The sequence below is a fragment of the Tursiops truncatus genome, chromosome 7 (genome assembly GCF_011762595.2).
Source record: "Tursiops truncatus isolate mTurTru1 chromosome 7, mTurTru1.mat.Y, whole genome shotgun sequence".
Classification (NCBI taxonomy): Eukaryota; Metazoa; Chordata; class Mammalia; order Artiodactyla; family Delphinidae; genus Tursiops; species Tursiops truncatus.
In genome coordinates, this window is record NC_047040.1 from 56,856,919 (window position 1) to 56,987,787 (window position 130,869).

General features: G+C 36.1%; 1 protein-coding gene and 1 pseudogene across 3 annotated transcripts; both read left to right on the forward strand.

Moving 5' to 3' along the window:
* Positions 1 to 19,456: 19,456 nt before the first annotated feature.
* On the forward strand, positions 19,457 to 109,446 carry LNPK (lunapark, ER junction formation factor). Of its 3 annotated transcripts, none has more exons than XR_012333071.1 (14): positions 19,457 to 19,586; positions 25,190 to 25,279; positions 26,911 to 26,952; positions 27,728 to 27,915; positions 41,452 to 41,510; positions 48,385 to 48,425; positions 55,225 to 55,308; positions 55,391 to 55,442; positions 76,205 to 76,417; positions 90,448 to 90,553; positions 91,829 to 91,899; positions 92,805 to 92,975; positions 100,862 to 102,647; positions 105,510 to 109,446. XR_012333071.1 is itself a non-coding variant. In XM_019923004.3 (14 exons), exons 2-14 carry the CDS (start codon positions 25,253 to 25,255, stop codon positions 100,868 to 100,870), a joined length of 1,146 nt encoding a protein of 381 aa, XP_019778563.1. In that variant the 5' UTR covers positions 19,457 to 19,586; positions 25,190 to 25,252; the 3' UTR covers positions 100,871 to 101,047. The 3 variants fall into 3 exon arrangements, 2 of the variants coding, with proteins under 2 accessions (XP_019778563.1, XP_019778561.1); XM_019923004.3 differs by lacking the exon at positions 105,510 to 109,446 and adding an exon at positions 94,968 to 95,050 and having other exon boundaries at positions 100,862 to 101,047; XM_019923002.3 differs by having other exon boundaries at positions 100,862 to 109,446.
* An 8,219-nt stretch (positions 109,447 to 117,665) lies between these two features.
* On the forward strand, positions 117,666 to 120,622 carry LOC109547791 (protein cornichon homolog 1 pseudogene; annotated as a pseudogene).
* The last annotated feature ends 10,247 nt before the right edge of the window (positions 120,623 to 130,869 follow it).

Genomic DNA, 130,869 nt, shown 5'->3' on the forward strand with positions numbered 1-130,869 from the left:
TTATTATGTGAAAACTGTCTAAACCTGCTATTGAACATAATCATATGAATTACGAACTGTGACTTTATTTCTTTTATAATCTTTGTAGTTTTTGCCGTTACTTTTACATGTCTATGTCTGGCATTATGTAGCTTTGAAACTACGCCAAAAATATTTATTGTCGTATATCTGGTATTCTCATACTATGTGGCTGAGTTTGGTTTCCAAGCTGGGTAAAACTTATTACCAGATATAGTTCTTGGCATTTGTTTGAAAAAAATCGTATGTAGTTTAGTACCCCTCCCCCCCCCCCGCCCCCCGCCTGTAATACAACCTTTCGCACTCTTCAAAACATGTATGGAGTTGAAATTCCAGTGCTTGAGCTGTCTCTTTTTCCAACTTTGAGTAATTCTTCGGTTATAAAGCACATAAAATGGAACAAAATAACAGCAACAAAAGAAAACAGAAAATAAAAGAATGACTTTAACTGCAAACCAGGACATTTTGAAATACTTGTATGGATGGTCTCTGTAAAATATTTCCCTAGTGTGCAAATCCTAAGAAGCTGGGAAAGGGTCTGAATGATACAGTGAAGTGCTAGTACTTTGTTACATGAACTAACAATAGTGATAAAAAGCAAAATATGTAAGAATAGTTTTTTTAGGAATCTCTTTGCAGCTTGACTAGTAAAATTCTTTAAAGATGTATATTAAGTTCCTGCTCAGGCATAGCACAGTGTTCATGTAGTTCATTCTCAATACATCTTTGTCAACGTAAATAAGCTATTAGTATTATTTAAGATGTTTTTAAGGTATTAAAGCATATTTTCTAAGAGAAGGTAAAGTCATGACTCATACAAATATAAACACATATCAAATATCTAATTTAATGCATTGATTAATGAGGGAACCAGTAGAATGTTATATGCGTTTCAAAGGAGAATTCAAAGAACCACATACATGTGGGCAGTATGGAAAGCTAAAATACATTTACATATGATGCAAAACTGATCTACGCATAGAGCAATAATCAACTGCATTCTACTGGATATAATTTATTTGCATTTCTAAGGACAAGAATCATTTGTATTATCCATTTTCTATAATTTACAGAGTAGTGTATAAGAATACTTGCACCATGTACTTTTGATGGTAAAGATTTTAGTATTTGAAATTTAATATAAATTATTCTGTATTTATATATTCATGAATTTTTTTTGGTCAACAAAATTTTTTTGAGTACCTATTATGTGTTAGGTATTGCATTTGATGCTGGAGATACAACAGTGATCCAAAGTAGCCCTCACAGATCTATAGTTTAGTGTAGGAGACAGCCATTAATCAAACAAGCACAAAAATAAATGTACAATTGTAACTGTGAGTAAAGCCACAGGGCCTCAGAGGAGTCTGCAGGGCTCCAAGAGGGTAAAATTTGTAGAATTTTACTTTAGCATCTCTAGTTCCTGATTTTTGTATTTATCAAAGGCAATATTTTAACTTAGAAACCTACTTAAAAAAAATTCTATCTTGCTGTGTTAATTACTCATACAAAACCTAGTAATTCTGCAACACACAAATGTCTCATATTTACATACTTTAATATTACTGTAAAAAATACTGTGCAACATAAACTTCTGTGTTAATTTATTAATTAAGATTATAGAAGAGAATCACAGTTGGTTACACTTAGTAAAGTCAAAACTAAATCAGCTAATCTTTTGCCAGTTGCTTCTTCTGCAGTCCTTCTGCCTCCCCATACCCAAAGGCCCGCACGGTTTTCCCTGTGGTTCAGCAACCAGTACCCTTGTTCAGAACAATTACATGCAATATTTTTGGGCCCCCAAAAGATGTCACTCTTCGGTGCTTTAGAATCCATGATATCTTGCATTTGGAAAGGCTCTAAGTACCTGTGGGTTACCCAGTGCTGAGGTGTCGCTGAGCACTTTCGTTGCCCATTCTCTCTATTAACTTAACTGTATTCCCTTTATCTTCAAAGATCCAATTAGAAGACTGCTTTTATGAAGCTTAATTTGATAATATACAAGATACAAATGCATGCACTTTTTGAACAAATTGTAGATATCCACATCACAAAAGCTAAATTTATGTATATGAATGTACCCCTAGCAACAGAAATACACATTCTCATTTGTTTGTTTGTTTTTTTCCCACAGTAGTGGTGATAACTGCTAGCTAAATCATTCATACTTGTCCAAATACTCTTTTTGATCGTATGTGTGAAGCCACTGAAAATGATCCAGCACCTTTAACGCTTTACCTTGTGTCTTAGATTAGGTTTCCTAGAAGCAGATCATCAGATGAGGATTCATGTTAAAGTGATTTATTAAGAAAGTAATAAATCACCAATAAATAAATAAACCAACAATCTTGGTTTCTTGGGGAAACCAAGAAGGGGATATGGAAAGCAGGACAGGAAAGAGAAGACATCCAAGCAAGGATGAATCTCAGGCCAACTCCCATAGAGAGTAGCTTCAGCCTGTGCTTACATGGGAACTCTGAAATGTAAGTTATGCCTCAGAATCATCCTGACAGCAGAGGGTAAGGGGGCTGGTCTTTCATACTCCTGCACTCATCAGTTCCCCCTGGGTGAGGTAGAGTGGGGGGAGGTAAATTCCTAGAACTTTCCAGTGCTCCTAGAGCATCTTCTGAGAAACAGTCCAGTGTTTGACATTGGAAGCAGAAACACATAAAGAGGTAAAACGGGATCTGAGGCTATTGGGGAGAAACATCGTGGAAAGAAGGGGTAGTTACGGAGTTTGGGATTGACATGTACACATTGCTATATTTAAAAAGGATAACCAACAAGGACCTACTGTATAGCACAGGGAACTCTGCTCAATGTTATGTGGCAGCCTGGATGGGAGGGGAGTCTGGGGGAGTATGGATACATGTACATGTATGGCTGAGTCGCTTTGCTGTGCACCTGAAACTATCACAACATTGTTAATCAGCTATACTCCAATATAAAAAAAATATATATATATATTTGCCTTGAAATATTTTTTATTAAATATAATCATGTATATGCATTGCATTGATAGGCAATTTTCCATTTTAATCGATTCTTTATTTTTTGAATTTGTTACAACTCAATGAAAATTTGAAAATATTTTCTTTTTCTCTTTGTCCTGGAAAATAAAAAATTCTTTATATTAAAAAAAAAACCCCAAATCTACATTTTAAAAATATTTATTTGGCTGCATCAGGTCTTCACTGTGTCACGTGGGATCTTTTGTTGCATTGAGCAGGCTCTTCATTGTGGCGCATGGGCTTCTTTTTAGTTGTGGTACGAGGGCTCCAGAGCGGGTGGGCTCGGTAGTTGCAGCCCTCGGTAGTTGCAGCACACGAGCTTAGTAGCCCCATGGCATGTGGGGTCTCAGTTCCCCGACCAGGGATCGAACTTGCATCTGCATTGGAAGGTGGATTCTTAACCACTGGACCACCAGGGAAGTCTCAACGTTGATAGTGTTTGCAACTCCCTATCTGGGCCCCCCGAAATCCATTCTCCTCTTCTTCATGGGCACATGGCTAGCCAGTCTCTCTTGCCAAGTGTGGACCTGTAACTGTGTTCTCTTCATTGGAAAGGAGTGCAAGTGATGTGTGCCATTTCTGGGCCTGGGATAGCTTCATCCATACTGTCTTTCTCCTCTCTGCTGGCTGGAACTCTGGGTCACCCAGCTTATACTATAAAGATAGTGACAATGACCTAAGGTTTGATGATGCAACATGATGGAAGGACTGGCATCCCTGAATGGCTTTATGGAGCAGAACTTCTTGATGACAAAGCAGTCAGGGTGGACTGTTGGTAAGAAACAAACCTCTTCTTCAAACCACTGAATTATTGTTGGGTCTCTATCACAGCAGCCTAGCTTTTTTCTAATTCATACAAGGTGCTTTATTCTTATCATAGCGTTATATTATATTACATTATAGATCCATTTTTAATTGCTTATTCTTGATTTCTTCTATTAGAATATATATTATATGAGAGCAGGAGATCTGCCTATCTTTTTCTTGCTGGCACGAAATATTCAATAGTACTTATTTAGTGAATAAACAAAAGTGTTGTTACCTTATCCTACAATAATTAAAAATTTAAAAACCACATTACAATTAAAGAACTTACTATAATGTTAAATTAGGGGTGATATAGAACAAATGGAAAGAGTTTAATGATGGGCTTCCCTGGTGGCACAGTGGTTAAGAATCTACCTGCTGATGCAGGGGACATGGGTTCGAGCCCTGGTCCAGGAAGATCCCACATGCCATGGAGCAACTAAGCCCCGTGCACCACAACTACTGAGCCTGTATTCTAGAGCCCGCCAGTCACAATGTGAGCCCACGTGCCACAACTACTGAAGCCCGCGTGCCTAGAGCCCATGCTCCGCAACAAGAGAAGCCACCGCAATGACAAGCCTGCGCACCACAACGAAGCAACTAGAGAAAGCCCACGTGCAGCAACAAAGACCCAATGCAGCTAAAAATATAAAAAAATTTTAAAAAGAGTTTAATGAAAAGTAAGCCAAATGTTTAATGAGACAAAATAGTGATATAGAGATAAAATATTGATATATTAAAAATGGATAGAAGATAAATTGTGTAAACTTGAAAAAACAAGGCTGAAGGGCACCTTGTTAACTGTCTTTGCCTATTGGAAAGGTGATTATAAAGAGGTTGCTGACCAACAGTTTTCCATGTCTGCAGAGGAAAAACTAGCAGGAAAGAGCTTAAGCTAACCTGACAGTAATAGTGATTAAACATTAGAAAAGGCTCCAGAGTAATACTGTAGAATCTCTGTCCCTGGTGAATTTTAAGGACAAACCATCTGTCTTAGACATTTCAGGCAGAGCCTTGCAGGAAGAGAGAGGTCTGGATTAAATGACTCCGCAAGCTGGCTCCTTTTCAATTCCAGGAGTCTGTGCCACTATATAGGTTATCAGGGGATCTGGCAGTGACATCTTTCACTCCAGTGACCAGCCGGATTGATTAATTGGCATCTCTTATCTGTAACTTGAGAGAGCTATTTCTCTGGTTGAGGATGATTGGTTGGGTGGAAAGTAGGGAGTAAGAAGACTGATTCCCCCCTCCCAAAAAAAAGATATTAAAAATACTAAGTATTTCCATACTATCAATACAAACTAACTAGAAAAGTTCTAAGATTTTTGATACATTTCAAGTGCTAGATTTTACTTAGTAAGACTAACTTCTATAACAATGATTAAAAGATAATGGTAGGGCTTCCCTGGTGGCGCAGTGGTTGAGAGTCCGCCTGCCGATGCAGGGAACACAGGTTTGTGCCCCAGTCCGGGAAGATCCCACATGCTGCGGAGCGGCTGGGCCTGCGCGTCCGGAGCCTGTGCTCCTCAATGGGAGAGGCCACAACAGTGAGAGGCCTGCATACCGCAAAAAAAAAAAAGATAATTGTATACTACTACATATGAAATAGATAACTAATAAAGACCTACTGTATAGCACAGGGAACTCTACTCAATACTCTGTAATGACCTATATAGGAAAAGAATCTAAAAAAGAGTGGATATATGTATATGCATATAACTGATTCACTTTGCTATACAGCAGAAACTAACACAACATTGTAAATCAACTACACTCCGATAAAACTTTTAAAAAATTAAAAAAAGAAAGAGAATGGTTTAATGCCAACAGTGAAATGACATAGAACAGAGGGAAACATTACTATTGACATTCATCTATAATGTTTTTTTGCATTGGTGTTACAACTTTAGCAACAATGTAAGAATGTTATTTATGGATACTGCATTAAAATTTATACTATACTTATGTTACTCATCAATAATCATGTTAGAAGGTCCCTAAAGACAAGCTTTCATTAGAAGAGGGATTTTCTAAGTCTTAGAAGTTTACTTTTTATTACTGAATAATATCACAGCTATTGTTTTGAAGGAAAACATTTTTTATTGGTTTTTGGGTGGTTTTTTTTTTTTTTGCATTTTGTCATGGAATTGTGAAAAGCAATTCAAATTGAGCATTTATATACTGTGGGGATTTCCAACTTTACTAATAGATAATCTCAGTGAAATTTCACATCTTTGTTACAATCCAAAGATAAAGTTTTGAATTCTTCCAGAAAAGGTGGAAAAACTCTGCTTTTATATTCTAAAGTGTTGTAATGTTTTTATTTATTTATCTATCTATCTATCTATTTATTTTAATGGTAGCTGTTATAAAGCTACAACTCAGTAGGATGGTTTTTTATTTCTTTTCATTGAAAGGAAAAATATCTAGTCAAATTTGGAAGGAAATATTGACTACTCTTTACATAATGAGCCTTGAAAGTAAATGTTGCTCTTAAACACATGAAGTGATGATCCACTGCCCTCATAATTAGAAAAAATACAAAACTATGATGAGATACCATTTTTAAAAATTGAAGTATAGTTGATTTACAATGTTGTGAGATACAATTTTTTAAAACTATCATACTGTCAAAAAAATTTTTTTTTAAATGGCTTTCCAATCTGGCTTCAACCTTTTATTTTTTTTAAATTTATTTATTTATATTTGCTGTGTTGGGTCTTCGTTTCTGTGCGAGGGCTTTCTCTAGTTGTGGCAAGCACGGGCCACTCTTCATTGCAGTGCGCGGGCCTCTCACTGTCGCGGCCTCTCTTGTGGAGCACAGGTTCCAGACGCGCAGGCTCAGTAGTTATGGCTCACGGGCCTAGTTGCTCCGCGGCATGTGGGATCCTCCCAGACCAGGGCTCAAACACGTGTCCCCTGCATTGGCAGGCAGACTCTCAACCACTGCACCACCAGGGAAGCCCTTAGACTCTCCTTATACTTTCTACGTGGGCTATAATTGTGGGTTATAATTAATATTTATAATATGAAAACACACCTCAAAACAATTTTAAAATATCACCCTATGTAAAGACCACAAGTTATTCTTTTCTCCTTCGCCTTTAAAGTATGAGGTCCTTGAAGCCAGGGATCCTGTACTCTTTCACCTAGAAGGATAGAATGGGAAAAAAATACACTTAAAAATTATTATTTTAATTATAAAAGTAATATGTGCCATGCATATTTCAAATTTGGTGGTTATGTTAGAATTGACCTTAAGCAGGTACCGATTTATACTTTCACCAACAGTGTATGAGAGTACACATTACAGAGTATATCTCAAGCAGACTATCTGAAGTGTTTTACTCCATCACCTCAGAGAAATAGTCATAAATAAATTTGGCTAAATAATTTAGATGGAAAATAAGAACAACTTACTGTATATAGGTAGAATTCCTAAAGGAAACATAAGATCTCTGAAGTACTCTGAAATGAGTCATTTTGCAAAAGGTTGAGAGTGAAATTTAAATAGCTTCAGTGTAGGAAAAAATGGAGTAGATCATTCTAGAGTGAGGTTATCTGTAATAGAAATTGATTTCCAAAACAGTAACCTACTTTTCAATAGAGCAAACAATATTTCTAAGGTAAAACAAAGATAATTTGTTCATAATCATCTATTGTGGAGGGCTAAGGTTTGATGCTAGAAAAATTAATACTGGAGGTATTGAAATATGGCATCTGTAAAAACAACTGAATATAAAGAGAATAATTTAAATGCTATGCATAGTTATAAAAAATAATCTTCCAAATTCTTCCATCAAGTTTTGATCACCAGTTCCAATGTGAGTCATATTGGAGCCTAACGCAAAGGAAAAATCAGTAGTACTGATCCCATCGTTAAAAAAATTTTTGATATTTTGTTCATTATGGATTTTTTTGCACTGATTTTTTTAAAAATATTGAATTTATATTGATTACTGAGTTTTTTGACACCTCCCTATAGTTTGGACCTAAGGCAAATGTCTCACTCACTTCATCCTAGTTCCAGTTCTTTTGATCACCCAAATAATAAAATAATGCTAAAAGAAGAGAAACAAATCATTTAAAGCCTCTCTTAAGCACCATTTTCTCAATGTTTCCAATATTCTATGCAGAGATATTAAAATGAGAAAAAATAGAATTGATGAAATTGCTAAATTAAAAAAAATTCTTACAAGTCAGCAATGTATATATATTTTATCTGTATTTTATATATGAAGAAATTGAGGCTCAAGGAAGTTAGTACTTTGGTTGTGACACACAAAGAATATGAAGCCCAGCCAAGATTGAAACCCTCTATCTGTCTTTTATCAGAACCCAAATTCTTTCCAATACACTGGGTTCTTTCTCAGGGAATTAATGACATTTGAATTAAGTCGTGAAAGAAGAGTAGAGATTTGCTAGGAGTAGAAGAAGAGATAAGACATTTCAGGCAGTTGGGGAAATTGTGGATAAAGCCTGGAAGTAATGTCCAGAGGCAGATTTACCAAGAAGCTAAGGAGGTTGATGTGTCATGACTCCTTGGAAGAAAATGTTAATAAAGGTTCTTGATGGGGACTCTAATGACGTGCTCCCCAAATTATTTATTTTCGCAAAATTTGCCCAAGTAAGATGTTTTAACTCCAACCAGTGAAGACTGCTGTGTCTTTCCTTTCTGGCTTTCCCTTCATCACACTTCCCCTTGTGTTAGGTGGCTTTGCAATTGCTTAGGCAGTTTTGGGATCCAGCTTAGAGGTAGTTGATTTGGAGATATGCTATTTTAGGTTTAGTGGGATATATTTACATGGTTCACAGCCACTCCTATGGTTATTGCTAAGCACTCAGGGTAAGAATAACCTCTCAGCATACTTCAATTGCCTGTTCTACCTGCTCACTTGGCATGGTGGTATGAAGGTGCAAGGCCAGAGGCTAACACAAGATGAGTGGTACCTGGATGGTGGGAACAGGCTGTTAGTGGAGGAGAAACAAGGTTTGCAACATATGGAGCTAGAAGATAGTCTGTGGAAAATTCTTTCAATCATCAGATGAGTAAAATTATAAGTGGAAAATTGAGTTCTCATGAAGAGAGTATCCTTTTGGAAGCAAAAAATTTAAACTGAAGATTCACAAAAGCTTCAAAATATCAAAAACTTTCTCATTAGCTTGGAATGTATACTAAAACTGCCAAAATCATGAAGAAAAGAAAGCATTCATTAGAGCCAAGAAAATTTAGATGATTAAAATGACAACAGAAGAGATAAAGATTATGAGAATCAGGGCACTCCCAAAGAGGAAATGAAAAAGTAGGAGAAATAGAAAATAGTCAAGCAAAATACAATCTGTATAGTCAACAAAGGTTCGCAGCAGTTTCATGTTGATGACTTCATTGACCTTAATAAGGACCATGGTCTTTTATTATGGCCCTATTGCAAAAAGTAATAATGTCATTCAGTACTTTAATTAAAGAAAATTTTTTCCTTCAAAATTGTGATTCCAATAACATTTATACAGAATCAAACAGAACATAAAATGGGCAAGAGAGATGTTTCTCAAAAAGATATTTTGAAAAAAAAAGTTTTAAATAGTCATACTCTTATGAGATTCTAGCTAGTTTATGCCAAGGCAAAAAAAAGATCATAAACATTGTTTTGTTTGTAAATTATTTTCAACAAGACAGACATTACTTACACGGGATGGGTTTCCAGACTAAACGAATATATCGAAAGCCCTCAAAAGCTGTGACTATTCTATGGAGCACAAGACAACTATCTTTTCTTAGATTACCCATAAATCAAAAAACAGCTGAGTAAGAACATTCCATATTATTTTGAAGAGCTGAAAAGAGTAGTTGAGGTTATTGCATTTTTAAGGGAACTTTCAGAGGTCATGATGAAACAATAATCATGATTCAATTAACAGAAATTTAATGGGAATCCTAGAAATAATTGTTAAATTTAATTAATTTTTGCATGAGAACTTGGAAAAATGCCCAAAATAGGAAAAAAAAAGTAACAGTTTATGAAGAATGAATAGAAGTAATGGGAAAATATTTATATAATGGAAGGGTTAACAGATAAATAAACCAGAAACCAAATACTACTCCATTAGTTGGCCATTATTGTGCTCTACTGCTGTTATCGAAAACTCTACGTATAGTTTTAAATTTTTTCACTGACTGAAAACCAGCTTGTGGCTTTATCCAACAGTGTAAAATAACTTTTGGAAATAGTAACCTGTGGTTGAAAACATTCATGGAGTGTTGTCCAACAAAGGTGAGGAAAAGGGCTCCCAGCAGCCTTTAAAGAATGTTAATAAGTGTGCAGGATATACACCACATGCAGCTCATTCCTTTAATCTGGTAAGAGAAAAAGCTACTTCACAGTTGTTAACCACCTCGGCATTTTACAACAGTTATTTTCATTTCAGGTTCCTCTCACAAATGGAGTATTTTACATAAACATATCAACATGGATTAAAAAAAAAGTCTAAGAGTAATATAATGGGTTATCCATTATAAAGCTGTTCAAGCTTTACAACATGGGTCAAGAATATTTTACAGACGCTAAAATATATTTTCAAAGATTTGGAAGAAAAACCCCAACACACAAGAAAAACCAAAAATCTTATTCAAAAAATTGACAACCAGAAAATACATCATTATAACTGTAATACAGAAAGACACTTTGAAGTGCTTCTATATTTAAGAAATTGCAATCACCTTATTTGAATTACATAAAGGGGACCATCTTTCTTCATCTTTAAATCTATTTATAAACAACTGAGAAAAAATTCAGATAAAAAATTAATGGAATATGAAACAAAAGTGGAAAAGGTAAGCAATTAAATTAATAGAAATTGTTCTGACATCAAGAAGAATTTGCAACAAAAAAGGTGTCAGATCATCACCAAAAGCAGGAATTCACTAAAGAAAGAGATACATTTCAAATAGAAGTGATGAATAGGTTCTTGGATTGTTTGATAATGCAATTAATGAGAGGAAGGGATCATATGAACACACTGGAAAACGATTTAAGACTCTTTTTGATTAGACACAAAATGATTACTTTGAAAAAAGTAATATAAAACTCATAATGTGCTATTACAACAAGGACATCAAGAATGAGTAATAACTGCTATTGATTCAAAGAATATTTTCAATTAATTACTGCACAAAGAAACATGAAAACCCTGACATCTTACAATGCCTATATGAAAAAACTAACAATCTGATAGTAATTTTCCCACACTTGACAGCCATTCTTAAGATTCATATATCGGGCTTCCCTGGTGGCGCAGCAGTTAAGAATCTGCCTGCCAATGAGGGGGCCTGGGTTCGAGCCCTGGTCCGGGAAGATCCCACATGCCGCAGAGCAACTAAGCCCATGAGCCACAACTACTGAGCCCGCGTGCCGCAACTACTGAAACCCATGTGCCTAGAGCCCATGTTCTGCAACAAGAGAAGCCACTGCAATAAGAAGCACGCGTACCGCAACAAAGAGTAGCCCCCACTCGCCGCAACTAGAGAAAGCCTGTGTGCAGCAACGAAGACCAACACAGCCAAAAATAAATAAATAAATAAATTTATTTAACAAAATAGTACCAAAACCATGAAATACTTAGATATAAATCTAACAAAAATATGCAGGATCTATATGCTGAAAACTTATAAAGTAATGATGAAAGAAATCAAAGAAGATCTAAATAGATGGAGAAATACTCTGTTCTTGGATTGGAAGACTCAATATTGTTAATATGCCAGTTTTCCTCAAAATAATATATATATTCAATGCAATCCCAATAAAAATTACAGCAAATTTTTTTCTAGAAATTGATACATTTACTTAAAACTTCATATAGAACTAGGATAGCCAAAACAATTTTTAAAAAGAGCAAAGTTGGAGGACTCACACCACCTCATTTACTTACTGTAAAGGTAGAGTAGTCAAGATGGTGTGGTAAACAGCAAAAATATAGAAAGAAGAGGGAAATAGACACACAAATATATAGTGAACTGATTCTTGACAGAAGTGTAAAGGCAATTCAATGAAAAAAGATAATCTTTTTAACAGTTGGTGCTGAAACTGTTTGACATCTATATGCAAAGAAAAATTTTAAAATAAACTTCAACTCGTATCTCACACATTATATATAAAATTAACTCACTATGGATCATAGACCTAAAAGCAAAACCTTAAAGCATAAAACTTGTTGATGAAAACTTAGGAGAAAATTTTTGTGATCTTGGATTAGATAAAGATTTCTTAGATATGATACTAAAGGCACAACCCATAAAAGAAAAAAAATGATAAATTCCCTTCATTAAAATTAAGAACTCATGCCTTTTGCAAGACACTTAAGAGAATGAATAGACAGGCCACAGACTGGGAGAAATATTTGAAAGCCACATATCTGAAAAGGAATACCCAGAATTTATAAAGAATGCCCAAAACTCATTAGTAAAAAGACCATGTCATTTAAAGATGCGCAAATTTTTTGAACAGATAATTTCCTGAGTATGACCTATTTGGTGAATGAAGAGAAAACTGTACCTGCTGTGTCCACAAAGGTAGCACATGGAGATGGTGTGGGCCCTGAATACACTGCACAAGAAGTTGGCCTTTATCTTGGAGAGAAATATTGGGTCTGATTTCAGTATTGCCATAGCATTGGGACTTTCCTAGAACATATGTATATATAAAGAAAACTACTGCTTTTGCATATATAGTCTAAAGTGAAGTTCCTTTTACATTATAGCTAAAAAATATTCTTAAGCTTTTAAGTTGTTCACAATTCAGCTGCATACAGAGTTGCACGGAATCTTATTTATATATACATATGTTATAGATGGAATAATTTGGCTTGAACAAGAAGTTTGGTTTAGTGTCTACTGTTTGGGAAAATTAGCTCTTAAACTTTATAAGAAATGAATTGTATAGTTAGGATTTCCAGTTGTCTAATTTCAGAGGTTTGTCAAGCAAATCAATCCTACGTTTTTTCTCATGTATTGGTTCATGCCTCACAGTGGCAAGTCTTTTCTTCTATCTTTATCTTCAGTTTTTTCTCCTTCCTCATTTCTTAGACCTTTGTCTTTCATTTCTCACATCTCTTTTTCATTCTTCCTTCAAGCTTTTGCAATCTTTTTTCAAATCCCTGGCATTTCTCAATTCTCTGTTTTTATGACATCTTTTTTTTTTTATACCCAGTCTCCCATTGGTGATCACTTGTAAATCATCATGACTTAATATTTTTCCTGTTAGCTACTGCCTACACATGTTTTACTAAGCTCCTCAGGTCAGAAAATTTGTCTTCCATATTTTATGCTTTGTAAAATCCCATGTACTCTTACGACTCCTATTAACAATAAATCTCAGTATGAATTAGCTAAAGCTACATCTTCCTTGTTTTATGTGTAAGCTTTACATGCATACAAGTGAAGACTCAAGTTTCATTAGCTCCCTGATTTGTCATGTGTGTCATTATTTTTCAGGTAGCATTAGAATACCATCTTTTAGAATTACTGGGCAGCAAGCCAATAATTTATTTTAGCTTAGTTTATATATATATTTTTCCAGAACAAGCAAAGTTTTTTTTGTTTTTTTTTTCATTTTAAGAAGGAAATGTTCCTTTCTTTTTCAGTAACTAGATTGAGCTCACATGGAACTATCTACATGCCAGGATACTTTGTGTTCTAATTTTAAATTATGCCTTTCAGACACAAATGGTCTCTGGAATTATGCATTATTTATGATAATGGATGAATCTTTAATGTTAGACTTGATAAATGTCAATCTTTATTTTCAGTTATTTCACAGCAATCTAGCCTTTATTTCTTCTTTCACTTTTTTATTTAGCATGCATTTGCTTCCAGAGCATGGGCTGGACGAATCTAAATGTGAAGTGAGCAAACAGGTTGAGGAGCTGCAGTGTTCCTTCTGCTGCACCGCAAGCTCTTGGGTTTTGTTGCTGTGCTTTCCCCGCCTTGTCGTCCCTCTCCTCCCAAGTAGTATCAATCTACGAAACCCAGCTTCAGAGGCAGCTGAGAGTAGCTTCAAGTGCCACCTTCAGTAGATATACGTGCATTTTTAGTCTGGATTCTAAAAGGTGAAGTGATCTCAGCTATAGGACTTGAGTAGTGTGACCTCCCTAGTATCATCCTACTTCGAGTAAAGGCTTACTTGATGAGCCAAAAAGATTTCTGCTTAATAAAAAGGTGTGTATTAATTTTCTTTTGCTGCCATAACACATTACTGAAACACTCGCATCTTAAAACAACACTCATTTATTATCTTGCAGTTCTGTAGATCAGAAATCCAGGCATGTTGTGGCTCATCTCGAGTAACGGCATGTGGTTAGCCTGGTGCGGGGCCCAGGCACGGCAGTATCTGCCTCCTACGTCCCCCAAGGATGCACAAGCACAGCCTGGGGCTAGAAAGGTCACTCTAGAGGCTGGTTCTGGATGGAACTTGGTCCCCTCCTGGTCCACACGTGCGCCCTCCAACCTGAACATGCCCTTCAAGGCCCAGTCCCTGGAGCTCGGGGTTGCCTCTTTTACATCCGTAAAAGGCCTTCACAGCAGGACTATTGTTTTACTGGCTAACCAGGGGATGGGAATCTTGGAGGGCCATCTTTAGAATTTTACCTATTATAACGTATGAGACTCATATGATGAAGATGAAAAATGTTTTTGGAAAATACATGAGGACACTTGAACAAATGTAGAGTTATACAACATTCCAGAAAGGGAAGGCTCATGTGGAAGGATATTATTCTCCCTGAAATTAATACATACAGTTTAAGAAATTTTAATAAAAATCTACAGCGACATCCATATGGATGAATCTTAACTTTGATTAAAAACATTCAAGACGTGAAAAAACCTTACTCTATGATTCTATTTACATAGAGTTGAAAGACAGGCATAAGCTATATTGTTTGAGTAATTAGTCAATAAAACTATAAAGAAAAACAAGAAAGTGAATATGTTAATAATCATGACAGTGGTTATTAACCCTAGGTACTTGGGGGTTATAAGGGAAGGGGCACTTTGGGGCCTTTTGGGATGTTGATAATGTTCTACTTTCTGACCCAGTGGGGGTTACATGAGTGTTTAGGTTATATTCTGTTTAATGAACTATTCTGTGTGTTTGCTGTATTTCCCATCACAAAAAATAATTTTAGAGGCTTCCCTGGCAGTCCAGTGGTTGAGGCTCCACACTTCCACTGCAGAGAGTGTGGAGTGTGGGTTCGATCCCTGGTAAGGGAACTAATATCCCGCATGCCACGCGGCACAGCCAAAAAAAATTCTAATCTTCTCTTTTCCCCCCATACTTTCTGATTCTTCCTCTACATCTACAGTACCTCATAGAGAAATAGAGATGTTACAGTGACACTAACAATTCAGTCTTTAAAAACAAAACGCTTACAAAGTAGGTTCTTGAGAATAAAAAAAACTTTGCTGAGAGTGAAACATAGCATTTGAACGTATTTCTCTCCCAACCCTGGCCAGATTAGCTAAAAGAAACCTCTGAACTGGGAGGGGTATATGGAGCATGACACGCATAACACCTTCCCCTGGAAGGGAAGGATGAGGTTTGATAGGAGTGGCAGAAAAAGAGAGCATTGGAATAGGCTGAGCACCATTTCAATGGACAGGGCGGGAGGCCTGGGCTAGAAGCCAGGAAAGCTGTTATCATACCAGCCTGCCAGGGCTGCCTGCTGCCTACATTTGCATCATACAACAAAGGACACCAACTCTTCTCTGAACTGCCTGGTGGAGGGCCTAGGACACCTCTGCCATAGATGGTGAAATCTTGGACAACCTGGTACTGTACCATCTTCCTTTCTCCAGTCCTCCTATCCCTAGAGATTTTAGTCTGCAGGGCCCAAGAGTCTATATTTTCATAAGCACTTAGGATAACTCTCATGCAGGGGGCCTCTGGCACTGGAGTACCATTGCCCAGAGAAAATCACTGAAAGGAAGAATCACCGGTGGCACTTGTTAAAAATCCAAATTTTGAGGCTTCATACTAGACATGTATAATCAGAATCTAAAGGGTAGAAGCCTGAGAACTTGTTTTCTTCAAAATGAAGTCCCCAGGTAATTTGAAAGGAAGTTTGGGAAACAGCTCTAGAGACTTCTTTTTCTTTCGTTTTTCCACAATATTTATAATATTTGCATTTTGAAAAAATAAGTAGCTTGTGGAAAAGAACATATTACAAACCGTAAAATACTTTTTCTCCGGCCCAGACTTCTCCTCAGTGCTGCAGACCCATAGATGTTTACATGACATCTCTCCTTGAAGTCCCGAAAACATCTGAGACTCAACATGTTTCAACTGAAATCATCATCTTCCCCCAAATCCGACTCTCCTTCAGTGTTCCCCACACCTCAGTGAGCATTGTTATCCACCCACTGGGCCTGCCAGAAATCCCATCATTTCTGACTCCTTCCTCTCCCTCAATCCCCATTCATTCCACTCTGCCTTATCTAACTCCATTCCCAAGACCTCCTATTTCACTTCCTAAATCGTTCCATTTTCTGCACTCGTCTCCATCTCCTTGTGCCCATCCCAGTCCACTTGAACTACTTACTACCAATGCTAACCATGACCCATAGGTCCTAACTGGTCCAAGGCTGATCCTGTTCATGTTCCCACACTGCATCTGGAATGATCTTTTCAAAACACAGATCTGATCAGGTCATATCCCTTCCCCACTTTGCTCTGAAGAAAAAGATGAAGGTTCTCAGTATGGCCAACCAAGTTCTGCTTAGTTTGGTCTCCCTGCAAACTATGCTCTAGCCACAATGGCCTCCTTTCAGTCCCTCAGGTTTGCACTGTTCACTCCTGACAAAATACACGATGTTCCCTGTTTCCTTTTCTCCTTTCTTCAGTCTCTCAGCCTTCAGATCTCTCTTCCAGGAGACCTCCTCAAGCATGCCTTACCTAACTTTTCTGACCAGATCAGTGAGTGACCCTAATGTAAGCTCTCAGAGCACCTATCTCTTGCAACTTTCATTTATTTATCTAAATAAATGTGGCTCACTTATTTGTTGAATTAGACATTTTTGAATTCCTTTGCCTAGAATAGTTTGTTTCCTTGCTCATCTTCTCTCTTGTTTGATTTCACTTCCTTAGAACCTATTCCAGAACAATTTTTAGGATGAATATTTGGACTCAACTGAAGAACCACCTTCGTTGGCTTTCCCACATCCCCTCTGGCTCTTGTTGCCTAATGATTTTCCAATCTTTTGAAATTTGCCTCTACCACAACACTTATTTACCTTATATTGTATTTTTTTTGTTGTTTTCTTGAAGGTTTCTCTCACTAGCATCAGTTGCTTTAGGACAGCTGTTTTACTTATCTCTGTATCCCTAGCACTTAACACAGGGTCTTGTCCTCAGTAAATATTTGGAATGACTGTTGTAGCTTGTAGTACAGCCATATAGTGCATATGCTGATTTCTCTGCTTCTAATGTCTTCTCTCACTGTGCCTACAAACTCTTACCACTTGGCAGAGGCAGTGTTAGCATTACCTTCAACGATATATGTATAATTTTTCTACTTTTCAGTTTCTTCATTTGAATACTGATACCTTAAAACGTTGCTGGGAGGATTAAAAAAGTTAATTATTTAATACTCTTCTCTCTCCCCTTGCCAGGCCAAATCTCTTCTCTTGTAGATCAATTACCTAGGGAATTTTGTCTCAGGATTAGGTTTTTGGAATCTCTTGCACCCAGTTAGCTCTTTCCTGTTTCCCTCTCCTGTTTTTGTCCCCTTTACAGTAGATCTTGATAGCTCAATTAAAACTAGAGAACAGGGACTTCCCTGGTGGCACAGTGGATAAGACTGCACTCCCAATGCAGGGGGCCTGGGTTCGATCCCTGGTCAGGGAACTAGATCTCTCATGCATGCCGCAAATAAGGAGCCTGCGTGCTGTAACTAAGGAGGATGTGAGCCGCAACTAAGATCTGGTGCAACCAAATAAATATTAAAAAACCCCAAAAAACTAGAGAACAAATCATTAGCAAGTAGAAAACATTTCTTCCTTGTTCTCTTAGGAAAGAGATTGTCCTGAGGTGAGGAGATTCATCTGCAAAACTGCACAGGCCTTTTTTTTTTTTTAACATATACATGTTATCTATTCTCTTTCAAATTCTTTTCACATTTAGGTTGTTATATAATATTGAGCAGAGTTCCCTGTGCCATACAGTAGGTCCTTGTTGGTTATCCATTTTAAATATAGCAGTGTGTACATGTCAATCCCAAACTCCCTAGCTATCCCTCCCCCCCACCCTTCCCCCTGGCAACCATTAGTTTGGCCTCTAAGTCTTGCACAGGCCTTTTTTTTTTTTTTAAAAAAAAAAAAAACAACTTTGAAAAAGCAAAGGCTGAAAAAACAAAATGATTAAATTTCCATACCAGAATAGGTGAAATGTTTCTTTTCATTTTCTTTTAGATTTATAAAGTGTCTGACCCAGAGTACCAGAAAAAACTTTGGTTCCCTTCCCTTCTTTTACAAAGCTATAACTAAAGATTTTAGCAGTTAAGCAACTCTACAGTGAATTATCTGGTAGCTTCCAGTATAATAGATTATTCTTACCAACTAGATACTATGCTCACTTTCTTTTCTTACTTTACCTGTTTGGTTGTCAAAGTTTAAACGTAGCATATTAAAACGATTATACTCTTTAAAAACTATGGACACTTTTCATTATTTTAAAATGTGTATGTAACTAAATAAAATAGAAAAATGTTTGCACACAGGGGTAAAATGGGACAAAAGCTTTTACTGAGGTTTCTCTACCCTTCTCCAACATTACCTTGTGTGGTTCAAGTACCATTTGTTATTTAGACTTGTCATTCCCAGTTGACTAGATTTAACACTCTTTAGCCAATGTTTCACATCTGAGGCAAATAAAACCTAGGTGGTTTATTCGTGGGCCTAGTACCAGGACCTGTGAAGGGAGTGTTCTTAAGGTAAGAGATAGAAAATTCAGCTTATGTTGTTATCCACAAGTTTGAAATCAACATCCTTGGACATTCGACGTTTACCACACAATGGTAAGCGCCCAGATATCAAATGACCCTTTTTGGCGTCCAAGAGTCATAAAAGCCTCAAGCACTCCTGGAGTCTAGGCTGAATTTCTCCACTGGCTTGTTTGGGAACCCGTCTCTTCTAAGCGGTGTAGCATTAACTTGCTCTGCTGCCGGTTGGATGGCAGCTGGTCGGGCACTCTTCAGGGCGGACTCCTTTCCAAGTGCATCCATCTCTACCCAAGCGCACTCTTCTCTCCCGCGGCGTTCTAGGACCATCAGAACCAATTTCGGGGTTTTCTTTCGCCTGTAAGACTTGGCAGAACGGGCTCTAAAAGAAAAGAAGGAGGCAGAGGAGGAGTAAGAAGTAACTGTACTGTTAAGAGTCATAATAAATGACAGTCCACCTGTGAGACGCGAAGACGAGCACCCTATTTTGCCGCAGAAACCACAGGGACAGAAGTCCTCGGGCCAACCGCCGGCCTCGCCCCTCAGCTGCCCGCCCCGGTCACGGTTACGTGACGGGGGAGCGCTGCGCGCCGGCTGCGGCGCCGATTGGCCGGCGGCGGGAGCGCGGGGTTTGATGGGAAGTTGGCTGAGCCCATCGCTGTGTCAGTGGCGGCTGCTGCCTGCTCTGGAGGCGGGCTGCGCTGTGGCGGCCGAAGCTGGCAGAGCTGGGCGCCAGCGCCGGGCTTTGCCCGCTTCTACTTGAAGGTAGAGGGGTCAAAATGAGGGCCGTTGGAAGGGTTCGGCAGAGGGGAGATGCGCTGAGCTTTTCCCTGGGAAATACGCTTCGGGTTCCCCCGCTTGCCTCTCCCGGGCGCCTCCGCCCCATGCCCAGTGGCCTACGAGCTCTGCGGCGGCGGCTAGTTGAGCTCCTGCCCGGCTGCGTGCTGATCCTGTCTCGCTCCCTGATCCCCTTCGTTTCCCAGCACAGTGGCAGGGATGGCTCTGGAGTGCTGGAGACCCCTTTCTGTTTCCCGAGGGGAGTTGGTTCCCCAGCCTTTTCTCGGAGATTCGGGGCGGGGAAGGGGGGCAGTGACTGGGTTGAGCTGAGCATCGTCTCTTTGGCCCACCTCCCTGTTCGGTCGAAGGGTCAGAAAGTCCTGCACTAAGCCATCGCTTTGAGTGGGTTCTACCCTTGTCGTCTTTTGCTGAGTTGTGCGGAGGCGCCACGAGTTGGTGAGATCGGGAGGGACCGAAAACTGTCAGTGTCACGCTGCTCGGCCCAGGCGTGTGGGCGTGGATTGTATGCTGCTTAGAGAAGCCTCTCTTGGACTGTAGTCCTTTTTTGAGCAATGGTGGGGTGGAGGGAAGGGCCAGATTGCGTGGGTGTCATAGGCATGGCAGAAGGAGAAGAGCAAATCTAAACTACATCATAGTTTTAATTCTTGAATACAGTGTAAGGGGATTGAGGGAGAGTTGGGATTGGTGCCCGCAGTTTTGCTGATGGTGCCCTCACTCTACTAAGTAAAATTTGTGACTCACTGAATTTTCCATGTTCCGCTTTTCCCAGTAGGCTTCTGGTTTGTGGTGCCTAGTGTCGACTTTCATCTCCTTTCTCAGTGGCCTGGGTGTCACCATTGACAAAATTGTCACCACACAAAATTCAACAGCAGTTTGTGTGGATGTGAGTAAACTTGGTTTTAGGCATATGTTCAAACTGGCAGGGAATGCTAATCTCTTGTCTTCAGCAGCCCCCGTAGTTTCATTTTAGGAGGACTAAGTTGATTTTCAACATATTTTTTTAAACATTTAAAATTAGAATTTCAAGTTTCTCCGTCATCTACTGGCATCAACCCATTGCTGTTAAAAACCTTAGTGTTTACATATTATTAACTTGAAAGAATAAAAAAAGGAAGAAATTATATGGCTTACAACAGGTATGATTTATAGGAGAAATCTTTACAATCAAATAGTCATTTTTTGGTAGTATTTATTTCAGAATGAGCATTGACTTACCATGAAGACCAGAACTTAATCATTGTATAATAAAAGTGCTTTTAGAGATGTACTTCTTTTCAGTAATTTTATTTTTGAGCAATAAATGTGGTAGTTTGGGATATTTCAGAATTGTCTTTTCTGTTAGGATATTTGAAAGTTAGAGTTATAGAACAAACACTTTTAATCTCAAATTGAATTGTCCAGTGTGTTATAGAGGTACTGTTGATGGTGACAATAGTTTCTACTTAAGTTTGGAACTTGATAAACATAAAACTAAACTTCCTTTGCTGTTAAAGTTTATTTTAATGTAAGAGTCTTCAGAGTATTTTGTTTTATTTTTTATACTGGAGAAAATGAGAGCAATACAATTTTAGTTAAAATACAAACTAGCTTTATTTTCCAATTTTAAAATTATGAAACAGTTTCTTTATAAGAAGTTAGAAAGAAATGTGTTCCATATGAGAAGTATTGCCGTACTACATGTGCTTTCTGGTAATAGTAGTAATAATGTCTATAATTTATTATACACTTATTTCATTACCAAGTGATATATAATTTCATTTAACTCATGCAGCAATTCTGTGAAGTGTAGATGTAGATATTTTCACCGCTTTACAAATGCTGAACTGAGGCTTAGAGAGTTTAGTTTATACAAGATCACGTAGCTAGTATGTGGTTGAGTCATATTTTGAATCAAGACCTTTTTTATTCCATTATTTCAATATGACTTGAAGTAAGCTCAAAATTTAAGAATAACACATCCCAAGATTTCAAATTCTGACACCTAAACCTGAGTGTGAATAGCAGTTAATAGAAAACATTCAAGTAATATGGTGGGTGTTATTATTTAGTGAAAAACACATTAGATGCACCCAGCTCTTAAGGTCATGTCAGGTCCCATAGTGATAGCAGAGTGGAAAGAGACTCTTTATACACGTTCACGGAAGATTTCTTGGAACAGGCCACTTGAGATTGAACAATCTGTCCACTCAAGAGCAAGCAAATTGATTTATGCTTCAGAAAGAAATGCTAGTTATTTGATTCCCATGTATTTTCCATGTGTTGAAAGGAAGCAGAGATGGACTAGAAAAGGGCAGCAACCACAGCAGTAAAAACAACCATTTGTATCGAGAAATTAGTATGTTTCAGGCACTGTTGTAAGTACTTTAGAATACATTATGTTGTTTAAGCTTTTCAACATTTGAGAGGGTTCTTAACTATCGCTCTTTTGCAGATGAAGATAATGAGTAACTGAGAGGTTAATTTATTTATTTGCCCAAGGTTTCATAGTAATGGGCCACAGGAATTGGAGTTAAGATGTTCAGGTGGCAAGGAGGGAAAAAGTGTTTGGAAATAGAAGAGGTATGAAATTAAAGTTGTAGAGAAATAGTTGATTTATTTAATTTTGTTATGCTTTCGTATCTGTTGGAAAGTACTACTTATACATGTGTATTATAGTAAATCAGGCATCCCTAACAAATACCAGAATTTGATAGAAAAAAAGTTGGGACAATGAGGGTTGATTGGGTTTTTGATTATGAACCTGAAAGGATGAATATGGCATTTAATGACTATTACCATAGTGTGTTGTTCTAGAGGACAAATTTAGAAGCACAGTTCTCTGCTGCAGGGATCTTATGTAATTTGTTTCATTAACATCAAAACAATTCTCCAAGCAAATAATTGATGTCAAAGTTGGTATTAATTGTAATATTATGCATACATTTCATATTACATGAATTTTAAAAGTGACGTGCAGTAAACAAGTAGAGGCAGTACTTGCAGACTTCTAGCACCAGTTCTGCCCCTAGCTGGACCTGCATGATTTTGGCATGTCATTTAGCTTCTCTTCCATGCAGATTTAAGCATTCAGATTTAAGCAAATGAAGGAATTGGGCTATATGATAAACTGTACTAACCCTGTGTCCTATGTTTATGACTTTCCACTTCAGTAGCTCTGTTTACCAGCTATTTGAGAATGTCTGAGGTGCTTTTATATGTTTTATATATAAATATTCCAATCTAATCTACAGAAAGACTTAATTTCTGATTTTGAGTTATTAGAAGTAACTTGTTGCTTTTTTTTGCCTTTTTTATTGAGCTGTAATTGATTTACAATATCATATAAGTTTCAGGTGTATAACGTAGTGATTTACAATTTTTAAAGATTGTACTCCATTTATAGTTATAAATGTTGGCTATATTCCCTGTGCTGTACAATATATCCTTGTAACTTACTTGTTTTATACATAGTAGTTTGTATCTCTTAAGCCACTACCGCTAACTTGTTGCTTTTTAAAAAATCAAAACTAAAATACTGGGTCTGGCTCTGTTACTTACTGTCTTTGGGAACTTAGCAAATTACTTCACTTCTGTAGACTCAGTTTTGCCATTTGTAAAATAGAGTGATGGTAGTATCTAAATGATAAAATTCATGAAAAGCATTTGTTTTAGGGCCTGCTAGAAGATTAAGTCCTTACCAAGTGTTTAAATGATATTATTGTTGTCATTACTTTCAAATATTAAAAATTCTGATTTGTGATAGCTATAAACTGTTACAAACCAAAATGTGTAGGTCAGTTGTGTACAAAACACTGTGCTATACACCATACATAGTGGTGTATAGCACATGCATTCATCGTATACATGGGATAATGTATACTTTGAGAATATACAGGGCTTCCCTGGTGGCGCAGTGGTTGAGAGTCCGCCTGCCGATGCAGGGGACACGGGTTCATGCCCCGGTCCGGGAAGATCCCACATGCCGCGGAGCGGCTGGGCCCGTGAACCGTGGCCGCTGAGCCTGCGCGTCTGGAGCCTGTGCTCCGCAATGGGAGAGGCCACAACAGTGAGAGGCCCGCATATAGGAAAAAAAAAAAAAAAGAAAATATACAAGTTAAGTGGTTCATCTTCCCTTCCCAGCCACCTTTCTTGGTGATTTTTAGCATCTTAAGGTTTTAAGATCTATTTAATGTCTTAACTCAGAAATTTATACTTTTATTCATTAAAGTTCCTGGATTTCCTACAACCACACTTTAGAAATTTGAATACCGATTTACTATTGAAGGATTAATAATATTTAGATTGCAACTTAAATGTGGCTTATAACATTGATTACATTTATAAACTTCAGAAGTTTTCAGTACAGATTATAGGTATTTCTGTTGGTAAAAATCACTTTGTGTGTTTCATAATTAGACTTTTTGTTACTTCTCTAACCAAGAAAGTCAAGATAGGCATGCCTGATGCTAATTCCAACCTAAAAATAGTATTGCAGAGTGAATGTACTTACTTTGTACTGGCATTATTTTGTGATTACATTTATGAGTTTAAAAAAATGTAAGAATTATGGCCTAACTTTTTTTAGGTGGAAATGAAGCAGTTTTATACATTGGTAGTATATAACTGTAACCTGGTAAAACTATGTAAGTTTGAAAATATACTTTCACTATTTCAGTTTAAAAGAATTAAAAATTATGTAACTACTGACTGGTAAATTGATTTAGGATATAATATTGCTGATACATTTTTATATGTATGGTAATATTTAATACATTTGAGAGTCATAGAAAAACAACTAAAAAAAGGGGATATGAGATACAGCTAGCTGACATGACAGTTTAACTTGAGGGACGTAGACATAATTTCAGAAAGAAATGTTTATTTGGGTGTTGAACGGTAGTGAACAGACCGGAAGTCTGAAGATAGAGTGGCTTTGGGTAATGTTTCTTCTGAGCTATTGGGTGAATCACTAAACTTCTTTCCACTTAATTTTCTTGTCTGTAAAATGGTAATAATAAAGGCTATCCTGTGAAAAGTGGTAGTATTATTAACTTTAATATACAGAAAAGAAAATTATGGCTCAGAAACATTAAATGATATGCTCACTGTCACAGGTAACCTTATAACCCTTATTTTCTTACTCAAAATCCTGTTGGCTTTCTATTATTGTAAGGTGATATTATTCTAAACATTGTAGAGCACCCCTAATTCCAAATAACTAGTTTAGTTGGGAGACAGCTGAATGATAGAAATGTAGTACAGCAGAATTTTTCTTAGAAGAACAATATAGGGGACCTACTTTAAGGAACAGAAAATTGCAAAGTGGTATGAATATACACTTTTAAAACGCCTTGCTACTTAAAAAGTCTTTCCAACTTTATTTTCACTTTTAAATATGTTTTGGCTTGGAAGAAAGGAATTTTTAAAAGGTGGGCTGTCTGCAAGACTGTTTGAATTAAAATTCCACATAAGTGGAGTCCAAATAAATTAATATTTTATAGTATTTTTGGGTAGTATTGCAACATCTAAATTTTATAGTGAATATGCTGTATATTTAACTTAAATTTTAAAAATAATTGCTTTATTTCTAGCTGTGAATTCCTTTGGACAACTGATGATATTTATCATTGTGCCCAGTTTCTACAAATAAAAAAATGGGTGGATTATTTTCTCGATGGAGGGTAAGTTACTTTTCTTTACAGCCAGTTCTTAGTCTAATATAAAAGTGTCACATAAAGCTATTTGTAAGGGTCTCCTTTGTGGTGTAGACTTGAGTAGTGGTTTAATATTATCCCTAACTCTATTTAATTTTTTTCTTTCTTCTCTTATGAGTTATTTTTTTATTTGGACTTTAATGGTTCTACTTGCTATGTAGGTGTCTGATGTCTCTGTTTAACAGAATTATTTCACGTTGACCTATGAATTATTTTTATTTCTCTGTTTATACATTTGTGTACAGATGGTTATCTTTTCTTGTTTTCATACTGCCTAAATTTCAATCTTACTTGAAAGATAGTTGAAATTAAGTATTCTATACAATATTTATGTTTTTATAGGCTATATCTTTTTGCTTAAAGCTTGTCACAAATATTTACTAAAGTCACACTAGGTATACTTTTAGGAATTAATAGGTTAAACAAAATTAAAAATATAGTTTGATTTTATTGGCTAAGTCTTTAGAGGAAGTATCTCAAATTTAGAGCTGTAAAATATAAAATATTCTGGTCAATGCTCTTCTCTAATATAAGAGGAGGTAATGTAGTCTAGGACAACTACTTTGCTTATTTTTTGACTCCTTTTTACCATAACAATGGAGTCTAGCAATACTTGGTACACAATTTAGTTTTTGACCTATTGCTGGAGATGCTTTGTTTTGGATTGGCATTACATTGACACCCTCCACCCCCCTTTAAAACCTTATTAAAGTTCTGCCTGAGAATCAAATTTATCTATTCTTCCTTTGTCTTTCTTGTTAGGTTGAACCATATGAAACTGCCAGTTTTGATTACATAAACAGCAATTGCATATGGTTCAACCTAATATTAACAACTCCTGTTGGCCCTACAATGAATTGATAATCATTACCCTCTTAGATGGTTGAGTATATAATTGGTAATTACTTTTTTCAAATGTTGTATGAGGCATTTTGGCTGGTTTTTATTCTAGGTGATATAAAAAATATCTTTGACAAACAAGCTCTGCAATAGTGAAGTATTGTTAGACGCCCTTTAAAAATCTGATATTCAGAAAAGTACTTTAGGAATTCAGAATGAAGGTAGCCTATTGATTTTCGACCTCCAGAGTCCTAAGTGAACTTTTAGCAATAGTAAATCAGACCATATTTAGTCTTGAATTTTTAAATAGAATTTATAATTATAATAATTTAATAGAATTATTATAGAATTAATAATTTATAATAACTTAATAGAATTCTTTTGAATAATCATATCTAAGAAAATTTTTCTTGGAGGAAAATTTAAACAAATTTTCTCTTAGTAAAAGTATGTTTTATTGGGGTTGGTTAAGGATGGTAAAAATTGAGCTATCAGAGTTGAAAGTACTTCTAGGACTAAAAATTTCAGTTAAGTAGGTACATCTTATTTCTTTAGTCTTGTGTAATTTTGTTTATAGTTATAATTTTTATTTAAGTTTAAATCTCATTTGTAAAAAGACAGGAATACATATTGCTTAATAACATTGAAAAAACTTAATTTTGGATTAAAATGTTCTTGTATGATTATATAAGTCAAAGTGTTTCTAAGTTAGCGATAACAGGTTTTAATGCTGTCTCTTATTTCTGTTTCTATAACAGACAAAACCTTCAACTGTAGAGGTTCTGGAAAATATAGATAAGGTATGTTCTTTGGCTCTGGGGTGTTTTAATTCATTTTAGGTGTTACATAAATATTATTTTAGTACATATTACTTTGGAGACTAGATCTGGTATGGGAATTTAGAGGTGATATAGAGTAAGCCTGAGAACTTCAATGTTAAAATCCAAAGTCTATCAGTGACCTAAGAAGTCTGTATCAGGTAATAGTGAATGTTAGAATGAAATTTGATCTACAGCATGGTGTAAATCAATGTTACAGATAGGACAAAGTAGATTATAAAATAGTCTGCAACTATTTGTATCAGTTTGCAAACTTCACAGCTTTTTATACTTTCTATCATAAAAAAATGGTTATTCTTTGAGAATATTGAGAGTGATGAATGGATTGAAAGAATCTAGTATGGGTCACTGTTTCAATTTTTATTCTTTTTATAGTCAGAGTTTTTTTTTTAGGCCTTATACAGGGAGAATTATTACTTGTTTGACTTAACAAAGACTATTGATGCCAATTTTATACCTCTGATCTTTGCTAATTTGATAGGTTATCAAACATTATTTTTAAATATCTTAATTTTTAATTTAAAAAAGATTTGTCAAATCATAATAGACATTTTTCATATGTTTTAACTTCATTTTTAATTTTCTTTTTCATATTATGTTCTGTTTAAAATATTAAGGTATTATGTTTCATTGAATTTTTAAGAGTTCTTTATAACCTCTCATGTAAAAATTTTTTTACCATTTTAATTTCTTTATGAATTTGATATAATAATACATAATAACTTTCTCTTCACAGGAAATTCAAGCATTGGAAGAATTTAGGGAAAAAAATCAGAGATTACAAAAATTATGGGTTGGAAGATTAATTCTCTACTCTTCAATTCTCTATCTGTTTACATGTTTAATTGTATACTTATGGTACCTTCCCGATGAATTTACAGCAAGACTTGCCATGACACTCCCATTTTTTGCTTTCCCATTAATGTAAGTAAAATGTTCTTTTTGTTGACTTTTCCTCTTCCTGATTAGATAGTTTTAATATAGTCAGTTTCTTTTTATTATGAAATAATAATGTTGCAGAGTGAATAAATTTGCATTTTTTGCAGTTTGAAAACTGTTTCTTTAAAAAGTAGAACAATTGTTTTAAACCTTTATTTATAATCCAACATACTTGAAGAATATGACCCAGTGACATTAGTAATAATGGCTCTGTACGGTAATCTTTTGTGATTCTCTAACACATGTTCATGCTCCCTAGGAGTATTGGGCATGGAGTAGGCGTTTCAGATTGTGGGTAGTGGCAAGTGAGGAAGGACTTGTAAAACAAAAAGAACATCTGCCCCATGTTGAATGTATTCCATTCATCCCACCCTTCCCCTCTTTTTAGTAACTGCTATAAAGCAATTGACCCTTACTACAGAAATATTTTGTAATACAGCACTTTACGGGAGGTGTGAATTGCGATTAGAATGATTGCGAATTTTGAAAGTTGAATGAAAAATTTGTTCATTCAATCAACAAACATTTATAGGTACCAATTGTGTGCATGTTGGATTATAATGGTGTATGGTACACAAAAATACAGAACCTTTGACTGTAGATCTTAGACTGCATACATTAAATTAAGTAATAAGTATAATGAATATTATAATGGGTCCTTAACACAGTCTGGAGTGGACATGGGAGTCAGGGAAGGGCCTTTGTATTCTTTACTACTGTTGCCACAAATTTAGTGACTTAACACCCATTTATTATTTCACAGGTGTGTAGGTTAGAAGTCCAGGTAGTTTGACTGGGTTTTTTGCTTAGGGTCTTGCAGGCTTAAATCATAGTTATTAGCTGGCCTGGAGTCTCTGGGGGCAGAGAATCTGCTTCCAGGCTCACACAGGGTGTTGGCTGACTTCTGCTGTATCTCTCTGATTTCCTATTTTGCCCTTGGCTGAGAGAAACCTCTGTTTTTAAGGGCTTAACTGATGGTATTAGACCCACCAGGATAATCTAGGTTAATCTGCCTATCTTAAAATCAACTGAGTAGTAATTATATCTGCAAAGTCCCTCCATAGTAGTACCTAGATTACTGTTTGATAATATAACCAGAGAATGGAAATCTTGGGGAGAGAGAGGGGGATATCTTTAGAATTCTGCCTACCACAGTCTTCCTGAGGAAGTGGTTTTTGAGTGTGAGACCTGAAGGATGAGTTATATGTAGCAAGGGTGGTGTGACATGGTAGGTAGTGTTTTAGGCAGAAGGAAGAGCATATTTGAAGACTCTGAAGGAGGATAGAGCATGGTAGGTTTAAAGAATTGAAAGAAGGCCAAAGACTGGATTATGGAGAAAAGTCTGGATAGTTAGACGAAGGATATTTCTTGTGGGCCTTATAGTCCATGATAAGGATTTTAGGTTTTAATCTAAGAATAGTGGGAAGCCACTGAAGATTTTTAAGGAGTATGACATGATCATACCATTATCTTGAAGATACCACTGAGGCTACAGCATGGAGAGTAAATTAGAGGGGAGTAAGAATGGATCCGGAGCAGCAAGTTAGAAGGTTATCGTAGTTGTCTAGGGGAGAAACGATTGATGGCGATTTGCACTTGAGTGGTGGTAGCAGCATTGAAGAGAAACAGATGGGCTGAATGAAGTGGATGGGTTGAAGAGATTTAAGAGGTAGAATTGAGGTAATATGGAGAGGCTCTTGGTGATTGGTTAAATGTGGGGTGAAGAGGAAGAATTGTGTCAAGGATAAAATTCAAGTTCATGGCTTGGGAAATTTGGTTGATGGTAGCATCATTCATCTAAATAGGGAACAACATGAGGAGGAGCAGGTAGTTGACCCACTGAGACCAAAATACCTATGGTCTATCCAGATAGAGCTGCCAAGTGGGATGGTTAAGTATGACTATGAAGCTCAGGAGAGAAATTTGAATGGGAAATATAAATTTAGGATTTGGCAGCTTATAAATATTAGTCAAAGCCATCATCTGTTCATTCAGTAAATATTTGGCACCTGCAATGTGTTAGGTTTTGGGCTAGCCTGTTGTGATTGAGAAAGTAGGGAGCTTACATTCAGTTGGGATTGGACAGACAAAAAACGAGACAAGTAAACAAACATAGTTAATTTAGAGAGAGATAAGTGCAATGAAGAAAATAAACAGGTGATGTGATAGAGAAGAATAGGATGCTTTAGGATGGTCCTGGAAGGCCTCTTTTGAGGACGTATTTGAATTGAGAACTAAAGTATGAGAAAGAACCAGTATGGAAAGAGTTGGAATATGTGGAAGAGTATTTATATATACAGTGTGTAATAGCACATATATCCATAGAGAGATATAGGAAAAGATTATCCTCAAAATAATAATGGTAATTTTCTCAGGTGTTGGAATTTTAAGTAGTCGTTTCTTTCCACATGCTTTTTTTTGGTATTGTTAGAATTTTTTCCATCAGTGTGTTCTTCAAATTAAAAAAAAAAAATTCCAAGAAGAAAGAACGGAAAATGCAAAGTCTGTGAAGTAGGAGAGAGAGTGACTTATGCGAGGGTCAAAAACATAGGTATATCTGGAGTGTGTGATGGAGAGGAAAAGTGATGCAAGGTGAGCTTGCACAATCTAGGTCATGGAGGGTCACAGAGAGGAGTCTGAATTTTATTTTGGGTGAAATGGAAAGAGTGTAAAGGTTTTAGTAGAAGAATGGCATGATGAGATCTAAGAAGATCATGTGTGATGTTTTATGGAGATGGAGTAAGAGGAGGACAAGAATAGAAACCGGGAGATCAGCTAGGAGGCTGTTGTAGAAGTTTAATAAAAAATGAAGACGGATTGGACTGCCCAGTGGCAGAAGAGATGAACAGATGATTTGGAAATATTTTGGAAGTAAAACTGAGACAACTTGATGGGAGGAAATGGAAGGTAAGGGAAAAGGAGGAATCAGGGTGATGCTTAGGTTTTTTGGTTTGACATTGGTGGGTGGGGTAGGATCTTTTTCATTGGGACTACTATAGTAAACATTTTTGGTTTAGTCTTTAGGAACTCCTGGTGCTGATACAATTTTAACTTTGTATGTAGGTAAAGAGCCAAAAATCAAGTACATGCATATTACAAAATAATTGTCTCTGCCATTTAAAAAATGTTTCTTCTCTTTTGAAATCTTTTGGAATGCTTCTTATCCCAGGTGTAGTCTCAGATTTCATAATGCAGAGCCCCTTTCCCTTCTTAACCTTCTATTTTTTTTTTATGAAAAGAAGGGAGAAAAATTTAGAAAGGGAATAAGTGTGAGATGTTTAGTTGATTTAAATGTCTTTAAATACTTAAAGAAACTCCATTTGACATCCATTTCCATATAAAAATTGATTTTCTGATTATAGAAGATTTTAATCTAGTTGTAAAAGAATACCTGACAGGGAACTCTCTCTGTGCTAATTCTAATGCCTAAGCACAGATTGTGATTGACTGTTGTGACTCAGAAGATTTTTTTCGTTTGTTTTTTTGCACATAAATCATATACTAATTGTTTTTAAAAGTATAAAAAACTGGGGCTTCCCTGGTGGCGCAGTGGTTGAGAGTCCGCCTGCCGACGCAGGGTACACGGGTTCGTGCCCTGGTCCGGGAAGATCCCACATGCCGCGGAGCGGCTGGGCCCGTGAGCCATGGCCGCTGAGCCTGCGCGTCCGGAGCCTGTGCTCCGCAACGGGAGAGGCCACAGCAGTGAGAGCCCCGTGTACCGCAAAAAAAAAAAAAAAAGTAAAAAAACTTAGTTTCTTTAAAAATGTTTTTTATTTCTTCAGTTTGATCTTTCCACTCTTTTGAGTGTGAAGCTTTGTTATCCTTACTGTGTCCTTCTGCCTGTTCTGCATCATCTGCATCTAGTATTTCTTGGCTTGTTAAGCTTCAGAGCCATTTCTCACTTTGTCTCATTCACATCTGTGACCTGGTTCTCAACTGCTGCAGTTTCTATTTCAGTGAGCTGTTGTTCACTTTTGGAAGCATAGACCAGTTATCCAACAAAGAATAGAATTGTCCTTCTGATTGATGACAATCAAAAAAGCATGAAATAGAATACAACAACATGAGAGTGGATGTTGTGGTGAACAGAAAGAAGACTTACCACAGGACATTGCCTTTTGTGTGTAATGTAAGCTCTCGCTCAAGCTTACCGCTGGACTTTTTTTCTTTGGAAACAAAGTTTTGATGTCTAGACCAGGGTTTGCTTAAAGAAATGGAGGCAGAAGGAGCAAGAAAAGGTATTGCTTTACTCATCACTGTCTACATTAATTATAAAGTTTAGAAATCTACCTGACAATGACAAAAAGCGACTGTTGTCTCTGCATTCCCAGTTTCCCAAATGCTTTTACTGGCAGAGAGGTCATGGATTCAGGACTGAGCATATATTGCCTAATCATAACTATTCCCAAATTATCTTTTTTGGTAGAATATCAATACCTGAGAAGATTTGAGATTTTATTTTGTCTTCTTTTTAGGATGTAATAGGGAGGAACTTGGTGAGATTCCAGTCTATTGGTTTTCTGCTTTTCAGATTTGATAATATATTTATATCTCTCTGATCTTTTCAGCTGTTACTGAAACTGAAATTATGGTGAACTGATTTCATAGGAATTATTAAGATTGTGCTCCATAGTGAGGGAAGGTTTGGTTTACATTAAATTTTTGTATTTCTGCATTATGCTGGCAGATAGGCATTATCTTGGGAGTTGGCTCATTTTCTAAGAAGGAACAACCATAGACTTTGTCTCTACCCTTAACTGACTCTGCAAGCAATCTTACAAACTTTTATTCCTGGATACCTTATTCTTACAAATAATAACTTTCTAGAAATTCCATTCTCTATAAGGTCATTTCAGAGACCAATTAGCATAAAATGTTAACCTTCCCAGAGGGTTTGGCCATATTTTCTTTCCGTGTGTATGTGTGATTTCCTCTTAAAATGAGATTTGAGGGGAAAAAATTTAAGCAAAGGAACTGAGGAAGGTGGTTTTGTCTCCTGTTTCCTTCCTCCTGTTTTTTGTTTTCTTGCTTTTCTACTTGAATTGAAAGCCGTTTGAGGTTAGAGCTTTGACTTTATACAATTTTTTTTTTTTTTTTCCTGAACTACGCAGCATGTGGGATCTTAGTTCCCAACCAGGGATTGAACCTGGGCCCCCTTCATTGGAAGGCAGAGTCTTAACCACTGGACTGTCAGGGAATGCCTCCTTCCCACTTCCCCTCCTCCCAACCAGTTTGTGGTATATATTTCCTCAATCCAGCTAGGCAGCTAACAGACATAATTTGTAGCCTTTTCAGGAAAGTTAAAAGTTTGTTTCATGGCACTCTAATAAATACAAAGTATCTCCCATCAACTATAGTTGGCTCTTAAAGGAGAAGATATCTGAACATCTCTTGATATTTACTCAAGGGGAATATTTACTCTTAGTTTTTGTAGGTAAGAAAATCATTTTGCAAGCATCCCTTTTATAATATTCATATTAAAATATAGATATTCACTTGATATAATTCTGTACTTAAAAAATTATGTACTGAGACATAATTAAGAGACAAATCCTATTCTTGGATGGGAAGACAAATCCTATTCTGAGATGAGTTCTCCCTAAATTAATCTAAAAATGTGTGATCACAATAAAAATACTAACAATACTTTAAAAATCTTGGCACACTTATTCCATAATTTTTAATGGAAAAATAAGCACATAAGAATAGTCTTGAAAAGTCTAAAAAAGGAGCGGAATGAGAAGCAGAGGTCTACCAGGCATCAAATGCATTGTAAAACTTCATTAATTAAAAGTTTGATAGTGTCTAAATAGAGACACAGACCAAAGGAAGAGATACAAGAATCCAGAAATAAATCCCAAAAGGAATTTTTATTATATATGGTTTTTATGTATGATAAAGATAGCATTTCAAATCATTGGGGGAAAATAGTATTGAATATCTCTCCTCCACCCAAATAATAAAAATAAATACATAAAGCTTGTTCCTTATACCAAAATAAATCATTGTTACTTGTCTAAATGTGAAGGTAATTCTCCCTAAAGCCTTTGATGGTTAAATAAACTGACAAAATTGTCAACATAGTTATAAATATTGAGACCTGTAATCTTTTCATTTTTAGCTTTATATATTGTTAAGTCTCATCTTAAAAACATTTCAATAAATTGGATTGGGCTTGTATAGTTGTTGGAAAGAAAGCACTTAAATTTGGCAGAAAGGACGAAATAAGTAAAAATTCCTTTTTATATGAAGGTTGGTGAAAAATCATCAGAGGTTTATGGAATGTTAATCCTTTAGTAAAAGTGAGGAAGGTTTTATTATATTGATTGAGTTTTAGGTATTCTGCTACATTTTAACTTTTAGCATTTTTAACTTTAGTACAGTAAAAACACTTAGTATTAAGGATTTAAAATGTTTACTGAATCTAAAGTATGATTCTGTTTTATTGAGGCTCCAGTTATTCCTGTTAGAACACCTTTATAATTTTATAGTGCAAGTCACTGGATAATATTTAACAGAAATTCATGCTGTACTTACATTTCACATGGCATCAGTTTCATTCAGAAAAGAACAACAGGAATGATTACATGAATGTGAGTTAGGGTATTTAGTATGTCTTAGAACTGATAGTATATATGAACTTATCGATTTTCTATACTAATTTTGTATTCAACTATGATAATTGTCTTATTGTTTCTAATAAGTTTTTTAGTTGATTCTTTGAGAGTTTCTAAGTATGCAATCATATTATTTGTAAATAGCAATAATTTTACCACCTCCTTTCAGATATTTTGACTCCTTTCAGATTTTTTTTTCCTCTTTGGTAATTGTATTGGCTAATACTTTCAGGACAATGTTAAGTTACAGAGAAAATAGTCAACATCCTTAACTTGTTCCTTGGGAATGCTTCTAATGTTTCCCCATTGGGCATTATCCTGACTTTGGATTGAGACAGATATATTTTATGTTGAGGAATCTTCTAGCTATTTATATTTTATTTAGCTTTTTTTTTTAAATCAAGAAAGATTGTTGAATTTTGTTAAATGCTGTTTCATCATCTATGGAGATAGCCATGTGATTTTTCATCTTAAATCTCTTGATAATGATAGATTATATTAAATATTGAAATCAAATGTTGAAATCTTGAATTCTAGGAAAATTTCTACTTTCTTAGTTGTAGTCATTTTATAAGAACATCAGGAAGCTTTCCTTTCTTTTTTAATGCTCTGGAACAGTTTAAATAGTACTAGCATTATCTGTCCTTTACAGGTTTAGTAGTATTCCATTTGAAATCTTTTGGGCTTGGTGTTTTTTATAGAGGGTAGCTCTTAACTTCTAAAATTCAGTAGCAGTTCATTTTTTAGGCTTTCTCTCTCTTCCAAGGTTAGTTTTGTTAACCATTCTACAGTTTTAAAGTGTATTTGCATAGTGTTGTAATAGCAGTAATCATTGTCTCATTGATTTTTAAAATTTTCTTTGTAGCTATGATTATTCCTTCCTTATTATATCTTATTTTGTATATTTGTAATTCTTTTCTGATTGTTTTTATTAGCTGTTTCTTCCAAAGAACCAGCTTAAAAAATTACTTCTTTTTTTTTTCCATAGGCTTACTTTATTCTTGTAACTCAAAATGGATGCTTTAATGTATTTATTTTCATTCTTATTTCTTAACACAATACACCACACATGTATTTGAGGCCATGGTATTTTTCTGACTGCTTTAGTTTTATCCCACAGGTCTTGATAGGTAGTGATATGTATTTACTTTGGTTATTTTTAAAACTTCATTACATTTTTTAAAAGTTTTTTTTTTAAGTTTTTATAATCTAAGAGTTATTTCCAGGTGGCAATGTGTGTTTGTATGTTTGTTTTTTTGGCTTAGTTACTATTTCTAGTTTTATTATATTGCTTTCAGAAAATGTTGTTTAATAATATTTCTACTTCTTTGGTTTTATTGAGACCTGTTTTGGTGGCATGCTATTTGATCAGTTGCTGTGTTTCATGAACACTTGAAGATATATATATATATATTTTTCAGAGTTTAATATTATCATTGTAAACTACCTTACTGTGTTATATAGGTCTTCTGTATCCTAATAACAGTGTATTTCTACTTCTCCCTATATTTCCTTTAGTTTTGCTTTATGAATGTTATGCTTTTCTATTTGATGAGTAAATATTCTTGTAATATCTTCATTGTAGGCACATCCTTTAAAAAATACTTTTTATCTTGAAATAATTATAGATTCACAGGAAATTGGAAAAAACAGATGTACAAGCAGGTCCTGTGGACCCTTCACCTAGCCTTCCCCAGTGGTAACATCTTGCATGACTACAGTTAAATATCACAACAGGAAATAGACACTGGTTCAATTCATAGAGCATATTCAGATTTCACTAGTTTTACATACACTCATTTGTGTGTATGTGTTTTATATTTCTATGCAGTTTTATCATATGTGTAGCTTCATGTAAGTAACCCACAATTTAGATCCAGAATTGTTCACAGAGTTCCTTTTTGCTACCCCTTTGCAGTCATACCAACCCTCTTCCACATGCCCCATTCCTAACCCCTTCCACCCCATCTGTTTTCCATCTCTATAATTTTATTTCAAGAATGTTATAAAATGGGATCACATAGTATGTAACCTTTTGAAGTTGGCTTTTTAAACTCAGCATATTCTTGAGATACATCCAAGATGTTAAGTGTAACAGTAATTACTTTTTATTGCTGAGTAGTATTTCATGGCATTAATGTAGCACAGTTTGTTTAGCCATACACCTGTTAAAGGACATTAGGATGGTTTCCAGTTTCTGGCTTTAACAAATGAGACTGCCATGAATATTTGTGTACAGGTTTTTATCTGAATGTAAGTTTTTATTTCTCTGGGGTATATGCCCAAGAGTGTAATTTCTGAGGCGCTTGTAAGTACATGTTTACTTTTATAAGAAACTGCTAAACCTTTTTTAGCAGGGTAGAGGTACCATTTTATATTTCCACTAGTGATGTTTGCGTGATCTTGTTTCTCTGCATCCTTGGCAACATTTGGTATTATCACTATTTTGTGATTTGATCATTCTGATAGGTGTGTATTGATAGCTCATTGTGGTTTTAATTTACATTTCCCTGATGGCTGTGATGCTGAACATCTTTTTATGTGCTTATTTTCCATCTGTATCTTTTCTTCATTGAAATGTCTGTTCAGGTCTGCTGTCTAATTTTCTAATTGGATAATTTAGTCTTTTTACTGTTGAGTTTTGAGAGTTCTTTATATATTGTAGATACAAGTTCTTTGCTGGATATATGGTTTGCAGATATTTTTTTTCAGTCTGTAATTTGGGTTTTCATCCTTATAAAGGGTTTTTCACAGAGCCAAATTTATTATTTAAATTTTTCCTTTTATGGATTGTGCTTTTGTTGTTAAGAACCTCTCTGTATCTATAGGTCCTGAAGACTTTCTTCTTTGTTTTTTTGCTATGCTCTTTTCCTTCTAACATTTTACATTTAAGTTCATAAGCCATTTTGAGCCAATTTTTTATATAAGATGTGAGGTTCACATTGAGATCCTTCTTTCCTTCCTTCCTTCCTTCCTTCCTTCCTTCCTTCCTTCCTTCCTTCCTTCCTTCCTTTCTTCCTCCCTCCCTCCCTCCCTCTCTCCCTCTCTCTCTCTCTCTCTCCCCCTTCCTCCCTCCCTCCCTCTCTCTCTTTCTTTCTTTCTTCTGCCTGTGGATGTGCAGTTGCTCCAGCTCTATTTGTTGGAAAGAAACTGCATCCTTTTTAATACTATAAAATGACCTTCTTTTTCTAGTTTAAAGCTTTTTTTGGTGCAGGTGTAGTCTTGAATTCAGTCTTGTGGCATATTAAGATCACAACCTTTATTTTGTGTGTAGTTGCCTACTATATTTTTTGCCCATTGTTTTATTTTCAACCTTCAAAAACAGTTTTAGGTGTCAGTTTACATTATAGGGTTGGTTTTTATTTTATGATCCAGTCTGAAAGTCTTTTTCTTTTGCTCTAGTGACTTTAGCTCATTTACATTCATTGAGATGAAAGATGTTGGTCTAAGTTTTGAAACTAATTTTCTATTTTGCTTTTGGTTTTTATACCTTAAATAGAAAATCTCTAGCTATGTGGTATGTTTACTTTGCTTTGGCCCAGTTATTTGTAAGAGGTTTATGTGAGAGTATAGAGGCAAGTCTTCCTACATTTAGGCTATCTAGAATTTTCCTTACGATCCAGGATTTAGTATGTTAGTTTGTTCAGCTTTTATCCTTCTCCAACCAACAGAGTTAGGCAACTGTGTATAAAATTTTTCATAGTACAAAACTTTTCTCCCCTGCTGCCATAGAAACAGAATATTCTTTGTAAATAGGGCATTTCTGAGTGATTTCTCTTTAAGCCCTGCCTTTTCTGTTTCATTGTTGGAACCAAACTTAGGAGTTTCTGCCTGTAGCATGTGTATCTTATTCTCACTGTAATAAACATGAGTTTTAGGCTTTACACTTTGAGACGTTTATCTTCCTACCTTTTAGTGAGATAAGCAGTTTTCCTTCTCTGCTTTTACTCTTTTGAGCCCCTGCATGATCTCCATTGTTTTGGAGAACACTTCCACATATTTTGAGGGTTGAGTTTTAGCTTATCTTAATTTTATCAGAAAAGGGATTTGTGTTTTTGTTTTTGTCTCCTTGCTGTTTGGATGATATCTACGAAGAGAAGGGGGAAATGGAGATTATGCCAGTATTCTCAAAGTAGGAGTCAATAGTAGTATCTTTAATATCTTCACAAAACATGTTGCTGTATTTTCATAAATTATATTTAATTATTGGGAGAGCAACATCTTTGTTGGGATAAGTAGAACACATATTCCTGAAGTACTTTAATTCTTTACCTAAATTTTATTTTAAAGAATTATGTAAAAGAATTTCATTTAATTTAGCCTTAAGGAATAACTAACTATTATATTCTACCTTTTCAAGTCTTGAAGGCTTGACACTTAGAAATGTGTATTATTTGATAGCTCATTTTCTCCACCAGTAGTTCTGATAAAAACCAAAAGAAGAATTTGTTGTCCACAAAGGGAAGTTAGTGAGTTTTACTGTGAAGTAAGGGAGTATATTTCCATTCTCGTACTTTTTACACTTTGAAAATTATATATGCTTTAAAAAAATATACCATTTAAGAAAATTTACTGATTTTCTTCAGAATTTTAGTCATTATCTCTGCAACTCCTTCTCTTGTGTTCTCAGTTTTCTTTCCCTATACTTTTTTTCCTAAATCATCTCTCTCAGCTTGCCACTGTTTCAGGGGGCTTGCAATGGGGAAATATTATGGGACTTTTCTACTGTTGAAGGATCATTTAGGGTTGTGAGCTGTATGTTTAACCTCTTTTCTCATCTCCCTTCCCTTGATAAGGACAATACCCAGTGTCTTTTTTTTAGTGCTTAGATAGTTGTCCAAGTAACATGTAGGAATCTGGTACTGGTTATTTTGGTATTTTCATATCATAAAAATAAATCATCACCATGTAAAAACATGTAGGGGCTTCACTGGTGGCGCAATGGTTAAGAACCCGCCTGCCAATGCAGGGGACATGGGTTGGAGCCCTGGTCCAGGAAGCTCCCACATGCCAAGGAGCAACTAAGCCTGTGCGCCACAACTACTGAGCCTGCACTCTAGAACCCATGAGCCACAACTGCTGAGTCCATGCACCACAACTACTGAAGCCCCTGTGCCTAGAGCCTGTGCTCCACAGCAAGAGGAGCCACTGCAATGAGAAGCCCGCGCACCACAACAAAGAGTAACCCCCACTCACCGCAACTAGAGAAAGCCCGCGTGCAGCAACGAAGACCCAATGCAGCCAAAAATAAATAAACAAACAACCCCCAAAACATGTACAAGTTATCTATTGCTATATAACAAGTTGCCCCAGAGCTTAGTAGCTTAAAACAACAAATGTTTATTCTCTCTCACAGTTCTTCAGGGACAGAATATGGGAGCAGCTTAGCTGATGGTTCTGGCCCAGGGTCTTTTTTCATATGTAAATTGCAGTTAAGCTATTGGCTGCGCCTATAGTCATCTCAAGGCTTACCTAAGGCTGGAGAATTTACTTCTAAGCTCACACATGCAGTTGTTGGCAGGCATCAGCTCCTCACTGGCTGTTTGCCAGAGACCTCGGTTCCTCACCAAATGGGCTTTTCTATGGAGTTCCCTGAATGTCCTCATGTCATAGCAGCTTCTCTCAGAGCGAGTAATCCAAGAGAGAGAAAGAAAGCAAGCGGAAGAAGAGGCCTGAGATGGAAACTGCATATTTTTATAACCTAATCTTGAAGTGACATGCTATTGGTCACACAGACCAACACTGGTGAGAGAGAACTACATAAAGTTATGAATACCAGGAGACAGGGTTCACTGGTGATGACCCTGCAGGCTAATTCCTAAGAATGGCAATGATATATTTCAGAGTGAAGAACTAATTTTCATACCTATTATCTGAATTTGCATTTAGATACAATGTATTTCTTTTATAAAATGATGGATAATGTTTGTATTCTTATTCGGCCATGCTCTATGGAGAAGGGATTTTTGTTTTATTTACATTGAATTTAAGAGATGACCTGGACAAGTTTGTGATTAGGATCATTCTTTGATTTTCTTTTAATTCTTTTAGTATCATTTGATGACTTACTAATGCAAGACCTAAAGAATTACCTTCATAAAATCTTTGAAAGGCAATGTTTAGCTAAATTTACTTATCAGTTATTTACTTGATGGTAAGATTTTATTTTTTCTCCAGATAGCTTATCCTATTTAGTAGAGAAGATCCCTCTAATATTAATAACAGGGAAAGGACTTCCCTGGTGGCGCAGTGGTTGAGAGTCCACCTGCCGATGCAGGGGACACGGGTTCGTGCCCCGGTCCGGGAAGATCCCACATGCTGCGGAGCGGCTGGGCCTGTGAGCCATGGCGGCTGAGCCTGCGTGTCCGGAGCCTGTGCTTTGCAACGGGAGAGGCCACAACAGTGAGAGGCCCACGTACCGCAAAAAAAATAAATAAATAACAGGGAAGGAGTAGCAACTTACATTTGTATAATGGTTTGGATTTGTAAAACATGTTTTTCCCTAACGTATGGGAATAGATAAAGTTTTAGAGTTGATGCTTACCTAGTAAGAAGGAATTTTTTAATTTGTTCTTAATCTTTTGGAGGATTCATAGAGTCCTTTGAGAATGATGAGGGTAATGGTGTCTCCAGAGAAATGCACTTATGCACACAAAGGCAATTTCACAATTTGGAGGGACCCTCAGGAGGTCCATGGATTTTAGATTGAGAACTCCTCCTTTGAAAGCACAGGTAAACTTCTGGTGGATTCTGAAAGAAAGGAGTGCTTTTTGCTTTTCAAAATACAAAGGGATACAATGTCCCTAACTCTAATTGGAAATGTGTGTTTGTTTTCATTTTATGTGGCTTCTAATTCATGTATCCTAATGATGGTTTTTGTTTTTGAATTTTGCTTGTTCTATAGCATCTGGAGCATAAGAACGGTGCTTATTTTCTTCTTTTCCAAGAGAACAGAAAGAAATAGTAAGTTTAATTTTGAAGTTTTTATAAATACATTAAAAAACCCATCTTATGGTGCATCAGTTTGTAATTGAATAACAGGTTGTGAAATGGTATATTGAAATGACAACGTGGTAAATATTGAAGAGCTGTTTACTGTAAAGTATAAGAAAGGTTATGAATGATCAAACTGGTTCTGTTTTTCAGTTGTGTTATTTCTGTCTTGTCCATTTAGAATTTTTTTTTTACACAATACATAAAACAATTCATTTCTTTAAATGAAGAGAAATTATATTTATTAAATTATCTTTATAGAAAACATGTTATGGAATAAAATATAGTTAAACATCTTTTGATTTATTCTATTAATTGCATCATTCTCTTCAGGCTCACAGCCCCTAGGCTTTTGTTTTTATTGTATGTAAATACAATATGTATGTAAATTATGACAATTTTCCTGTATTCTGTGTATGTGCAGATTTTAAAGACATTCAGGTCTTAAAACTATGAGTTATAATTAACCCAAGATATGCAAATTTCATTTTAAATGAACTTTACATGTGATTTTTTTTCTTGTTTTAACTTTTCATTATAGAATATTTCAAGCATATACAAAAGTAGACTGAATAGTATAATGAACACTCGTATTACCTATCACACAACCTAAACAATCATCAACTCCTGGTCAATCTTATTTAATTTTTACCCCCACCCACTTCTCCATCTCTGTTATTTTGAAGTATATCCCAGATATATCTATCCATAATATACTTAAAAAATGTGTAAACAATGTACATTATTATACTTAAAAAAGAATTCTTAAAATTATAAAATATTAAATATAAAAATAATAAATTTCCAGTTATCTTACAAATGTCATTTGCTTTAAAAAATATTTTGTTTGTTTGACTCAGGATCCAAATAAGGTTCACACAGATACATGACTTTCAAACTGCCCTCCTCATGTATAACTTATCTTTGACCCAGTTAAGGTTCTGTGATCTAGACCAATGACCATCCCTTTTAGACACCCTTGACTCCTCTGCCTCTCTTTCCCATTCTGCTTGTCTGGCAAACCATACCTTGTTTAAATACAGTTATATGCTTAATCTGTGACTGGAGAAACCATATCCTGGTTAAAAACATTTATGTACTTAGTCTATATCTGCATCAGGAAAACTAAATTTGTTAGAGGAAAATCATACAACATGCTGACTAGAAAATCATACAACATACAACATGCTGTACATGCTGTACATTTGCATGTACATACAAATGTATGTACTCAACACTGCTACACAACCCTATTATAGTTCCCTAGTAAATTTACTTTTTTCTCTTTGAGAGTATTATTTGACACTGTATTTCTCCTCAAATCACTAATACCCACCACCATACCAAAACCCCAAAACCAAAACCAAACCAAACCAAAATAAAGCCAACCAACCAAATAAAAATTCAGAAGCCACAAATAAACAAAACTTCACAAAATCTACCGGGCCACTCTGACCTGATAGTCTCACTTCATGAAGAAAATAGATGTAAACAGGTGAGCGCTATCTCCACCACCAAAAACATAGAGTTTGCCCCATCTGTTACTCAGTATGCTGTCATCCATCATGGTAATTTGGAAGACCGACCGACCTTGATCCCATCTCTGGCTAAGCCTTTCATTTATGCTCTGGATTCTAGATACTCTGACCATTTCATGAACTTTGCTCTTATAGTTATCCCTACCTGCATCTCTTTTGCATTATCTGTATTGTATTGTATTGTATTATTTGTATTGGCTTGTCCCTATTTGGCATATAATCCTGTCTCAATACAATCATCTGGGGGAAAAATCCCATCCTGACTCCGTATTCCCTTTAATTTACAATGCATTTCTCCCTCCCCTTCAAAGTTCTCTCATTTTTACCTCCAAAATTATCTTGAATATGACCACTTATAACTTTCTTTACTACTACTGCAATTCTAATTCAGGTCATCTAATTCATCATCATCTGTTGCTGGCACTATTGCAGTGGTTTCCTAACTAGTCTATTTTTAAGGTATAAATCAGATCTTGTATCTCTCCTACTTAAATTCTTCTAGTGGCTTCCCATTGCAACCAGAGTAAAATCTGACCTTAACCCCAACTTTCTGGCTTATGTCTATTTCTCTAACTTCATCTCTTTCCACTCTCCTTTTTTCACCTTTGCTCCAGCCACACTAGCCATCTTTTTGTCCTACAAATAAGGTTAAGTCCTCTGAACCTCAGTTTGCTAGTTTATAAACTAGAAACAAATATTTGTTTTGGCAAGACTGTTATGAGTTTTAACTGATAATATTATGTGTGAAAGCATATAAAAATTGTAAAGTGTTACATACATGTGGGCTGATGGTACTGATTTTTCTTTTCCAATTCCTATTATTTTTTATTTTTCTTGCCTTTAAAATTTTACTTGCCTTGTTTAATGGGTTAAGACCCAGTATAATATTGAGTTGAAGTGGGAATAGCAGGTATCTTTGTCTAGCACCTGATTTTGGTGCAAAAGCTTTTAATTTTTACCATTAAGTATGATGTTTGCTGTGGTTTTAAAAAATATTGATACTTTTAATCAGATTAGAGAAATTAAGCTTATGGCATTGTTTCCGGTGATATTTAGTAATATAGTAGATGCCGGGAAGACAGGAAGAAGTTTAAAACAAATATGATCTTGGACCTCATGGAACGAACAAAATAGTGAAAAATATAAGAAAATTTATTTTAAAAGAGCCCTTGGAAACACTTCTCTAAGGAAAATGTGTGAATATTTTGACTTGCAAGTAGGCACATTAGGACATGCTTATTATATAAAGGAGTTTTTTTGCTTTAAATTTTTATTTTACAGATCCTTTCATTTAAAAAAATTGTACGAATTCATTTGCATAGGTATTGCATGTAGATAAAATAGACTTCATAAGAGATTGTCTTGCAGTTTTACACTTCTTTTTAGCATAAAGTTAGGTACCATATGTATATATATTTATGTGTGTGTGTGTGTATATATATATATTTTTTAAGTCTGAAGCTACTGATCATGTCTTGCTTTTTGTTCTCTGTTAGTTGTATTTCCTTTGTTTTACAAGTTGGACCTAGTATAGATTCAAGTAAGGATTGGCAAACTACAGCCTGTGAGCTAAGTCCTGCGCACCACCTTGTACATCTCATGAGCTAACTAACAATGGTTTTTACATTTTTAAATTATTGAAAAAATTCAAAGAGTAATATTTTGTGACATGTTAAATTTGAATGAAGTTCACATTTCTGTTTTATTGGAACACAGCCACGTCCATTCATTTATATGTTATGTGTAGCTGCTTTCATTCAATAATGGCGGAATTGAGTAGTTGTGACAGACTGTATGGTGCTCTCAACATTTCAGCCTATTGTAGGATGCGCAACAAATCACAGCGACACTGTTATAACTTGTAATAATTGCTGTATTGTGACTTTTATTTATTATTACCAGTGTACACTCATTATGTAAAAACAAGAAGAGAAAATTGGACTTTGAATGTTGCACTTTTTTTTTTTTTTTTAACGGTACACGGGCCTCTCCCGTTGCGGAGCACAGGCTCCGGATGCGCAGGCTCAGCGGCCATGGCTCATGGGCCCAGCCGCTCCGCAGCATGTGGGATCTTCCCGGACCGGGGCACGAACCTGTGTCCCCTGCATCGGCAGGCGGACTCTCAACTACTGTGCCACCAGGGAAGCCCTGAATGTTGCACTTTTAAGGCACAATGGATTGTGGACTATTTTATTATCAAAACACAAAGCATTGTGCTTATTATGCAATGCCATTATAAATGTACTAAAAGAATACAAATATACATTGACTATCATGCTAAGTACTCATCATGATACTCCCAATGCACAGAAAAGCAATGTTAGAAAAATTAGAACTTTTTTTTTTTTTTGCGGTATGCGGACCTCTCACTGTTGTGGCCTCTCCTGCTGTGGTGCACAGGCTCCGGACGCGCAGGCTCAGTGGCCATGGCTCACGGGCCCAGCCGCTCCGCGGCATGTGGGATCCTCCCGGACCGGGGCACGAACCCGTGTCCCCTGCATCGTCAGGCGGACTCCCAACCACTGCGCCACCAGGGAAGCCCCTAGAAAATTTTAAATGGAATATCTCATCATAGCAGAATTTCTTCATAAAAATAAAAAGTGAAAATGGAACTTCAAAGTAAATTTCTGAGTGGCTTATCTGTGAAGCAAAGAAAGCTATTTACCAATGGTGAGTTAATTAAATTGTGTAATTGCAGCAGCTGAAAAAATGTGTTTAGAGAAAATACTTGCTTGGCTAGTAGCCTTTTTAGCAAGAACAATTGCTTGAAGAATTAAGAACACTGGAAGCAACATAATTAACTTAAAAACAAGATCATTTAAAAAAAATTATTTCAAGTGATTGTCATTGGCTCTTTTTTTTTGTTTTTTGGCCATGCTGCGAGGCTTGCAGGATCTTAGTTCCCTGACCAGGGCTTGAACACGGGCCACCACAGTGAAAGTGCTCGAGTCCTAACCACTGGAGTGCCAGGGAATTCCCTGTCATTGACTCTTGATGAGTTGACAGATGTTACTGATAACAGCTCAATTGTAATTTATTTCAGAAGTCAGTACTGAACTTGAAATGACTGAAGAATTAGCCTCTGTGAACAGTCTGTGTAGAACACTCTGGGAGAGAATATTTTTAAAGAAGTTGAAAAAACACTAATTTAGTACAACCTGAAGTGGAATCTACTGAGATGTATTTACAACTATTGGTGGTAAAAATATGTGTGAAGCAGAAAGAGGCTTAGTGGATTAATTTACAAAGCTCATGAAACAGTAAGGTGTTTAAATTCTGTGGTTATCCACTGTGTTGTTCAACAGCAATGGACTTAATCATCATCAATTATGTGAACTTTTATCAGAAATACAAGCAGTTGGATGGATTAGTAGTAGTAGTAAACTTTTATTGTGATGTTTTGAGCTCAGAGCCAAGACTAAAATGTTTCTGAATGAGAAGAACCACCTTCAACCATTATGAATGAACTGGCTTTGGAAATTAGATTTTGCTGCAGACTTGATAATTGTTCTTAATGAATTCAACCTAAGAGTACGAGACAAAACAGTCCTTATATGTGAAACCTATACTGCTATAAAGTGATTTAGAAAAGCAAATAACAATTTGCTTTTGATGACGAAAGGTAATTTTTTAAAAAGTGCTATGAGAAGTTAAGAAACAAGATCTCCATTCCCACCCCGATTTGCAGCAGATACATTATCTGAGCTCAAACTGCGATTCCAGCAGTGTTTTTCAGACCTCATGCAAGTACAAAGGAAATTTCCGTATTTCAAAATCCATTTAACTGGAAGTGATTAATTTGCAATGACATGATAAAAGGCAAATATCAAGAGAAGAATCTAAAGAATTTTATAAATGCCTTTCACACAATGAATATGCTCAATTAAAATCATGTGATTGTGGATTGATTTCAATATTTAGCAGCAGCTATCTGTGAAAAAAATTTTTCAAAAATAAAATGTGTGAAATCTCATTACAGATAAACTAACAGATTGACATTTGTGATCAATTTTGAGGATGGGGGACACTAATTTTGAATCTCAATTAAGTGAAATGTTATCCCCCACCTACCCCTCCAGATTCCATTCTTTTCATTGGTAGACCTATGTTACAAAAAATTGAACTCAATTATTATTATATTTGAATTATGTCAATGAAAGTTTTGTGGAAATTTGTTTACTCCTTTAAAAGTGCTCACCTAATTTTGCCTTTTGGCCCATAAAGCCTAAAATATTTACTGTCTGGCCCTTTATAGAAAAAGTTTGCTGATCTCTGCATTAAAGTTTAGATATTTGGCTTGGTCTTATCTAACTAAAGATGACTATTCTCTTTAAAGAGGTCAGCAGTTTTTTTCCCCTTTCAGTAATTAGTCTGCTAGAACACTTTGAAAAAAATATATAGTAAAATCATCTTTTCATAAGTTTGTATTTCTTTGGATTTTTACGTAAATAGTATTATTTGAATTGGGTATTCAGATGTTTGCTACTCCAGAACTTCATGAAAAGATAATTTTATTTGTAAATTTAATTAAACATTAAAAACAATTATTTGAATTCTATTTGGTAAAATGTTTAAATCAAGTTATAAGTCTTCTTTCCATCTGGAATAGTATTCTTATTTATACTAGTTCAGTATTTCTAGAGAAAAACTAGAAATCTAAAATAAATTTGTAAAGCAGATATTCACATTCATAAATTATATCCTTTGAAATGATTCTTTATGTTCCACCAATGCAACCTAACTAAACAGGCAAATCTTGGAAAAGTTTAATTTTGAAAAGTAATTAGTATCCTCTTCCTTTCCAAGTCCCTCTTCAGGTATATAATGCTATAGATTTTCAAAGGTTTCTTTATTAGTGCTCAATATCTTGAAGATCAAATAACTTAATAAAATATGTACTTCTTTATTCATAAATAAAGAGAACATTTTTATTACCAATGTATAAAAAATAATTGGTTTTAATTTTGTAAATTAATGTGGGTGGGATGTTGAAGGAGAAATAATAAAAAGTAATATTTCTGAAAACATTTAAAAAATATGTATCTTTTAAAATTTGGAAATGTGTTTTATTCTATGTAAAGTCCATTTTTCCACTCCTGAGCTTGTAATATCTAATATAAGCAAACATATAAAATATATATGGGTAAAAATTGAGATGACTTCTGTCTGTACACATCTGTGAGAAATTCTAAAATGAGACTGTTTTCCTGCAGTTGCTTAATGTATATCATTTGACATGATTTTTTTTCTTGTATCTTAAGTATCTTAATATCTGATTTAGTTTTGGTTTAAATCTTGTTTTCTAGATGAAGCATTGGATGATTTAAAATCCCAGAAGAAAAAAATAGTAAGTTAACTTTTATTTAAGTTAATTTATATAAAACTAATAAATTCAGAACTGAATAATTAATGTTTATATGTTGTAAGTAATGACTCTCCAAGGAACAAGTATGTTTTTAGATAACAGTTTAATGGTGAAGCTAAGTTATGAATATTTTTGCTAGTTAATAATGATCGACAGGAAAAAGTAGTTAGATGAACTTTTGAGAGTCTGAGTGTCTATGTCAGTTGGAAGCTGAGAAGTAAGTAAATGAATCATTTTGGAGGACTAAATGAGGCAGAGTGGTAAAAAGTGGGTATCCAGATTTATTATTAGGGCCAAAAAAAGACCAAACATCATATGTCAGTTCTCAGATTTTCTTGACATAATAAAGCGAGGAGAGAGGGAATCAAGAAGATTGGTTGTAAAAAACAAATTTAACATGCAAAAAAAAAAAAGGCCAAAGAAAACTGGGGAGAGAGAAAGAGAGTATTTTTTCTTTGGTTTCTTTTATTTTCTATCAGCCATTCTGATCACATGGGTGTCTGTTGTGGGGCCAGTTAAATGCATCCTTCAGATGGGTTGGAAAGAGGAGGATCAAGAGAGAGAGGAAGGACTCTAGATGTTTAGAGGTTGATATGTAATAGTTTTTTTGTTTTTTTTTTTTGCGGTACGTGGTCCTCTCACTGTTGTGGTCTCTCCCATTGCGGAGCACAGGCTCCGGACGGGCAGGCTCAGCGGCCATGGCTCACAGGCCCAGCCGCTCCATGGCATGTGGGATCTTCCCGGACCGGGGCACGAACCCGTGTCCCCAGCATCGGCAGACGGACTCTCAACCACTGCGCCACCAGGGAAGCCCTGTAATAGTTTTTAATAAGTGGGTTGAACTTGGTGTTTGGCTTGAATTTACATATACTTTTTTCATGTAATTATTTTTGAAGTATAAGAATGATAATTGATAGGAGTATCATGTTATATGGAAACTTAATGAAATTTGATCAGATGCAAAATCAATTTAATGTATTTTAGTCTAACATAATGAGTAACAATTATGGATGAAACTAATAAAAATTATGAAGGTTAAAATTAATGTTATAAATTGTTCTGTGAATTGGTAGGAAAAGACACTGGTCCTGAGGGATTTAAGTACCTGAAAAATAAAGAAACCTTAATTCTGAAAGGATTCCTTATCTTTTTTATTTGATGCCTCTTCAGTATTCTGTGAGGTATTTATCAAAATTGCATTGAGGGCTTCCCTGGTGGCGCAGTGGTTGAGAGTCTGCCTGCCCATGCAGGGGACACGGGTTCATGCCCCGGTCCAGGAAGATCCCACATGCTGTGGAGCAGCTAGGCCTGTGAGCCATGGCTGCTGGGCCTGCGCATCCGGAGCCTGTGCTCTGCAATGGGAGAGGCCACAACAGTGAGAGGCCTGCGTACTGAAAAAAAAAAAAAAAAATTGCATCGATACTTTTGATGGTCCTAAATTGAAACGTAGAAATGTTTCCATTGTATCTTATTATATTTCTGGCATTCTACACATTATGGAACAGCCAGAAATTCAAAGTGAGGAAATACTGATGGTTCTCAATAATATAGAAGTTGTGATATGATTGGTTTGGTTTGCTGATGTGATAAAAAAAAGAAGAGCTGGTAGCCAAGCCTTACTTGTTGTACCAAAATGGAGAAATATTGATTAAAGTAGAAAAGACAAGGAGGAAGACAAAAGAAAAAAGAGAGAGAAAAAAAGAAGAAAATAAAAAAATTCTAAGTGATGAGAAGCTGATTCAATGTCAGTGGCATCACATGAACAGAAAACAGAATCTTAGAGAACATATGATTGGTGAAGAACTCTCAGTAGAGTAACAGAACAGACTTAGAAAATTCTTTGACAGGACAAACCAAGCTATTTACTTCTTTAATAGCCCTTGATGGAATCACAACATAAATGCTGCTCCATCTAGGTCTGACAGTTGGGAAACTCAGTTCAAGGTTCAATAGTTTTGTATATCTAAATGGTTCACGAGACATCAATATTACAGAATATTTCAGTATGGCATTTCTCTTGCAATGTATAATTAAAGAAAAATAAGTTGGCTGCTTTAACTCATTTTGTTAATTAGGGAACACAATTTGCATTGACTTGATTGCTTCTGGTTTCATTACTGTTGCTGTTGCTAACTAGACCCTTGCCTTTATTGCTCAAGCCCTTAACAGAGCTGCTTTGTTTGAGTTATACTTTGTTTAGAACAATAGGTGTTAAGGGTGAATTTGTAAGGAGTACAATGCTAGCTAATGATTGTACTGGTAATGAGAGGAAAAAGAAGGGACATTACTTTTGAGCAAAAGCAAAATGTAATCAAAACTGATTTTGTTCCTTGATGTTTAACTCTACATTTATAGCTTTAAAAATGCCGGCAGGAAGAATAGCCATTAGTTTAAAAGTACCCAACTCCTAACGCTTCTCTTTCACTAAAAAAATGAATGTAAATTGTATTTACTACTTGAGGTGTTATTAAAGGTGGTTTCCTCAGGTATGTCTCTCTTTAATCTGGATAGATTTGTAATGTAATTTGTAATTTGTCAAAGTGTAATTTGTAACAATAAACATGAATTATCAATTAATTAAAAGGTTAAATTACTTAGAAAGGAAAATGAGTGACACCGTTTTAAATGTTTTAAAACAATGTTTTAAATCTAAGAACTTAATGTAAGTATTTACTTACTAAAATAAAGCTAGGAATTAATCTTTAGTTACCTAAAAAACCTCCCAAGTCTGGTTGTGTACATTTTGCCACTCACATTTTTTTTTTTAACTTTTAGTTTAAAACATGTCACTATTCAATAGATAATCGCTTTGTATCCATGAGCATCCCATCAAAACAGTTCAAAATCAAAATCCATCAAAACTCGAGTCAAAATGACCTCTTTAAGTGGCTTCATGAAAATGCTGTGCTTTTTTCAGAATAGTACAAGTGTTTCTATGTGGTAATTCCTTTCTGGCATTTCTCAGGCAATTTATATTTTTCCAAGTCCTGAGGAAAATTGGTTGAGAAATTGGGAACCTGGGAAAGAATTATTATAATTCTCTGAGAATTAAAACTTAACAATCACTATAAATGTTACTGGTTCAAAAGAATCTACTAGTGTCAGTTGAAAGCAAGAGCAAGAAATGCTGGCATGCTGAGCTGTAGGTTAATGTGGACATTTTAGGCAACAGGACAGGAGCACATAGAGGAGAAGTGGCACAATCTAATTAGTCAGTCTTGCTTTTGTGGCCATAAGTCTGTTTTATGGGCCCTGTCTCTTATTAATGGTGACTTATTCTTACAAATAAACGTTAATAAGTTTATATATATAGAATACTGTATACAAAATCCTGTGAGTGATATTCCATGAAATAAATTTTGGAAGCAAAATAAGTCCTTAAATTGGCAATTTTAGCATGTGATTCTGTGTGGGGCTGTTAACCTCACTAGAAGTTTCATGTTACATTTTTATATTACCCAGTAATATCTGCTGGTGTTTTCTAGTGTTTGAATATTCACTGTAGGCTACAGATCTTTGTAAATACTTTAACAGAACAAATGCTGAGAGAGATGTTACTGTTATTGTAGAATACTCCTATATAAAGTCAGAAAATGATTTAAAGTCTGAATTAGTAAAAACAATATTGATTTCAACAGCAAAACAAAATCAGCATAAGCAGACAGTATTTTCATCATTTTAAAAATATGAGTTTAAATAATGCAACATGTACCCTAAAGCTGTGAATTGAAGATTCTTTTAATAATTTGACCAAAGTCAGTACAAAACACAAGACATTTTTCTACATCGGAATATTTGTTATGAAACAAGGATAAAGAGTATTGGATAGGGCAATTAATGCTTTGTGTGTTTTAAAATTTTATTTCAAGAGTTATAATTTAAATATTGTATAATTATCTTTCAAAATTAAAAAAATTGATGTTTATTTTGTGTTAGTGTTCCCTTCTTTTAGTATCTTCTATGATGAAATTCTATATCAGGTAGAAATAATTTTTATATGTTCTCAAAATATATAATCTTGCCAAAATAGTGTTGATTCATAATAAATAAGCAACCATGTGTTTATTATTCTTTTTAATTTTTATTTCTTTAATTTTAATTTATTTATTTTATTTTTAAAATTTTGGCTGTGTTGGGTGTTCGTTGCTGCACGCTAGCTTTCTCTAGTTGCGGCGAGCAGGGGCTACTCTTGTGGTGCGCGGGCTTCTCATTGCGGTGGCTTCTCTTGTTGCAGAGCACAGGCTCTAGGCGCGTGGGCTTCAGTTGTTGCAGCACGCGGGCTCAGTAGTTATGGCGCACGGGCTTAGTTGCTCTGTGGCATGTGGGATCTTCCCGGACCAGGGCTCGAACCCGTGTCCCCTGCATTGGCAGGTGGGTTCTTAACCACTGCACCACTAGGGAAGTCCCTATTATTCTCTTTTTTAAATAAAAAACTTTTAAACTTTTAGTATACTCATATTACAGAAAAACAATTCACTCTGTGTTACATCATTCATTATTATTTGAAATATGTAAAATATTAGGAAGAATACAGAGTAATTTGTAATTTAGGGAATTCTGAGAATTCAATTTCTCATTCCTGAATCCTGATATTAATACGGTGGGTATTTGAAAACACTGCTTGTTTCAGATCCACTCTGAATAACTGAGGTATCATTGAAGATTATGCGTTTTTGTGTTAGGTACTGGTATAGACTCTCCTACATTATTTAAATTGCATAACAGTGCTACGAGAAAGTGTTAATGTTTCTGCTCTACAAAAGGAGAAACTGAGGCTAACAGACTTGCTCAGTCTTTCTACAGCTAATTAACAATGGAGATGTACTTTGAACCCAGATCTTTTTTGATGTCATGGTTTCAAGTTTGTATTCTTCCCACTGATCAGATGTCTCCCTATTTATAAAACAAATTATTCAGTTAAAATGTAGTAGGAATATATGTGTTAATTAAGCTATTACGTGAAAAAAGAATTTTTCAAAGTAAATGCAAAAGAAAAAGAGAATGGATTTGTATCTTTTGCTTTTTAAAATGTTTTTATTTAAGATACTTTACATAGACATAAACATGAATACTTGCTGAATGATATAGTAGGAATGGCAGTCGTTTAATAAAATGGCATTTCAGTTTTGACTTTTGTGTATTGTTTTAAAGATCACAGTTGTATCTAATCTTCTTTTTAAACCTACCAATAGTCTTACTCTAGAATTGTGCTGTACAAGTCAGTAGCCACTAGACCCATGTAGCTTTTAAAGTTTACATTATTTAAAGTGGAATAAAAGTAGCTACAGTTGGTTCCTCAGTTGCACAAGCAATATTTTAAGTGATCATTTATCACATATGGCATTGTAGCTACTCTATTGTGCAGATATAAACCACTTCCATCATTACAGGTAGTTCTATTGTTACAGCACTGGTCTGGACCATCAAAAATTAATTTGTAGAGATCAGGGATTCAGTTCTTTGCTGTTTCATGTAGATTATGTTGATTTGGGGATAGATTCTATCATGCCCTCTCTCTGTCCCCATCCCAAGTTTTTCCCCAACCCTAAAGTAGTAATGTTACAAACATTTTCTTTACATCAGAAATTTAAACTTGCTTGTTTGAGAATTTATCATAATTTTGAAATAGTTAGAAAAATATTTTAGTTTCACTAAACCAAGGTTAGTAAATCATTCATCTAAGCACTTCTTAAGTGTTATATTGAGATTTTAATGAGGAATCTATTAACTATTGTGGCAGCATATTTTAAATTGTATTTTAATTTGGTAAATGTTCTCTGCTTTGCATTTTAAAATAAATGTCCTTTGGAATAAACATGACATTTAATGAATCTAAGTGGTCACTGAGAAGGAAAAGGTCCTCTTCCAAGTTTTGCAAAAGCATTTTTATTCTATATATTAACTATTTGTCATAACTATGACTGTCTTGTACTAAAGTTAAACTTTTTCTGATATTGGGCTGTAACTGCTAAAATGATACTTTACTAGTGATTACTTTTTAAATTAAACCCACATATTAAGCCATAAAGTGACTTGAGTGCATTGTAAATAAAATTCTATAATAATGAAGTGCTTTAATTACAGTCCCTAGTGTGAGCATAGAACTCAGTAAAATCTTTACTTAAATTCTTATTATGTTCAGTTTTTCCCTCTAAAGTTGTTTGAATCTAAGTAAAAAATGGGGAGCTTCAGCTTTTAAAGTCATTTGAGCAAATTCCATGAGAGAGCATGGCTGTTCTCCCAGTTAAGTGAGTTTTCACTGCATTTTGCAGCAAGCTAATTGCTTCTGCTAATAAATAATCTAAAATCGATGCTGACAGCAGTTAATTGGCACAGAGATTTTATTTTGTAAAGCTTTTGGCTAACGACCTTCTTTAAATTAATAGCATTAAGTACTAGGAGGAAATAAATCTGAGGAATTGCCTGTCATTTGCTTGTCATGTCTAATAACTTCCAATAATGATGGCTGATAGATTTTTGCACATTCCATTATTGAAGTTGGTGCATGTAATTATTCTCCTCATTATATGTAAACAATTAGCAATATTTGGTATTTCCTTGCAGTAAAGCTGTTAAATACAATTAACATATTAGAGGTTAGAAGCATTTTAAAATCTGGATTTTAATTATTTGAATGTGGAAGTCTTTCATGCTATCTGGGTATACTATGTGCTGTTTATTTTAAGCCTTGCAGTTGAATACTTTTTGAATAGGACTTATAAAAGTAAGTAGTGCATGTGTGTTTTAAAATGTGACAACTTGTGGAAATTTTTGTTTGCAGCTTGAAGAAGTCATGGAAAAAGAAACTTATAAAACAGCTAAATTAATTCTTGAAAGGTTTGATCCAGACTCAAAGAAAGCAAAGGTAAGGCTGTAATATCACTACTATTTTATTTTAAATCGCACATTGTAGTAGGTCACTGTAATAACATTATTGTATTTGACAGGAGTTGGAGCCGCCATCTGCTGGAGCAACTATAACTGCAAGACCTGGACAAGGTAAATAACTTTGTAGAAACTCCTGCTGCTGTTGGAAAGATCCATATTTATCCAAGTGAGTTCAAAAGTGTGATAGAGGTGTGAAAAACTTATGTAGGATGCTTTTATGTTAATTCGTATTTGGTAATTTGGGATATGACTTAAAATAGATGGCAATAAGTTTATTTCATTTTGATTTTATAGAAATATGTTGATGAGTAAAGATGTTATTATCTTTTGCGATTAAATATATAATTATTTTAATCTTTTGAAATTTAAGTGATTTCACCAATATTTTGTAAGGTTTTTCCCCCCTTTAAATAAGTCTCCTGGAATATCTGCTATTATGAAAATTCTTACATTTTTATGATTTATTTTTTGAGGAATTTAATGAAGATTTTTGTCAAACTTGAGTTCCTTCTAAAGTAACACTGTTAGAAAGAAAAAAAATGTAATTTAGAAATGAGAAAAAAAATTGAATTACTGCTATATAATAACATTAACTCTTTCTTTTTGAGGTTATATTGCCAGATTACTAGTGAAACCATTACTATTATGTTATTATTTTAAGTGGTTACATAAAGTATGCCCAAGACTGGCATGTGAAAAGATATTTTTGAGTTTGCATTGGCTTCCTTTTTTGTTCTCTTCTCTAGAGTATAATAAAATAACAGGCATACCTCAGATATTGCAGGTTTGGTTCCAGACCACCCCAATAAAGTGAATATCGCAATAAAGTGAGTCACACACACTTTTTGGTTTCCCAGTATGTATTAAATTTATGTTTACACTATACTGTAGTCTATTAAGTGTGTAATAGCATTATGTCTAAAAAAATGTACATACCTTAATTAAAAAATACTTTATTGCTAAAAAATGCTAACCATCATCTGACAATGCAGGATTGCCATAAACCTTCAATTTGTAAAATTCATTTTGTGAAAAAACTCAGTATTCCCAAAGTACAATAAAATGAAGCAAATAAAACAAGGTATGCCTGTAGTTTGTAAGGCTTTTGTTGCTATATGGAATATACTTACAAAAATTTAACTTCTACTCTTATAAATCATCGGAATTGGAGCCTGGTTTATAAAGTTAGGGTGACATTTAGAACTTCGAGAAGTCAGTTCTTTTATAAATACCCACAAAGACCATGGGTACTAAATAAGCCATAATAGTTTTAGGTATTCTAATTGGCGGAGGTATGTAGGAAGAATCCCACTGTTTCCCATCTTTTATAAGTAGGATTCTGGTTTATAGAAATATTAGCCTGCTCTTTTGATAAATGTAAAAGTCTATCAAAAGTTATGTAAAAGTTTAAATATGATTAAAATAAATTAGTCGTAGAGAATTCCCTGGAGGTCCAGTGATTAGGACTCTGCCCTTCCAACTGCACGGGGTGCGAGTTCAACCCCTGGTCAGAGAACTAAGATCCCACAAGCCACGCTGTGCTTCCAAAAAAAAGAAAATTAGTCATAGATACTTGCAATGTAACACCTACTTTCATAATCAGTTTAAATTTTTCTATAATTTATACTTCTTACTAGTAATTATAAAATTTTTTTTTGGCCTGAAGGCCAGGTTACTATACTTTCTACTTGTATGACTGGTAGTAACTTTTCAAAAGTGCTTCTTGAATAACCTTAGTGAATATATTTTTAAAATGTGATATTTTGCAGAAAGCTGTTGCTGTTACTTTAACAAAAATCTGTTCTCTCTTATTAAAAAAGAACAGATGTATGATGCCCTTTATTGACATTCTTAAGCATTTATTAATATTAGGCAACATTAGTTTCTTTAAGAATCTAAACTTATCTTTTCTTAGAAACTTTTGAAGCCCCAATTTTTTTCTTTTGCTGTCATATTGTAACTATAGAAAAACCACTTCTGGTCTCTCTACTTTGGATTCCTGCAGCACTGCTTTTGGATTCTTTTAGGGAGAATTAACATTTAGCTATAATATAAATGAATCATTCACTTCAAAGAATGTATTAAATAACTCTTATGTGTAGACATCATGGGGAATAAAGAGATGAATGTAATATGGTTTTTGACCTTAAGAAGCTTATAACCTATTTTTTAAAAATATTTCTTCTGGGGTACACTATTCTAGTATTCCTAACTTTTCTGGGTCTGTAAATATTAATTGCTATTTGGAATTTTTTTCCCTATTTAAAAAAATTCTAAACTGTATCTCAACTTTATTCTACTTTTTGAGAATTATAATTTAGTTCCTTGTTTAATTTGATCTTGTTATTATAGGTAAATTCGTCATACATTTTATTTATGTTTAAGTTCTGTGTTTCTGTGAGTTTAAAATTGTCTTTATTTCTTTGCTTTGAACCATTGTTAGTCCGTCAGTCCCTCCCTCCCTCCCTTCCTTCCTTCCTTCCTCACTCACTCCCTTTCTCCCCAACACCTTCTTCTCTCCCTCCCCCTTTCTTTCCTTTTTGTTTCTTTCACCTATTTCTGAACTTAAAGAAAAGGGAAAAAAATACTAAAGGATGTATGTATGTACATATGTGGCTCTCCAAACTGAATCTAATTGTGGTGTCCTTATTTTACTAGCTCTCTTGCATGTTTTCTGAACCAGAACTTGGATTCATGTGTAGTAGATAGCTTTCTTTTATTTTTTATTATTTACGTGTTAATGATATATATTACACTAAGAATGATTATAAAATTTGAGAATAGTATTCTTCGATTTGCTTAGGTTTAGCTCTAAAAGGAGTATAATATTTAACTGAACATAATACTAACCTGACTGCCAGCCTCTCACGGCCACCCCACCCCCACCGATTTTTTATCTCTTGTGTTTTTCTTTATTTTTTAAAAAAATTATTGAAGTATAGTTGACATACAATATTGGTTTCAGGTGTACAACATAGTGATTCAACATTTACATGCATTACAAAATGATCTCCACAATAAGTATAGTAACCATTTGTCACCATACCAAGTTATTATAATATTATTGACTATATTCCCCATGCTGTACACTATATTATATCCCCTTGACTTACTTTTTGTGTCACTGGAAGTTTGTACCTTTTAATCCCCTTCATCTATTTCATCCATTCCCCAACTCCCCTCCCCTCTGGCAGCTACCAGTTTGTTCTCTGTATCTGTGAGTCTGTTTCCGTTTTGTTTTGTTTGTTCCTTTGTTTTGGTTTTTGGATTCCACATATAAGTGAAATCATTTGGTTTTTGTCTTTCTTTGCCTGACTTATTTCACTTAGCAAAATACCCCCTAGGTCCATCTATGTTGTTGCATACGGCAAGATTTCATTCTGTTTTATGGCTGAGTAACACTCCATTGTATACATGAATACATACCACATCTTCTTTACCTATCTATGGGTGGACACTTGCTATTGTAAATTATGCTGAAATGAACACAGGGGTGCATATATCTTTTCAAATTAGTATTTTTGTTTTCTTCAGATTTGGATATTAACCCCTTATTTGATATATCATCCACAAATATCTTTTCCCATTCAGTAGGTTGCCTTTGTGTTTTGTTGTTGGTTTCCTTCTCTGTGCAAAAGCTTTTTAGTTTGATTAGTCCCATTTGTTTATTCTTGCTTTTGTTTCTTTTGCCTGAGGAGATAGATCCAAAAAGACATTGCTAAGACTAATGTCAAGCGTTTGTTGCCTATGTTTTCTTCTAGGGGTTTTATAGTTTCAGGTTTTGCACTTAAGACTTTAACCCATTTTGAGTTTATTTTTGTATATGGTATTTAATACTTTTGCACGTAGCTGTCCAATCTTCGCAACACTTTATTGAAGAGACTGTCTTTCTCCACTTTATATTTTTGCCTCCTTTGTCATAGATTAATTGACTATAAGCATGGGCTTATTTCTCGGCTGTGTTCTGTTCCATTGATCAATGTGACTCTTTTTGTGCTAGTACAATACTATTCTGATTACTATAGCTTTGTAGTATAGTTTGAACTCTGGGAGCACAGTAACTCTGGCTTTGTTCTTCTTTGGATATTTGGAGTCTTTTTGGTTCCTACCAGTTTTAGGATTATTTGTTCTAGTTCTGTTAAAAACGCCATTGGTATTTTGATAGGGATTGCACTGAATTTGTAGATTGCTTTGGATAGTATGGACATTTTAACAGTATTAATTCTTTCAACCCATGATCATGGTATATCTTTCCATTTATTTGTGTCATTATCAATTTCTTTCATCAGTGTCTTATAGTTTTCAGAGTATAGGTCTTTCACCTTCTTGGTTAAATTTATTCCTAGCTATTTTATTCTTTTTGATGCAATTATAAATGGGATTGTTTTCTCTTTTTTTTCCCTTTATGCTAGTTATTAGTGAATAGAAATGAAACAGATTTCTGTATATTAATTTTGTATCCTTCAACTTTCCTGAATTCATTAATGAGTTCTAAAAGTTTTCTGGTGATGTCTTTAGGGTTTTGTATATACAATATCATGTTATCTGCAAATAGTGACAGTGACTTCTTCCTTTCCAATTTGGATGCTTTTTTCTTTTTTTTTTATAGAGCAAGTCAGTAGAGCAACTGCTCCTAATCTCTTTATTTTTATTTATTATTATTTTTTTGAACTTTATTTTATTTATTTCTTTATACAGCAGGTTCTTATTAGTCATCAATTTTATACTCATCAGTGTATACATGTCAATCCCAATCTCCCAGTTCATCGCCCCACCCCCCCACCCCCCGGCCACGTTCCCCCCATGGTGTCCATATGTTTGTTCTATGCATCTGTGTCTCAATTTCTGCCCTGCAAACAGTTCGTCTGTACCATTTTTCTAGGTTCCACATATATGCGTTAATATACGATATTTGTTTTTCTCTTTCTGACTTACTTCACTCTGTATGACAGTCTCTAGTTCCATCCACGTCTCTACAAATGACTCAATTTCGTTCCTTTTTATGGCTGAGTATATTCCATTGTATATATGTACCACATCTTCTTTATCCATTCATCTGTCGATGGGCATTTAGGTTGCTTCCATGTCCTGGCTATTATAAATAGTGCTGCAATGAACATTGGGGTGTGTGTGTCTTTTTGAATTATGGTTTTCTCTGGGAATACGCCCAGTAGCGGGATTGCTGGGTCATATGGTAATTCTATTTTTAGTTTTTTAAGGAACCTCCATCCTGTTCTCCATAGTGACTGTATCAATTTATATTCCCACCAACAGTGCAAGAGGGTTCCCTTTTCTCCACACCCTCTCCAGCATTTGTTGTTTGTAGATTTCCTGATGATGCCCATTCTAACTAGTGTGAGGTGATAAATCATTGTAGTTTTGATTTGCATTTCTCTAATAATTAGTGATGTTGAGCACCTTTTCATGTGCTTCTTGGCCATCTGTATGTGTTCTTTGGAGAAATGTCTATTTAGGTCTTTTGCCCATTTTTTTTTTTTTTTTGCGGTACGCGGACCTCTCACTTTTGTGGCCTCTCCTGTTGCGGAGCACAGGCTCCGGACACGCAGGCTCAGCGACCATGGCTCACAGGCCTAGCCGCTCTGCGGCATGTGGGATCTTCCTGGACCGGAGCGCGAACCTGTGTCCCCTGCATCGGCAGGCGGACTCTCAACCACTGTGCCACCAGGGAAGCCATTCTGCCCATTTTTTGATGGGGTTGTTTGTCTTTTTAATATTGAGCTGCATGAGCTGTTTATATATTTTGGAGATTAATCCTTTGTCCATTGATTTGTTTTCAAATATTTTCACCCATTCTGAGGGTTGTCTTTTCATCGTGTTTGTAGCTTCGTGTCTTTTCATCGTGTTTGTAGCATCATGTTTTTGCTGTGTAAAAACTTTTAAGTTTCATTAGGTCCCATTTGTTTATTTTTGTTTTTATTTCCATTACTCTAGGAGGTGGATCAAAAAAGATCTTGCTGTGATTTATGCCAAAGAGTGTTCTTCCTATGTTTTCCTCTAAGAGTTTTATACTGTCCAGTCTTACATTTAGGTCTCTAATCCACTTTGAGTTTATTTTTGTATATGGTGTTAAGGACTGTTCTAATTTCATTCTTTTACATGTAGCTGTCCAGTTTTCCCAGCACCACTTACTGAAGAGACTGTCTTCTCTCCATTGTATATTCTTGCCTCCTTTATCAAAAATAAGGTGACTATATGTGTGTGGGTTTATCTCTGGGCTTTCTATCCTGTTCCATTGGTCTTTATTTCTGTTTTTGTGCCAGTACCATATTATCTTGATTACTGTAGCTTTGTAGTATAGTCTGAAGTCCGGAAGCCTGATTCCTCCAGCTCCGTTTTTTTTCCCTCAAGATTGCTTTGGCTATTCGGGGTCTTTTGTTTCTCCATACAGATTTTAAGATTTTTTGTTCTAGTTCTGTAAAAAATGCCATTGGTAATTTGATAGGGATTGCATTGAATCTGTAGATTGCATTGGATAGTATAGTCATTTTCACAGCATTGGTTCTTCCAATCCAAGAACATGTATATCTCTCCATCTGTTTGTTTCATCTTTAATTTCTCTCATCAGTGTCTCATAGTTTTCTGCATACAGGTCTTTGTCTCCCTAGGTACGTTTATTCCTAGGTATTTTATTCTTTTTGGTGCAATGGTAAACGGGAGTGTTTCCTTAATTTCCCTTTCAGATTTTTCATCATTAGTGTGTAGGAATGCAAGAGATTTCTGTGCATTAATTTTGTATCCTGCAACTTTCCCAAATTCATTGATTAGCTCTAGTAGTTTTCTGGTGGCATCTTTACGATTCTCTATGTATAGTATCATGTCATCTGCAAAGAGTGACAGTGTTACTTCTTCTTTTCCAATTTGTATTCCTTTTATTTATTTTTCTTCTCTGATTGCCATGGCTAGGACTTCCAAAACTATGTTGAATAATAGTGGTGAGAGTGGACATTCTTGTCTTGTTCCTGATCTTAGACAAAATGCTTTCAGTTTTTCACCATCAAGAATGATGTTTGGGGCTTCCCTGGTGGCGCAGTGGTTGGAAGTCCGCCTGCCATTGCAGGGGACACGGGTTCGTGCCCCGGTCCAGGAAGATCCCGCGTGCTGCGGAGCAGCTGGGCCCGTGAGCCATGACCGCTGAGCCTGCGCGTCTGGAGCCGGTGCTCCGCAACGGGAGAGGCCACAACAGTGAGAGGCCCACGTACCGAGAAAAAAAAAAAAGAATGATGTTTGCTGTGGGTTTGTCATATGTGGCCTTATTATGTTGAGGTAAGTTCCCTCTGTGCCCACTTTCTGGAGAGTTTTTATCATAAATGGGTGTTGAATTTTGTCAAAAGCTTTTTCTGCATCTATTGAGATGATCATACGGTTTTTCTTCTTCAGTTTGTTAATATGGTGTATCACATTGATTGATTTGTGTATATTGAAGAATCCTTGCATCCCTGGGATAAATCCCACTTGATCATGGTGTATGAGCCTTTTAATGTGTTGTTGGATTCTGTTTGCTAGTATTTTGTTAAGGATTTTTGCATCTGTGTTCATCAGTGATATTGGTCTGTAATTTTCTTCTTTTGTAGTATCTTTTTCTGGTTTTAGTATCAGGTTGATGATGGTGGCCTCATAGAATGAGTTTGGGAGTGTTCCTTCCTCTGAAAATTTTTGGAAGAGTTTGAGAAGGATGGGTGTTAGCTCTTCTCTAAATGTTTGATAGAATTCACCTGTGAAGCCATCTGGTCCTGGACTTTTGTTTGTTGGAAGATTTTATATCACAGTTTCAATTTCATTACTTGTGATTGGTCTGTTCATATTTTCTATTTCTTCCTGGTTCAGTCTTGGAAGGTTATACCCTTCTAAGAATTTGTCCATTTCTTCCAGGTTGTCCATTTTATTGGCATAGAGTTGCTTGTAGTAGTCTCTTAGGATGCTTTGTACTTCTGTGGTGTCTGTTGTAACTTCATTTTCATTTCTAATTTTTTTGATTTGAGTCCTCTCTTTTTCGTGATGAGTCTGGCTAATAGTTTATCAATTTTGTTTATCTTCTCAAAGAACCAGCTTTATTGATATTTGCTATTGTTTTCTTTGTTTCTATTTTATTAATTTCTGCTTTGATCGTTATGATTTCTTTCCTTCTACTAAGTTTAGTTTGTTCTTCTTCCTCTAGTTCTTTTAGGTGTAAGGTTAGATTGTTTATTTGAAATATTTGTTGTTTCTTGAGGTAGGATTGTATTGCTATAAACTTCCCTCTTAGAACTGTTTTTGCTGCATCCCATAGGTTTTGGATCATCGTGTTTCCATTGTCATTTGTCTCTAGGTATTTTTTGATTTCCTCTCTGATTTCTTCAGTGATCTCTTGGTTATTTAGTAACGTATTGTGTAGCCTCCATGTGTTTGTGTTTTTTACGTTTTTTTCCCTGTAACTGATTTCTAATCTCATAGCATTGTGGTCAGAAAAGATGCTTAATATGATTTCAGTTTTCTTAAATTTACCGAGACTTGGTTTGTGACCCAAGATGTGATCTGTCCTGGAGAATGTTCCATGCGTACTTGAGAAGAAAGTGTAATCTGCTGTTTTTGGATGGAATGTCCTATAAATATCAATTAAATCTATCTGGTCTCTTGTGTTATTTAAAGCTTGTGTTTCCTTAATAATTTTCTGTTTGGATGATCTGTCCATTGATGTAAGTGAGGTGTTAAAGTCCCCCACTATTATTGTGTTACTGTCGATTTCCTCTTTTAGAGCTGTTAGCAGTTGCCTTATGTATTGACGTGCTCCTATGTTGGGTGCATATATATTTATAATTGTTATATCTTCTTCTTGGATTTATCCCTTGATCATTATGTAGTGTCCTTTCTTGTCTCTTGTAACATTTTTAATTTAAAGTCTATTTTATCTGATATGAGTATCGCTACTCCAGCTTTCTTTTGATTTCCATTTGCATGGAATATCTTTTTTCCATCCCCTTACTTTCAATCTGTATGTGTCTCTAGGTCTGAAGTGGGTCTCTTGTAGACAGCATATATATGCGTCTTGTTTTTGTATCCATTCAGTGAGCCTGTGTCTTTTGGTTGGAGCATTTGATCCATTCACATTTAAGGTAATTATTGATATGTATGTTCCTATTACCATTTTCTTAATTGTTTTGGGTTTGTTTTTGTAGGTCCTTTTCTTCTCTTGTGTTTCCCACTTAGAGAAGTTCCTTTAGCATTTATTGTAGAGCTGGTTTGGTGGTGGTGAATTCTCTTAGCTTTTGCTTGTCTGTAAAGCTTTTGATTTCTCCATCGAATCTGAATGAGATCCTTGCAGGGTAGAGTAATCTGGTTGTAGGTTCTTCCCTTTCATCACTTTAAATATGTCATTCCACTCCCTTCTGGCTTATAGAGTTTCCGCTGAGAAATTAACTGTTAACCTTTTGGGAGTTCCCTTGTATGTTATTTGTTGCTTTTCCCTTGTTGCTTTCAACAATTTTTCTTTGTCTTTAACTTTTGCCAATTTGATTACTATGTGTCTTGGTGTGTGTCTTCCTTGGGTTTATCCTGTATGGGACTCTCTGCACTTCCTGGACTTGGGTGGCTATTTCCTTTCCCATGTTAGGGAAGTTTTTGACTATAATCTCTTCAGAGATTTTCTTGGGTCCTTTCTCTCTCTCTTCTCCTTCTGAGACCCCTATAATGCGAATGTTGTCTGAGAAGTCTCTTAGGCTGTCTTCATTTCTTTTCATTCTTTTTTCTTTATTCTGTTCTGCAGCAGTGAATTCCACCATTCTGTCTTGCAGGTCATTTATCCGTTCTTCTGCCTCAGTTATTCTGCTATTGATTCCTTCTAGTGTATTTTTCATTTCAGTTATTGTATTGTTAATCTCTGTTTGTTCTTTAATTCTTCTAGGTCTTTGTTAAACATTTCTCGCATCTTTTGAGTCTGCCTCTATTCTTTTTCTGAGGTCCTTGATCATCTTCACTATCATTATTCTGAATTCTTTTTCTGGAAGATTGCCTATCTCCACTTCATTTAGTTGTATTTTTGGAGTTTTATCTTGTTCCTTCATCTGGCACATAGCCCTCTGCCTTTTCATCTTGTCTATCTTTCTGTGAATGTGGTTTTTGTTCCACAGGCTGCAGGATTGTAATTCTTCTTGCTTCTGCTGTCTTTCCTCTCCTAATCTCTTTATTTTTAAACCAGGATTTTTCTAGTCTATAACACCCTGCTAGTGTTGGGTGGTCTCCTGCAGAGGCGGGAGGTTGCTGTGTCTCACCTTGAGGACAGGTTCACTAGCAGCAGCCTGGATGCTTTTTATTTCTTTTTCTTGTCTGCTTGCTGTGGCTAGGACTTCCAATGCATGTTGAATAAGTGTGATGAGAGTGGGCATTTTTGTCTTATTCCTGATCTTAGAGGCAAAGCTTTCAGCTTTCTCTATTGAGTCTTAGCTCTGGGTTTGTCATATATGGAATTTATTATGTTGAGGTATGTTCCCACTATACCCACTTTGTTGAGAGTTTTTATCATAAATGGATGTTGGGTTTTGTCAAATGCTTTTTCTACATGTATTGAGATAATCAGGATTTTTATCTTTCGTCTTGTTAACATGGTGTGTCAGATTAATTGATTTGTGGATATTGAACCATCCTTGCATCCTTGGTTTAAACCCCACTTGGTCATGGTTTATGATCCTTCTAATGTATTGTTCAATTTGGTTGCTAGTATTCTTTTTTTTAATTAATTATTTTTTGACTGCATTGGGTCTTTGTTGCTGCATGCAGGCTTTCTCTAGTTGCGTTGAGTGGGGGCTACTCTTCGTTGTGGTGCATCGGCTTCTCATTACAGTGGCTTCTCTTCTTGCAGAGCATAGGCTCTAGGCGCGTGGGCTTCAGTAGTTGTGGCGCATGGGCCAGTAGTTGTGGCTCACAGGCTCTGGAGCGCAGGCTCAGTAGTTGTTGCGCACGGGCTTAGTTGCTCCGCGGCATGTGGGACCTTCCCGGACCAGGGATTGAACCTGTGTCCCCTGCATTGACAGGTGGATTCTTAACCACTGCACCACCAGGGAAGTCCTGGTCTTGATTTTTTGATCCATTCAGCCATCCATTGTCTTTTGATTAGAGCACTTTGTCCATTTACATTTAAAGTAATTATTAATAGGTATGTACTCATTTCCATTCTGTTTATTGTTTTCTGGTTGTTTTTGTAGTTCTTCTCTGTTTCTTTCTTCTTCTCTTGCTTTCTTCCCTTATGATTTGATGAATATCTTTAATGTTATGTTTGGATTCCTTTGTTTTGTGTGTGTGTTTTTGTTTTAGGTACTATGAGGTTCATATATAATGACCTGTGTATATAGCTGTTTTAAGTTGATGATCTTGTTTTAAGTTCAAACACTTTCTAAAAGCCCTACATGTTTAGCCCCCCATCATGTTTTATGTTTTGAATTTACATCCTTTTATTTTGCGTATCCCTTAACTACATAGATATAGATGATTTTACTACTTTTGCCTTTCATCATTTCTACTAGCTTTATAAGTGATTGATCCACTACTTTCACTATATGTTTGTCTGTAGTGGTGAGATTGTTTCCTCAGAATTTTCTTACTTCTAGTTGTGGCTTTTTCTTTTCCACTTAGAGAAGTCCCTTTAACATTTCTCGTAAGGTCGGTTTAGTGGTGATGAACTCCTCTAGCTTTTGCTGTGTATAAAACTACCTCTCCTTCAATTCTGAATGATAACCTTGATGGGTAGAGTATTCTTGGTTGTTTCTTTTTTTCTCCAGTACTTTAAATATATTGTGCTGCTCCCTTTTGGCCTGCAAAGTTTCTGCTGAAAAGTCAGCTGATAGTCTTATGGGGGCTCTCGTATGTATAACTAGTTGTTTTTCTCTGCTGCTTTTAAGATTCTCTCCTTATCTTTCTCTTTTGACGTTTTAAGTATAATGTGTCTTGATGTGGACCTCTTTGGGTTCATCTTGTTTGGGACTGTCTGTGCTTCCAGGACCTGGATGTCTGTTTCCTTCCTCACATTGGGGAAGTTTTCAGCTATTATTTCTTGAGATAACTTCTCTGCCCCTTTCTCTCTCTCTCTTCCTTCTGGAATTCATGTAATGCGAATGTTAGTATGCTTGATGTTGTCCCAGAGGTCCCTTAAACTATTCTCTTTTTTCTGAGTTCTTTTTCTTTTTTCTGTTCAGTTTGGGTGATTTCCACTACTCTGTCTTTCAGATCACTAGTCTATTCTTCTGTATCATCTAATCTTCCATTGATTCCCTCTAGTGTGTTTTTCATCTTAGTTATTGTATTCTTCAGCTCTGATTTTTTAAAGTATTTTCTTACTCTGCTGAAGTTTGCACTGTGGTCATCCATTCTTCTCCTGAGTTTCATGAGCATCTTTATGATCATTACCTTGAACTCTTTATCAGATAGATTGTTTATCTCCATTTCATTTAGTTTCTGAGATTGGTCTTGTTCTTTCATTTGGAACATACTTTTCTGTCTTCTCACTTTGCCTAATTCTCTGTGTTTATTTCTTTGTATTAGGTAGGCCCGTTACATTTCCTGATCTTGGAGAAGTGGTCTTATGTAGGTGGTGTCCTGTGGGGCCCAGGCACCATGCTCTCTTCTGTGCACCAGAGCCAGATGCTTCAGGGGTGTAACGTGTGTGGGCTGTGTACGCCTTTCTCTTGTTGCGGGGCTAACTGCCGTGGGTTTGCTGGTATGCGGGTTGGCCCCTGGGCCCAGCTGGCTGAGAGGACCTGCTTTGTGCTATTACAGGGGATACATTGGTGGGCGGTGCAGGCCCCCTAGCACATCGGGCTGTGAGGCCTGGTGGCAGGCAACTGATGTGAGCACACTGGTAGGTGAGGCAGGCCCCTGGTGCTAATAGGCTCGAGGGAGGGTTCCAGAGCATGCCTGCCAGTTCTGGTGTCATCTAGGTAATATGAGATCACATTAGTGGCTACTGCCAACATCTGAGTCCCCAAGGGGAGTCCCAGCAGGAGGCTTTCTAAGATCGGCAAGTAGGGCTGACCCTGGCACCTTTCACACTGCTGCCTTTCTGCTTGAATTCAGATTGAGTGAGTTTTTGCCTGCACTCTTTAAGAGCAGCCTCAGTTTCCTACAGCCCTCTGGCTCTCCAAAATGTGAACCCTGCTGGTTTTGAAAGTCAGACATTTTGGGGGCTCATTTTGGTGCAGGACCCCTGGGCTGGGGAGCCCAGTGTGGGGATTGGACTCCTCAGTCCTTGGGGAGGACCTCCTTTTTAAGGTTTTAATTGGTATATGGGAATAAATTTGACTTCTATATACTAATTTCTGATTTATTCATTTGTTGTTTTTTCCAGTAAATGTTTATTGAGTATGTGCTGTCAGGCATTGTTTTAGGCCCTGAGGTTATAGTAGTAAAACAAAAGAGACAAAAAAAAAAATCTCCCTTTGTGCATGTTGTGGGGGTAGACAATTTTATCTATCAGTTTATCTGTATAGTGTTAGATGGAGGAAAATGAAGAAAGGGTGATGTATAGGGACTGTCTTGAGTGAGGGTGGGTTGAAGCGTTAAGTAGGGTTGTCAGGGAAGGCCACATTGATAAGGTGACCTTTGATCAAAGTCATGAAAGAGGTGAGGGAATGAGTCATGCAGATATCTGAGGGAAGTACATTCCAGACAGAAGGATCAGTAAGTGCAGAGATTGAGTAGAGAGTATGCCCAGATTACTCTAGAAATAGCGTGGAGGCCAATATGGCTGGACTGGATTGAACAATGGGGAGAATAGTAGGAGAGACAGTAAGAGAGGTAGCAAAGGATCATATCATGTGGGTCTTGTAGAATGTAGACCACTGTAAGAACTTCAGTTTTCAATTTTTAAAAAATTTTGTTTTTTGTTTTGAGCAGAGGATTGACATGATTTAAATTATGTTTTAAAAGGAAGGTGACTGTGTTGAGGCTGCAAAGGAAGCAAAGGTGGAAGCAGGGGAAGTACTTAGGAAGCTCTTGCAGTTATCTAGGAAAGCACTGATGGTGGCTTGAACCTTTGTTTAGTAACATAAGAGGTGGTTTAAGATTCTGCATATATTTTAAAGTTGGAACCTAAAAGATTTCCTGATGGATTGGATATTGGGTCAGAGACCGAGGACTCAGAGGTGACCTTCAGGATTTTGGCCTGAGTAACTGGGAAGATAGAGTTTCCAGTTATTGAGATGGTAGAAATTACAAGAGGAGCACTTTTTGGATGGGGTTTCAGGTGAGGTGGTGAAGAACAGGGTTTGATTTTTGGATATGTATGTTTGAGATGCCTATTAGACAGATGTCCAAGTGGGGATTCTAAGGATGTACTTGAATATGAGTCTGGCAAACAGGAATTATGTGGATTGGAGATATAAATTTGGGTGTCATCAGTATTTGGATGGTATCTACTAAAACCATGAAACCAGATGAGATTATCAAGGATGTAAATGTGGAGAAAGAAGAGAAAAGGAACAAGGCCACCCTAGGGTACTCTAACATTAAGATACTTGGAGTAATGAAGAAGAACCAGAAAAAGAAAGTGAGAAGAAGTGGTCAGTGAGATAGGAAATCCCAAGAGTGTGTGGTGTCCTGGACACTAATTGAAGTTTCTGGGTCATGGTCATCTGTGACACATACTGCTGCCAAGTAAGTTGAGGGACGAAAATTGACCATAGGTTTTAGCAATGTTGAAGAACTTGGTGACCTTGAGAAGAATAGTTTTGGTAGAGGAATGGAGTAAAAGCCTGTTTAGAGTAGATTTAAGAAAGTAAGGGAGTAGAGAAGTGGTAGACAATGAGAAGAGGCAGTTCTTTTGAGTAAAGGGAATTGAGAAAATGGGTAGCTGGAGGGGGAAGCATTTTGTGTGTATGAGTGAGCAGGATGTATGAAAGAAATGATAGCATGTGCATGTTTATGTGCTACTGGGAATGGCCTAGAAGACATGGAATAATTGATGATGGAGAGAGTGGGGACAATTGATGGAGAACCATCCATGAGGAGGCAAGAAAGGATGGGATTTAGTGTACAAGTGCATCTTGTACTAGTGAAATTAACAAAAGGAAAGTCAGTTATATCCTGCCACAGCTAAGTGTGAAATCAAAAAGTATTGAAAAAAAGTTAATGGTCCTAGCAAATGGATTACAACTTCTTATTTAAGTAGGTTTTTAGAGTTTACTCACTTGTGTTCCATGGCAGATATGGAAGATTAAAGTAGAAGTCATGAATCTTTTTTGCTCTTGATAGTAAATGGAATGATACTTCATACTTTGCTGTTTGGGGGGATGTACATTTGATAAAGAAAATCTGCGAAAACATAAAATAGCAAATGCACTTTTTTGGGTGTTCTTACGTGTTATAGCTATACTGTTGTAGTTATCTATTGTATTACAAACCACTCCAAAACTTAGTGGCTTAAAACAGCATTCATTTGTTTTGCTCATGAATTTACAATTTTGGCAGAGTTTGGTAGAAACATCTCATCTCTACCCCACATGGGTTGGAGCTACCTGATTGGGGATGGAGGATCTACTACCAGGATGGCTTACTCACATGACTGAAAGATTGGTGCTGGCCACTGGTTCCTTTCCACATGGACCTCTCTAATGGAGCCACTTGGACTTGCTTCTGATGTGTTGCTGGGTTCTAAGAGTAAGCCACCCAAAAGACAGAGTAGTTTTGAAAGCTGGCACACCTATATTCTCTTGGTCAAACAGCAGTATTACAGATTCAAGGGAGGGGACATAGGCATTCTCCTTCTCCCATTTGAATGGAGGTGACTCAAATAATTGTGGACTCTTATTTTAAAACTGTCACATATACCTTAATACAGGTAACAAAGGCATTTCTATCCCCATCCATTTTTCTGTGTTCATATTAAATGCCAACATTACCATGAAACCTTTCTTCATCCCATCACTGATTTTAATATCCCGCTTCCTGAACCCTTCATGGTACTTTGTTGTTTCCTTTTTTTGTGGCATTTACCTTGTATTAGTGTATGTTATAATTTTGTATTATCTTTGCTTGCCACCTTTATATTGCAACTCTGAATTCCACTCAGTAGTGCTTTACTCATAGTGGTTGCTTAATAAGTGTGTTGTCAAAAGAAATAAAAGGAAACTTTTTTAAAGAATTCATAAATTTTGTTTAAATGTTGTAAAAAAGTGATTAACCAAATGAGACCTTGGTGAACTGCAAGGTGCAGGTTGTTTAAAATTGAGAGAGGTAGGAGACAAACTAGAGTAGGAATAAGTCATCAAGGTGATGAAGAAAAATGTTTCGATAAATTAAGAGTACATTTTGCTTAATAGTTCTTTAAAGAGCAGAGCAACAATAAAGTAAACTCAACTAAAGGCTGGCAAGTGGTGTATGTTATTAGAAAATTTTCTGCTTGAAGATAGCTTTTTTGTATGGTCTCCTGAAATTAGGCTGAAATTCTCAATGTAGCAGGCAACAAAAATTCAGTTGATTAACAGTCTTATTCCATGTACAGCCTTACTTATTCTTGCATGTAACATAACATATTTATATTTTCTGGGGATGAGGACATGGATGTGTTTGGGAGGCCTTTATTCTGCCTACTGTACCACGTAAGTTGGGTAATAGGCAGTTGGAAGTTCGTTATTAAAGTGCAGGAGGAACATAAATTTGTTTCATAGACTTTATTAAGCTCATACTCTGTGCCAGTACCTTGCCACATCCTGGGGCTATAAAGATGCAGTTCCTGTCTATTAGCTCTTGGTTAAAAAAGTTATGCATATGTAAATAATCTTAACATACCAAGGACCATGGTGAAGGTCGTCACGAATCACAATGCATATGTTTTAATAACAATTTGCTTTGAGAACATGGTGGGAAAGGACTCTTCAGGTCTACTCTAAGGTACCAAGAAGAGACCTTGGTACCTTGAGGGACTGCAAATAGTGCCATATGCCTGAAAAAGGGGGGTAGGGTTTATGTGAGGGAGGGATAATTATGAAGGATTTTGTATGCAGCATTACAGAGTTTGAGACTTTATCTTATATGCAACATGGGAACCACTGGAGGCTTTGCATTTTAGAAAGAACAGCTTTTGTTTGTTTGGTTTTGGTTTTTTCTTTTTTGTAACATGGAGAATGGATTGGAGAGAGCAAGGCTGAACACATGGGTATCAATTAGGATACCAACTAATATAGGTAAGAGACAAGGGCCTACACTAGATAGCTTATTGCAAAGAAGTTGAAAAGGAAAGAGATTTAAGAGATTATTCAGATTTAAGAATAGATTGATAGGACTTGATGGCTATTAGATTTGGAAAGTGTGGAGTCGAAGGAGGAATAAAGATTTTTAGCTTGAGCAACTGGTTAGATGTTAGTGTTATAAGCAAGATAAGGAACATAAGAATCAGAGTAGTAGGTTTGTGTTGAAGATAATGACTTTGCTTTTGGATCTGTTGAATGAGAGTTAAATCCAGGTGATATGGTTTATAGGTAGTTAATTATTTCAAATGGAGCTTAGAAAAAAGTTGAGGTTATAGATACAGATTAGGAGTCATTGGGAAGCATAGGTGATATTTATTGAAACCGTGGGATCGAGTGAAATTGTCCAGGGAGAGAAAATAGAGTAAGAGGACCTATAAGAACAGCTGTCCCCAACCTTTTTGGCACCAGGGACAGGTTTCATGGAAGACAATTTTTCCACAGACCGGGGTAGGATAGGGGGTCGGGGTATGGTTCAGGCGGTAACGCAAGCGATGGGGAGCGGCAGATGAAGCTTCACTCGCTCGCCCGCCCGCCACTCACCTCCTGCTGTGTGGCCCGGTTCCTAACAGGCCGTGGACCGATACTGGTCTGCGACCCTGTGGTTGGGGACCCCTGTATAAGAACATTAACATTTAAGTGTAGATGGAGAAAGAGGAGCCCAGGAAAAAGAAGAAATGATCAAAGTTAAAAGCAGAACTAAACTGGCATCTAGAAAGCTGAAGTGTAAGTAGGGATGATATCCATTGTCATATTCTGCAAAGGGTCAAGTAAGTAGAAGACAGATGAGGCCCTTGTTCTTTGTAACAACCATGGAGGTAAGTATTCTCATTATGTGAGGAAGCTGAACTGAGAGATGTCAACTTGGAAAAGGCTGCATGCACATCTAATAAACAGGGTGGAGCTAAAATTTAAATCAAGACAGTTTGATTTCAGAATCTATGCTTTTAACAACTATCTTATTTTATTATTTTAAACTTTTTTTTCTTCCTTTTGTTTATCATAAAATAGTAGTTTTTAATCTCATTTTGAGTCTGCTTCATTTTGAATTTAAAATTATAGACATGTCCTCATACTTGGTGTGATTTTTATTGAATAGTTGATTGATCATTGATAAGGATGTTAAAACATCCTCTGGCCAAGAGGTGGCTTTATGGGACAGTCCTTATACTTAACCAGACTGACATAGAATGCTTGCTAAATCTTTTTGGGGGATGGTATTTTACATTTAAATGTGGGAAATGTTCAATATGACCGATATGACTACTTTGTTGAGTACTAGAAACTTTTTAAGAGAATTATAATACAAAGCATTTGTAAGTGCCATGTAGCTAAAAGTAGATAAATCTTACATATTTTAAATTGAGACTACCAGAATATTCCATAACACTTTACCAAATATAGATTTGGTATTGTATTGCTAGCTATTTTCAACCATTGTCATGGTAACTCTTTGTTACCTGCTTTTCTTTTGTAAACATTGAAACTTTTTCTCCCTTTCCTGACTCTTCTGTATCAGTTTTCCTTTTTGTCTGCCTAATTTTAGATTTAGAAATTATTAAGCCACATCTCTTTTATGGAATGCTAGATATGGTGTTCTTTGTTAAATAGTTAGTTATAGACCTTACCTTTCAGTAGCATATGAGTGATGTTAAAAAAAAGAGTGCCTTCGTTAATTTTCACTGGGTGAATGCACACTCAGAGGATGCAGTCTCAAGTCTTTGTTCAAGAAGTGAAAGGATAATAGTAACTTTTAAGATAGTCTAATAAATGTTAAGCATTTATTTATCTGGAAGAAAAATGTAATTTTTGAGTTATGTTTTACCTACCTAAAAATCTGCTAAAGAAATGATTTACAATATTTGATGCCTTGTTTTTTTAAATTAATTCCAGTGACCAGATCTTTATATGATTTCATTGATCTCAGTACCTTTTGCAGCATTTAGTGGCTTTTCTTATGTGTAACCATCTTTTAAGGTGTTCCTTGTGAATCAAAGATAATTAAGTGACCAGCTAATTTGCAGGAGTTATTAAGATACACTTAGTCTAGGTAAAATCTGAAGTTTTCTATAAACTGTAAGGAAAATAGCCAAATATAAGGGCAGTTCCATTTATATAATGATGACATGCTTGTAATTTATTGTTGCAGTGGCTAGGTTAGAGATTAAATTAAGAACCAATGGAAAATTAGTTGGTCCCACTAATTACAGATAAATGGTGATTTGAAATACTTTAGCTGTATGAAAACACTGTCATCTGAAATATGTATTCAATAAATGTGAACTATCAACTTACAGATATTATCTTATTTAATTCTCATAACAATTCTGAGTTAGGATATTATTATCCTAATTTTACAGATAAAGAGACAGAGACTTAGTGAAATTAGCCCATCTGTGGTCTTGTAGCTGCAGCCAGGATTCTAACCAAACCTTTTTGACCGCAGGGCCCAGGTTCTTAACTAGTAGACTAGATTATAGTAAAATGAAATCTGATGCTCAAGCTGTACTTTTGATTACAATGAACTTTTCATGAAAATCTTTCACTGTCAAATAGAGTCCAAATCTAAACTATTTTGCTTCTGGAGGTATGCATTTTTTACCAGTCATGCCAATTAAAATTTAACTTCTTTAATTTTAGCCTACAGTTTCAGGATTTGTGATAATTTAAGGTGATATGTAGAATTAAAAAGCTAGAAGTGCATCTTTATTTGAGCTCTTACCATCGACATTCAAGTAAGATATTGGTGGGTATGGGGAATGACAGAATTGAATTTTATGTTATCGAGTAGGCAGGGGATCATGAAACTTTCTGTAAAGCACCGGATAGTAAATATAGTAAATGGCTTTGAGAGCCGTATGGTCTCTGTTGTAACTACGCAACTCTTCTAAAGTAGCCATAGACAGTATGTAAACAACAGCATTATTGTGTTTCAGAAAGAGTCAGCAGCCTGGATTTGGCACATTTGTCCACTTCTTGTAATTTTTGCAGAAAAAGATAAGATTTGTTTATGATAATATATTGTTTATGCAGAGTGGAAGTTTTCCTTTGTAAACTGTATTGGCAAAAAAAGTTTACCCAAAAAGATAGCAATAGTATAAAGGAGAATGGGAAGCTATTGGTACCTAATAGTAAAGAATACTTTTTCAGCATTTCTATGACTACTTTAATTACCTCATAAATACTTGATAATTACAGAATATACTTATTTACTCATTTCTTAGCATTACCATTTTTTTATCTTGAAAAAACAATTCTACAGTTTTCACTGGTGTTTTCACTAATTCTGATAAACTTTCTTTATCATAACTTGGGAAGGATTATTGTAAAAAGATATGATGCATAACTGGGTGATGATTTTATTTTATTTGAATTTATTTTGAAAAATAATATCAGCAGGTAGACTTAGATCAAGGCTTGTTGTGTAAATATATACATGTAGTTGAATTGTAGGTTCAGAAGTGGAGTACTCTACAGCCAGCTTTCAGTGTCACATTTTATAGATTTCTTATTACAAGTAGTTTTGACCCTACAGATGCCTTCTAGTGCCACAAAACATTATTAAATGTAAGTCATTTGTGATATTGACTAATGGTGGTATGTTGGATGTTGAACCTAATACATACTTTTTATTCTTATTCTCAGAGATTCGTCAGAGACCTGCAGCTCAAAGAAACCTTTCTCCAGCACCAGCAGGCTCTAGCCAGGGCTCTCCCTGCAAAGTTCCAGTATCTCCTGGACCACCAAAGGACACTTCGGCCCCTGGTGGACCCCCAGAAAGAACTGTTATTCCAGCCCTATCGTCAAATGTGTTACCAAGACGTTTTGGATCCCCTGCTACTTCAGTGCCTGGAATGGGTAAACAGAGCACTTAATGTTATTTACAGTTTATATTGTTTTCTCTGGTTACCAATAAAACGGACCATTTTCAGACAGTATGGAAATGGCATTTCATTTGGAAATAGCAGAGCAGTTATCTGATTAAGCAGGAGTTCCATATTCAATTAGACATAACTCTTTACAGCTGGTACCTTGTGATACTGAAACCTATTTCTTGAGCTCATTTAACTGTTATGGCTTCTTTGTTTAAATGGCAATAAAACTTTGTAGTATTCTGTAGTCAACAGTATAGCATATCTTTTTATATTCAGCTTTAGAATGGTCCCAGATTTATATAAAATGACGATAGAAGAGAACATTTTTGGAATATATTTGTGCTTTTTGCTAGCCCCTTCATATATATTTTTAAATATGACAATTACTTAACATATTTCAGGAAGAATATTCATGCGTTGTGGTGTATAATACTACTAATGTTAATGTGGGCTTGGTAGATTTTTCTTTTTTTAAGCCATAGAACCTTAGTATCTTCTGACAGATACTTTAACATAAAGTTCTATTGAATTAATAACAATAATTCAATAGAATTACTACTATTACCCTTTACTAGTATTTCATTTCTTTGGACTCTCATTTTTCAGTGCTGTAGATCTCTAGGGGAAGACCCCATTTTTGGAGTGTAATAGATTATATTACCCTGCAGCTTTCTTTTGGAGTGTGATTGGGACATGGAAGTCCACTATATCAGCAGATCACATTAGTTTATGTAGATTTCCATGTCTGATTATTGAATATGATAGTAAATTATTTATTTTATTTTAGAATATTTAATTTTAATTTAGATTACTTTCATATTTCATGACTAATTACATATAATTTATAATGATTTTGAGGCTAGTTAGTAGTTGATATCAGGTATGCAGGGCACTTATGTAATAAAATCAATAAGCAATCTAAATGTTACTAATGCAGTAGACTTTTTTTCCTGCTTTTTCTTCAAAAAAAGCAGCATAAGATTTTAGAAAACTAGAAAACTATTAATTTATAAATACATTAAGAAAGCAAGCTACAAATGAAATGAATACAAAACATAACTTTTAATTATTGGTTATTGAAAAAATACTTTTAAACTTGACATATAATGATGTCACTCAAGGCAGCCATATATTTTGTGAAGTTGAGTAAATTAAAGTGATTGAAAATTATTCATCTTTCAGTTATCTAGTTGATCCAAGATACCCATATTTGTAAAGTAAAGCTCTTAGTTGTTTAATGAAAGAACATTTTTTGTGAGAATGCATGAGTTATATACATTTGTATAACTAGTTTTAAAGAAATTAAAGTTTAGCAATTTATATAAAATAATAAAAATTATATACTAGCACATGTAAGAACAGGATTATAGCAGGAGCAATGGCCTACCATTTCATGATCATGTAAATATAACATATTTTACTGAAGTTTTTAATTAGTTTCTGTGTAAAAGACTTTGTATTTAAGTTGTACATTGCCAAAAGTATGAATGAGTTAAGTGATTTCTTACAGCGAAGATTAATAATTCATATTTTCATTATGCCATATTTGTGGAAGAGAATCAATTTAATGTGTATTACCACAGGGCTCCCATATGTTTGGAAATTAATAACCAGCAGGTACTTGATAATTTGCCAAGCTGTGTAAAAATGACCAGTATTCCTACAATGATTGCTCTTGATGTTTTTATTAATTACTGTTACCCATAACAGCATGAATACAAAGATGTGTTATTTTAAAAGTTATTAGTATGCAAGGGAGTTAAGATAGTTTTATGAAATCTGTTGTTTTATTTATCCAGATTCCTTTCTGGACATTTTCATTTTAAACATGTAGAAGTAAAATACTCCAGCAAAAGTTAAGTTGGCTTAAATGCTTTCAAAATCTAATTTGGCATGTTTATTCAAGTTGAAAATTTGGTAATGAGGGATGACACTTAATGTCTACATTCAAGTTAATGTTTTGATGATAATGATTGAATGTTGTTAGTACGACTATACCAATAACTGATGAAATCTGAAAAATGTACTTGATTTGTAATACTAAAAACTTATTCTAGAACCTAAATTTCATTTACTAGCTATAATTCTACATCATTTGCCTTTTTAAAGATGGTAACAACCTTTAGATTTGTGATTATTTACAAAGCAAATCTCTTTCTTATCTTTTAACGTATTAATATCATGTTACTGCCCTAAAGCCATTTTTTAATGCTTTAAAGTATTTGTCACAGCCATTTTGAAAACATTTTATGCATGTATTGCAGGGTTTATTCCAACAAGACCGCATTTTGTTTCAAAGTCTTCTACGAGGTCTCCACGTAACCTCCATGCTGCCTATCTTACTCTTATCTGGCCTTGTTTTACAAAGGCAAACATCACATCTTATTTATTTTATTCTCTCACTTTCTTCTCAGTGCCTTCTGTGTAGTCTCTCAGTTCAGAGTATCTCCTGCACACAGTTCTGTTTCAGTTTTCAGAAACTGTGGAGTTAACAATTCATAAAGTTTGAATGTGCAATCTTTGTTTTTGTTGCTACTGTTTTTATATGATGTAATCATTAACTAAATTCTGGGTTATTCCTCCACTCCCCATTCTCCATTCATCTCCTCTGATACTGGCTAATTTATTACATGAACACAATGTATCTCTCTATTTATTTAGATCTTCTCTAGTTTCTCTCAACAATGTTTTGCAGTGTTCAGTATATAGGTTTTGCACCTTTTGGGGTTAAACGTACATCTAATTTTTTCATGTTTTTATCATATTTGAAATGATATTTTATTAACTATTTCCATTGTTCATTGCTAACATATATAGAAATAGAGTTGATTTTTGTATATTGATCTTGTATCCTGTAATATTGCTAAACTCACTTGTTAGTTCTGATAGCTTTTTTCTTATAGATTCCATAGTATTTTCTACATAGGCTGTCAGATTGTAAGTAAGGACAATTTTACTTCTTCTTTTAAAATCTGGATTCCTTTCATTTCTTTTTCTTGCCTTATTATACTAGCTAGAACCTTTAGTGCAGTGTTAAATAGAAGTGGTGAGAGCAGACATCCTTGCCTTATTGCTGATCTTAGGAGGAGAGCATTTACTTTTTCTTCATTCAGCCTGATGTAAGCTATAGGTTTTTTTTTTTTTAATAGATACCCTTTGTCAGATTGAGGAAGTACCCTTCCAATCCTAGTTACAAAGGTTTTTATCAGTAAAAGATGATGGATTTTGTCAAATGCTTTTTCTGCATCTATTGAGATGCTCATGTAGGGTTTTAGTTTGTTTTTTTGTTTTAACATCACTGTTTTAACATTCACTATTTCATATGGTGAAATACACTGATTGATTTTTTAAAAATAAATTTATTTATTTATTTTTGGCTGCGTTGGGTCTTTGTTGCTGTGCGTGGGCTTTCTCTAGTTGCGGCAAGCGAGGGCTACTCTTCGTTGCAGTGTATGGGCTTCTCATTGTGGTGGTTTCTCTTGCTGCGGAGCACAGGCTCTAGGCACAGGGGCTTTAGTAGTTGTGGCATGCAGGCTCTAGAGTGCAGGCTCAGTAGTTGTGGCACATGGGCTTAGTTGCTCTGCGGCATGTGGGATCTTCCCAGACCAGGGATCGAATCCGTGTCCCCTCCATTGGCAGGTGGATTCTTAATCACTGCTCCACCAGGGAAGTCCCTGATTGTTTTTTGTTTGTTTGTTTGTTTTGTTTTTTGCTGTATGCAGGCCTCTCACTGCCGTGGCCTCTCCCGTCACGGAGCACAGGCTCCGGACGCGCAGGCTCAGCAGCCATGGCCCGTGGGCCCAGCCGCTCCACGGCACGCGGGATCCTCCTGGACCGGAGCACGAACCCGTGCGCCCTGCATCGGCAAGCGGACTCCCAACCACTGCGCCACCAGGGAAGCCCCCTTATTGGTTTTTTTAACATTGATTTTTAGATGTTAAACCACTAGCTTTCCTGAGGTAAATTTTACTTGGTCATGATGTTTTATTATTTTATATATATTGTTGGGTTCAATTTGCTAAAATTTCGTTAGAAATATTTACATCAATTTTCCTTAGGGATATTGGTCTGTAGTTTTGTTTTTTCTTGTAATTTTTTTTTCTGGTTTTGTTATCAGAGTAATGCTGGCCTCACTATGAGAAGGTATTTTCTCATCTTTAATTTTATGGACAAGTTTGTGTAGAAATGGTATTATTTCTTCGAATTTTATTTTTTAATAGAGCGGGTTCTATTAGTTACCTGTTTTATACATATTAGTGTGTATATGTCAATCCCAATCTCCCAATTCATCACACCCCCTCCCACACACCGGCTTTCCCCTCTTGGTGTCCATACATTTGTTCTGTACATTTGTGTCTCTATTTCTGCCATGCAAACCAGTTCATCTGTACCATTTTGCTAGATTCCACATATATACGTTAATATACAATATTTGTTTTTCTTTTTCTGACTTACTTCACTCTGTATAACAGTCTCTAGGTCCATCCACGTCTCTACAAATGACCAAATTTCGTTCCTTTTTATGGCTGATACTCCATTCTATATATGTACCACATCTTCTTTATCCCTTTGTCTGTCAGTGGGCATTTAGGTACTTCCATGACCTGGCTATTGTAAATACTGCTGCAGTGAACATTGGGGTGCATGTATCTTTTTGAGTTACGGTTTTCTCTGGGTATATGCCCAATAGTGGGATTGCTGGGTCATATGGTAATTCTATTTTTAGTTTTTTAAGGAACCTCCGTACTGTTCTCCATAGTGGCTGTATTGATTTACATTCCCACCAACAGTGCAAGAGGGTTCCCTTTTCTCCACACCCTCTCCAGCATTTGTTGTTTGTAGATTTTCTGATGATGCCCATTCTAACTGGTGTGAGGTGATACCTCATTGTAGTTTTGATTTGCATTTCTCTAATAATTAGTGATGTTGAGCAGCTTTTCATGTGCTACTTGGCCATCTGTATGTCATCTTTGGAGAAATGTCTATCTGGTCTTTTGCCCATTTTTTTATTGGGTTGTCTGTTTTTTGTAATATTGAGCTGCATGAGCTGTTTATATATTTTGAAGATTAATCCTTTGTCTGTTGATTCGTTTGCAAATATTTTCTCCCATTCTGAAGGTTGTCTTTTCATCTTGTTTTGTAGTTTCCTTTGCTTTGCAAAAACTTTTAAGTTTCATTAAGTCCCATTTGTTTATTTTTGTTTTTATTTCCATTACTCTAGGAGGTGGATCAAAAAAGATCTTGCTGTGATTTATGTCATAGAGTATTCTTCCTATGTTTTCCTGTAAGAGTTTTATAGTCTCTGGTCTTATATTTAGGTCTCTAATCCATTTTGAGTTTATTTTTGTATATGGTGTTAAGGAGTGTTCTAATTTCATTCTTTTACATGTAGCTGTCCTGTTTTCCCAGCACCACTTATTGAAGAGATTTGTCTTTTCTCCATTGTATATTCCTGCCTTCTTTATCAAAAATAAGGTGACCATATGTGTGTGGGGTTTATCTCTGGGCTTTCTATCTTGTTCCATTGATCTGTGTTTCCATTTTTGTGCCAGTACCATATTGTCTTGATTACTGTAGCTTTGTAGTATAGTCTGAAGTCAGGGAGTCTGATTCCTCCAGCTCCGTTTTTTTCCTTCATGACTGCTTTGGCTATTCGGGGTCTTTTGTGTCTCCGTACAAATTTTAAGATGATTTGTTCTTGTTCTGTAAAAAATGCCATTGGTAATTTGATAGGGATTGCATTGAATATGTAGATGGCTTTGAGGAGTATAGTCATTTTCACAATATTGATTCTTCCAATCCAGAAACATAGTATATCTCTCCATCTGTTGGTATCATCTTTAATTTCTTTCATCAGTGTCTTATAGTTTTCTGCATACAGGTCTTTTGTCTCCCTAGGTAGGTTTATTTCTAGGTATTTTATTCTTTTTGTTGCAGTGGTAAATGGGGGTGTTTCCTTAATTTCTCTTTCAGATTTTCCATCATTAGTATATAGGAATGCAAGAGATTTCTGTGCATTAACTTTGTATCCTGCAACTTTACCAAATTCATTGATTAGCTCTAGGAGTTTTCTGGTGGCATCTTTGAGATTCTCTAGGTATAGTATCATGTCATCTTCAAACAGTGACACTTTTACTTCTTCTTTTCCAGTTTGTATTCCTTTTATTTCTTTTTCTTCTCTGATTTCCATAGCTAGGACTTCCAAAACTATGTTGAATGATAGTGGCAAGAGTGGACATCCTTGTCTTGTTCCTGATCTTAGAGGAAATGCTTTCAGTTTTTCACCATTGAGAATGATGTTTGGTGTGGGTTTGTCGTATACGGCCTTTATTATGTTGAGGTAAGTTCCCTCTGTGCCCACTTTCTGGAGAGTTTTTATCATAAATAGGTGTTGAATTTTGTCAAAAGCTTTTTCTGCATCTATTGCAATGATCATATGATTTTTCTTCAATTTGTTAATATGGTGTATCACATTGATTGATTTGCATATATTGAAGAATCCTTGCATTCCTTGGGTAAACCCCAGTTGATCATGGTGTATGATCCTTTTAATGTGCTATTGGATTCTGTTTGCTAGTATTTTGTTTGAGGATTTTTGCATCTATGCTCATCGTTGATATTGGCCTGTAGTTTTCTATCCTTGTGACATCTTTGTCTGGTTTTGGTATCAGGGTGATGGTGGCCTCATAGAATGAGTTTGGGAGTGTTCCTTCCTCTGAAAATTTTTGGAAGAGTTTGAGAAGAATCGGTGTTAGCTCTTCTCTAAATGTTTGATAGAATTCACCTGTGAAGCCATCTGGTCCTGGACTTTTGTTTGTTGGAAGATTTTATATCACAGTTTCAATTTCATTACTTGTGATTGGTCTGTTCATATTTTCTATTTCTTCCTGGTTCAGTCTTGGAAGGTTATACCTTTTTAAGAATTTGTCAGTTTCTTCCAAGTTGTCCATTTTATTGGCACAGAATTGCTTATAGTAGTCTCTTAGGATGCTTTGTATTTCTGCAGTGTCTGTTGTAACTTCTCCTTTTTCATTTCTAATTTTATTGATTTGAGTCCTCTCCCTCTTTTGCTTGATGAGTCTGGCTAATGGTTTATCAGTTTTGTTTATCTTCTCAAAGAACGAGCTTTTAGTTTTATTGATCTTTGCTGTTGTTTTCTTTGCTTCTATATCATTTATTTCTGCTCTGATCTTTATGATTTCTTTCCTTGTAGTAACTGTGGGTTTTGTTTGTTCTTCTTACTCTAGTTACTTTAGTTGTAAGGTTAGATTGTTTATTTGAGATTTTTCTTGTTTCTTGAGGGAGCATTGTATTGCTATAACCTTCCCTCTTAGAACTGCTTTTGCTGCATGCCATAGGTTTTGGATCATCGTGTTTTCATTGTCATTTGTCTCTAGGTATTTTTTGATTTTCTTTTTGATTTCTTCAGTGATCTCTTGGTTATTTAGTAACGTATTGTGTAGCCTCCATGTGTCTGTGTTTTTTATGTTTTTTCCCCTTTAATTGATTTCTAATCTCATAGCATTGTGGTCAGAAAAGATGCTTGATATAATTCCAATTTTCTTAAATTTACCAAGGCTTGATTTGTGACCCAAGATGTGATCTATCCTGGAGAATGTTCCATGTGCATTTGAGAAGAAAGTGTAATCTGCTGTTTTTGGATGGAATGTCCTATAAATATCAATTAAATCTATCTGGTCTATTATGTCATTTAAAGCTTGTGTTTCCTTATTAATTTTCTGTCTGGATGATCTTTCCTTTGGTGTAAATAAGGTGTTAAAGTCCCCCACTATTATTGTGTTATTGTCGATTTCCTCTTTTAGAGCTGTTAGCATTTGCCTTATATATTGAGGTGCTCCTATGTTGGGTGCATATACATTTATAATTGTTATATCTTCTTCTTGGATTGATCCCTTTCATAGTGTCCTTCCTTGTCTCTTGTAACATTCTTTACTTAAAGTCTATTTTATCTGATATGAGTATTGCTACTACAGCTTTCTTTTGATTTCCATTTGCATTGAATATCTTTTTCCATCTCCTCGCTTTCAGTCTGTTTGTGTCCCTAGGTCTGAAGTGGGTCTCTTGTAGACAGTATATATATGGGTCTTGTTTTTGTGTCCCTTCAGCAAGCCTGTGTCTTTTGGTTGGAGCATTTGATCCATTCACATTTAAGGTAATTATTGATATGTATGTTCCTATTACCATTTTCTTAATTGTTTTGGGTTTGTTTTTGTAGGTCCTTTTCTTCTCTTGTGTTTCCCACTTAGGCGAATTCCTCTGGCATTTGTTTTAGCTCTGGTTTGGTGGTGCTGAACTCTCTTAGCTTTTGCTTGTCTGTAAAGTCTTTGATTTCTCAGTTGAATCTGAATGAGATCCTTGCCTGATAGAATAATCTTTGTTGTAGGTTCTTCCCTTTAATCACTTTAAATACATCATGCCACTGCCTTCTGGCTTGTAGGGTTTCTGCTGAGAAATCAGCTGTTAACCTTATGGGAGTTCCCTTGTATGTTATTTGTCATTTTTGCCTTGTTGCTTTTAATAATTTTTCTTTGTCTTTAACTTTTGCCAATTTGATTACTATGTGTCTTGGTGTATGTCTTCCTTGGGTTTATCCTGTATGGGACTCTCTGCACTTCCTGGACTTGGGTGGCTATTTCCTTTCCCATGTTAGGGAAGTTTTCGACTATAATCTCTTCAGAGATTTTCTTGGGTCCTTTCTCTCTCTCTTCTCCTTCTGGAACCCCTGTCATGCAAATGTTGTTGCATTTAATGTTGTCCCAGTGGTCTCTTAGGCTGTCTTCATTTCTTTTCATTCTTTTTTCTTTATTCTGTTCTGTAGCAGTGAATTCCACCATTCTGTCTTCCAGGTCACTTATCTGTTCTTCTGCCTCAGTTATTCTGCTATTGATTCCTTCTAGTGTATTTTTCATTTCAGTTATTGTATTGTTCATCTCTGTTTGCTTGTTCTTTAATTATTCTAGGTCTTTGTTAAACATTTCTTTCATCTTCTGAGTCTTTGCCTCCATTCTTTTTCCGAGGTCCTGGATCATCTTCGCTATCATTATTCTGAATTCTTTTTCTGGATGGTTGCCTATCTCCGCTTTATTTAATTGTTTTTCTGGGGTTTTATTTTGTTCCTTCATCTGGTACATAGTCCTCTGCCTTTTCATTTTGTCTTTCTGTGAATTTGGTTTTTGTTCCACAGGCTGCAGGACTGTAGTTCTTCTTGCTTCTTCTGTCTGTCCTGTGGTCTGGTATTATTTCTTAATAATAAATTAAAATTTTATAGGTTAAAGTACCTGGGCTTGGTGTTTTCTTTGTGGAAGGTTTTTTTTTGCAACTAAAAATTCAGTTTTTTAAAGGGAAAACTGCAGACTAATATCCCTCATGAACATGGATGCAAAAATTCTTAACAAAATTTTAACAAATTAAATAGTTATCTAATTGTTGTTGAGTGAGTTGTGGTAGTTTGGTAGTCTTTCGAGGAATTTATTTCATCTAACTTACAGAATTTATTGGCATAAAGTTATTCATAATATACCCTTCTTATTCTTTTAATATCTTTACTATCTCGATTTATGTCATTTTTTTTTATAAATTTATTTATTTATTTATTCATTTATTTATTTTTGGCTGCATTGGGTCTTCGTTGCTATGCACGAGCTTTCTCTAGTTGCAGCAAGTGGGGGCTGCTCTTCGTTGCAGTGTGCAGGCTCCTCACTGCAGTGGCTTTCTTGTTGTGTAGCATGGGCTTTTAGGTGCCTGGGCTTCGGTAGTTGTGGCGCATGGGCTCAGTAGTTTTGGCTCGCGTGCTCTAGACCGCAGGCTCCATAGTTGGGACTCACGAGCTTAGTTGCTTCTTGGCATGTGGGATCTTCCTGGTTCAGGACTCGAACCTGTGGCCCCTGCATTGTCAGATGGATTCTTAACCACTGCGCCACCAGGGAAGTCTGTCTCATTCTTAACGTTAGTATTTTGTATCTTCCTTTTTTTTTTCCCTGATTAGTCTGGCTAGACGTTTATCAATGCAATTGGTCTTCTGAAAGAGCTAGCTTTTCTCTATTATTTTTGTATTTCCTCTTTTATTAATTCCCTCTCTGATCTTTATTATTTCCTTTATTCTGTTTACTTCAGGTTTCATTTGCTGTTTCCTTTGTGGTTCTTAAGGTGGAAGCTGAATTCATGGATTTTAGGCCTATCCTGTTTTGTAGGTGTTTAGTGGTATAGTGTTTAGTGTTATAAATTTTCCTCTAAGTATTGCTTTAGGTGCATGTCATAAATTTGACATGTTTTTTTGTTTGTTTTCATTTAGTTAAAAATGCTTTCTAATTTATTTTTTGATTTTTCTTTAAAGCCTGGATTTTTTATATGTCTATTATTTAGTCTCCAAAAATTTGGATATTTTCATGATGTCTTTTTGTTGCTGATTTCTAATTTAATTCTGTTGTTATCAGAAAACATACTTTGAATTATTGAATCTTCTTAAATGTATTGAGACTTGTTTTATACCTCATACTATCATTTGTCTTGGTGTATGTTTTATGTTCACTTGAAAGGAATATATATTCTGTTCCTGTTGGGTAGAATGGCTATAAATGTCAATTAGGTCAAGTTGGTAGTAGATAGTACTCTATGTCATCAATGATTTTCTGTCTGTTTGTTCTGTCAATTATTGAGAGAATGCTGTTGAAATCTCTGACTATAATTGTGTCTTTGTTTCTTTTTGTAGTTCTGTTAGTTTTTGAAACTCTGTTATGATGCACATATATGTTTAGGATTATTATGTCTTCTTGATGAATTGACTCCTTGTCATTATGAAATTACCCTTTTTATCCCTGATTATATTCTTTGCTCCCGAATCTACTCTGATTGCTATTAATACAAGTGCTCCAGGTTTCTTTTGATTAGTGTTAGTGTATTTATATATTTTTCCTGTCATTTACTTTTAACCTGTTTGTGTCCTTATATTTAAAATGGGGTTTTTGTAAGCGGCATCTATTGGGTCTTGCTTTTTTATCCATTCTGACAATATTTGCCTTATAGTGAGGATGTTCAGGCCACATAAATTTAATGTAATGATTAGTATGTTTAGGTTTGAGTTTAAATCTTTTATTGTGCTATTTTTTTTCCTATTTGTCCCATCTGTTCTGCTACCTTTCTCCTGTCTTCTGCCTTCTTGTGGGTTGAGTGTCTTTTATGATTCCATTTAATTCTTTTTGTTGCCTAATCAGCTATAGTGCTTTTTTGTTTTTGTTATTTTAGCAGGTATTTTAGAGTTTGCAGTATGTATCTTTAATTTGTCATAGTTCATCTCAAGTAATATGATACCAGTTCTCACATAGTTTACGAATCAAGCTACAGTGTACTTATGTTTCTCTCCTTCTGGCCTTTGTGCTATTGTTGTCATACGTTTTGCTTATATATGTATTATAAACCCCAGAAGAAATTACAGATGTCCCCCGCATTTTGAAAGTTCACTTTACACCACTTTGCTTTTATGAAAGACCTACATTAGTACCTGTTTTCACTAACTGAAAGAAATCGGAAGAGGGTTTTCGCTTTTACGAAAAAAGGTGGAAAGCAAAAATAGCGTTTAGCGTTTGTTTTGCAGTGAGCTGTTATAGAGGCAGCGCACATCCTGAGCAGCAAGAGTGGCACCGCCAAGCTACTTCCCTGGGAACTACACTCAGCATCTCAGCATCAAGCCGCCATAGCTTTGAACTTTGTCTGTGAACATCTGTGTTTTATCTCAATTTATTTTGTGCATCCATTAGCAAGATGTATCCTAAGGTAATTGCTTCTTCACTTTATGCCATTTTGGCTTACAAAAGCTTTCATGGGAAATTTTGGACAGGAAGGGAAATCATGTATTACTTTTTCTTTAAGCCACTGATTATTTTTTAAAGTGATTTAAATAATAAATTTTATGTATTTACCCACATGGTAACCATTTCAGGTACTCCTCTTTCTTTTGTGTAGATCCAGCTTTCTGTCTGATGTCATTTTTCTTCTGCCTGAAGGATTTCTTCTAACATTTCTTGTAGTACAGTTCTGCTAGTGATGAATTCTTTCAGTTTTGTATGTCCAAAAAAAGCCTTCATTTTTAAAAGATGTTTTCATTAATACAGAGTTCTAATTTGATAGTTTTTCTTTCAGAACTTTAAAGATACTGTTTCACTGTCTTCTGGCTTGCTTATATTCTGATGAGAAATCTGTCATTCTTATCTCTGTTTCTCTGTATATAATGTATCTTTTTCTGACTGCTTTTTTTTTTTTTTCGGTACGCGGGCCTCTCACTGTTGTGGCCTCTCCTGTTGCGGAGCACAGGCTCCAGACACACAGGCCCAGCGGCCATGGCTCACGGGCCCAGCCGCTCTGCGGCATGTGGGATCTTCCTGGACCAGGGCACGAACCCATGTCCCCTGCATTGGCAGGTGGACTCTCAACCACTGTGCCACAGCTGACTGCTTTTAAGATTTTCCCTCTATCACTGGTTTTAAGCAGTTTGAGTATGCTGTGACTTGGCACAATATTATTTATATTTCTTGTGCTTAGGGCTTGTTGATATTCTTGGGTCTGTGTGTTTGTTTACAGTTTTCGTCCAATTTGGAAAAGTTCTGTGCATTATTTCTTCTAATATATTTTTCTTTCCCTCTCTCTCCTCTTCTGAACTTCAGTTATATGTATACTAGGTGCTTGAAGTTGTTCCATGGCTCACTGATGATTTGTTCATTTAAAAATCTTTTTAGACTTTGTGTTTCATTTTGTATGGTTTCTGTTGCTCTGTCTTGAAGTTTACTAATTTTTTCTTGTAATGTCCAGCTATTCATTTCGTCTGTGGATTTTTAAATCAAGATATTATAGATTTCACCTGTAGAGATTCAATTTGGATCTTTTAAATTTTTTTCATGTCTCTACTTAACATATTAAGTCTTTCCTCTGGATTCTCAAGCATATGGAATATAGTCATAATAAGTGTTTTAGTATATTTGTCTATTAATGGTGTCATCTTTGTCATTTCTGGGTCACTTTTGATTGATTTTTCTCATATGGGTTGTATTTTCCTGCTAATTTGCATGTCTAATAATTTTTTATCTGATGTCAGACATTGTAGATCTAACCTTATTGGGTACAGGATGTTTTCATATTCCTATACAAAGCTCCTCTGAATACTTACCCGATGACCTGTGAGTTATGAAGTTTTCCACCCTGGCTAGTGGGAACATGTGATATTTTTGATCCCATGTGAGCACTGGTAGCTTTAGTATTTTGGGGCAGTTATTTCTCTGTCCTCAGGTAGTCTTCCTTATAGGCATCCTGGGCAGATCTTTGGTGTTCTTGCTCTGTGCATTCTCTCCTCTCTGGTACTCTTTCCAGTGAACTCAACCTGTCTTGGCCTCCCCAGAGTTCCAGCTTTATCTCCTCAACTCAAGGAGACTGATGAACTTCACCTGGATTTACCCTGCCTGAGTTGCTACCTGGAAACTCTCTCCAGGCAACAGATTGGGGGCAGTTGGCTGTTGGGAGTTGGCAGTGGGCTCATCTTATTTGCTTTTTGTCTTTCAGGGATCTTTATCTTACATTGCCTGATATCCAGTGTCTTTAAGACCATTGCATCATATATTTTACACAGTATTTTAGTTGTTTTAGGTGGGAAGATTAAATCTGACCCTGGTTATTCTATTGTGGTACAAAGTGGACGTCCCCTAGTTTATTATTACATAAACTTTTAAGAGTCTGAGCATTTTAAAAATTAATTTGTACAGAACTCAACATAGCTTTATTCCTTAATAGATTATGTTCCTGGTTCTAATATAGCACATGTATAAATATATTTTTTGTAGTGCAGTATTTTCAATGAAAATTTGAACACAGAGGTTAATAACAATATTATTTTTGTTTTGTTAAAATCATTTAAAAGTTCGAACAAGCATAGGTAGTTTTTGGCAACTGAATTAAAGTTTAAATGTATTTTATACATATAAGTTATATATATATTTATTTATTTACTAGGTCTTCATCCTCCTGGTCCACCTTTAGCAAGACCTATTCTGCCCCGAGAACGAGGTGCTCTGGATAGAATTGTTGAATATTTAGTTGGTGATGGTCCACAGAACAGGTAATGTTTACTAGGGTGGTAGAAAAATGAAAATGAAGAAAAGCTTATTGGTTAGGGTATGTGTGTGTGCACATGCACTAGATGTTCTACAACTTTGTGGTTCTTGTTTCCTGATTTTAGAACGTAATGGAGTATTTTATAGCCCTGCAAAAGAGTACATATTCAATTATTTTTCAGTAGTAGCTTAAAGTATCTAGATAAAAAATTTAAAAATGTATTATATATAACAGAAAAAATATTGTAACTGCTATGTTATAACCATACTATAAGGTAATTTTTAGAGAAATTGAATCATTTCATTGACTCTTTCGAACTTGAAGAGCATGTAAATAGTGAAAAGTTGGTAGGTTGTAAGAAATGGAGTTTTACAAATGTGAGTACTGGACTTGATGGTGATAATTTTAATAACAGTGAGGATAATTTCATGTATTTAGCACTTACAGTTCCAAAATGCTTTTCCAGGTATTATCTTAATTAATCCTTATAATAACTCTAGGATTATAGGTATGATGTGAGCAGAGCAATTGTCACAGTATAGACTTTTAAGTAATTCTTAGGATATTCTTAGAGTAGATATTTGACAAGGTTATTGGTTAATATTATCGTTTTAATAAAGGGACTAGAATTTAATGTTAATGTAAAAAATTATATGTTATTCAAAACAGATAGAATGTTGTTTGATAGGGCCAAGTATTTGTTAAGTACATATGCAGAGAACAGAGAGATTACATAAGTAGAAAATGCAGAAGATGTTTAAGTGTAACTGGGATAGATAGAGGCATCATGATGTATAGAAATTAACCTTTGGACTGGACTAAACAAGATTAAATTAATTTCTTTACTACAAGACATCTCAGAGGTTTTAATAATACTCACTGTGGATCTCTAAGAGGTTTCATCTTTTCCAGTCTTAATCTGACCACAGATTTGGGGTCTGTCATCCCCAGGAATATATGTTAGAAAACATTAAAATTTAAGTGTTCTGTTATCAAATATGTTTCTGCTTACTTAGTAAGAATATTTTCATTTGAGTGTTTCTTAGTTTATTTTTAATTTGATGTATAAATTATATTTTAAAATAGTTGAAATTTTTACTGTAAGCATGTTTAAAGAGTATTGTTTATTGTTTTATAAGTAATATCTAATCTACTATGACATGTTTAGCGATATTAAATGCTATGTACTGTGTACTTCAGCTGTGATGGCTAAAGTAGCCTCTTCCATGGGTTTTATCTGCATTTGTAACTTTTCTATTCATTTTTCCTTTTGATGTAGGTATGCCCTTATATGTCAGCAGTGTTTTTCTCACAATGGCATGGCTTTGAAAGAAGAATTTGAATACATTGGTAAGAATTATTTGGCAGTTAGATTTAAATGTTTTAAATATTTCATTCTATGCCAATTCCCATGTAATGCCATTTTATTTTAGGTACTACTCTTTATATGTTGTTCAGGGATATTGTAGAACACAGAGCAAAGTAGGAAAGACAACTCAGGTTTTTTTCTTCGTACAGTATACAGTTGTTATTATTATTTTTTTTTTTTGCCATGCTGTACAGCATGTGAGATCTTAGTTCCCCGACCAGGGATCGAACCCACTTCCCCTGCATTGGAAGCACGGAGTCTTAACTACTGGACCGTCAGGGAAGTCCCTAGGCCAGTTCTTAAACTTCACTGTGCATCAGAATCACATGAAGAGCTTTTAAAAATTGTGATGCCCAGGTCCCACCTACAGATAATCTGCTTTAATTGATCTGGGGTGGGGTCCAGGAATCAGCATTTTTTTAAAGCTCCTCAGAATATTTTTATGTGCAGCTACTAGTACTTAAAAATATTGAACTAAATTAATTATGCTTCTCAAATATGACATACTACATTTTTTGGGTCAAGTGAGCAAAATTCTGGATTTTAAGATACCTAATGATTCCGGTGACTAGAAATGTAACTTCTGTAACACATTTAGATCATTATAATATTGTTTTGCTATTAGTTAACCTGCTATGTAATTTATTATCTTTTCTGCTTTAAATTGATATTATAATTTTAATAATTAGAAAGTATGCTTTAAAATAAACTTTGGTTAGAACACCTGCCATAATATTATTAAAACCACGAGTAATTTCACAAGGGCTAAGTAACTTTTGAAGGTTTCTTTGACTGCTTGTAAAAGTAATCTTGAGAGTTACTTGATTAGTCCTTAAAATTTCTTTGGTTTTATGATTTTTGTTTTGTTTTTTTAAATTCTCTGCAGCTTTTCGTTGTGCCTACTGTTTTTTCTTGAATCCTGCAAGAAAAACCAGACCCCAGGCTCCAAGACTTCCAGAGTTTAGTTTTGAGAAGGGGCAGACTTTGGAAGGCTCAAGCACAGTTGGTTCCTTGCCCTCAGGAAGTGTGATTTCATCAGAGAACCAGATCAGTGAAGGTATGAATATGTTAATTAAAAAGTTTTGTCTCTTAATAATGTTTTAGACAAGAATGGATCAGATTTTGCAGCATGTGTATATCAGCTGTTGTTCTGATACTATGGCCTCCTGTGCAACTGGTATGATGTGTTTCAGTTTTTTTTGGTTTTTTTGCTTTTTTTTGCGGTATGCGGGCCTCTCACTGTTGTGGCCTCTCCCATTGCGGAACACAGGCTCCAGACGTGCAGGTTCAGCGGCCATGGCTCACGGGCCCAGCCGCTCCACCGCATCTTCCCGGACCGGGGCATGAACCCGTGTCCCCTGCATCGGCAGGCGGACTCTCAACCACTGCGCCACCAGGGAAGCCCCTGATGTGTTTCAGTTTTAAAATACAGGTTATATTGTGTTAAGCAGCATCTAGAAATAGCTAGGTAAATATTATTTATGGAGTTACCTCTTTTAATAACTGTTGGGACATTTAACTAGTAATGTTTTCATGGAATTATTTTTCAATTTACTTAAATGAAGCAGATTATGAGAATTATGAAACTACTACTCATAAGGGTAAATTTCTTACAAGCTTTGTAATTAACATTGATAAAAATAGGTTTGTGCCTACTATTTCAATGAATAGAAGTTACTCGAAAGCCAGAAACTTTGGGGTTGGAAAGTCAGCCTTACATTCTTTGGAAGACTATGTTGATAGGACTGGTGTTTCTTTGAAACAAACAATTTATTGAGGTCCACAAGATTTAACACTGATGATGAATGCCTTTGTTGTGAAACAACCTTATTTTACCGTTTTTTTTTTTTTTTTTTTTTTTGCGGTACGCGGGCCTCTCTCTGTTGTGGCCTCTCCCGTTGCGGAGCAACAGGCTCCGGACGCGCAGGCTCAGCGGCCATGGCTCACGGGCGCAGCCGCTCCGCAGCATGTGGGATCTTCCCAGACCGGGGCACGAACCCGTGTTCCCTGCATCGGCAGGTGGACTCTCAACACTGCGCCACCAGGGAAGCCCAAAACAACCTTATTTTAGAGAAACTGAAGTTATCAAGATTCATTGAGTTTTAGAACTTATCTTTTAATTCTGTTTTAGGAATTCTTGAGGAAATTTCATGAAAAAATGGAAAAGATGAGATGGAAAATCTGACTATTAATGGCCAGCTATTTCTTGTTATTAATATTGAGTGAGGAGCTGCTTGTTAAGCAGCTCTGAATTATGAAGATTGCTAAAATTATGACAAAGGCCCTGATATTTTGGTGCTTTACCTGGTACAGAAAAAAAAATGCATATGGGAAGTTTAGTTCACATAGTTTAAGTAGTAGTCAGTATGCATCTTTTTAACTTCTTGAAATTATCAGTTATATATATTTGATTTCTTTATAAAAATCACTGAGTAGTAGAAAAAGTGCTTGAACTGAGAATAATATATGAGGCAGTGAATTTTCGCATATCTAAAGTTTAGTATGAAACTTTGAGTATCTTTTTTTTTTTTTTTTACCTTCGAAGAATGGACCTAAAATATGTGTGTTGACTTGGGCTTGGCTTTTGGCTTACTAACAAATATCAAAATGAATTTGAATACAGATAGCCATGACAAGAGGCCTGTGTACTTCCAACACTGAATCAGTGCATTCGTCTTCTCCAAGTCTGCAACATCGACTCCAAACACAATATCAGATTTTTTCTTTTGCTTAAGTCATGCTCTGAGCTGCATGCTGTCACATGCAAATCATCTGCTTTGCCATTGCAAGCCTCTTGGAACTAAAAATTAAAGAATTCCGTACTGAAGATGCCCAGAGGAAAAATTGGAGTACTTTCCATGAGTAACCTTGCTTATGAAAGCTAAAGTGAATATTTGAAAGCCAGTAGTTGGGACAAAAGAAAAGAAAAAACAGCCAACAAAATAGATATCTTGATAATGAGTCCCATACTTTATATCTTCTGCTAAGGTCAAGATGCACATTTAGCAAAACAACACCCAGCTATACCTTTCCTTCTCATCTAATCTAGGAGGAGCAATACCCCAGATGTCTAATTTTCTGTCAGAAATCTCCGGAATGAAGTCTAACTGGCTCAGAGTCAACCCTAATAAGGTAACGTTAATAGGTGAAGACACTGAGGCAGGGTCTGATAGTTCCACAGTGCTAGAAACTGAAGAGATTCCATTTGGTTAAGATAGTCTGTAGAGTAGTAACTTCTTCATTCTCCTGTTTGGATTCATCAAAATGGCTATTATGAGCACCTTTTTACTTCTTTGGCTTTCCAGAAGTCTGAAAATTTTTTCGAAGACTCCTGTCTCAACACTGTTGATATACAGTTATCAATTCCAAGCTGGATTCTATTAGTAAACGACAGGAAGTATTTCTGATGAACGGATGAAGCTGCATTCATTTGAACGCTGGTAGCATACCTTTATGATTAAATTGAACTATGAAGTAAGGAGCATATCATCTCAATCAGCTACTCTCTCTGCTGACAGCCAATGTGATTAAGGGCTTAGATTGCTGATTTCTACTTTTGACGTAGAAACTTGAGGTCTGAAAGAAAAACTTTCCTGTTTTAATATTTATATATTTTTAAAGTATTGAAATAGCTCCTTGAAATTGCATTACTGAATTTACAGATGGAACCAAAAGGTAACTTTCTTCCATCTGAATTTTTTTTCAAAAAATATTCCACAACCATTTATATAAATCTAGAGTTAATAGAAGAAACCTTTTTTTTTTTCAATTTATGATGCAAGACTTTGAAATTAAGTTTTATCTTGATCCTGCTACTGGAAGATTTTGCGTTTAGGATGAGGCACAAGGCTTTTGAAATATTTGGACCACTCTTTAGAACAACATATGAAACCTCGGAAAGTTTTCATCAAAGAAGGAGACCTAGAAGAAATTCCTCCCATTAATTGCTCATTTGAATTCCTAGTATTTTTTCTAGAACTGTGTATACAGATGCTTTGGTAATAGACTACTAGAGAAAGCAAGATATTAGGATTGTCATTTTATCTAAAAGCATACTAGATGTCGTATGCCAAACTAATGAACTGGTTTTTGGTTCCTCGGTTTCTTTTACTGTGAAATGAATAGTACAGTAATATTTGAGTCTCAGCTAAGCCATGTTAAAGTGGGTTTATCAGTTTTGTTTTTTTCAAAAGTGTATTTTCCAAAATAACTGATACATAGCATTCTTTTTGTTAGATATGGTAATAATTAGAGTACAAGGTTTCTACACTGTTAGTATTTTAGTAAAGTGATTTGAAGTTAGCATGTTTGAAAAATGTTAATATCGTCTTCATTGTTCAGTTATATTTGGCTGGATCTTATGTAATTATTTTAGTAGAACATAGCTTTTGTTCAACCTGAAATAACTTGCTAATAATAAAACTCATGGCATCTAATCAGTACTATCAAAAATAGTGATTAAAATTTATATAAGGTGAAATTTATCTTGATAATCTGATTTCTACTCTTCCTTTCTTTTAAGCAATATACTGTTACCATTAGGTTATGTTGAACTAGGGAAAATTCTGTTTTTAGTATTGCCTATTATGATGCTCTAGGAAATTGAACTATTTGATAATATAAATTTTATTGAATTCTGTGTATTTATCAGATCAAAAAAACTTATACCTTTATTTATATTTAGCTATGTATAGCTTACTCAAGATGTAAACTTGCCTGTAGTATGGTTTTGCATGTTTGTTTTAGACATATAGATCTTTTAGCCTTTTGATTCCTTTTTCTAAAACACCTTCACCTAATAGTTTTACATTATTACTTAATAATGACATTCTAAAGTCTCATCTAATGGATTTGTTCACCAGTGGTAAATAATTACACAACATTCTGTGTGTTAAAGATAAGCTGTTTTTTCATAGGTGGTTATCATTTATTTGAATTTTGTTCGTTGAACCATTGAGTTTAGTTTTGGGATGAAATTCATGTCTTTGATCCTTAAATATAAGTTGGCCATTTTTCTTAAGGCAGAAAAATCTTGCAAAAACTGTTTGTTTAAAATCTGTGAGTTCAAAGACAAATTGGCCATCTTAATTTAACCAATTTCCTTTGAGTAAGTTTTATAGTCTTATGCATATAGTAGGTACTGATGTGTTAGCAAGGCAAAAAAAATTTTTAAGTTATTGTAAAGAGGAATAAGAAGTAAGAATCTAAATCACTAAAATATGAGGGGTTTTGGAAGGCATAATCTAAATAGAATCATGTATTTTGCTGTGGAAGTTATGTGTTTCTTTTGGAGACATATGAAATTGTTTTGCTAGACCATTCTTTAATTTTCTTAGAAAGTTATTCTTTTAAGAGCTAGAATAAAAACCTAAAGGTAAGGTGATCTTCTTAGATGTTTTTGCATTTGTGTGGTTTACAGGTGAGGCAGTGGTATTCACTGTACAGTTACACTCAGTTTTACGAGTTTGAGCTCTGTCTAGCTGAACTGAAGCTTTGCCCAGACAAGTGGAAGCCAGTTGTTACAATTTTGTGGAAAAAGCTTCTCTCTCAAGGATATTGGGGTGGGAGTTGGGCAGGGGTAGGAGTCAGGTAAGGAGCAAATCCCTTGGGTAATTTTTGTTTTATCACATTGTGATCTGTTGTTTTCTTGGCATTACAGATATCAAAGGTGATTTTTAAAATTTTCTTACAGATTGAATTAGGTCATTCATATAACTTGCATCAATTTTAGTCTTAACTGGTGCTACACAGGAGAGAGTAGGCCTGTTTTATTAGTGTGAACATAAAAGCTGGTTTCTCTTTTGGTATTTTATGCCCAAATATTGACATATACTATAATGTATTTTATACCACCAAGCTATTTTAAACTTCACAGAAAAAATTCACTGTTTTTATTAGAATAGGCAAATTATACCCCCCCACACAGAAATAAAGTAAGTACTTTTGGAATATATTTAATAAACTTGTTATAAAGCTCTGTGGTTTAGTTATTAAACTGATATGTAATTAATTCTCTGTTAATCTTGCACACCTAGTTTACTTCAAGCTTATTGGGATGACCTCTCACAAAATGGCATCCAGACACTGAATATCTATGTCATTTAGACTAGCTGATAGCTGCATTACAGATACTATGACACATACCAAATTTTTGTAGTGTGAACTGCTATTAAAATTACTTTTCTAAAAACTAACCTGGGGGAAGAAAAGTAGTCATTACTAGGCTTTTTGATTGTTCTCCAGCCCTACTCATCATTTCACCAGTTTTTAGTCCTCTATATATTTTTTGAAATACAGTGCAGTATTGATGAGCAAGTTTTGTATATAATGCTATTTTCTAATTATGACAGCACATGGTATTTCTTAGAATTCACCTCTATAGACATTAAAAAGTTAAGTATTATAGTTCTTCTCTTTGTATTAACTACTTCTTTAAGATCCCAGAATTTTTAAATTAAATCGGATTTGACTGGGGATGTATCTGTTTCTGAAAATAGTTACATCACAGAGCTTTAATACGATAAATCATGAACTTTGATACCTCTCCTGTTTTTTGTTTTGTTTTGTTTTTTGTGGTACGCGGGCCTCTCACTGCTGTGGCCTCTCCCGCTACGGAGCACAGGCTCCGGACGCGCAGGCTCAGCGGCCATGGCTCACGGGCCCAGCCTCTCTGCGGCATGTGGGATCCTCCCGGACCGGGGCACGAACCTGTGTCCCCTGCCTCGGCAGGCGGACTCTCAACCACTGCGCCACCAGGGAAGCCCATCCTCTCCTGTTTTAAGTTTAGTACTGAGGCAATCTGTCAAAAGAATATGACAAACTATGTGGGCCTATGTTCACTTAAGCATGTTTATTGATGAGTCCTGAACTTTGAGCTTTTTGTTTTTTCATTTCATGTGACTTTATTGGAGGGCTTACTAAATTATAACCACTTGTAAAGTTCTTGGCAAGTAAGTATTGCTCTATGGCCAGAGAGTTGTGGAAAACCATGACTCTTAAAATTCTACTCTGGATAAATATGTGAAAGTAGAATTACAAATGGTTAGTGACTCCTGAAATTTTCCACTGAAGAGCTTGCTTGCCCTTATAGCAGAAATGATCTGTACATGTCCATAGAGTTTCATTTCACTTTCTGCTTTTTCTTTGAGCGCTGGAACATTCAAGTAACACAACTCAAATGACCTACTGCTTTTCTGCTTTGGATTTTTGTAAGATTCCAAGTGGTGCAGCAGTGCCGTTTTAAGTTCCTTTTAAGATAAAACTAGCGTTTTTGTGACATGTGAACATTCCTCACTACTTTTTGTGAGCATGTGAAATTTTCATACAGTAAAACCTCATTAACTTGGATGTCCCTAACTATGCAAATTTGGCCTTTTGTTCTATATATAAAAAGAGAGAGGGCTTCCCTGGTGGCGCAGTGGTTGAGAGTCCGCCTGCCGATGCAGGGGACACGGGTTCGTGCCCCGGTCTGGGAGGATCCCACATGCCGTGGAGTGGCTGGGCCTGTGAGCCATGGCCTCTGAGCCTGCGCATCCGGAGCCTGTGCTCCGCAACGGGAGAGGCCACAACAGTGAGAGGCCCGCGTACTGCAAAAAAAAAAAGAGAAAGAGATTGTAATTAATTCTGTAAACGCGTCTAAGATTATCTGTTTTAAATATAATTTAAAAAATATTTTTCGACTCTTGGCATAGAGTTTGTGATATATAGATAATTTGTATTTATTAAAACTGATATGATAAAACCATGAATTTGTAAGACCTCCATGTCAATGTGTGTGCGTATAGCACATAATTTCTTTGCAAAACTATTAATTTTATTTAGCAAAATTCTGGCCTGTACTGTGTAAGGAACAAAACTAGAACTTTTTACTAGTGTAGACTGACCTTTCCTCCAGATTTTTTGCATCAGTAACATTTGTAGTTTATTGCAAGGGATCTTCTGTGATGGTGTGAAAATTGGCTTATTTGCTTAGCCAATGTAGTTTAACCATATTTCTCCTAACAATAGTATTAGTTGCTGTTTATTACACAAACACAACAAAGAAACACCTCAAAGTTAGGTTTTTATCTTTGATTTGGAAATTGGGTGGCTCGAAGCTTTCTGCTCCTGTCATTCCCTTTCCTATCCCTTTCTATAAACTTTGAAGAATTAAAGTTGTTATTATTGTTATTATGAAATTATTTTTAAGAGATTTGAATTTAATGAAACTCAAAAGAGAGTTTGAAGGGAGTAAGTTTTCAGGTAGGAACCAAGACCTTACTTGCCCTCCGCTGTGGAGACAGGGGCAAAAGACCCTTCCCTTTCTCTCCCTAGCATTCAAGGTGTGTAGCATATTCTGACCCAGAGGTTTAAATCCTGAGGACTTGTCTTGCAGAGGGATGAGGGAAGATTTGTCATGCCTTTGGAAAAGGTGGATCCAGACCTCCCCAGTCATGGATAATAGAGATGTAAATCAGTGTGGGAAATCACACCAGATACACACACACACAAAGGTACACATTTACACATTGGTCACAGCGTTGCCTGGATGCAAGGGAGACCAGTTCCTTCTGGAAACATAATCTGGGAGTTAATACATTTGCTTTTTTTGCTGGGATGTTGTCTTATAGCACATAATTCTGTTGGGACTTTGATATATTTGGACATTCAACTTTCAAATCCATCTTGAAGTTCTTAAATATTATGAAAGTTCATATATATCATGAACTATGGGTCTTTAGGTAAAAGTATGTTTATGGGTTTGTTTCCCCCGAATTTTTTTTTCCTTCATTCATACCAATTCATATATGGTATGCTGTAGGGAGTTAAGTGCATATTTTTTAAGATTTTAAGGTTAATGTTAGACCATTCTACTGTTTCTTAGTCCATGTTTGCATGTGCTTATCTTATTTAGTAGTTTTAACATTTGGGTATACCTAAAGCCTTGACTCTTTATCTTTTCAGAATCTTTAGAAGAACAAGACGTTCTAGATAACAGTACAGAGCAGACAGATGACAAAATATCGGATACAGAGCAGACAGACCCAGTGATTGAACAAGCATCTGACACAGAGAAACCGGAGGAGAAGCAAGAAGAGACCGAGAATGAGGAAACCTCAATGAATAAAGCCAAATCAACAGTTCCCAGAGCTGATGCTATTCCTAATCCTGAACTAAGTGGAGAATCTTCGACAATGTAGTAAATGCTTCCACGTGCCTTCAACTGGATATTTGTAGTCTTGTTGATGTCAGTTATTGCTTTCTTAGGTGGTGCTTTCTTTTTATTTTCCCCCTCTAAAGACATGCTTGATGTCATCTGAATTTCAGATTGCCTAGCTATTTCAATATGTCAAAGTTATGTCTACTGGCTATTAAAATTAAAAGCAAGTGATATCAGTAAAGTAAAATCCTTTTTAATGTATAAAACCCACACTGTTTAGACAGGTTTTAGGTATTTTTTTCCATTCTAAATGTAAACAAATATGATAGCAGTTTTGTTTTTTATTTGTGACCTGTAAATACTATCCATTTTGACATAGGAAGAACTTTGGTTAGGAATAAGTTCTAATAGCGTTTGTTTTAAGGAATGAAACTCAATTAAGATTTTTAATACTACATCATTAAAATGGATAGAATTTTAACTCTTGAGATATTTTCCAGGGGGTAAAATGTCTATTTAGGCATTTATATTAAGAGCTATGAAAGTTATTACAGTAACAATATAGGCATTGGTATGAATTCCCAGTAAGAATGCAGTCGAACAGTCAAGTGCAGTGTTACTTTTGATGTCTCTTTTTTTGCACCTGGGCCAGAGGTACCTGATATTTATAATTAGCTTATGTTTACATATTAACATATAGGAGCTATCTCTGCACTTAACTGTACTTGAATTTTGAGCATTATTTATATTTGTAAAATAATGATGATATTATAAGTGAATTTTGTGCTCTATTGTGTATTTTGTTAAGGAAAATAAAGATGATGTGTCAGCAATTTTTTTGTTAAATACCTAGACTTCTTCAGACAGTATCTTCGTGGCTGACATGGCTACCTGAAAAGTCTTAGGAGGAAAAGCTCACAATTCAATAAATCAATAGATTCTGTTAAGAGCAAATTATGATCTTTTTATTCAGACTTGTTGCCTTTCAAATTCAGAGAAATAGTGACATTTAGAGGTTCTAATCAGAGGTTAGATTTTTCTGATTCATGAAATCCTTAGGCCATTTGTAGTTTTTAATTTTGAGAGACATAGTTTTGTGAGAATAGGCAGTTAATTATAGTAGTTCATTGGATTTAATATGTGTATTAAGGATTAACTGGGAAATTGTTTTGACCCAGAATAGTGATACTTGTACTTTAAGTACAGTGTTGTTATTTTTTCTCTCTTGCTTTTATCCCTCTTCTCTATTATTAAAAAAAATTGAAATCAAGTTATGCCAAAGGGAGGAATATATAGGGGTGGTGTATATGGCAAGTATTTCTAAGTTGTACACAGTTTATTAAAAATTTAATAAAATACCATTTGTTATTTAAAAATTCATCTTTATGATTTAATATCTTATATCTGATAGGTATTTTTAAGGAACCTAAATCTGTTAATAGTCTGAGGCATCATGGTATAGTGACCAGAGTTTTCAAGATTACAGGACTGGGCTTAAATTCCAGCTCTTCAGTCTTGGGCAAGTCAGCTGATCTCTCTGAGACTGTTTTTTCATCTGTAAAATTGGAAGAATAATACCTACTTTTTCAGGTATGGGGACAATTAAAAATAATTTATGCCGTGTGCCTAGCTCACTGCCTGATAATTAATAGATATTAAGTAAATGGTAGCATTTTATACTATTGATATCCTTGTGAAATATGGAAGGGCTATAAATTCTTCCTCTTGCAGATAAGGAAATGAAAAAACAATATGCACATATAATTCAGCTGTTCAAAATCAAGCCTAAGTTTTCTGCATCAGCTTTTCTTTATCATATACATGTGTATAAATGCATAGGTTAAGGAAATAGGAACCTGAAACTGTGGAATATAATACTACAGAATATAGACAGTCTCTTTTTTTTTTTTTTGATGAAGCCCATCAGATTTTTTGTGCGTTATTGGCCCATAACACTTTAGTAACACCTTGCTGAATCTACTTGTTATAAAACATTCAAATTCTGATGTACATTACTAGAAAATGAGGAATACCTCAGAGAAATATAATTTAATGATAGAATTAAGCAGATATTATGAGAAGTATCTATGGAAGAAGGTTAAAAGGTAAATTAATGCAACAGGTAACATACTGTAATCATATAGTACCCTTTAAAATAGAAAAGTTTATCCTGACATTCTAATAAAGAGCTAATGGTTGAAAGAGTGGTAAAATGTCCTATTTCTGATTATTAAGACTAGTATAAATGAGGAAAAGCAAACTAATAAGTGCCATTAGTTAGAGTGATCTTAACTTCCCTACTTACTAATGCTCAACAGGTCATCATCTAACTTTTTCTCTCTATACCCTCAGCATAATCTACAGTCATGACCTGGCTTCTCTCTCCTTGGCTCTTCTACCATTATGCTGCAGTCTCAGGGCCTCTTTCAGTTCTCTGACCAAGCTAAACCCTTTCCCATCTTAGGTCTCAGCTTAAATGTTCTTTCTTCAGAGAGATGCCCTCCTAAGCTCCGCCTAAAGCTGGCCTCTGCCTTTTACTCTGTCATGTTACTTTATTATCATAATGTGTAAGTATTTTATCTGTTTACTAGTTCACTGTATCTCTTCAAGACTTAGAGTCTGTGTGTGCAAGGCTCTTGTCTTATTTACCTCTGTTTCTCCAGGGCCTAGCACAATGTTTGACACATTTATTATGTGAATGAATAACTTTGTTGCTAAATCCAGTGAAAACTCTCAGTCCTTAACTTATTCCACTGCTTGGCAGTATTGACGCCGTTGAGTACTTCCTTTAGTTTGAAACACTTTTTTTCTTTTGGCTTTTGACTTCTCACACTATTGTTCTTATTCCTCTGGCCCCTTTCTCTCAGTGTCCTTTGCAGGCTTCTCTTCCCCTGCCCATCCTTTAAATGTTGGTGTTTCATACTTTTTACCTTGTCAGCATTTCTTCACTCTATGTCTTCTCTCTTTAGAGGTTCTGGTCAACCCCAATGGATTTTTAATTACCATCTGTCTCTCTCATTCTCAGATCTTCACCCTTGATCTGTTTCCTTCACTTTAGAGTGATATATTCACCTGCCTGTTGAAATGTCTTTCTCAATCAATTTATTAAAAAACAAACACTTCAAACTTTCTGTGTTTCTCATCTCATCAAATAGTGCCACTATTCAAGCCAGAAACTAGAATCTGTTCACTCATTCCTTTACCCTTTTTCCTGTACCTTAACTGTCAGTTTCTGTATCCGAAACATCTTTCAGTTATATTCTCATTTCTCCATCCCATTAACATTACTTAATGATAGTAAACATTTGCATTCTAACTATGTGCCAGTCAACATGCCAACTGTTGTATGAGTATTATTTTTATTTGTTCTTTGGCAAGAATCCTGTGAGGATTTTTTCCTCTGGATTATAGATGAGAAAACAGGTGTAGGGAGTAAGCAGCTTGGTAAGTGGAAAATCTGGGGTTTGAATGCAGGCAAATGACTTCAGAAGTCTTACTTCTTATTACTGTTGTACTGCCTTCTAATTCAAGCCTCCTTCGTCTCAAAACTGTCACTTAACTGGTTTTCTCGTCTCCAGTCTTGCCCACAGCTATCTATTCTGTGCACTGTAGCCTGAAAGAGTTTTCACAATTGGAAAACAAATCATGTCATACCATTGCTTAAACCCTTTAATTATTCCTCATTGTTCTTGGAATGGGGTCCAAACTTACCATATGGCCCACAAAGCCTGTGTAATTTTGCTCCTAGTTAACTCTGGCATTTCTCACCACAGCTACTGCCACTGTTCCTCTCCCCTTGTTCCCCCATGCTTTTAATGTAGCTATACCGTTTTCTGTGGTTTGCACATGCAGTGTTTTTTTCTCTAATCCCCCAGTCTCCTGGTACTCTTTCTCTGCCTGGGGTATCTTCCCACTCACATAGATATGGGGACACTCAGTAAGTAGTTGTTGAATTCAATTGAAATAGTTCCAGTTAGAACCCAAGTTTAGAAATTTTGCTAATTATTGTTATTAAGCTTTGCCCTTTATTCTTGTAATTGGTCTTTCTCATTGTATGCATTAGACACAATCACTACTGTTTGGTGAACATAATTGAATCAGAAGAGCTACCGTTTCATGAGGTGGGGGGGGAAGATTCTAATTATATAATGATTTTTCCATTAAATATTGTATGCTGAGTGTTGGAAATACTAAATGACTTATACAAAGTCATAGGGAGAGCTAGCACCTAAGCCAAGTCAGAACTCAGATCTCAGCTCTTAATGTAGGATGCTTTATATTAAACCACCATTTTTATACATTTTACACACCATTTATATACAATCAATATTGGTGTTAGAGATTAAGATTATTTAAAATATGTAACATGTTTACTTCTATTTCCAGCTGACAGTAACTACTTAACTATCTTAAAACTTTTTCCTTATTTTTTTTTCCTATACCACTTTACAGTATTACTCTACAGTATTACCTCTTGGCTTGTGTGCAGATCAGTTAGCGGAAGGGTCGAAGAATGAGGATAATTTATGGAATTATGGTAGCTATTTTGAAACAATTATGGAGAACAGAGCTGCTTTAGAAAATTGAAAGAAAAATAATGTGGTAAGTCATCTAGTATAACTTCAATTCATTGTAAAAATTATAGAAGGGATTTAGATATAGTTTATGAACTCCCAAAGAGCTATTAAAAATAATAAAAGTACTTATGTAAAGATAGACCAAGATATAGTTGTGAATCAATGATCTGCTAAATCTTACAATTTGTAATTTGACTTGTTTTAAAGTTATTAAAGACCTAAATATATTAACTCTACCAAGTTAATAAGTAAAATGTGGACATAAAACAAACATTTTGTGTTGTTGCTGTTACTGCAAACAATTTTAATACAAGAAACTAGTGTCTTATTTTTAAACAATTCAGTGATAGAGCTTCAGTTTCTGTCTTGATTAAAACCAGTTGAGATAATCACACAACAACATGGTCAGAGCTGAAGAGGAACAGCTGCTAAAAAACAGGAGCCCCAGTCAGTCTCTGTTCATGGTCACTTGGTCAGTTGACTTTATTATGCATAAAAAATGATGGAAGCCAATGAGACTGGTTAGCAAGTTTGCTGGTGACCTCCTTTGATTAATGTCCACAGATTCAGGCTCTGAGTTTGGAAAGGTAAACATAAATATAGAAAAGTACATTTATGAGAATATAATTATAATAAAAATTAAAATGAGTACAGAATTAAACCTTATTAAATTGTATCAATCCATAAACTATTTATTTGTCTAATTTCTTTCGTCCTTAGAAACTAATCTACATTTTCTACTTTAATACTATTTAAAAATTCCTTTAAAAAAATTGTTGCATTTATTGGATAGTAGATATCCCTCCAGTTATCTTTATCAGTTTGCCTTTGTATGAAACTTAGATTCCATTTAATTTCCCATTCTTTCTCCTTCAAAGGTCCTGTTATGTGTAGTTTAATTTATACTACTCATGTAGTTTTAGGAGAAGAAAATGCTATCCACTTATATAGTTCTGTATTATTTGATGTTTTTTAAAACCTAGAGTTTCTGCTTTATGCATTTTTCTCTTTTTAAAAAGATATTTATGCCTTCCTTTTTTCTTTGGCAACACAACTGATAGAATCTGGAAGCACTCTGAGAAGATTAAAAAGAGTTCTCAAAAATCTCCCTCATAAATTAGTTTTTTAAGTTCTTATTCCAGGATTATATGAGAATAGGCCAGATCTTCAACTGCCAAAGCCTTTTACCAGATCCTTGGCACTTGATTTAGGAAATGTGGGAAAAATCATTTATTTTTGTGGAAATAAATATTTCTATCTTAGTCTGATTTTGAAGGATAAAGAAATTGGGGAATTAAATGAACATTTTTTTGAATACCTATTCTTGGTCAGGCACTGTGCTCTGGGTACTTTCATATACATTCCCTTACAGTCTGTGTGAGACTATGAGCTATGTGAGAGGATGGAATCCTGTCAAGCAGGGATTAAATTAATTTCCCAAAATCACTTAGTTTATGGATATTTTAAATGGAACTGGAACCTAGGATCTTTAAGTCTTGTCCTTTTCGTTACTACCTACGAGCCCTCTACTTCTTTTTCTTTGGTAGCTGAAAGAAATAGACCCAGGCTCCTGGGTTTCTCATTTTTGTGATAACTCAGTTGTTACTTCTTCAGGGCAATCTTCTCTTAGCCTAACACTTGTCAGACTTTCCACTCACACACACCCTCCCCTTGAAATTCTTTCATAATATTATCTTTTGCACCAGACTATGAACTCCTTGAAGGCAAGGACATGTCTGGTTTTGCTTATTATATTTCTAGTGCCTGGTGTATAGAAGAGATAATAAATTATATGTTGAATGGTAGTATGCGTGCATGTACACACACACACAATGAGAAATAGCACTGCAGTCTTAATGCAGATTTTATAGTGTGAAGAATTTTGCAAATCTCAAATTATTTGAATTATTGAGAAGGGAAAGGGCCAGAAAGCTTGTTTCTCGCAATTTAGGAAAATTCCAATTGACACTTTTGCCTTTTTTTTTTTTTAATACACTGTCCACATTGCTGTTGGAGTTTTCTAAAACACAGACTTTAAATATTATTGTAAGGCTCCTTTGTGTATGGCCAACTCCTTAGGTGGCTTGTAAGCATGACTTACAGAATCTAAATCACTTTTCTGGCCTCGTCTCTCACTATTCTCCCTCGCGCTCTGACCACAGGTGAGTCTTTCATACCTCTGAGAGATGCCTTGCACTGATCTTGCTTGACGCTACTCTTGTCAACTCTCATTGCTTTAAGAACTAACTCTGTCTGTAATCTGAGCGATTTCCTCAGCCTTCCTAAGCAGTCACTTGCCTTTTGTTCCCATTGTACTTTATATACCAGGTGTAACTTGTAGTCTCCTGATTTTTGCCTCCCTCACTTGATTGTAAACACTGAAGAAAGGCCATGTTTTCTCAGTTTTTAATTTCTCACTTTCTCTTCAAACAAAACAGCACAAATTAAAACAAAACTAAAACCTGGCATGGTCTCTGCTACATGTACGTTTAGAGAGTGGGTTTCTATAAGTGATAGACCTAAGTTGATCAGCACTAGTGGTTGGTGTGCTACTTCCTTCTGAAACTCCTACAAATATAATAATTGGGGCTAGAAAGTGAGAAAGACTGGCTCAAGATATAAGAAAATGGAAACTGTGAGCACACTGAGGGTGGGGAGGATTCATTTGTTTTGAATTCTTAATGCCTGATACAGATGCTCAATAACTGTGAATGAACAGACCTGAAGAAGGCCTAAGAACTGGTGTGCTGGGGGGGACCACAGTGTCAGAGCTCTTCCTTGACTCATGTGAGTCCATTATTTGGGTATGATTTCTAAATTGTATGTATAATTTGTGTTCTTTAGCAAACTCCCATTCTTGAAGATCCCTATACTCCCCCCACCCCTGATCCCATATTTTACTTACCTGTGGAATGGGGTTTTAAAAAATACCCTGTTTTGGGCTTCCCTGGTGGCGCAGTGGTTGAGAGTCCGCCTACCGATGCAGGGAACACGGGTTCGTGCCCCGGTCCGAGAGGATCCCACATGCCGCGGAGCGGCTGGGCCCGTGAGCCATGGCCACTGAGCCTGCGCGTCCGGAGCCTGTGCTCCGCAACGGGAGAGGCCACGATAGTGAGAGGCCCGCGTACCGCAAAAAACAAAATTTTTTTTTTTTAAATAAAAATACCTTGTTTTTATGTTTATTTTTATTCATTATCTCATTTCTGACCATTTAATGTTGCAACTGACATTAAGTTAGGAATTTTCTGGATTAAGTTGCTGCTTTTTGGACATTGGTGGAGCCTGGACACACACACACACACACGCACACACACGCACACATGCACTCTATATATACATATATATATATAAGTTAAGAATATTTCCTCTTTCAATGTATAAGCTATAGGAATTCAGACCTTAAAATTGAGTACTTTCGTCAAAAAATCATTAAAGGCAAAGTTTGCAGTACGTGGCAAGTATAATTAAAACTTACATTAGTGTGGTATATTTTATGAATTATAGTCAGCTATGTTATTTTTTTCTGAAAGTGAGAAAGGCTATTTGTGCCTTATTGTCTATAGCAAGAATTCTAAAGGCTTGGCCTACCTGCCAAGAGTTGACATATTTTATTAAATTATAGTGGTATGCTTAAAAAAAAATCTTTTCCTAGGAACACGAAGGAATCAAATTTTGGCGTGAATTTGTATTCTCAGTTATGAGTGTTCATACAGCCAAAGAATACATGAGTTTTCAGTATAGGATGTTGTGAATTTTATAAAATAATCTAACCTGAGAATTGGCTGAAATAAAATTGATATGCTTGAAACATGTTTTGGGTGGACATTGTGTATTCTTTTCAGAATGATTTTTTTTTTCTTTTGGTTTTTGAAGACCTGGATTCTTTTTGTATGTTTGTATGATCTTTCTTCTCTTCAATAAGGCAGTCTCCTGTAGTTGGGCTTGATGGAATTAAATGGCGTTTTATTTATTTAAAGACAGCCACAATCCTTACTGAAGAGTGGGGATTCTTCCTTCCCTGCTGCCTGATGCCCCACTCTGCCACACCTCCTCCCCTCCCCCAACCAGCAAAGGCAAGAGCAGCAGCTGTTCAGGTTTTAGGAGATTCTGATAAGACCAATTTCTCCTATCAGCAAACAATTGTAAGCAATAGTTTGAAGCAAGCATGAATGTTCAGCACTCCTTTTAGGTCAGGATGGCACAGGACTACTAAATTGGACAGTAGTGTTGTGTGTTTGGAGCAGGAAGAGGAGAAGGGGAGCAGATGACTTGCCTTCTAATGAAGAAGTGGAATTCAGGGCTACTGTGTTGCAGATGAGTAAAAAGAGGTATGGCAGCCAACACTTCTGTTTTTAACAGTGTCTCCAATAGACATGTAAACAATTCAATTTGTGCATTATAGGTTTTATTGTCTTTAAAGGGTGATTTATGTCCTTATCTCTGCATAATTGTACACAAGATACTGCCCTCTATCAGAGGGCCTGTGCTAAGTTTTTAGACCTTTGTCTTCATTAGTACAGCAATTTTAGCTTGTGATCATTGTACTAGACCTCACTGATAAGCTAAGACACTGCGAGGTTCATGGTGCTGATATCTAACCTCGCCACTGGCTTCTTGACCCTTCTGCTTCCGAAACATGGGTCATTTTTTTTTTTTTAAACCCAAGGTAGAACTTCATCAATTTTTCTCACACATTGTGGGCAGTTTAAAGGTTGGTCAGAATCAAATATTGTGCTTTCAGATTTGATAATGTATGAGTACAGAAGGATGACCTTTGATACATGGTCATACATCAACATGACATGAGCAGTAAATGCAGCAATTACCTTTACTACATTGAAATGGTGCTTTAGTTTTCATCTTCAGAGCAATTATTGCAAAAACAACAAAAATACATTTAAGTTCTTATTATAACATTTGTAAAGTTAAGTGTCTTTTGAAAACAATCCTAATTTATGCACTTATTTTCAACATGAGTTTGGTTTTCATAAGATGCAATAGTTCACTATCAAAAGATGTTGTTGACATGATAACAATAGGCAGGTTTGTTGTAAAGCTACTTTGTGTTTTGTAAATAGGTTATTTTTCAAAAGGATTAAATGCTGGTTCTGTACAAGAGTTTTACCATTTGTAGTTTAAAATGTATTGAAGTCTGTGCCCAGTGGTCATCTAATGGAATATTTAGTGATGATAAGGATCTTTGTGATCACACACAGCTGCATGTAGCTTCTCCCACTGTCTAAGGGATTGTTGCCCCAGGGTGTTTATATATTCATTTCTCCTTTGATGAGTGCCTTCTGTGTGTCAGGCACTGGAGATATAAAACGAGTGAGACATGGACCCTACTCTCAGGGAGTTCATAGTCTACTAGGTGGTTATTCTAATAGGTCAGTTCTATCTTAGGAAGTCCAAGATGAAAAAGCAGTAAGTTGACTTAGTTAAGTCCTAAGTGAAATGTACATGGGACTTAAAAAGTCAGGAGACCAGGCTTGCATTTTGACTCTGCCACTTTCCAGCAGTATGACCTTGTGGGGAAGTTAGGTAACCTCTCTGAACCTTGGTTTCCTTGACCATAGAAAATGATATGTAGTACACAGAGCTGCTGTGAAAAGTAAATACGGAAAGTCTAGGCCAAGTCTGGACTAGAATGGGAAACTTCCTTGTCTACTTTCCATCCTCCCTTTATCTCCCTTTACACCTCTCAGCCTGTTTACTATTTCTCTATAAATTCTTCTCTTTCCGGCATAGAGGTTAACAGGAATTCAGGGAGTCCAAGGACCTCTGGAAATTTTCTGCAGAATTTTATATGTGTGCATGCACATTTTTCCATGAAGAGAATACATAGCTCTCATCTAATTTTCAAAGGGGACCATGAGTCAGTAGAGCAGGAACTCGTAGCTCTCTTCTAGGAGAAAAGCTAACTATCAAAGATACCAGTTAACATTACTGTAATATTTAAATTAATGATGTTAAAAAAAACACAATTGACGGGCTTCCCTGGTGGCGCAGTGGTTGAGAGTCCCTCTGCCGATGCAGGGACGCGGGTTCGTGCCCGGTCTGGGAGGATCCCACGTGCCGCGGAGCGGCTGGGCCCGTGAGCCATGGCCGCTGAGCCTGCGCGTCCAGAGCCTGTGCTCCGCAAAGGGAGAGGCTGCAGCAGTGAGGGGCCCGCGTACCAAAACAACAACAACAACAACAACAAAACCCACAATCGAATCTCAAGTACCTTTTCTTTGGGCATTAAAGAACCCATCAAATTATCCCCATGGCCAGAAGCTATATGCCAGGTACAAAGCAGCAATGGCTACAGCAGTGGCAAAATTAGTATAAAAAAGGAACTATAGTTTAGTGTGTGGGTCTTGAGTGTTTTTAGATTGCTGATAGCTTTATCAGTGATCACTTTTAGACAGGAGAATTGCTTAAAACTCGACAGTGTTAGTGAGATTAGTGAGACTGCATTTTGAAAATAAGGTAGGGGTATTGTAAGGAATCCCAAAGTATCTTACTGGATTTTGATGTTATAAATGTTAAAAGTCTCACCACCCTCCCCCCAACCCCCTACTTGTTCCCTCCCCATAACCCAGGAACTTCTGCTCATGCAATGATGTCATAAAATTAGTTTTTTTCACCAATACTTGTCTATTTCTCTCTTGGTTTTTAATATAAGAAATCTAAAGCACAATGATAAAAAGTTTAGAAGCTATTTCACTGCATTCTATCATTGTAATGCATTAACTGCTTTCTCTTCCTTAGGTTCCCTTTTAGTCTTTAGTCCTTTTAGCTTACATGCTTTATAAATTGATAGGTACACAGTTGTATTCTTAAACCAAACTGTGTCTGAGCAAGGTGGTCTGTGTGGGGTCCCACTTGCCTCCTTTAGCTTCTCTCACATGAACTGTCATCGAAATCGTGAGTCAATTACTGACCATTCTGTAGCACGTGAAGCCATGGGCATCTGGTCACTGGGAAGAGGTTTGAACCCTTAACTTTTATAAACCATGAAGCAGCTGTCAAGTGGTAATGAGTTTTTTTCCCTTACACTCAGGCAAACGCAGGCTGAACGCTTGAATGCCTGGTCTCCCTCCTTGCCCTAGTATCTCCTCTTCCATTTCTCCTTCAGAATATACCTTAAGTTTGAGTTTGTACATTTGCCTTGTAGGTCTAAACCTGTTGCATTGTAAAATGAAGTTCATCACAGAATTATTTATGATAATGAAAACATAGATGATCAAAATGCTCAGAAGTGGGTGAGTATTTAAATAATGCATTTAAATATTTTTGAAGTATTTTTAATAATGTGAGAAAATGCTGAATATTTAATATTAAGAGAAAAGTGGATATGAGGTTACGTGGTATATATAGTCTGGTCTCATATACAAGGATGTGGAGATAAATCTATATATAAATATAGATCTATCTACAAATATATAGATATATGAGAGAGAAGAGTTTATAAAAATATAATAATATAACAAATGTTATAAAAATATAAGAAATTTTAACTAATTATAGTTGGGTTGTAGTATATGTGTTACTTTGTTTTTTCACCTTTTCCCCCTGTACTTTGAATATCAAGAAAGTGCATTACTTTTTAGCAAGTCTAATTTTTAAAGTAAAAAATTAAAAATCTAGAATAATGAGCTACAACAAATCACTGTGTTACAGAAAGATTTCTAAATTCAAATTAATAGTTCAGTTATTTCCAAATTCAGAACATTTTCGTATATGCAAAGTCTTGGGAAAGAGTTCAACTTCAAAAGGCAGAGGAAAAAACGACTTTATCTGGGCAGTAAAAATATAGAGGGACTCCCCTGGTGGTGCAGTGGTTAAGAATCTGCCTGCCAATGCAGGGGACACAGGTTCAAGCCCTGGTCCAGGAAGATCCCACATGCCATCGAACAACTAAGCCCGTGCGCCACAACTACTGAGCCTACGCTTGAGAGCCTGCGAGCCACAACTAGTGAAGCTCGCACACCTAGAGCCCGTGCTCCGCAGCAAGAGAAGCCACTGCAATGAGAAGCCCGCGCACCACAAAGAAGAGTAGCCCCTGCTCGCCGCAAATAGAAATAGCCTGTGCGCAGGAACGAAGATCCAATGCAGGCATAAATGAATGAATGAATAAATGAAAAAATAAAAATATAGAGACCTCTGTTACTTTGGAATAAAGAATAGAAATGAATGCTTTATGAAAAATATGGACTTAAAACTTAGGAAGGAATCTGAGAAACTCAGATAATTTTTTTCTTCCAGCAGCTTAAATAAAATACTCTCAGCCTGTAGATTTTTATGAAAGCCCCTGTTCATTTACATACTTTCTCCACCTTCCTTTCTTTGCACATAGGCATAATAGCTCATTAATTCCTTTAATTAAGAGGAATGAATCAAAGGTTTTTGTCTTCTAATAAGCAGTTGCTTCGTTTTATGCAATATAGCACCATAATCTTTGATCTTCCCTTAATATATTTCTTTGGAAATCTCACAAGTTGTCGAGACGAGAGTTAAATAATTTCCTAAATCTGCATCTGATAAACATTTAGAAATAATCACAGTACAGTATGCAGTAATGTATCTTAGTGCAGATTGCTCTGGGATTGTCATATGATAGCAATCATAGCAAAATCTGACCCAAGCTTCCCAAACTGAGAATTTGTGGCAATTTGTGATAGAGATGAGAATGAATTTCATGATTTAGAAAATTAGATAGGTAAATTTAGGACTTTGTAGAAACATTTACTTCATGGGTAGTTATTTTAAATGTCTATTTATGTAGGCTAGTGTACATGGAGGCCCCCCTGACATGCTGGTTTCCTACTGGGGAAACCATAGTTGACTAAATACTTAATATATACCCAACCTGCTGTAAGACATATACACAGTGTCATTAGAAGAATTCTTTGAAATAGAAAATTATTTATCTCTGTTCTTTAGGTAAGGAAACTGAAGTTCCAGGAAATTCAATCACGCATGTAAGGTCACACAGGTGGTAAGTGGGAAGGGCAGTATTTGAACCTAGGTTGATCCATAAATGTTTCACTGTATCACACCACCTCCAGTCTTATCCATTTGTTCAAGTTGACTTTTTACCAGCAATACTCTCTTTACTTTATATACTTTAAAGTGATTAAAATATCCTGTAAAAATGTTCCATAGTAATATTCTGAAGGAAATCTTGAAGAGTCCCTTTGGTAAGACACTCACTCCTTGGGTTGTCCAGATTTTGTGAAACAGTATTGGAGATGTTACTATTATTTTAGAAGCTAAAAAGGAATATGGTACTGCTTGCTGGCTCCTCCTCCACTTAGTAAGGAGCAGTGCGCATCCTTTCCGCTTTCACTGTTAGCTGTGTCTCTTCTGTGCTACCATACAGAGTTGACTTGATTTGTGACAACAGCAGAAAAGGTGATTATAAGTTGCTTAGTACATAAATTACCTTTCTATTCTTGGTACTAAGTGAATTTCTAAAACCAACATCTAAATTCTTTGATTCTGTGCCATTAAAAAATTTGTCTTTCCAATGAGATTTTTACTGAAAGTACTGAAAAATATCTAATATTTCTTGTCTATCAAAATGCTTTTCTGAGTACATGTCAAATGCTGGTTTGGTTTATACAAAGGATGCAGATTTCTTCCTGGATTGCACTTTCACTGAGGGACTAATTGTCTCTTATGTACCTTCAACTCTCCACTTAGAACAGTTCTTGGCAAACAGTACATTCTCCATGCGTGTTTGTTGAATTGGAATTGTTTCTAGCAGGACACTGTGCCCCTGATATAGGTGCTTATCTTCTCTGAAATTTAAGATTTTTGAATGAAATGAAGAAACCTTGATTTTGGATTTCTTTGTGCATCTAAGTCTTCATCTGAAGCCAGGGAGGGAAGGGTACGGACTGCTGCTGTCCACAGCTCCCGTGCCCTTGGGCTTTACCTAGAGGTCTAGGCATTGATGACCAGCTGCCTTTCTCCACTTAACCTTTGGTTACAGGCACTGGCCCCACAAAGGTCCTCACACTAGTCAGCTGCCTTGTCTGGCCCCTCTCCCCTTCCTTCCTCTCCTGTCCTTCCTCTGTGATCATCCTGTGCTCACCCAGCACCTGCATCCCCAGTACTTTGCATGTTCTTCTGTTGAATTTGGGGTTGGTATCAACCTTTCTCCTAGTCCTTTATGGCTTTTGCATGTAGTTTTCATGACTCTTGATTCTTATGTGTAATTCATGCATTGTGATGGCTCTATTCACAAAGAACATGCGTTCTACACAAACTTCTACTAACACATGTTGCTGTCAAACATTATCGCCAGATGTTTGGGAAGGCAAGTAAGGAAGTAGTTCAGGGCTGTGAGACTCAGGCCCTCCCAGAAAAGTGATGAGGAACTGGGATGTCCTATTGCTTCCAGTCACTTCAACAGCCCCCGCCTCTCTTGATGCCTCCTAAGAGTGTTCTGAGGCCACCTCCGTCAGTTTTCACAGGACATGGCATCTTTCCTAGCAGACTAGGGAGTTCTTGTTTTCATGCTGTGCTCCACAGATCCCCTAGACTCCACAGGTCCTTCTGTCATTCCTCGAACATTTGACTCAACTTCTAATGCAGATGTGTAGTGACTTTAAAGAATGTACACACAATGTATTTTATAACAAATTTTAACACTGGAGGCCACTAAGTTGTGTTCTCACTGATGGATTGATTTCACAGTGCATAAATTTTATGAATTAGAATTTATAAAATAAATTCATTTGTAACCTAGATGTTGGCTGTCTCTGTGAGCAGTCTCTAATCTCACTCCTTGCTGTTCAGACCTGAGCTCTGTGTCTGTTCTTCTTTCAGACCGCAGGCCCTCTCATCTCTCCTCTGGGTTATTGTAACAGGCACTCATCCACTTGCTTCATAATCCATTCCCAGGAGCAGCCAAAGTAAGCCTGTTCATAGGGTCTGATGACTCCTCTACTCAAAAACCCTCCCATAGTTTCTCATCTTTTGTTGTTCTTCTTGTTGTTGTTGGGGGTTTTTCCAGGTTAATTGAGATATAATTGACACATAACATTGTGTAAGTTTAAGATGTACAACGTGTTGATTTTATATAATTATAAATTGTAAAATGGTTACCACCATAGTATTGGCTACCCCTCCATCCTATCACATGGTTACCATTTCTCTTTGTGGTGAGAAAGTTAAGATCTACTCTCTTAGCAATGTTCTAGTATATGATACAGTATTATTAGCTACAACCACCATGCTGTGTATTAGATCCCCCAAACTGTTAATCTTATAACTGGAAGTTTGTAACCTTTGACCAATACCTCCCCATTTCTCCCACCCCCCCCCCCCCAATCCCTGGTAACAACCACTCTACTCTCTATTCCTCTGAGTTCATCTTTTTAAGACTCCACATACAAGTGATATCATACAGTATTTGTCTTTCTCTGGCTTATTTCACTTAGCACAATGCCCTCAGAGTCCATTCATGTTGTTGTAAAGGGCAGGATTTCTTCTTTTTTATGCTTGGATAATATTCCATTGTGTATATATCACATCTTCTTTTTCCATTCATCTGTTGACAGACATTTAAGTCCATAGTTTAGATTCACAGTTCTCCATATTATTTAGAGTAAAAGCCCAAGACATTGCAATGTCTTATAAAGTCCTACACTATCCACCCTCACCCCCTGCTTGATGTTCCTGTTCTTATTATTCCATCTCTCTTTGCCCTCACTGGCCTCCTTGGCCTTCCTCTAACATGCCAGCCATACTCCTGCCTCAGAGCCTTTTCTCTTAATTGCCCCTCTGCCTTAAACATTTTTGCTTAGCTGGATCCCCCATCCCCAGGTCTTTACTCAAATATCAACTTGCCTTACCTAACCTGACAACACCTTCCTTAAAATATCCCTCCATTCCCTTTCCTGCTTTTTTCCTCTGTTAAAATTGTCTAAAACTTCTCTATTATCACTAATATTCAATAGCAATATTATCACCATCTAACGTGCATATATTTTGCATCTTTGTTTATTGCACCCTTTCCCCCTGTAGAAAGTAATCCATGTTGCCAGAAATTTCTGAAAGTTTTGTTCCCTGCTGTACTCCCAGTACACAGCAGTTGGTAGGTTATCAACAAATATTTGAATTCTCCGGAAATAATCCATGAGCCCCAGAACATTAGTAAATAGACTAGATTTTTCTGGGACTTTTGCAGGGGAGATGGACAAGGTGGTTTATGTCCAAGGGGAGATTCTCCTTTCAATTATTCCTTTCCTAAGAATAGAGACCAAATTGTTTTGACTTAAGAGAGCTGCTCTCCCAGTGCCTTGGACATTACTATAAACAGTTCCTTTTTAGGTCAGTACAACATTTAATCAATCAGATTAAGTTATAATGTTTATGAGGATCTGAGAGTGAGATGTGCCATAATGCAAAAGTCAAGTGGATTTTGGAGGAAAATAGATTTATGAAAATTCTTTTTACTATTACCTGAATGCAATGATCTAGATAAGCTAAGTAAGTAACTCTGTTTCTTTTCCTATTTTTCCTAACCCCCAACCACCAACTGCCTCCCACCTCATCTCCATCCCCATCCCCCAATCGATGAAGTAAAGCCAAACTTATTGTCCAAATGGTGGATTACCCAAGCCGTTTGCTTTTCCTCACTCCCTTTCTGTTTATAGACTTCTGGCCAATTCTATTGTTCCCCACCTGGAATGACAATATGAAAAGAATTAAGGCAATTAATGTTATCACTTATGGTAAAAATTGGGTGAGGAAGAAAAGAACAATTATTGGCTAAAAGGAAATTTGAAGGGTCCATATGGATTGTCCCTCCATGTGTTTTGTTAGCATGTATAATTGATAACAATACTAATGCATTAAAAATGATGTTCTTGGGCTTCCCTAGTGGTGCAGTGGTTGAGAGTCCACCTGCCGATGCAGGGGACATGGGTTCGTGCCCCGGTCCGGGAACATCCCACATGCCGTGGAGCGACTGGGCCCGTGAGCCATGGCCGCTGAGCCTGCACATCTGGAGCCTGTGCTCTGCAACGGGAGAGGCCACAACGGTGAGAGGCCCGTGTACCGCAAAAAAAAAAAAAAAAAAAAAAAAAGATATTTACTTCCCAGTTTGCATTTTTAGCTCACATGTATTTCATTAACACACATGAGCAAGAGCAATACACACATAGCAACAAATGAGCTTTCTTTACCAGCCATTGTGCAAAGTTAACGAGTGGCTATTTTTAAGGCTGATCTACTAGTATATGTAAATGTAAACACCTCTGTATGCAGTGGTGACATCTTTAAGTAATTGAAAGCTCAGCATGAAAATTGTGTCCAGCCTTAAGATCATTCTCAGTTAAAAGGTTAATCCTTTTAATAGTTAAATAGGCTGCCCTCTCAGATATATCTCAGAGAAGAGAATTTATTATATAAGGTATAATCTCATTGGGTATGCAAGGTAAATAACCTCATTAAGACTGGAATGTGAAGGAGATACACTACTATTCAAATAGGGCAAAAGGGGGCCAACAAGTTAAAACAAAAGGCAGTTATGGAAAGTCAAGCACTGCTTTTATTTTGTGTTTCATATTTTGTGCTGAATAAGCAGATTAAAAGGGTGAGCTGCTTAGCTTCGAGAAGAGCCTAAAGAAAAGAGGCCTGCCCCGGCCACGGCGTTCAAGTTCGCGACCTTCTGCTACATGCTGGCGCTGCTGCTCACCGCTGCACTCATCTTCTCCACCATTTGGCATATTATAGCATTTGATGAGCTGAAGACTGATTACAGGAATCCTATAGACCAGTGTAATACCCTGAATCCTCTTGTCCTTCCAGAGTACCTCATCCACGCTTTCTTCTGTGTCATGTTTCTTTGTGCAGCAGAGTGGTTACACTGGGTCTCAATATGCCCCTCTTGGCATATCATATTTGGAGGTATATGAGTAGACCAGTGATGAGTGGACCAGGACTCTATGACCCTACAACCATCATGAATGCAGATATTCTAGCATATTGTCAGAAAGAAGAATGGTGCAAATTAGCTTTTCATCTTCTAGCATTTTTTTACTACCTATATGGCATGATCTATGTTTTGGTGAGCTCTTAGAACAACACTCAGAAGAACTGGTCTGGTTAAGTGCACGCAAAAAGCCATCAAACGAAGGGATTCTATCCAGCAAGATCCTGTTTCCAAGAGTAGCCTATGGAATCTGATCAGTTACTTTAAAAAATGTCTCCTTATTTTTTAAATGTTTCCACATTTTTTGCTTGTGGAAAGACTGTTTTCATATGTTATACTCAGATAAAGAATTTAAATGGAATGACGTATAAATTAATATGAAATGATACCTCTGGTGTTGACAGGTTTGAACTTGCACTCCTTAAGGAACAGCCAAAATCCCTTGAATGACTGCATTAATTACTGACTGTCCTTAGTCCATTGGAAGCTTTTGTTTATAGAAGTTGTAGGGCTCATTTTGGTTTTATTGAAATGCCATTTAATTAAAAATTAGCTGTAGATATCAGGTGCTTCTGATGAATTGAAAATATATATCTGACCTGTGGAAACTTCATGGGTTTCCTCATCTATCATGTAGGTGATTATATATGGATGCATTAAAAAAATGAGTGGGATTTTTTTTCCTTTGACTTGAAATATTATCCCTGTATATTGCATGAATGAGAGATTTCCCGTATTTCCACCAGAGTAATATACTTGCTTTAATTCTTTTTTTTTTTTTTACTTGCTTTAATTCTTAAGCATAAGTGAACATGATACAAAAATATATGCTGACTTACTTGTGAAGAATGCATTGAAAGCTATTTTAAATGTGTTTTGATTTGTAAGACATCACTTATTAAGAAACTGGTTATTATACTTAGTGTTCTAATCTGGTGGTAAAGATATTCTTAAGAGTTTGCAAGTACTTTAGATTTTCAAAACTGAATGAGAGAGAACATTGTATAACCGTCCTGCTGTTCCTTTAGTGCAATACAATAAAACTCTGAAATTAAGACTTAAAAAAAAAAAAAAGAAAAGAGGCCTGGATAAATCCTTTTGGTGAAAAGCAACAGATTAGAGTATAGACTGTTGGTCATGCATTAGTTGAATAATCTCAAAGAGTGGAAATTTTGATTTCCACGAGTGTGTCTTCAAAGGGCTATAAACAAAGTGATCCTTCCTGGATCTAAAACCCTGATAGACCTTGGACACTTGTTTCCCCAAAGCATGGGTACCCCTGATGGCTGACTTGATTAACTGTCCTCTCATTTGACTAAGCTCCCTTGTTACGTTGGAATTTCAAAATCATTACACTATGAAAAATTCCTCTTCCACGTAAGGTATTGGGCAATGGTCTCCTACCAATTAGTATCTACATTTATTGTCATCCACATCTATTTCATCTACTGTTATTGTCGTTTATGTATCATAAAAAAAAATTAAATTGCTCTTGCGCCTCCAAAATTGAATAATCCTAAAATGGAAGAGCTAGATGGGGCTTGGAGGTTATTTGGTTCAGGCTTCTGCCTCTAGATGGTTAAAGAAGTAATGCATAGGATTCTCAGATGTCTTCTATGTTCTCAGAAAATACCATGTCAACACTTGGATGACAGCTTTTCCAGGGGAGTCTGTAGCATGTTTCTGTAACAGGAATTAGCTCTTATGCAACTGGTAATTAGGAGAATGAGGCCAGTATAACTCAGAAGTCATGTTGGTCTTAGATGATTTTCCTCAGATCATTAATGTTTTGCATCAGCAAACAACAGCAGCTGAATGCAGCAAGCTAGAAGAACACAGAATATAGAACCTACAGCCAAACTAAGTTAAAGAGAAGACCAACCTGTGAACAGTGTGGCCATGTGCTTTGTCTTAGAAGTGCTGAGTGTGTGGTTCTCTCTGATCTTTGGGTATTTGGAACTTGTCTTCTCAAATCAGTAGCCTCTATCTTTCATTTCATCCCTTCCATCAAGCTGTCTTCTCTCCCTCTCCCTCTCTCTCTCTCTTTTTATTGTGGTGAAATATACATCTTTTTTTTTTAAAAAGGTAAAAATTAGGGCTTCCCTGGTGGCGCAGTGGTTGAGAATCTGCCTGCCGATGCAGGGGACACGAGTTCGTGCCCCGGTCTGGGAAGATCCCACATGCCGTGGAGCGGCTGGGCCCGTGAGCCATGGCCACTGAGCCTGCGCGTCCGGAGCCTGTGCTCCGCAACGGGAGAGGCCACAACAGTGAGAGGCCCGCGTACGACAACAACAACAAAAAAGGTAAAAATTCCTGTGTTTGCAGTAGTCTTTTAAATTAGTAAGTTAACGACTTTTTTAAAAAAAACTGAAAATATTTTTATTAGGTTTATTATTCTCTGTGTTGGTGTTTTCATTATAAAGTTGCCTAAGTTTTGAGTGGTTTGCTACTTCTTTTTCCCTATAAATCCTGTGATTTTGCAGAATGCAAGTATCATTTGAAACACATATATATCTTATAGTAGAAGAGCTTGTATTTCATTTTCTTAATGCATGTTGCATGACTCTTATAACTGATCATGTTCAGGGTTTGTCCTAGGAAACTAAACTAAGGTTGGAGCAGGATTATCTATAAAGAACGTAACAGGAGGAAGTTCCAAGATCAGCCAGGAGACTTGCTGAAGTTTTTGTGGGTTTATTAGTGTCAAAGTTCAGAAGTCTCACAACCTATCAGTCTTGGTGCAATGTTCTTATTCCTCAACCTCTTCTACTTCCAGTGAATGAGATATAAAATGCTGCCTAAGCTTATAGTGGTGACTTCTCTGAACTTTCCCACAACCAGTAAAAATAATTTTTGTGTCAAGAATATAGTTTGTTCAGTATACAATGAAGCCTCTTTCTAAACCTTTTTCAGTTACATAAGAATTCTGTATTTTCAGGTGGGTGTTTTATTTTCTGCTCTCTTCTCTGCCCCCCACACAGCACTCAGGACTCGCTCTGTCCTGCAATGCTCTTGCTCGTTACTGATTGGGCAGATTACATGGACGTGATCTCATGGGTGCTATTTCAATTCAATGAGCAAGCATATATTCTTACTACATGTAGGGAACCCTGCTAATGAGTTCCTGTTAACTCTCCCAGATCAGAAATTGTTGTCTTATCAGAGACCTTCTAGAGGCAATGCCTTAAGCCAAGACAGCAACAGGACAGAATAGGGACTCAAGTATTCCTTAAGTGTCTCTTAAATCTCTTCAGGGACCAACCCTGATATTTTCCTGGATGACCTATTCTCTATGGTGTCTGCAGACAAGCTAGGATCCAGGGGAAGAAAGGTGTGGAGCTGATGGGCATCCATACCACAGAAGCTACCTTTATTTGATAACTGGTTTCATCCAAGATGTTAGTTTAATGACATGTGTGTGGTAGGTGTGTATGTGTTCAATTATTCCACAAAAGACTGTGAAAACTTCAGTGTCTCAACAACTAAATTTCTCTGTGCACAAAGCCACAGGGCTGGCCTGGCGTAGTGAAATTCCCATGAAATTGAATTGATCCTCAAATTATTGCTTAAATGATAGGACAGTTAGAACTTAAGAGCATATTAATACTAATGGGAATTCTTTAGCTAATGCTGTGAGACCAGTTGCGAACTGCACTAGGCAAGCTACAAAAAAAAAGCCATTATGGTCTTCTTTTCATTGATGCATGATTTGTTTTATTTAAAACATTTGAGGCTTAAAGTTTTTATACCATGCTCTATGAATAGAAGTGTAATGAGGTTGAAAACCAAAATAGTGCTCACCACTATTAGAAAAAGAAAAAGGAAAAAGAAGCTTTAGCTGAATGCTGCCCATTTGAATCTCTTTTTCTAAAAATCCAATTTAATTTTTTATTTCTTGTCTCATTAACCACAAGATTTAGAAAATAGAATGCTACTTGAGTAAAATAAGAGTGACAATGCAAAATATTTTTAAAGGGCTTAGTTTTTCTATTGATCTTCTCTTAAACATTTTAAAATTAAAATGTTCTTACATTATAAAGCTATTTTGCAATATGTGTGTGATTTATTCCTAAGTTTGAATCTACCTGAATTAAGCATATACTGAGCTTTTATTTATTCTTTGAAAATATAGTAGATAAAAAGCCTAAGTGTTTCTGATATTATGTTTTGTCATCTCCAGCGAAGAAGATTGAAATCTTGAGAAACAATTTTCTGAAGAAATGAAATCGTATGCCCTCCTGAACCCTTGGGGGAAAATAGCCTCTCTGTTTGCTCAGAATATGAAACAGTAAAACAGTGCAAGTAAAATGGACAGCCATGCCATGCATGTCACATTTCTATTTGTATTGTTTGAAATGATGTTTTAAAAAGATTTTCTGGGGTTTTATTTATTTGTTTAAGAAATAACTAGTACAAATAATATAGAATCTTGCTGATGTAAGAATTTCCAAATCAGATGTATTTATTTTCTGGGAAATGTGAGAGATTGCTTTGTAACCCTTGTGATCTATAACACAGAGAATATATAAAAAAAGGAAGATTTTGGAAGTATGAAGACAATCCTCCAGGATCTTTGTCTCCCGGACCATTAGGGGAGTTCTCAGTAGACTCAGTGGCCTCATAGGGTAGGCAAAAGAATAACTTATAGAGGAAGGAAACTTTTTAAAAGGCAAAATATGAAAATAATATATCTTAACTGCTATATTTTTCAAAGAGAAAATTATCACATTTAGAGGGAAGAATTTAGAGTGAAGAATTGTCCCTTCTCATCCCCCAAGGTAATAAATGTCCCCCTTGGGCTTGATGATAGTCCAGATAATTCAGTATTGTTGAGGTTGGAATGGAAGATTCTGTAAAATCCAAAGTAATCTTCTTTTTAAAACAAGTTTGCAGAATACATCCAAACACTTTTGGTGACACATCTCTTGTCAGATCTTGGGCTTAGGGGGAGGAGATTTTTCCTTCTCATTTATGAATCTGATTAGATAAACCATAAAAGTAAGATTTAAAAATTTTATTTTGCAGTTAAACTATATTATAAAATTATAACAGTATATAACTGAGCAAAATCACTTGTCAGAAGCAGTTTGTCAATAATGAATGAAAAAAATCTATCTCCATATTTATATTCAAGTGTTATTTCTGATGCCAAGTAGTTTTCTAAGCTGGATTACTCACCTTAATCAATAACCTTGGCTCCAAATATTTTGGCTCATTCCAAAGGACTAGACCTGCCTCCAAAGATAAATATTTGGTACCATTAAGAATATTTAGAGGGACTTCCCTGGTGGCACAGTGGTTAAGAATCCGCCTGCCAATGTAGGAGACACGGGTTCGAGCCCTGGTCCAGGAAGATCCCACATGCCGTGGAGCAACTAAGCCGTGCGCCACAACTACTGAAGCCCGTGCGCCCTAGAGCCCGTGCTCTGCAACAAGAGAAGCCACTGCAATGAGAAGCCTGCACACCACAACAAAGAGTAGCCCCTGCTCGCCGCAACTAGAGAAAGCCTGCGTGCAGCAACGAAGACCCAACACAGCCAAAAATAAATAAATAAGTAAGTAAAAAAAAAAAAAAAAAAGAATATTTAGAGCATAGGTGGTAAGCTGTGAAGGCCATCCCCCAAATGGAGTTCCAATGCTGCTTTGAGACATGGCAGCCTCAGAGACCAAGTGTGTGGTCCTAGGTTGATGGCTTTAAATGAAAAAGCACACATTTGGGCTTTAGACTCTGGTATATTTATTTAAAAATCAGTTGCTTTACTGTGGAGTCATAACTTGTGTACCATTTGACTTAGAAATGCATCTCTTCCAGATTCTTTGTGTACTCGGGAAACTGTTGGGAGGTGCCATGTTTTAAAGCACATAGGATCCCCTAGCCCTAAAATTTCTGGCGTCAGAGAAGAGGGATGGTCTCGATAAGTGTGGGTGAAGCTGAATCACTTGACAGCATGAACTAAGGTATCTGTTGCCAATCTCTACCTTTAAGAAAGTGTCCCTTGGTCAAACTTTTTCCACTATGTATATGTCAATGATATTTTACATAGTGATACAGCAGCCCTTGCTTGCAGGTTGTTTATAAAGAGTTTCTGAGTATTTTTATGGAAATTAATTCTTTATGCTTGTGTTATTCAGGACCTTTTTGATTGCAAGTGGCAGAATTCCAGCTGGTTTAAGAAAGAGGTGAGTGTTTTGGAAGGCTACAGTTTTATCTTATATGACCTAAATTCAGGTCGGGGGGATACGTGGCTAGACCTTAGGGAAAATAGGATCTGGACATTCAAATGCCCTCAGAATTCCTGCTCTCTCCAACTCTCAGCTGTGTTTCTTTCTGCCTGTTGGTTTTGCCCTCAACTGCTGTAGATCACGTGGCTGAGAACACATGGCCGATGATGCCAAGTCTTGTATCTCACGGCTCCGGGCGCTAGATTGGCCAACTCCCACTTCTCAGTTTTAGTTCAGTCAAGACCAGATAGGCACACCTCTAGATCCATCAGTGGTAGCTAAATATCTCATGTAAGATCATGGCAGCCCCCACTGGGATCACATGGTTGAAAAGAAAGGGAGTGGGGAGACAAGTTCTCAAGACAAGGGAGGTTTGGAGCAGAAAACATGATAGCAGTCCATCACAATTTCCAGCCTAAACTGTAAGAGCCCCAGGGACACAGGTGGAAGTGTCTCAAGTAGAATGTTCTGAGGGCTCAATTCATGTTTGAAACTGGCTGCCTGCTGGATAACTTTTAGGGCTTGAAAAATATAGCTGTTCCGACTATAGAATTGGTAAGAGTAAATCTCCCACATTTCCTTGACCTCACCACATGGGCTATCTGTGGTGACACTGCAGTTGAGGATGTGGGCTCTGGAGCCAGACACCCTGCGTTGAAATCCTCCCTTCTGGCTCTGTGACCTTGGGCAAGTTACTTAACCCCCTGTATCTCAATTTCCTCATCTGTTAAATGGAGATAGTACCTTCATCCGAAGGATATCTAAAGATTCAATGAGGTTTCAATATCTGTACCTGACAAATAGTTGAGTGTAAAGAGTTAGATGTTATTCTTCTTCTTCTCATACTTACATAATTAGAAAAAGAAACAACAGGAAGAATGGTCTGTGTGTCTTTGCATGTGCTGCTCCTTCTGCTGGGATGGCCCTTTTCCTACTCTCTCAACATGCAAACCTCTAACTGAGCTAAAACTCCAGCTTCTCTCCTCTGGTTGCTCAAAGTGTCCTAAAGGCAGAAAACACGGACACACTATTGTGGGGTTGCTGATGCTGCTCTTTCCATGTCCCGTGAGAACTTTGAGAGTATGGACTGTTTCATTTCCATTATTTTAGAGTTTAGCAGATGAGAGAAGAACACTTTTTGGTGGGATTACTAAAAACATGCACATTTCAATTTTCTGTTGTTGGTGTTGCCTCTGCCATTCTTCCTGGCATTTCTTCCTTCAATTCTTGTCTTATTGAAATCCTACCAACCCTTCAAATCGCAGTTCAAATGCTGTATTTGGAGTCAGGCAGCCAGGTCTCTGCAATCTCTTAACACACTTTCCCCAGTCACATAGCACTGTTGTGTATCGTACATGTTGGTTTACCTAAAAATACACAAGACATAGAGATTTTGTTCTTATAGTTGCATAAGGAAACGGTGTAGTCAAATAAATGTACCTCTTTGCTTATGGGTAGACTATATGTAGTCAACCCTGGCTTTCCAAGAATCAGCTTAATATATTTTGGCCATGGCTCACGGGCCTGGCCGCTCCACGGCATGTGGGATCTTCCTGGACCGGGGCACGAACCCGTCTCCCCTGCATCAGCAGGCGGACTCTCAACCACTGCGCCACCAGGGAAGCCCCAGCTTAATATATTTTTAAACATAGCTTTGTGCCTTATAGCCAGGAAAGAGTCCTTTTATTTCCTAAATTCTTATACTTAATTTTAAAAGTTGTTATCACATTCTTGGTAAAAACTGAGCCTATTAAAGTATTTATTCCATCATAAGATAAATTGGGAATTGATTCCTGATTCCATTAGCTTTTAATTTAACTCAAACTGTTAACCATAGAGAAGCCAAATAATCTTAAGAAGCCAAAAGAACATTTGCAAACTGGAAGAAGAAATATGTGCGATTTATGCTATTTCCTAGTAGGTGTCAGTGATAAGATTAAAAAGTAGCAAACAGTTTTTGGAAAAAGACGAGCTGCCTCTTTTGTTTTTGTTTTTTATTTTTTAATTCTTTTTCAAATTCTTTTCCCATTTAGGTTATTACAGAATATTGAGCAGAGTTCCCTGTGCTATACAGTAAGTCCTTGTTGGTTATCTATTTTAAATATAACAATGCATACATGTCAATCCCAGACTCCCAATCTATCCCTCCCCCCATCCTTCCCCCCGGTAACCATAAATTCATTCTCTAAGTTTGCGAGTCTGTTTTGTAAATAAGTTCATTTGTATCATTTTTTTAGATTCTGCATATAAGCGATATCATATGATATTTTTCTTTCTCTGACTTACTTCATTTAGTATCATACCAGATGCCTGTTTTGGAACTGTGAATTACAACTGAGGATAGCCGTTGTCCTAGGTCCCCTGCATTGTGAATAATTATGGACAGAAGTATTCACAATATCAAGTTGTATAAAAGTGCTTGTCTGCACTTTTTATGGTTCAGGTGGTCATTTTGTTCCAAGAGGAGGTGCCATATTGGATGGAGATGGGAACAACTTGGAATTGTTTCTAGTTCCAGCTTGAGTCCCTTGTCCATAAACACAGAGGACATAATACCTGTGTTGGTTAGGATCCAAAGGCATGAGATCTGGGAGTGTGTGTCTGGGAGCCCCAATATCCTTTCTGTTTCATTGTTGGCAAGCCTTTATTTTTCCACCCCACAAATAGCAAGTATTCATTCGTGGGATATTTTATTTAGGTATTCATTAGTATTAAAAAACAATGTGCTGAGCTTCCCTGGTGGCGCAGTGGTTGAGAGTCCGCCTGCCAATGCAGGGGACACGGGTTCGTGCCCCGGTCCGGGAAGATCCCACATGCCGCGGAGCAGCTGGGCCTGTGAGCCATTGCCGCTGAGCCTGTGCGTCCGGAGCCTGTGCTCTGCAACGGGAGAGGCCGCAACTGTGAGAGGCCCACGTACCGCAAAAAAAACCCCACAAAAAACATACAAAAAACCCACAGTATCTTAAGCCACTATTTCTGTTGGCTGGCTTCTAAATAGGTCACCATGGCTTTGTCTTCAAAAGTCCAACAGAACAGCCTGAAACGTTTTAAAATGCAGGGATGCTGTGTCAAGTAACTTGCTAGACTGGTCTTTTTTCCCCCGGTGACCTGATGGATTTCCAGAGCTGATCCTTTCATCTGATTACATCTCCCAGCCTCCATCTGAAGACTTCCTATCACCTGTTTTTCTCTTTCCAATTCTCTCCTCACTCTCTCTTCCCCTCCAGCATCTCTTCTTCACTAGCAGTTTCCTATTAGCCCAGAGACTCAGGCTTTTGACATCCCCAAAGAATCTTTCCTGCATCCCACCTCTCTTACACTTACCTCATTCCTTCCTCTTCCCAGCCAAGTAGCTGAAAAAGAAAAGTCTATTCCTGATGCCTCCACTTTAACTCCAGAGTCTGGCTTCTATCTCCAGCATTTACTGCAACTACCCTTTCAAAAGTCACAGATGTTCAGCTAATGTCCAGCTCAATGGCCTTTCTCTGCTGCCCCACTCCACTAGGCACTGTTGACACTAGGCACTCCACCCCCAACTGGTCCTTCGGCAAATTCACTTTCCTTATTCAAGATCACTGCTAGTTCTGGCCTCCTTTCTCAGTCCCCTTCAATGGCTGGCCTTCCTCTGCCCCACCCACTATTAGTGGTCGACACTGCTGTTGGCCCTTTTCTTGCTTCTTTATACTTTTTTTTACTGGTGAACTCAATCATCCCCATGGTTTTAGCTATAGCGTATACCCACATTCTGATAACTCCAAATTTCGTATTCCTGGAACTGAGGTGGTCATAAACGACATCTGATCCCATAACATTTTATTTCCAACTATTCATTCCCTGTATCACTATCAGTTATCTTTAAAAATTTTAATTCTAATTATGTCATTTCTCTGCTTAAGATTCTCCAGTGCCTCCTCACCATGCACAGGATAAAGGCCAAATCACACACATGGCACAGGCATGTAAAGTGCTTCCCAATCCCTACTTAAGCTTCAGTCACCCCAAACGCCAGGCTATCCTTGAACCCTCTGGGTCCTGGATGCCTCTAGGCCTCTGCTCCAGCTCATCCCTCTCCCTGATCTTCTCCTTCTTGGTTTGATGCTTGAGGACTCCTTATTTCTAAGGTCCAAGTTAATTTCAACTCCTCTGTGAAGCTTTCTCTGATTCTCCCTTCCCCGAAGCCTAGGATAGAATGAACCCACTCCTCTATCGTGCTTTTCTCGCACTTGATTTATACTCTGTAGAGACAGTATATTGTCATTATTAATGTGTCTGTTTCCTGCTAGAATGTAAGGGCCCTGAAGGTAGGGATAATATCTCATTCATTTATCCATCTTATGTCCTTATTTCCTAACACAGTCTGGCGTATACAAATGCTCAATAAATGTGTACTGATTGATGAGTGACTAACTTGACTAAACCAGTTGATGATTTTGGTGAAGTGTAGCCCCTGCCTATAATTATATTATGTCATATATCAAAGAGCACAAATAATAAGATAACTTCCCTCAAAGTTATAATCACCCTGATATTTTCCCAATTATCTAATCCCAGTGTTCTTGTGATTGTTATCAGCAATGAAGCATCTACAAGTACTGTTCATTTGATGATGACAGTTTTTGAAAACAATTTTCAGTCTTTTCCAATTTTCATCCCTTAGCATCAACTCCCTACCTTTTTGTCCACCAATGTTAGCTCTTTGTTATTTCTGGTCATGTGGCTTTGCCTGTTTCCATGGACAGTTTTGTGAATGAGAACAGGTCCCACAACTGATCTTGTCATTTGGGAAATCAATAACTAGAAACTGCTGAACCACTAGGAACAGAGTAAGAGTTGCTGGTACGTGACCTGAACAGCATTGGCCTATTAGCCTGGCTCTAGTTTGTCTGGCTAAAGCCACTGGGGTCATGAAGATTGTCTTGTTTATAGAACCCTCCAGGAAGGAGATGTCACTTCCTCTATGCATACTATTTCTTTCTTTATTAGCCTCTCTCTCTCCCTGTTCTGCCATCTTGTTCCATAAAGGATTTAAGGTAGCTTCTTTGGTACCTAAATATATCCAGGTAACATACATTAGAAGTAA

Bases quoted from the DNA above. Each gene is read 5' to 3' on its own strand.
- LNPK (XM_019923002.3), top strand. From the start codon at position 25,253: ATGGGTGGATTATTTTCTCGATGGAGG. The intron at 26,953-27,727 runs GTATGTTCTTTG...TTCTCTTCACAG, and splicing joins TTCTGGAAAATATAGATAAG to GAAATTCAAGCATTGGAAGA. The intron at 55,309-55,390 runs GTAAGGCTGTAA...TGTATTTGACAG, and splicing joins CAGACTCAAAGAAAGCAAAG to GAGTTGGAGCCGCCATCTGC.